This window comes from Pteropus medius, unplaced genomic scaffold (assembly GCF_902729225.1).
Source record: "Pteropus medius unplaced genomic scaffold, Ma_sr-lr_union100, whole genome shotgun sequence".
NCBI classification, from domain to species: Eukaryota; Metazoa; Chordata; class Mammalia; order Chiroptera; family Pteropodidae; genus Pteropus; species Pteropus medius.
The window spans coordinates 2,390,563-2,513,023 of NW_024341894.1; the positions used below are offsets into that span (position 1 = coordinate 2,390,563).

The 122,461-nt window shown below is 40.6% G+C and overlaps 3 protein-coding genes and 1 pseudogene across 7 annotated transcripts in view; 1 reads left to right on the plus strand and 3 right to left on the minus strand.

The window, feature by feature from the left end:
• The window catches only part of SEC61B (SEC61 translocon subunit beta), an 8,258-nt gene extending 1,374 nt beyond the window's left edge, over positions 1-6,884 (minus strand). The window contains exons 1-3 of the mRNA XM_039855995.1: positions 6,638-6,884; positions 6,341-6,438; positions 2,250-2,351 (exon numbers count right to left, since the gene is read on the minus strand). Coding sequence (XP_039711929.1) covers positions 2,250-2,351; positions 6,341-6,438; positions 6,638-6,640 — 203 coding nt within the window. The 5' untranslated portion in view covers positions 6,641-6,884. The remainder of the gene's footprint in view (positions 1-2,249; positions 2,352-6,340; positions 6,439-6,637) is intronic.
• A 124-nt stretch (positions 6,885-7,008) lies between these two features.
• Positions 7,009-12,224, plus strand: ALG2 (ALG2 alpha-1,3/1,6-mannosyltransferase). The gene is made up of 2 exons (XM_039855981.1): positions 7,009-7,451; positions 9,849-12,224. Exons 1-2 carry the CDS (start codon positions 7,104-7,106, stop codon positions 10,749-10,751), a joined length of 1,251 nt encoding a protein of 416 aa, XP_039711915.1. The 5' UTR covers positions 7,009-7,103; the 3' UTR covers positions 10,752-12,224.
• Positions 12,225-56,411: 44,187 nt separating this feature from the next.
• TGFBR1 (transforming growth factor beta receptor 1) lies at positions 56,412-103,454 on the minus strand. 5 transcript variants are annotated; one of them, XM_039856027.1, is made up of 10 exons: positions 103,303-103,434; positions 90,239-90,543; positions 79,242-79,487; positions 76,264-76,506; positions 71,517-71,747; positions 67,437-67,604; positions 66,613-66,769; positions 64,910-65,034; positions 63,736-63,866; positions 56,412-60,861 (listed from the first exon to the last, which is right to left on the minus strand). In XM_039856027.1, exons 3-10 carry the CDS (start codon positions 79,375-79,377, stop codon positions 60,736-60,738), a joined length of 1,317 nt encoding a protein of 438 aa, XP_039711961.1. In that variant the 5' UTR covers positions 79,378-79,487; positions 90,239-90,543; positions 103,303-103,434; the 3' UTR covers positions 56,412-60,735. The 5 variants fall into 5 exon arrangements, with proteins under 5 accessions (XP_039711961.1, XP_039711943.1, XP_039711970.1 ...); XM_039856009.1 differs by lacking the exon at positions 90,239-90,543 and having other exon boundaries at positions 103,303-103,454; XM_039856036.1 differs by lacking the exon at positions 103,303-103,434 and having other exon boundaries at positions 90,239-90,551.
• Positions 103,455-105,480: 2,026 nt separating this feature from the next.
• Positions 105,481-105,599, minus strand: LOC120598405 (uncharacterized; annotated as a pseudogene).
• Between the last annotated feature and the right edge of the window lie 16,862 nt (positions 105,600-122,461).

A 122,461-nucleotide genomic window follows, 5' to 3' on the forward strand; every position in this document is an offset into this window, starting at 1 on the left:
GATTCCACACATATTGCTCATTTCACTGCTTTAAGATTTCCATCTTCAAGGCTGGGACATTCTGGGCAACATGTGTTCAGTTTGATTTATGAGTTTACTGTAGGAAGGAAATAGACTTTACTCATCATCCCTTACCTAAATCAAATGCTTTTCAAGTTGAGAATTGGTACATAAGTTTCTTACAGGGAGAACGCCTTAAGTTTACACCACCTGTAAATGCTGACTTTAGTAAAATGTTACAGACCCCGCCTTTTTGACTCTTCCTGCAAACAATGGTTTTGAATTCAAGCTGTCACTTCACCTCTTGGATACAACTAGGGAGTGGAAGTAGAAAGACCCCAGAAATCTTAACAATTAAGGCAGTGGAGTAACCCAGTGGTGCAGCAGGTAACAGAATCCTCCAGTGAACAATAACAAAAGAGATCGAAGCCCTTACTATACTATTTTGTTCTTTAAAAACCTGCACAATTACGAGAGTAAACAAATTTTAAAATATATGGGAAGAGATCTTCATCATATTGCAACTGATCACACTCCCTACTTTAAAGCAACGTTAGGGTAACATCCACCACAGAGCATAAAGCTGAGAGTGCAGCTCTGAGTTCAAGTGCCAAAGTCCGAAAGCCAACTCCATCAATTATGAGCTACGACTGTAGCCCTCTTATTGAACCTTCTCCAAGCCCAGTTACCACATCTGTAAAGTAGTGATGATTGTAGTACCTCTCATAGGATCGCTGAGGTATTAAATAAATTAATACACACACAATGTGAGTGTATTAAAAATCAGATTATAATAAGCTCTCAGAAAACGCTATTATCATCAACCTGAAAAAAATTCTAAACTCTTACAAAGAGCCAACAAGCTGTAAGATGTTACTTGACTGTTCCAAGATGTGGATTTGTGGATACTAATTCTCAACTGTGTCCTCTCACCAAAAACATCTCTCTCTGGCATGATGAAACTGTGCTTAATGACACTTCAAGGACCAGCTTCTATCGATTCCTAGGAATACTCAAGCAGTAGCAATGGGCACGCTTGGCTGCAGGACAGTGAAAACCCAGAGCAAGCACAAGTGAGACTCACCCACAAGAGAGCAGCTTTACCGACTTCTTGTGAAGGGTTTAATTAGAGGCCCCTGGATACCCTAAAGAGCAAGGGCTTCAAAATGTCTCTCTGAAATACTCAGAAAACTTACCTCTACCAAAGACCAAAGGTTGTTTGAATGCCATCGATTCACATATCCCCAACTCCAACAACTATTTCCTAAAAACATGCTCATCTTACAAGTCTTCAAGAATTCTGGGTAAGTCTTCATAAACTAAATTTGTGATCTAAGCCAAGCTATTGGTCAAGTTAATTAAACTAATCCAAATAAATCTAATTTTGTCTCTTCTACCAGACAGGTGGTATGGGATTGAACAGTCAGAATATTTGGTTCCAGTTCTGGCTAGCTAGCTTATCTTTGACACATAACTTTGTCTCCCTAAGCCTGAGCTTCTGAACCTGCAGTTCTGTGCAAATAAGAGTTGTTGTCTTTATTCCAATTCCTCATCCACTGGGTTTAGTCAGGAAACAGCTGTACGCAGAGCTGTCCTGGAGCCGACTTGACCAGAAACCTGTGGGATCAGGTCGGCTATACAGTACCAGAAACTCCAGAAAGTGAGGTGAGGAAGGCATGGGGACAAGGATCCCCCAGATGCCCATTCCTGTCACCTAATGAGCATTCTGAGCCTTAAGAACTTGGAAAGTGAGATGTTCACCCTCCTGGGTTTCACGCCACCCATGAAAGGTAAGGAGGCCAAAGAACTTCCAGTAACGCAGCCTGATGCAGCAACTTCCATTAGGCTCTAATAATGTCAGCTTATGCCTCCAGGGGAGCTTTGAAAAATCACCCAACTCGTGTTCACATGTCACCCCTATTTCTCAGGGTGAGACAAGAACACCAAATGAAGAGCAATTTCATCTAGTTAAGCAGTTTTCCCTCCAGTTCTCTCTATTCTCATAATTTATTATGACATAGCTACATGAAGATTTTCCCTTGCTTTCACTCAATCCATGAAGAGATGTTATTCTAGGCACTAAACTAATTGGCTGATATACAGACAAACCAAACCCAGCCCACCTGGCACAATGAAGCTGTCTTATATTGTCAATTTCATCAAAGCAAGCACCCTTGGTGGTAGACAGAGTGCTGCCAAGCGGCTCTGGGATACTAGACAGAGACACAAGGTCTGCTTCCAAGACTTACACTTTGAGGCCAGGCGAATCTTCCGTGTAGAATCGCCACATCCCCCCAGTGCCGGCTGAGGTTGTGCGGCCTGCGCTCCTTGTTCCGCAGCTGGCATTTTTCCTGTAAGAGGAAAAAGTGCTACAAACAGCCTTTTCTTGGGAACCCTTATAATGACAATATTACATATGCTACCATTACACTGTTAAAGAACCGGAAAAAAGAAAATGCTTTTCATTAGTACATCCCATATTCTTGTTTTTACTCCACTGGTCATGATAACCACTATGAACTGAGTACCTGCCATATGGTAATGCATACGATAACCCTGGAGAGTAGTTACCATTTCTGTTTGAAACATGAGGAAATGAGGCTCAGAAAAGATTATGCAAAGTGCCTAAGACCATAGAGCCAGCAGGTGGCCGAGCTGGGCTGTAGACCCAGTTTTGACTCCACAGCCCATCCACTTGCCCACACATACAGGCAGCTAATTTAGACGATGTATTTCAACTTCTGTTCACATGTATCTTTGTGAAGTCAAGTAATAAACACCTACTCTAAAATGCCCTGAATCTATATACAGTTGACCCTTAACAACATGGATTTGAACTATGTGGCTCTACTGATATGCAGTTTTCAATAAACACCATAAATGTATTTTCTCTTCTTTATGATTTAATGTTTTTCTCTAGCACGCTTTATTGTTAAGAATATAGTATATAATACATATATATGTGTTAATCAACTGTTTATATTATTGGCAAGGCTTCCTGTCAACAGTAGGCTATTAGTAGTTAACTTTTTGGAGAGTCAAAAGTTATATGTGAATTTTCGACTGTGGGGCAGTAGGTGGGTGGGTGGTGTGGCACCCTTGTTGTTCAAGGGTCAACTATAATCTGATTTTTAAATGACTACTTTAAAATGTTTTTAAATTACTATATTTGCTACGAGAGACAAAAACATTAAGCTTTAATTGTACCAAGTTCCAAAATGGAGCATATATTTTACAAAAAAAAATTTTGTAATCATTTCACTATTTTGATATACTGACCATAGATTGTGGACAGTAAGACAGGATGTGAAAAAGTACAGAAAACACCCAACCAGAACTTGTTCCTCACAAGGGGATCAAAGCCCGTGACATGAGCTGTGTGAGGCAGGCAGTCCTCGCATACGGACAGACAGAGCCTAACAGCACTTAGGCCATGGACCAGAACAGGCCCAGGAACCTTTCCCTCTCTTCCTCAGTCACTGGGGAAGCCACTCAGCAACTATTCTCCCACAAGGCACTACTCCCATCCACTTCTCATCTCGCCTCAGGGCTAGAGTGCTACAGCATGAGAGTAAGTACTAAAGGTGAGAGAAGTCAGAAGAAGTCTTCTGCAGTCCATTTATCACCCACTCGGAAATTCTAGGTAAGGGTAAAGGAAGAGAGAGGGTAAGCTCTGTCCCATCACTGCCCCTCACCATTAACCAAAACCCAGTATACCCGCCCTTAAAATCCCATTCCAGTTATCTGTGGGCTACTGATTCTGAATTTTTTTAAAAAAGAAGAGCACAGAGGAAGAAACCAGAAGTGAAAACCCGATCTTCACCAGCTCTTCTCACTGTCCTCCCAGTTCTGGTCCTAATCCCCACCTCACCTCACCCTGGCACGGACTTTACCCCACACTTTAATGGAAAAAGCACTGGTTAGAGATCAGGGAGCTTGCCCTGCTGCCTGAAATAGAAGAGTGGAGTTCTGGCTCCAGTTTGGGTTCCAGCAAAAGTGCTGTGTTCATGCTAGAACTGAGAGAGCAATCAGCGTCAAACAATAGTTTGGATCTACTGTACTACAAAGATTATATTTCAGATACATTAATTATTGGTTACATGGTGGCATGGGAACTTATAACTCCATTTGTTTGACTGTTTCTATGGGAAAACTGATTGTAAACAGCAAACATACTGTATAGGGGTTTACAAAGTAATCCATACTCTTAGAAGAACTTTCACACCCCGAGATACACATCATTAATGTGTGGGGCAGGTACCTAAAATTTTCTTCCTTGTTTATTAAAGGGAACTTGAGCTAGACAGTAAACCCCGTGTGGACATAATAAGTGACAGGCTGAGCGAGGACAAGGACCCATGTGCTTTTCACTATTCCCATAACCTTCAAACTCCAGATCCTGTCTTTAAAATCTCCTGGAATTACAGGAGCTCCAAAGGAATCAGTCTGGACTCTTTTAAGATTTCTTACATCTGCTGACACATGGAATGTGTCCTTCTATAAGACGATTTGAAAGTCAGGGTCCCTAATTCCACCACTCTATAGCCCCCACCCAGGCTTACTTTTCTTCATAGCCCTTCTTGCCTAAAATCACTTTATTTATTCATTTGACTTGCTGACAGTCGTCTCCCACACTGGAATATTAAGGTTCATGAGACCACACCCTGCCTATCTTGTTCACAGATACATCCTCAGAGCTGAAACAGTGCCTGGCATGTTCCTTCAATAACTATTGATGACTATCTTACCATCCCTGGCTGTTCCATCATCTTAATATCTCTGATTCCCATTAGGCCTGCTTGAATACTGTGGAGCACTTTACACTTTATAGTGCATTATTGTTCCTTTCCATCCTCATAGCACTTTCCTTTTATACTATATTAGAAAAGAGCAAGGACTTCAACCCCAATCTGACCTTAAATCTCATAACGTTTCTTCTCCAAGGTTAATACTATCTCTATCACCTCACTGAGCATGGAGAGAGAATGCAAATCTGTTCAGAATTGCTTTTCACAGTTCTATCAAAATTGCTTTCCTCTGAGCTGAAATCTGCCTCAGTAAAGTTCAAATTATCAGTTTTAGATTTATCTACTGTAGCCGACAAAGTTTCATCATTCTTCACATCCTTACAAAGAGGTTTCACGTATCTCCTTTCAAGGTCCTACCCTCTCTAGATAAAACCCCAGTAGTTCCTCCAAAAGTCCAAAACAAAAGGGTTGCTTGATTCCTTCATTCATTTATCATTTATTGTGTCGGGCCTCACAGTAAAATAGAGATGACTTGGACAGTTTCTGTCTAAGTCTAATGAAAGAGATAAACACAGAAACAAATGATACCATGATATGAATGAAGTGCTTTGAGAATAAAAGGGAAAACTAGTAGCTACTGCTGCTTTCAGAGTCAGGAAAGGCCTCAAGTGGAAATAACTCTGAGCTTAATCTTGGGAGAATAAATAGAAATTTGTGTGAGTGTTGGGGGTGGGGTCTAGTGAGTTCAGAAAAGAGTAATAAGCTCCCTGTTGCTGGATCACAGGGAAGTGGGAGAAGAGAGGCTGTTGAAAAAATAACCAAGAACCTCTGTCTCCCCCTCGCCCCTTTTTAAGTTCAGCAAAAAAAAAAAAAAAAAAGAAAAGAAAAAAAAAAAAACAGAGAAACTAAGTAGAAGAGGGACAGAATCAGAGCACAGGATTGATTGGAGTGGAAATGACCTGGAAAGTAGAAGAGTTAGGCAGAAAATGCAAACGTCTACATGAAGAGGAGCTGACTGCTAAATTGGGGCAACAGAAATGGAGACAAAAAGAAATGAGGCTTTTCATGTGTGATTTAAAGTCTGACAAATGACTGGACAGAGACAGAGCATAAGAAAAATCCAAGATGACACTTAAGTTCTGGCTTTGGGTGAACGAGTGTACGGCAGTGCCATATGGAATTAAGGAAATATAACTAGGGGTAGGCTAGGGCTGAAATGATCCGAGACTGAGTTTTGTGTCCGACAAGTCATGTTAAATTAAGTGTGTATGAGACTTCCAGGTAGAAATGTGAGTGCAAAGCTCAGAGCCAAAGACACCAGTTCAACGACATCAGTTTTGTCAAAGTTGTGTCTGACTCTATTTCAATGTAACTTTCCTTTAGTGGTAGCAGAAACTGTGCAATGCGAAGAAAATGTTACTTCCTTCTCCAGACACAAAAGACCAGAAGCCCATTACTCCTACTACCACGTCACCTGAGGCTCATTTTGCCCTTGTGAATCTTAAAATCCCAAAGTCTCCTTCTCAAGACCAGCGAATTCTTGGGCCGCATCTGTCCGAGCCCACAGCCAAGAGGGTCGCAGGGATCCTTACCTCTGCCGGACGGTGGAACCCGCCGCCCGGGCGGCCACTGCTTTACTGGGAGAGCGTCCTGAGGAGCCCACGTTAGTGCCACTGGGGGTCGGACCAGGCTGTAAAGGGAGACAAGGTGACAGTCAGGTGAGCGCTGCCCGCCAGCCCCCAGCACCGCGGCCCTGACAGCCGAGACCTGCACCTGAACAGGATGGAGGGAATAGCCAGGAAACCACGGAAGGAGGGCAAAGCGTAAGGTAGAAGTAAAGGAGCCAGGGAGAAGCAGGGTCTAAGGAGGGACAGATAGAGGCACCATACCATGCTGGAAACTGGAGGATGGCAAGAGGCTGAAGCAAAGCACGGGAAAGCGATGGAGATCTCAAAGGACCGGCGGCTGGAGAAACTGGGTCAGGCCCCGCCCCGAAACCTGCTGGCAGGGTCCTCGCTGACTCCAAGGACGCCTGGGTTGTCCCACCACATGCCTGTAGAAATTTTGCTACAGGCGACTTGGTCAGCTGCTGTGTGAAAAGTACAGACACTTCGTCTCCTTTCTTTGGATTACAGAGTCCTTCATAGAGTCCAGTCCCTACTAAAGGGAAGATATAGCCATGGTCAGACGAGAAAGTTTTTCTACGGCAGCTACTAGACGCCCACAGATTTGCGCTGATGTGGCCGAGGCGACGCACGCGCTGCGGGGCGTGGTCAGCTCCGCAGTGGCCAGCTGGGAGCCGGGGGAAGGAGCAGGCGCTCCAGTCCCCAAGGGCGCCGGCGCAAGTTCCGGGCTATGGTGGAGAAGCAGGCTCAGGACAAGGAGATGGGCCCCAACCCGTCGGTGTTGTTTCTGCACCCTGACCTGGGTGTGGGTGGCGCCGAGCGGCTGGTCCTGGACGCGGCGCTGGCATTGCAGGCGCGAGGGTGTAGCGTGAAGATCTGGACGGCACACTACGACCCGAGCCACTGCTTCGCGGAAAGCCGCGACCTACTGGTCCGCTGCGCTGGGGACTGGCTGCCGCGCAGCCTGGGCTGGGGCGGCCGTGGCGCCGCTGTCTGTGCCTACGTGCGCATGATCTTCCTGGCGCTCTACGTGCTCTTCCTCGGCGATGAGGAGTTCGACGTGGTTGTGTGCGACCAGGTGAGGCCTCCACGCCGGGCCCTCGCCGCGTCTCCTTTTCTCACTGTACAGGGCACGCTGCATGACCTCTGACGACCTCTCCCAGTCTGTGGTTCGGAAAGATTGGAACTGATCTGGAGAGATGAGAGCTGGGAGTGACTATAGTTCTTGTACTTCAGTGTGAACGCTTTAATGTTGCACGCTGTAGGGTCCCACCCTCAGAAGTTTCATCCAGGAGCCCTGAGGTGGGGCCCCGAAATCTTCGTTTTTAAACTGGCTCGTCGGATGATTCTGAAGCAGCTAGGACTTGGGGCTCTTTCTGAGAAACAAATGCATTAGAAATCAGCCTTCGGTCACCTTTTATTTCTGTAACTCGTTTGTCGTTTGTTTTCCTTCTGCGTTACTCCTGTTGATGCTACTTCTAGGCCAGAACATCCCACTGTTTGTAGCCTTTGGAGCCAGGCCATCCTGTTTCTCAGCAGTGTCATGTGTTAAAAACACCAAGCTAAACATGTCATGTTTCTATTAAAACTTTAACGTGGCTCCCATTAGTTTTTGTAGGAAAGTCCAAATTCTTTCCTTTGGTGAAGACTGCTAGCCTGGATCTGGGCTCTAGCTATTCTAGATTCTTTATGTTTCCAACCACCACCCCCTCCCCCTTAAAACATTTTGTTTTAAAAAGTAACATTTACTGGGAATAAAAAATCAAATAATATAAAAAGGTATAATGTAAAAGTCCCATGCCACTTCCACTCCCTAAAGTAGCCACTGTTAACAGTTTATCCTGTAGCCTTACAAAAATTGTCTGTGGCTACACCAGCATATGTGTGTCTGCTGATGAATAAAGCTTCCTACTTGTCATTTAGGATTATGACACACCTACTATTGGACAACTTGCTTTTTTTCCACCCAGAATTTCTATTTGGGGCATCCTTATATATCAGGATTAGAGATTGACTTCTTTCCTTGTGGTAGCTGAAATCTGCTTTTTTGTGTGTGTGTAGCATAATTTATGCATTCTTCTGTTAAAAGACACTAGCAATGTGACCATTTCTTTGTGAACAGAAGGAATGTCCTTGTACCTTTTACCTGTACTTACGCAAACTTGTCCTTTGAATAAATTCCTAGAAATAAAATTAGGTCGAAGAGTTGTTCATTTTAAATGTCAGTAGCTGTTGCCAAATTTGCCTTCCAAAGAAGTTGTGTCACTTCACTCTCCCTCATGTATGATAGAGCCTGTTGCTCCTTGCTCTTGTGCACATTGGTTGTTATCAACCATTTTAATCTTTACCAAACTGATAGGAGGAAACGGTATCACATTATTACTCCTGAGCTACTTTTGATCATCCTTGCTCGTGTGAAAGCTATTTTTAAGAAATGTGGACATTTGCCAAACACCCTGCATGTCTTAACTAGTCAGTAAGTGTGAGGCAGCTGAAACCGCGCAGGTAGAGAAAAAAACTGACCTTGGAAGTAGGAGACCTGGATTCAAGTTACATTTATCTACCACTTCCTAACTAAGCTTTGGATAAATCCCTCAATATCTCTAAAGCTTACCTGCCTCAGGTGTTTAGTGAGCTGGAGGTTAAGTGATTTGTAAAGACTACCGAAAGGAAAATCTAGTAATGCCAGCATGTAGTTCATGTTCAGTAATGATTATGGTTAACATTTATTGAGCATAGACTATGTACTAAATTCTTAACTGTTTACATATCCCATTGCATTTAATAATCGTAAAAACCATATGAGTTTTTTGGTACTATAATTATCACCATGTTACAGAAGAGGAAACAGGCCCAGAGAGAGGTGGATTACTTGGTCATAGTCACACAGCTAGCTAGTAGAGCTGAGATTCAAACCCTGCAATCTTGATTCCAGAGCCTGCACTCCAAACGACTGTAGTTCATTCATTCAGTTCCTTAGGAGGAAGAAGATCCTAGAGCAATTTTATCTAGTATGGTAGCCACTAGCCACATGTGGCAATAGACACTTGAAATGTGACTGGTCTGAACAGAGAAGTGTAAAATACGCACCTGATTTTAAAGATTTAACATGGAAAAACAATAAAATATGTCATTAACTTTTTAAGTATTGGTTATATTTTGAAACGGTAATATTTTAGATAAATGAAATATTTTAAAATTATTTTAACCCTTATGACATTTTTAATGTGGTTACTAGATTTTTATTTCTTGCACAGTGCTCTTCTAGAAGAAACTACTGGACTATTTAGCACATATCCAGCCTTCAACAAACCAAGCATTGTACTGGGTGAGAGTCTGTGAGGACACAAAGCAGAATCTGACATTGGCCATGAGGAGCCTACAGACTAGCAGGCAGGGTGGGGTGTCTGTACTTTCGATTTAATTGAAGTTAGTTGACCGGTCACTATTTGTTGTTGATTTTTGCTTTGACTAGGTGTCTGCCTGTATCCCAGTGTTCAAGCTGGCCAGACGGCCTAAGAAGATCCTGTTTTATTGTCACTTCCCAGATCTGCTGCTCACCAGGAGAGATTCTTTTCTTAAACGTCTGTACAGGGCCCCAATCGACTGGGTGGAGGAACACACCACAGGCATGGCAGACTGCATCTTGGTCAACAGCCAGTTCACAGCTGCCATTTTTAAGAAAACGTTCAGGTCCCTGTCTCACATAAACCCTGATGTCCTTTACCCATCTCTGAATGTCACCAGCTTTGACTCAGCTGTCCCTGAAAAGCTCGATGACCTGGTCCCCAAGGGAAAAAAATTCCTGTTCCTCTCCATCAACAGATATGAAAGGAAGAAAAATCTGACTTTGGCACTGGAAGCCCTAGTAAAGCTGCGTGGAAGATTGACAGCCCAAGACTGGGACAAAGTTCATCTGATCATAGCAGGCGGTTATGATGAGAGAGTCCTGGAGAACGTGGAACACTATCAAGAATTGAAGAAAATGGTCCAGCAGTCTGACCTTGACCAGTCTGTGACCTTCTTGCGGTCTTTTTCAGACAAACAGAAAATCTCACTCCTCCATGGCTGCACATGTGTGATTTACACACCAAGCAATGAGCACTTCGGCATCGTTCCTCTGGAGGCCATGTACATGCAGTGCCCAGTCATCGCTGTTAATTCAGGCGGGCCCTTAGAGTCCATTGTCCACAGCGTCACAGGGTTCCTTTGTGAGCCTGACCCAGTGCACTTCTCCGAAGCAATCGAAAAGTTCATCCATGAACCTTCCTTAAAAGCCTCAATGGGACTGGCTGGCAGAGCCAGGGTGAAGGAAAAGTTTTCCTCTGAAGCATTTAAAGAACAGCTTTACCAATATGTCACAAAACTGCTGGTATAATTAGATTTTTTAAAGGTATTTAAAGATATTTCATTAATATCCTATTTATGGATTGTAGACCCAGTTTTGAAACCATAAACCTAGAATCTAGTGGAGAAGAGTTTTAAAAAAAATACACTTGAACCTTGACTCTAAGCTACCTTCCTGTACACCATACCTTCCTATCTACTTTTTCAGAAAAATGCTTTTATTTTGTAATAATTCTTAGTCTTATCAGTGTTCAGATTTAAATGTGGCATAATTCCATGTTCAGCAGAATATTTTAATTATATTTTCTCTAGATTATTGCTCCTCTGCTTATAAATTTTTAGTCATACTTGGTGTTGATAGTTTAAGCGTATCATCATCAAAGTTGATTATTTTGGCTTCACCACATAATGAGAACAGGGTCACTTTAGTTCCCAGAGTTAGACCACCTAAGTGCTCACTGCCCTCTATTGGGAGATTTTTATTTGCCATACCTTTGCCTGGATCCATAGCAAGAATGCACTGTGCTTTTTTACAAAGATGATTTATTGTATTTTTGCACACTGAGACATGACAATAAAAGATGTTTATCATAGGAAGAGACAATAAAATACTAGTTTTGGGCTTCCGTTACCTATATGTATATATGACAGCCAAACCTGAAGTCAGAAACTAAAGTAAACTGGATATTGAAATGAAGAGAGAATATTGTGCATGAGCTGTGCCTCTTGTTTAGGGTTTAGTTCTTAATACCATCTGATTCATCAGCCTTGTTAATATTTGTGTTGTATTTAGTAAGCTCCTTCTAAGTATGACACACAGATGCTCTTTACCCTTCAAGGCTTGGCTCATGCCACTGTGTGGAGCTTTTCTTGACCCTCCACCCACCTCCCAAAGTGGAAGTAATCTGCCCTTTCTCGTAGTCTACCCCTTTCGTGGCACTGACCGGTCTTACAGTTCATTGTTTACATGTTGGTAAAATAAACACAAAGCACTTCTCAACACACCTTTAAAGCTAAATTCATTTTTAAAGCAAAGATCATTAGCCAAGGGCTCCACATTAATCCACTCTAAGAGCACCGACCTGAGAGCCTAACAGCCTTTGTAACCTTGGGCAGGATACTTAACCTCTGCCTCAGCTGCTTCATCTGTAAGGTGGGATAACTTTGTACTATTCTACTTTCCTCATAGGATGGTTATGACAGTAAAATATTATATGTAAAGTATTTAAAACAGTGGCACATAGTATAGGCTACATAAACGTTAAGCTATTTTATAATTTGGGGGTATCGAAAATTACTGTAGAAGTTCCATGAGTCCATGCTGTACTACTATATTGTTCTTTGGGGATTCTTAAGAGGATGACATTTCAGGCTGCAATTTATCACATAAGTCTGTATCACAGGAGTATTTTAATGAAATGACCTTACCAAAAAAAGGAGTTCTTTAAAATGACTGTCAAATATATTGAGTCTTTTGTAGAATAAAAAGTTCTGTTGAGTTGTCTTCTCTGGTATCGTGATAGCTTACTGTCCCGTAAAGTAGGTGATCCCCACTCTGTGGCTTGGTGCATATGTTTCTCAGGGAACTACAACCTCTGAGAAAGGCTCTGGCCACTGGGTTTAAGACTGACAGACTCAGTTCTGATCCATAACTGATCATGCTCTGGTGCTTACCCATTATATATATAGGTCCTATAACTTGCCTGTTTGACCATTTTATGCAGATCCTTCCAAAATGAGCTACGTGGGTTCATGGGCCTTAAGCTTTACTTCCCTTCGTTGTCTTAAGCCCCAGCGGGTGATAGTAAGACCACAGATCTGGGAGGGATGGCCCTGCCTGCCACGAGCTTCTAGCCTCTAATGCATTGACCCCTAGCTCCTGGACCTAGGATGGAACTTTGCCCATAGGAGGTATTCACAGCTTCTAAAACTAAGCTGACATCAGGGAACATAGAAGCATAGAACGTTGAAGTGAATTGTCTGGGGCTTTATCAATAGTAATTCTTAAAGCATTTACTGTATGCTGGGTGTGATGAGATGCATAGCAGTCAAGTCACTGAGTCCAAATAGTTTCATGAGAATAGGTGGACTTCCTTTATAGGTGAGTGTGGTTAAGCAACTTGCTTCGGTCACACAGCCTTGAGGAGTGGTCAGAGTCTCAAGGGTCCAATTCCAGCCATTTTACCTTTTTTAGTCTAACTTTGCCCTCACCAAACTCCTGTGTGGTGTTTCTTCAGTGAAATTCCCTCTAAGTGTTACCATTCAGGTCCTCGGGTTTAGAAAGGCCTTACTATTCATTTTCCCTTTTCATTTTCAGAGCAACATTGTGAGGTATGATTACCCATTTAATACACAAAGAAAGAAGCTCAGAGACGAGATACTTACGCAAGTATCAACTGAAAAGTGATCAAGCCAGGATTCAACCCACAGTTACCTGATCTATCCAGGACTGTATATAACAGGATTCCTCAGCCTGCACCCCTTTGATAAGCATAAATATTACATGTCTTTCAATACTTTATGAAATAAATACAGCATTCTGAGTCATATCAAAGTGAGGAGACAAGCTGCTCTTCTGTCTTCAAGTTAGTCCTCTGACTAATTACCCATTACCCTAGGCCATCCCCTGTGAGAATCACTGCACTGAGGCCATGCTGCCTGCCCTCCCTGTAGCAGGCACTGGGTCATTCAAAGACCTAGTGGAGTTATCAGGGTCATTTACTTGCTCAAAACAGAAAATTTGAGCTAGCTTAACTCAAAAAAGGTTATTAGCTGGGTGTTTAAAAGAATTCAAGTCACAAAAGACAGTCACACTCCACCAGGGAAAAGTGAACTGAGATAAAATCTTCCCTCATGTGGTCTCTCAAGGAGGTAGCTGTTTTCCTGCATCTGCTTGCTCAGCTGTGCACATGGTTGCAAACCCCTGACTGCTTATTGCCTTCCATGGATGGAGAGATCTCTCACCCCGGTTGGCTGCAATTCACACACACACACACACACACACACACACACACACACACACACACACACACACACGATGGGAAGGGGTGGAGTCATGTACCTGGAAAAGAGATCCACTCACTCAGTAGAGGAGGAGTGGCATTGTTCTTTCTGTTTGAAAGTGATCCAGTGACTAAGGACTTGACAGCCTTTAGAGTTTGTGAAGCTCTTCCCGGGTTGTCTCATTTGCTCTTCATAGCATCCTTCAAGGTAATTATTGTAGTCCTTTTTACAGTAGAAAAGCTGAGACTTACAGCTAGGAGGCAATGGAACAGCAATCAAACCCAGGTCTGACTCCAAGTTGACAGTACTATAGATGCCTCTTGAGTAAATGCCTCATCATCTTCTAACCTGTCCAATATGCCACTTTCACTTCCACCATCTTGTTCCGCCTCTTCTCCTTCCACAAGGAAAATGAGGTATCTGAACACTTCACTACACTGCCCTCAGCTTGCCCCCTGCCCCGGTTCATGACAATCAGCCCTTCTCTGTCCACCTCTGCCAGTATCACTAACTGTCGTGTGACCTCCTTTCTTTACCTTTTTAACTTCCAAAATCAAACCACTCGAAGCTGAGTAGGACCCCAGAGGTAACCTAAATGTATTACACTTACACAGATGGGAAAACTGAGTCCCAGAAAGAGAAAGGGACCTGCCTGAGGTCATACAGAGGGACAGTTGCAGCCCTCCTCTAGCTTCTTTCCGAACCCCCTCACACCACCTCCATGTATCAAAAACCCTTGATCTCCTACCACTTTCTTTGAACTCCTTACCCCTTCATTTCTAACTTCAGCTCCCTGCAGTTCTGTCCCCAACAGCCTGTGAGGGTACTACCATCCAGATGTCTCATGCCTGCTGCCTGAGGAGGGTAGAGAGCTTTCCCAATGACAGACCCAATTTCCAACCTGCCCTCCTTGATTAAACAGCATCCCTTGGGAGGGACAAAAGGGAGAAGAGGTTACGGTGCTGACTCCTGAGGCAAGGGGCTGCTGGAGCCAGCACTCTGTCCTTGTCAAGAGGACTAGAGATTTGGCGGGTCTCACAATAAGGGTGACCTGGCCTTGTAGCCCAGAAATATGACCACAAGTAGATGCTGAAATATCTTGCAGGCAGCGCTATCACTAGGCCAGCCACTGATGTCATTTGAGACAAATATAGTCTAGAAGTCTCTCAGTGTGTGGGGGGCGGGGGGAGGAGGGGTTATAGGGGCACAAAATAGCACAGGCGTGACTTACCTTTGTGACCTGACACACTCACAAGAAGTTGCTAGGCAGAATTAGAACAGTCTGCTAAAATGATGAACTCAGATTGCCCTTTGCTTTTTTGTGTTACTTAACCTAGAATTCCAAATACTGAAAAGGTATCCTGATGGTGATGATTCTAAAAGTCTGGGTTTCCTTATCTGTTAAATGAATACAATCAGATTTAAGTAGCCCACTCCACAGGGTGTTTGTAAAGAATGGACAAATAAGAGAGTGCATAAAAGATACTTAATCGGCATATGAATAAGACAAAGGATGTGAAGCTGATTGGGTAGGGATGAAGGTAGCCTTTCACAAGCCTATATGAATTGCCCTAGTCTGTCGCCACCTCAATAAGGGTAGCATTGGAAGTCTGCCTACCCCAGGGAAAGTCACCTCATGGGGAAATAGATAGATGGTGTAAACAACCGCCAACAAGGGGTATTTCCCTCTCACTTTGTGCATTGCTTAACTCAGGAGGTTTCCAACTGTCGAGACAGGTGGTACTAAAATAAGGACAGACAAATAGATCAATCTAACAGAATAGAGTTCTAAAATAGATCTGCACATATGTGGTCGACTGATTATTGCCAAAACTACTAAGGTAATTCAATGAGGAAAGATAGCCTTTTCAAGAAATGGTGCTGGAACAACTGGATATCTGTATTGATAATAATGAACATCACCTTTATCTCACACAATACACAAAAATGAATGTGAGGTAGACCATAGACCTAAACATGAAAGATAGACTAACAACTTGAAGAAGAAAATCTCCACAACCTTGGAGTAGGCAAAGATTTCTTAGAAAAGATACAAAAAGCACAAAGCATAAGGAGAAAAAAATGGTAAGTTGAATTTCACAAAAACTAAAAACTTCTCAAAGGACACTTTTTTTTTTTTAAAGAAAGACGAGCCACAGACAAGGAGAAAATATTCATAATTAGTATATGTAATAATGATCTGCATCTAGCATAGGTAAAGAACTCTTACAACTCAATAGTAAGAGGACAAACAATCCAAATTTTCTAATGGGCTAAGGATTTGAATGGCTACTTCACAGAAGATATCTGAATGGCCAGTAAGCACATGATAAGATGCTCAACATCATTGGTCATCAAGAAAATGGAAATTAAACTCACAATGAGACACCAGTACACACACCCATAAAATTCAAGACTCTGAGTAAAAACGTTGATGAGAATGTGGAGCAACTGGAATCCTCTCACATTCCAAAATGGTACAGCATCTTTGGAACACAGTTTAATAGTTTCTCATAAAGTTAAACATGACATCTACCATACAACCCGGCAATTCCACTTCAAGGTATTTTGCTTAAAATAAGTGAAAACATATATCTAAACAAAGACTTTTACTCAAATATTCAATGTGCATTAAATTTTTCCTCTGTTTGCTTGTGGGGGTTTTTTTGTTTGTTTTTTTTGTTTTGTTTTGTTTTGTTTTGTTTTGTTTTTTACCTCCCAGCAACTGGTTTTCTCATAGGAAAAAAAGGTTGAACATAAAAGTATAAAATGATCCTATTGGTCACCTATGTTTTAACAACATAGTTTTAGACATCTGTGTTTCCAACTATTGCCTTATTTGGAATGTATAATTTATTCTAATTAATCCCTTATTATATATTTAGATTGCTCCAACCTTTTGCTACTAAAGCAGCCTGCAGGAAAAATAATTGACTTTAAATTCTAAAAGCAAATAGTCAAAAAAATTTAAAAAGCAAATTTAAAAAGCAAGAACAAAAAAAAAAAATCAGAAAAAGGTAGACTTGAAAATGTTGCAAAACTGCCTAGCAGTACGTCAAAAAAAATAGCAATTTAAAAAGGTCACTAACTGATGATATTTATTTTCAAACTAAATTACTAGTTTTCTCTCAGCCAAATTGTACGTTCCCTTTGTATTGTGGAGCTTGGAAATTTAACACTTCAACAGAGTAAATACAGAATCACATGCCAGGACATATATACCACCATTTAAAATCTTAACAAGGTAACTGTGTAAGAACTCTCTTGGTTGCAAGCTGGACTTGGGCGTCTAACCAATACAGAACTGTTCAACAGAAAGTAGAAATTTTTAGGAAGCCGCAGGGATAGAGCGTCATTCAAGGAAAAGTTGTATAACTGACCCAGGAAAAGTGCAGGAATGTAGCTAGGCTTGCAGTTCAAACAGAACCAGGAATTCAAAACCCACCAGAACAGCGTTTGCTTATATAAGATTCACTGTCACTCTTTGTAAATCAGTTCCTTCCTTGTGCCAGGAAACATGACGGACAATTGCAGCTGAGACTGCCATTGTACCATCTGCATCACCAACGAGGAATCGGCCCTCTTTTTCAGAGTTTGAAAAGACAGCAGTGAAGATTCAGATGCCTTCCCTTAAATTAATAAAGCAAGCCAAGGGGCAAGGTACTCTGGTTTCCCAGGCTGAGGACGGCTCCCATCAACTGTGACCAGGATTCAGGGTCACAGGGCATCAGGAATCATTAGCTGAGAGAAAAGAGCCTCGGATGCAGAGAGGAAGGAAGAGGAAGCAGTTCCTGGAAAAAGGTGTGTTGGGCAGATAAAGTAGGTGTCTTCTCCGGGGTTCAAAGTGGAGATCTTCCAAAAACTTACATCCTAGCAAACAAGCCATCATTTCCAACATACCTCTTGCTCATTGCTTCGACTTCCATAGTAAATCTTGCTAGTATCTATTTAGGACCTACCTTGTGCACGGGACTGGGGAAAAAGAAGTGAAATTGTGAAGTTTAATACTATTTTTTTTTTAATGCCTACAGCACCTGGTCTCCCTAGGTGGTCTCCCATCCTAATACTAAACAGGCCGGACCCTGCTTAGCTTTCAAGATCAGACAGGATCAGCCTTGTTCAGGGTGGCATGGCAGTAGACCATGGACTATAGCTCCACTAGGGAACAAACCCAGGACCTTCTGCGTGTAAAGCAGACATGCTAACTGCTACACTATGGAACCACATCCAAGTTTAATAGTCTTTGACTTGTATCTTTCTGCATTGCTTGATATTAATATTCCAAGACCTGACTTTCTGTTCACATTTGAATAACCACATTTTACCCAGGTTTTAGTTTTGAATATCTCTTTTTGGGAGAGAAGGGGATTGTCTAATAAGCAGAGAAATCTTGGATTTAGGGGGGCTTTTTTCCTCGTATCTATGAGTATTGGTGCTTAATTTTTTATTCAACTTTAATAAAGTCTTTATTAAAGACTACTAGGGTTTCTCTTATTATACCTTTGTATATATAGATATATATTCTTTCTACTTTCCTTTTTTTCCTAAGAAAATAAAAAACATTTTCTCTTCCCTCTGCATTCTTTTGATCTACACTGATGTATGCTGTTATCCCAATGTTTCAATATAAATAATTTCTTTCAAATATTTTAATCTTTTGATGTCAGTTTAGACAAGATATTTGCTGCAATTGTTTAGACTTATACAATCAACTGGTCTCACTTCTTCCAACAAGTTCTTATCTGCCTGCCATTCGAGAGTTCCTACTTTAAGTCATTGTTCCCTTCAGGTGGAACATACCTTTGAGTAACACAGTAACATTTTTTGCATAGAGAACATATTCATTTGCATAATTAATCCCCACTGCCTTTACATACAAATAGCTTGATTGTATATAAAATTCTTGAATCCCATGTTTTTCTTTCAAAGCTTTGCAAATGTTGTGTTATCACCTTCTAGGACAGCTTTTCCTATAATATGTTCTGGGGAAAATAAACTGTAAAAGATGCTTCAGGAAAAAAAAGACTTTTATGGTATTTATTCTTTGTATATCAACTCATTGGATCCTCACAGCGCCTGACTACAGTTGATAGAATTTTTTCAACCCATTTTAACAGATGAGAAAACTGAGGCACAAAGAGCTTAAGAAAATATCTAGTAAATGGCAAATTCCAAGTTGTCAGCTCCACGTGACTCACAGCCTACGAGCTGGCAGGTAAGGGAACAACAAAGACAATTTCTATACCTTTCCCAAATCTGAAAAACATAACAAGAAATCTCATGCACTGAAAAGAAAAAGGTACTTTCTACCCAACCGGCTCTGTAACAGAAATGCCACTGAATTGCAGCAAAGGCACTTTAAGGGGTAATCTGATTGTTGTCAGTGCAAGTGTTCAAACTCTGCTGTTGGCCAACGTCCAGGACTCATCACTGAATACTCATCACCTCATCAATGCAGCCTCCTGGACTGACGGGCAAAACAACATCCAAACATTCATTGCACATCTGTGCCCGGCAGATTACACATTAGCAATTCAAATCTGGCCAGTGTACCGGCCGTTCCCGCAAATGCGTCTGTTTGGGTGAGATGCCTTGTTGTCTGGGACGGATAATAACGCAACTCGGTGCAATCTTGAAGAACAATCAACCCATCTTGCGAAGGTGACTGGCTGTGTGTGTTCTTGCCCTGGTAGCGTTGGAACAATAGCCTCATAATGCACTCGACTCAGCTGGCAATGAAGTCCTGTCCTGATTAGTAGCAGTGGCTGGTGTCAATCACCACGGGATGCACCATTGTCCTCTGGTCCCCAACACAGTTTATTTACAGGAAAACAAAGGCTTTGGGGGCTATGGCTGCTTTCCAGAGATTGCAAAATAGATTGAGCTGTCAAGGACACAAAGTAGATGAAGATTAATGAGTTGTGCGGACAATAAATATGAAGCGATGACCATGAATATGCTAATGGGCATTATCCATATACGCCATAATTGCTACCAAAATTAAAAGGTGGCATGAAGGAGATGGGTCACAAGGTGACAGGGAGATAATCTTGGACGCTTGAGACGCTCACCCCAGATAAGACCCTCTACAGGTCTCCTTTCGCAATTAAATCACCCCAAAGCTTCATTGTTTGCAAGCTGTCTGAATAGTCAGTCTCCTTTTAAACAGGGATGTAAGGGGTGAGATGAGGCGGGAGTGCTGGAAAAGTTACTTTAGGGAAAGGTGTAATTAGAATAAGAAAGGTGCTTATCAAAGGCAAGAAGTGATCAGCTGTCAGGCTCTCCCTTCCTCCCCAGGGACAGAACTGTCACTTCAAACTTTAGACCCCCCACCCCACCCCAGAACCACAGGGATTATTATAACTATAAGAATGTTATTTAGATCTTTTTGGGGAGGAATAGCTGATTTTTCAAATTATTCCAATACTCTGATGATTATTTTTAAATAAACGTAATAGAGACTTTTGAAGAACATAATTTTTAAAGGAAAATAAAATTTTGTTTCCATGAATGATTGGATTTTTGGAAAATCTATGTCCTGTAGAACCATGACATGGTTGTGGCATGACTGAGTCTCATCCAGCCTTGCGGACTGTCTTCACAGTCATCCATCCACCAGTGGGTGCTCTCTGACCCCATCACCCCCTTTCTTCCTTTCCATCCCCCTGGTGGATGGCAGTTATGTTAGCATAATAACATACTGAATAATGCTATGAGAAGCCAAGAGCACTAGAAAGAGAAAAGTTTTCTTGTTTCACAGTTTCTCTCCTCTAGAGAAACGGGGACCCCAGATCTCATCCAGCACAATTCTGTGAAGCAACACCCCCTCATTGTAAGAAATCATCTTTGCTCCTTCAGGATAGAGACTGAACGTGTATTCTTGGCCAAACCAGGTGAAGGGGAGAAGATGAAATCAGGGTTTCGAGAAGAAGGAAGAAGGATAGGAAAAAGGAAGGAAGGTCAAGAGAAAAAAGAGACTGATCGAGGCTGACTCTATATGGGCTGAAACCTGCCTAATAGGAAAAAAGGAACTTTGCACACAGGTATGGAACAAACTCACTGAAAGGGGTGGTGGGAGAAAAAGGTGCTGCCCTAAATAATTTTGGAAATTAGTCGTGTCTGTAAAACTAAAGGCAAAAGGAATGGCACATAAGCACTTTAGTTGACAAGTTCTTGCCCCTGGGGGTGAGGGTTAACAATTCTGAAACCACTATACATGTACACTGGGACTGAACAATTACAGATGGTGGGAGTCAGGTTTCTCATTGTTGGAGTGGGAGTTTACGGGTGCACAAGAGAATAAGGCTTAGAATGATCAACATGGTAATGGATTAAGTTGGAGATAGCAGTACTAATTCATGGTTAACTTAACATAGACACGCATGGTTACATGTAGAAATATTTATAGATATGTGTATATATACAAGTTAGTGTACACACATATATTTTCTTGCCTTTCCAGCTTAGAGGACCTAGAAAATGGCAACAACACTTCATTAGCAATAAACATACTCAGCACCCAAATCTTGGTTTCTGGTGCTATTCTCCAATAAAAGGAACCAAGGCCCTTTAGAGAAATGACTGATCCTAGGATGGTGCAGAAAATATACAAGATGAGCCTAGAGCATCTTATAAAGCCCAAAAGTAAGACGCTGCTGAGAAAAAGAAAATTAAAAACCCACGTAGGCGGGGTATGTCAATTGGACACGGGTGCAACAAAATAAAGTAGTACTCATTTGTAACCCAAAATATAAAATAAATATCCATAATCCATACTGATGAATAAAATATTAAATAAATAAATGAGGGAGAATAGAATAGACACAGTAAAAGAAAAACTCAAAGAGTCAAAAGTTGATTGAAAGGAAATCAAGAACAGTACTATTTCTTGTATACCTGGATTTCTGGACTGAGACACATAGCTGCTCTGCAGAATTTCTATAAACATTCAACAATCTAACACGTGGGAAAGGATCCACTGCATGGGGGATGCTTAGTAAATGTTTGCTGAATCGAAGGATATGAGTTTGAAATTGTCAACTGCGGAAGGGGCCAAAGAACCTAATTGTCTGCAGGCCATTTCATGCTACCTGAGTGGATATTAGATGGCCCATGAGATGAGAGCCTAAGGTTTTCTTGGGTACATTTGGAAAGAGGAGTCAAAAAGGCCAGCTTTCCTGACAAGATGCAGTACATGTTGTCACCCTGCAGAGGCTGGTGACTTTCTTCCAAACAGGACTCTGCAACACAAGCAAATACAGAGCCATGAACAGAAATGCCATCGGCCACGCTGATCAGAGGTCAGTCCTACTTCAGGTAATTAAAAACAACAGCAACAACAAAATCAGAGCAGGTTAAAACAAAGCAGCTTGAAAAAATCCATTTTAGAGACCTTTGAACACAGATTTAATATTCGGTATTACAGAATTTTCAGTAATTTTCTTAGTAATAATAGTATATGGTGATGTAGGAGTATACTCTTATTCCTCGGAGATCGATGCTGAAGTATACAAGGATAGAGAATCATAATGTCTGGAAATTACTTTCCAATGGTTTTGCAAAATAATTTTAAAAGAAATGGAAAGGGAGATAAAGCAAATATGGGGAAATGCTAAAGTAGATAATAAGCTTTTTGAAATGGGTGACCTCGATTTATTCAATTTTGTGTTTCTCTTCATTCACTCACCACTCCCACCCAAATCCATTCTCCACTCTGCCTGGCACGTGGTGGACACTCAATATGTTTAGTGAATTAGTATTAAAAATAAAATTCTCTTTACTCATTAACATTTGCATAACTAAGTAAAGATGTGGTTTCAAGCCATCTGCAAAGAAATACCCACAACTAATTGCTTCCTTAAGTAAACATAATCTGCTTAAAATCACAATCGAACATTGATTTTTCTTCCAAGTCTCGTATCAAGCAAGAGCCTACCTGCCCTCTGTCCCAAGATGCTCCAGCCTAACTCTCCACACTCAGAAGGCCCGGCTTCCTGCACCCAACACAACTTTTCCCAGGGCTGTGTTCCTGCTGCCCCCACTCAGAGTCCCTTCCACGTCAAGACCTCGGGAGCAAACCACTTGGGCAAAGGCAATTTGATGGAAAACGGTACTTATATTGTACATTTACAAAAAATTATTTAAAAGAACTGACTGACAATGGAAAACATTTATTTGCAACTACCTTGTAAAAATTTAAGTAACAAAAACATTACCCAAGAAGCAATGCACTCTAGTTCACTTATGAATGAATTAGACATTTTTAAAATACTAAACAGTTTCAGATTTTTTAATTGTTTAAATTCCTCTTTTATCTCTTTTTTCTTATTCCAAAGGAAATTTTCTCTATTATAGAAAAATCAGAAAATGAGGATCAGAAAAATAAAGTCATTCTCACGCTGAGATAACTGTCACATTGTTGTAGATCCTTTTGTATTATAAATAATAATAATAATTTAAAAGTAATATCTATACCAGTTAGTAGGTGCTTACTATGTACCAGGCACATTTTAGTCCTCACAAGAATATGAGATTTTCGGATGAAGAAACTGAGGCTTAGAGAAGGCACAACACTTGCCCAGGATCACACAGCTAGCAAATACAGAACCAGACTCAGACCCGCAGATCTGTTTACCTCCAAAGCCTGAACTTATAACCATGGCTCTATACTCTCTCCCATAAATCTCTATCTTGTTTTCACAAAAACAAGAGTCTATCACATAATCCCCTATTGTTGTATCATTATATTGCTTCCAGGTCGTGTTTGTGAACCAATTACCAAAAAAATTGGTGGCTTAAAACCACATATGTTTGTTCTCCAGTGCCCTGTCCTCATGCTGTAGGGCATTCTGTACTGGGGTCTTCCTGGAGGTGGCTAATCCTGTCTGGTCTGGGAGTATCAGGCTGATCACTGAAGACCTTCCATAGCCTGAGATCCCAAGGGCCTGTACTTTATAGCTTCCTCTGCTAATCTTTAATCTATATAAACCAAATAGTTATCTCAGAGCTTCCTCATCCCCCACCAGGCATGTGAGAAGTCCTGGATCTCTGCCCAAGAATCAAATATGCAACCAGGAGCACTTTCTCTGCCTGTTTCTCTGGACCTCTCACTTGCCTAGTGCTGCCTCACCACTTCCATGCCATACTAGACATGGCACCACACCAAAGGTAGACTTCTCTGAGAAGCTAAGAGCACCAGCCCTGATTTTTTTAATTCCTCCAAACTTAGCAAGTAAGTAGTTTCCTCTCCACGCACTTCCTCTGTGAGGTTTAACCCCAAAGTGAAATGGTGTATTTGTCAGCTCTTGCCACACTAATGCTGCATAACAAATCCCTTCAAAATTCAATGGCTTCCAACAAGAAGCATCTATGTTTTTCACTGACAGGTCTGTGCTCTGGCTGAGGCAGCTCTGCTTCTGGCTGCAGAGCAGCTGGGGTGGGCTCCAGGTTTGGGTTGGGTTCAGATTCGTTCCACATGACTCCATATTCTCGTTGGAACAGCAGCTGCCAGAGACACGTTCTTCTCTGAAAAATCGAAGAAGCACTAGAGAACATAAAAAACACATTGCTTCTTGAGGCCTTGGCTTTTCCAGTCACATTCCACTGATCTAAACAAGCCCCTTGGCCAAGTCCAACACCAGTGAAGCAGGAAATATGCTCTATCATTCTGTATTCTGTGAGGTGACAAGACAGAGGGAGAGAATGGTGTTCAGGGCGTGCGAGGAGGGAGAGGGAGAAACCACCTCTTCTCAGGAGCCCGGAGAGGGCCTCGGAGACAAGATGATCTGTGTCGCTGTTTATTTACCAAATGGCTCCGGGAGGAGGGGCATTCCAGGCAGAAGTCGCAGATTTAAGGGACTGAGAAGAGAGAGCATGTGTCAAGTCACAAGTCTGGCGTAATGGGAAATAAGCCTGGAGAGAGGGGCAGAGTCAAATCACAGAGGATTTCATAAGCCTGAATAAGGATTCCGAGGGTTGCTGGATTTTGTTCTAGAAGGAATGGGGAGTCTGTGATGGGTTTTAAACAAGGAAGAAGCCTGACCACTTTCGCAGAGGGTTAACAAGCGGGAGGCAAACATGGGTCTTTTCACCCCTAAAGCAGTGCTCTTCCTGTGAGGACTCCCCATCCACCCAACTTCCAGTTACACAAGGCTCCAAACACCAACATGTCTTCCTCTGTCCTCCCCCATGTCAAAGGTCACCATTAGCTCCTCATCTTCATGGCGAAAGAAGAAGGGTGAGGGAGCCTCTGTCCTAGTGAAAAGAACTGCTTCATTTCACCTGACTTACAAAACTTGCATGGCTGTAGACCATCGGTATAAATTCTGAGTCTCCATCATATTTATTTTAGTTGGTGACTAGGAATGTTTGAACAGCATACAAATTTATGGTCAGAAAATATTAGCTCCTAAACACTGAAACCCTACCCCAAAATCACCTCTTTAAATTCAGATTGTTTTCCCATTTCATCATTTGCAATCAGAGTTTTCATCGTGGACAGATTTTTACAGGTCAGCCCTAGACCAGAGATTTATTTGTGCTCATAAACAAAACCCTGATATTAATCGCAAACTATTTCTGATTCTCAGTTAACGTTCTTAAACATCCTGTGTCCCAAGGGACTCTTTTCCCTGTCACATGAAGATGATATTTCAAGATTTATATTTCCCCAAAGAAGCTAGTAGATCATAAAACCTAATGTATTCCGTGGTTTGGAATGATAATTTTGCAAAGAGGTGAGGGAATATTTCACTGTGGATCATTATAACATCCATGTAAGTTGTTAATATACTACTTACTACTTCTATTTAAATATTCATATAGCTCCCATTTATGGGATGATTCCCAGGCCCCAGTGTGAGCTATGGGTGGCACATGTATTGGGAGGGGGGCAAGTGAGGACAAAGCTGTGGACAGCTCCCTGACTTGCAGTAGCAGGATTGTGGATGGATATAGAAGGGAAGAAGCCATCAGAGGCAAAATGACCAGTCGTGATCAGTGTGTTGGAGACTAAGAGGAGAGAGTTGTGGCAAGGAGAAAGGGAACAGTGGGGTCCAGGGCTGACATTGGATGTTTATCCCTGGAGACTTGGCTAGGATGGGCAGAGGTGTGTGTAGAGCCCACACATGGAGAGACTGAGAAAGGGAATAGCAAAAAGAGGTGTGTGATGCAGAGAAGCTATCAGAATGCAGGAGGAGTCAATTTAACTAACGTTTTGAGTAGCTTCGCCTTGGTCCTGTGCTTGAGTTGCTCCCAATCTAGTCGAAGGGCAGAGAGGCACATGTCAAAGTATCTTTCAAGAAGGACCTTAGTAAGGAAGTCTGGGAGCAAAGATGAAGGAAATTTGAATTCTGTCCCTTGGGAGTAATCTCAGAAAGCGCCTCAATATCATAAACTGGGATTATACTGTCATCAGCGGCAGTCTTCAAAAAAAGGCGTTCAAATCTCAGCACCTCTCTTTCTAACTAGGTGGCCTTGAGCCTGTGCCTTTTCTCAGTGCCTTGATTCTCCCATCAGCAAAATGCAGATAATAATATGACTCACCCCTTAAGATGGTTATGAGGATGAAATAGAATATATGCACAGCTCTTAGCGACAAGCCTGGCCCACAGTAAAATCTCAATAAATGTTAGGCTTTACTATTATCCTAAGTGGTAATCGCCCAAGGACACGGAGGCCAGGTTTATCCAAAAGCAAAGAGGAGTCACCCCATATCTTTAGGCAAGAGAGTGCTGGGACCCAGTCTTCATTTTAGAAAGGAGCCTGAAGGCGGGCAGTGCTGAGTGATAGGTAGGGGATAGGAAAGCCTGATGCAAGCACAGCAGCAAAGGAAGGCTTATTTGAAACTAGGAGGCGCTGAACCTGTATGAAGCAAGGAGGAGGGAGGCGGAAATGGAGATCTTGGGAGGAAAAAGGGGGATAATCTCAGTTCCAGGTGGGGAGTTTTCAGATGGATTCTCCTTTCCTACACTCCATAAACTTCAGTTTGCTTTAAATGGGCACCGAAATTTAAAAATCAATGGAAGCAACGGTAGATAAAACTGAAGACATATGGGCCACACGATGTATCAATGTTCCATTGGCCACACAGGAGCTGCGAAAGGACCATGTGCCAAAATGGAGCTGCCACAGCCCCAGTCTGCTGGAGATTAAGACATCAGAGACTGGATAAGGAGCAGCTACTGCAGCAACCTGAAGGTGGAGCTTAGCATTCAGGCCCCAGAAAGAGTCGGCATCAGAAAGGCAACCAGATCCCCCTGATCCTCACTGCTAGTCTGTGTTAGCCCATTATCAAGTCGAATTAAGCATTCTGTCATTCTCCCCCTGAGGCATGGTGGGGAGAAGGGCCACGTATGCATTCATGGTAATGTCCTCCAAGCACGGCTCGGCTGGGACACTTTCGGGGAAGCTTAGAGGTCAGGAACAGTCAAAGGACTAAATGTTTGCTTGTTTGATGGAATCAGAACCAGGAAATTTTAATACTAATATGTGTGAATTCATAGGAACGAGTGGGGAGAAGACAATGGTTAGAGATCATTTGGTCCAACCTGCCCATTCCACAGATGAGAAAATCAAGACCCAGAGAAAGAATATCTCTCAGGCTCCCGGTACATCAGGGGCTACTCTTCACCTGCTTCCCTCAACCCCCCATATCAGTGATCTTTCTCTGCCACCACCTCCCATGTCAAAACAGCTCGGAGGATTACTGGCTCGGAGATGCTGGAAGAGCGGTTCTGGGCGACACAGAGACCCCACTTCCCGCCCACTGTACTGATGGCAAGACACTCCTTAGGTCACACAGTGAGGCGAAGTGGGAACCAGGAACAGAGCTCTCAGCCTGTTGACTGTGACCAGCTCTCTCCCAGCCTCCATGCCTCCCTCTGGCCATTGAGGTCTTAGATGTAGGGACACCGCTCTATGCCTGTGACCACAGAGTGGTCACCTTCCATGACAAGGGCACTGTGGGCTCCTTTGTCCCCCCCTCCCTCTCCATGACAGGAAGGAAGCTTTAAACAAACACCAGTAGAAATGGCTTTGATCAGAATCTCTTGTCCTCATTCAAAACAGCTCGGAGGATTACAGTTTAATTTTTAAAAAATCTCGTCTTCATACACAGTGTCCTTTAGAACTCCTTCACTTCCTTTGTCTCATTTAAACCTCATGATCACCCAGTGGGATTGGAGCAACAAGCGATATTAACCCATTTTACAGGTGAGGCAACTACAGCTAGAGGCGAACAGCCTCTGAGCATCAGAGCTGAAGGCTAAACCCACTTCTCCTGACTTCTCAGGTGAAGTGTCCTTATACCGAAGGAGCCATCTTTAAACTAGACTGCTCCCTAGGATCGAGATATGCCCCTCTTTAGGCTTTAAAAGCTCTGGTGAGGGAGGGGCGAAAGCCTCATTATCTTCCCTTAACAAAGTCATCTTCCATTCCTTCCCAGATCTCCCAGGCTAACGCCTCAGAGTCTCTATAGGAACAGCCGATGTGTGGGCGACCATCGTCCTCTGGTGGCCAATAGGCAAAGTACTTTATAATCTTAATTCCGAGAACAAAGACCTGACAGTCCTCTGCCTCCTCTCTCTGGACAAGTGAAAAGTGGCAGTGACAGTTTTTTATTCTGGGGTCCCTGCCGTGGCTCGACTAATTAGATGTACATCAACTCGCTAAAGAGCTGTTGAGGGCCTGACTGTGGGGCCAAGTTTGAGAGACTGAGGTGAAAATTTGACTTTTTCAATCTGAGAGCTGCTCCAGTGCTCAGGAGGGTGACAGCGTGAGTGTTGGTTTCCCCTCAGAACCTACCCAGGCCCACCCCGCAGCTTTCACTGAAACCCAACCTCAAGGCCCAATTCTTCCCCACTCCTGCAGGAAACTTTGCCTGCTCCCTCTGGCTCTCGTAAAGCAGATGACAGCTGTATGCCCCCACCTGTGGCCACCACCTCTGGCTCTGCCTCTGCCATGTGTCAAAAAGAATGGGGACTGGGATGATACCCGTTCGACTTCTAAGTTTCCGAAGGCAGGGGCTGGTCTTCTTCAGCTTCTAGAATAAGGCCAGGCCCAACGTGGAGCCTGGGAGGGAGGGAGGGAGGGAGTGAGTTTGTTATATCAGAGAAGACTACGGCCTAGCCATTATCTTGCAGGCCCGCACTGAGCCAAACAGAACGAGGTACTCTGGAGAAAGGTGGGCTTTGTAGGCGTCATACCTGTCAGTGTGTTGCTATGGGTTCGAAGATGAGACCGCGGAAGGAATTTCAAGATAGAGTGAGATGAAAAGCACATCCGACCTGCAGTGCTTTTTTCTTCACCTACTTTTTGCAGCCTACATTTCTCCAAGGCGTCCTCAGGGCGTGCCTGTTTGTCATGTGTCCTCAGGGCCTGCCTGGGGAGGAGGGAGTCAGCTGGACCTAGAAATGATTCTGGGGAGTTATCACAGCCCCTCTACTTTCTCGTTTATACAATGGAAGCAAATAATATTGATTGAGAGTTTTCGAACGTTAAATGAGACAACTGATGAAAACCCATTTGTACCATGGTCAGTCTTTCCGGTAGTTTCTGGGTTCTGAGCCCTGGGTAGGCCTTTCCTACTGAATCATTCATTCAGTCACTGCTGCAATAATTCAGGGTAGTGGTCCCGAGTCTGAGCGCCGGAGTCAAACTGCCTGCGTTTGAGTTCTTGCTCTAACACTTACCAGCTCTGGCACCTTATGCATATAATCTAATCTCTCTGTGACCCGGACAGCTCATGTAGAAAAGGGAGCAATGACGGCACTCACATCATTGGACTTCTGTGAGCACTGAATGAGTGAACACACACAAAAAAGACATGAGATTGGCGACTGGCACTTAGGAGATGCTCAGAAATGTGAGCTCTTACCGCTTTATGATGTAGAAGCTGCTCGTCATGAGGTTGGCTCAGCCTGAAATGGTGGATCTCAGAGATGGAGCCGAGCTGCCATTTACATAAAAATGGCTCTTTCTAATACACACACTTGCTGTGAGAGTCTTCACCCTGTGGTCGACAGGCCGTCGGGTGTGAGAGGGAAAGCTGAGTATGCCTTAAAGACATTTGCTGCTCTAATGCCTATTGAATTAATGAATTAATAGTTTCTATATTTTTCTACATAGATTTGCACTGCATGCAGGAAGCAATAACAACTGAAATGCTGGGTGTGATGTCCAACCTATGACGGCACCAAGCAGAGGCCAGTGGCAGATATGGGAGCCATACATCTACTGAGAGCCCCGAAGACCTTCATGCCAACCCAGGACCATTTAATATTTTCATTAATGACTTGAAGGATGGAATTGAGACCCAGCTAATCAGATCTCTGCATGATACAAAGCTGGAAGGGATCTTAGCTACTTTGGAGGACAAGATTAAAATGCAATCCAAGCTTGACGAATTGCAGAGACAGACCTAAATCAATAAAGGGAGCGGCAATAAAGACAAATGCAAGCTGCTCTGAACAGAGCTGAGCAAATTATCCAGGTACCAAATGGTGATGAGAGGAATGAGTTTTGAGGGGGCCGGGTGGAGCTACCTGGATGTAAATTCATCAAGTCACAGTATTTGTAAAGTGGAGGCTCAGCTCTGTCACCTGGTAAATCTCAAACTTCAGTGAGTGTAGAAATAACACAGAGAACTTGGCAAAATGCAGATTTCCAGACCAGGGCCCAAGATCGTGATCCCGTTCATCTAGAACAGTGCTTGGATGATTCTGATGCAGGTGGTCCATGACCTGTACTTTGAGAAAGCTAGGACCCTAGCAGGTAAGGGGGTGGCCTCTGACCATACCTCTATTTCCCAAATGTTTACTCTGGAACACTCATTCATGGGATGCTTTGCAAAAAGTGATTTCTATGGTCACATAAGTTTGGGAATGCTCCCTCTTAGAAAGAAAAACAACAAAAAAGTCACAAGGTAAGTGAACATATTCATGACTCCAACATTTTCTGCAACGAAATAAACATCTTAACTAGGTTTAATCCAGAGTTGCCCACATTTTTTGACCAGGAAGCAAGCCAGTGCTTCGTGTAACATCCAGCAACATCTTGTGAAACACACTTCAGAAACTGTGATTCCCTTCCCAGCCCCCCCACCACCATCACTCAGCGAATTCTCCAGGATTTCTCAGTCTTTTCACTGCCCCGTGTTGACACTTATCCAGGGGGCTGGAGCTCGAGATCATCTTAAACGCTGTTCTGTCTCCCCGACTTCCCTGGGTCTGAACATCCCTCTAACATTTAAAAAGAAAACGAAAGCAGATCAGCTAGAGCTTCCAGTCTTAGGTGTTCTCTGGCTTGGTAGCAGTGCGCCCTGTGCCCCAGGTCGAGAAGGGGAGGGGGAGTGCTCTTCCTTCTTTATTCATTGTCTTTCTTGAGCTTATGTCAACAACTGCTGCGTGCCCCACCCCCATCATTTAGTGTCTCTTCTCCCTTAGTATTGTTGAATGTGGCCTTGCTACAAAACCACATTTGCAGATGAGGTGGTCAGTCAGAAGTATGTGGAAGTCACTGGAGGGATTTCTGGGGGATTACCTGAAAGGGGGCTGGCACATTTGAAAGGCATCCTTTTCGATCTTCCCCACTTCCTCCTCCTTCTTTCTAGGAGGCATGCTGGCAGCCATCTTAGGCCATTAAGTGAACTTGAGGATGGAGGCCATTCACTGAGGATGGCAGAGCACAAAGAAGATTTTGGCATTGTAAAGCCACCAGAGCAACCCGGCACTGCCTAAGAGAAAAAGGTGCACCCTATTTTGTTTAAGCCACTGTTTTTCAAGTCTCTGTTATCAGTCGCTAAATGCAATTTTGAACTCATACATTGTAGAACTAGCAAAGCCTTTTTGTCATTTTCCACAAATCTCAGCCAAGCTGGGCTACTATCCTGTGAACCTACATGTCCTTGCAGTACCTCGTGTGTGTGTGTGTGTGTGTGTGTGTGTGTGTTCTTATTCCCTCTTTGGCATAAGGCATTTATGCTACTTGAGCCAAAACAGTTCCTGCATAGCCATGCTTGTGTTTGTATGTCTGGCTGCCTCTCTCTATTCAGTTTTATTGGAACTACAGAATAGAATTAACTCTGAATGACATTCTTGAGGGCCTTTGATCCCTCTAGAATGAACTTTCCTTTTGGAATCTTTGTCTTTAGAACATTTTTTCCTAAAGTTCTATAACCTACATTCCTGTCTGAAACCAGTGAGTCACTGCTGAGAAGTGGGTTGAATGGAAACTCCATCTCAAGACATCCCTTTATATCACCAGTGAGACTTTCTGGGGAGGGGAAGAAAAATCATGCAATTGCAATGAAAAGCAAGAAATGAGCATAATCAAGAGTCAGATGGATCTATATGATTTGCTCCAGTGATGAATCGGGGGCGGGGGGGCAGAAGGGGCCTCTCTGCAGCCTTTGTCCTTCCCCCTACTTGGCTGCCTACCAGCTCCAGGAGCCCTTGGAGATCCTGGTCTGGGATGCCTCCCTATGTTGGAGGTCCTGCCTGGCCTGGAGCAGCCCTGCACTTTGCCATTGAGGCGCCTGCCAAAGGAGAGAAGGAGATCCACTTGAGTTCCTTTCTGCTTCTGACCTTGTGACATGTAAAGCAACACAAGGGGCTTTGAACTTTTTCTCTCCTGCTCTTTAACTGGGAAGTCCATCTGCAAGGAAGTTTTTTTCCAAGTTCAGACCTAGTGAGGCCATTGCATTTTCTGAGAGATTCAAATGGGAGACTCTCCTGGGAGAAGGAATTAGCATTCACTGAATGCCTAGCTGCTGACCAGTGCATACTCATCACCATTATCTTCAGTTTAGCCTGTTCTTATCATCTTTCTGATCCCTGAACCAGCCTCGCTACCTTTGCCACAAGGCCTCTGTAGGTTTTCACACTGTGACCCTGATGTGCATAACAACCCCCCCGCCCAAAGCATCTATTTTCTCCCAATAACACAGGTGCCATATATGTGCCTTGAGGAAGGCAGCAGCCACGTGTCATGCATGCACTTTCCATCCTCAGTGCCTCCTGGTGATTGACTGCATGGACAAACAAATGAATGGATACTGAATAAATACTGAACAAATTAAATATTTATAAACATGTACAAACTGTGCTACTCCCATAGGGAAGAAGTTTAAGGTGAAATTCACAAAGTTTCACTCAAGGATAATTACACTCTTACTCCTTGATACTCCAAACAAAAACTACCGTCCTTCCCTGAATAGCTCACAGATGATATCCTCGATCTGTAAAGAAAACTGTTCCCCTAAAAACTTTCTGAAATAGAAGAAGTGGGTGTCTGTAAAATGTCAAGTCATTTTTTCATATACTCACTGGGTTGCTGACCAAATGCCTTGTGCTTCATCTTCTGCATCCTTTGGCCAAATAAACCAGTCAGTGCTCAATTCTCCAATTGACTGGATGGCTCAGGGAACAAACCCTCAAATCTGATTACAGGAAAATTCATTACTTGAAGTCCTCCCTCAGGGTTCAGAGCTCATAAAAGAAACCTCCAGAGGCCCCTGCTTAGGGAAAGAGAGGCCCCTGTGTTGCAAATCTACAGATGGGCAATAATTAACCTGAACTAATTATGCCCAAGCCCCAGGTCAGTCTTCCCAGATCAAGGCTGCCTCCTGACAAGCAGGTTTTCAGAGCGAGAACTCTGCACTCAAACCCTAGAGGAACATTCAGCAGATTTTAATACAAAAGAGCTCGACCCAAATAGCATCCTCTACCAGGCAAAGATGGAGCCGGCTGGAGATTCACTGTTGGGGACATAGCTAGAGCCCCAATAAAGTGACAGTGCAAGAATGCTTTCCCTAGAAACAACTTATGAGATTCTGAAGGATTTTTAAACCAGTACCACCACAGACATCAACACATAAAGACAAACAGCAAGCGAGGAAAGCTATGTTTTTATTTAATATTTGAAAAGGTGACATAGAAAAATCAGGAAAAAAATGAATACTCCAAAAGAAGAAATAGGAAAAATAGTTTGCTACAGAAATAACAGTCAAAATGATTTGTTAAATGTTCAACCTCATTCTAGTAATAAAACAACAAAATCGAACTATGAGAAAACTTTTTGTCTTATGAGATTGGTAGTTTCTTTTCTTAATGCTAATGCTCATATTCATAATCACACACTTTCATACACTGTTGGTAAGTGTAAATCGCGCAACTTTTGGAAGGCACTTGGCAAAAGATAGCAAAAGTCTTACAATATGTATATCCTTGGCCCTTTTGACTTAAGAACTTTATCCTTAGGGCAGTGCTTCTCAAGCAGAGGCAATTTGGCCACCCAGGGGACATTTGGCAATTTGGAGATATTGATTGTCAGGATATTGGGGGAGGGGGAGAGTATGCTATTGACATCTAGTGAATAGAGGCCAGGGATGCTGCTAAACATCCTACAGTGCACTGGACAGCCCTCCAGAATAAGAATTCTTGGTCCAAAACATCAATAGTGTTGAGAAACCCTGCCTTAGGGGAGAAAGTCAGGTAAGTATACAGGGATATATATGCAGGGATACGCAATACAGCATTTTGTAAAAGATTAAAAAATTAAAACCAGTACATATCAATAGGGGAGTAGTTATATAAATCATATTCCATTCATACACTAGAATACCGTCGAGCCACTAAAAATTACATAAATCTGTGTTTCTTGACATGGAAGTACATTCTTCATGTAGTGCTATGTGAGAGTATCTGGTTTCAGAATCATATGCCTAGTATGATAAGACTTTTTGTGTGCATATATGTATAGAAGAAAGTCTGAATGCTTTTAACCACCCTACCGCATATTTGACACTGATTTCTCTTTAGGCGGAAACATGATGAATGATTTTAATTATTTATTTTAGCTTAGCAATGTTTTCTATTTTTCTTCCAACCACACAGCTAACGGAGACCTTATCAGATTAGAGTCAGACACCGAATATTCTGGTTCGGTCCTTTTCCAGCAACGTGAAAAATGAAAAGCGAGCCTGTATTGCCATATGCCACCAAGCAGCTGGGGCTGCCCCCTTAGACAGGTTAACCTCAAACCCCATAAAGTCACCTCATGGCATGGTGTCCATATTTCCCTTTTCTCCTTTCACCCCGAAGCACATTTTTATTGAACCTGAGGACTTTTAAAACTCCAGAACCAACATGATTTGGAAGGGCTGCCCAAAGCAATGGAAATAAAGCAGGAGCTTGAACAGGAGAAACGTAAGAGGAAGCGGAAAGGCTGCATGCCGACCTTTGAGAAAGTCCGCAAACATAATTCTGAAAATGAGGGCCATTCCCTGATGTGCATAGCTGGAGCAGCCTGTGTATAGCAGTGGGAAAGGAGGGATTATTAGCTAGCAGGAGGAAATTTTCTGGGCATGGTTTGGTTTTAAGAAGCAGGAGAGGCGGGGCTCAATGGGAGATCACCCAAACTAGCCGTATTTGCAGGAAGCAGTCTTCCTCTGGAGCAACTGAGAGAAGAATTAATTTGCATGGCAAAAACAAACACCACTCCCTGTCCCAAAAAAGAAAAAAATAAAAACAGGCTTCCTACCTCTGTTGTCTTGTGAATGACAAAGGCTAAAGAAACTCATGTATAATACCTTGTATCATTTTTGAAAAAAATCATTGTGCTGGGGACAGAGCGGTGGAGCAATCAGACACACTTCCTGCCTTTGCAGAGCATCTTTAGCAAACCCCACAGCAAATCACTTAGCATGGCATCCAGCACAGAGTAGGTGCTTACTAGGTGTTCGCTATTGTTGTTATTAATACAACTGACATTATCAGCAGTAGCAGTAGAAGCAGCAGCAGCAGTAGTAGTAATATGATGAAGGAAAAACAAAAGCTGTTGTAAGAACTTACAGTGGGGTGAGGGGAGTCTCATTGAGGGTGGATCATGAAAGCGTCTCTGGGGAAGAGCTAGAGGAAAGAAAAAGAACATAAGTCTCCAGGAATTTACAAAAATCTTGGGGACGACTTGGATTCTGCTAGTGCATGGCACTGGTATTATAGCTGGGCTTAGCTGGATCTAGGGGCCAGAGGTACCCCTGCTGACACCTGAGCCTATTATAACTCAGAGGGCTCCCTCCTCCACCCCATTCCACCTCTCCTGTCAGCAGGTGGGAGCAGCCTGGCAGGGACTAATGAAATGTTTACTGAAAAGATTAGCTTGTCAGTGGAGCCAGGACAGATGGCTATTGATCCTCTGCTGTCTGTCATCCCTACTCCATCTGAGACTATGTGTGGAAGCAGGTTCCCTCTGACCCAGAACTCAGGATGGGGGCTCAGGCCTTAGGCACGGAGAAGGTCTCTTAGATCTGTGGAGTGCTCCTTGAGGCCCTAGAAGCCCCCACCTCTGCTTTCTTGGATTGTTCAGCTGTAGAATCGTGAAAAGAACAAAAAGACTTAATTATTTTGTGACCTCAGACTCTGAGAGACTGAACTATTCTCATCTGTAAAATGAGGACAATACTACCTACCTCACAGAAGTGTTTCAAGACTTAAATCAGGAAATGGATATCAAAGTTCAAAGAACCAACGTATTTGGAGGGATGTTTGTTTGATCTTTAAAAATGAGAAAATTGAAGCTGAGATGAGAACTCTTGTCCCAGTCTGTGAATTTTTCCAAGGTGACATGCCAGTTGGGGGTCTTGGCTTGTAGGATGTCTTAAAGAGCCTGATCTTCAACATGTGGACAATGCTGAGCCACTGAAGGGTGTGACTTGATAAAATATGAGTTTAGGAAGATCACTCTGGCTATAGGGAATAAGACCGCAATTTGTCACAGCTAAAGTAATGGCAATGGGAAAGACAGAAACTCCTTAGAGATTGAATGTATAGGGCTGGATGTTTAATTGAGTGATTGATTGGACATGAGAGAAGGAGGGAAGGATGACTCTTATATGCACGGCAACACTTTCAATGCAAAGCCCTAGGGGAGAAGCAGACAAGGGGAGGGTAATGAGTTCATTTTGAACGTGGCAAGTGTGAGATGCCTATAAGACTCCCAAGTGGGGAGGGGGCTGGATATGATCCTGATGCTCAAGAGTCAGATCTAGACTCAATATAGAGATTTGGGACCTTCTTCTTCTTCTTCTTCTTCTTCTTTCTTCTTCTCTTCCTTCTTCTTCTTCTTCTTCTTCTTCTTCTTCTTTCTTCTTCTTTCTTCTTCTTCTTCTTCTTCTTCTTCTTCTTCTTCTTCTTCTTCTCTCTCTCTCTCTCTTCCTTCTCCTCCTCCTCCTTCTTCCTTCATACATTATCACCACCACCACCATCATCATCATCACCATCACCATCACCACCATCACTATCATCACATCACCATCACCACCACCACCACCATCATCATCATCATCATCACCACCACCACCATCATCATCGTCATCACCATCACTACCACCATCATCTAGTTGGTAATGGAAGCCACCAGGGTGGACAGGGCTGCCCATGGAGAATGTGTGAGGACAAGAGGAGGGGACTAAGGGAGAGGCAGAAAGAGATGCCTGTAAAAGGAAGAGTGTGGTTTCACGGAAGCCAGGGGAGAGTGAGTTTCAGGAAGGAGCGAGGGAGTGATCCACAATAGAAAGTTCTACGGAAAGTTCATATTTAAAATACCCAAAGATCTAAAATAGAATTCCTGGACTTAGCAACAAAGAGGTTATTTTGAACTTAGGAAAGACTGTTTCTGCTGAGTAGTCGAGAGTGGGTGGGAGGTGGAAATATGCGATGAGTATAGATGGCCATTTGGAGAAACTGGACACCAAAGGGGAGGAGAGGGGGCGGGCTGCAGCAGGATTCGGGCAGGGGTAGGGAGAGGACAGGGAAGGCAAGGCTAATTTAGGATGGGAGCCGCTTGAGAGTATGCCAACGAATAAGAAGAATCCAGAGAGCGAGAGGGGCGAGTCAGAGAGGAGAGAGGAGCAAGTCCCTGAGGAGGCACAGACTCAGACAGAGCCCAGGTGGGCAGCCCAATGGACAGGGAGGCTGAGCTCCAGCAGGGAGAAGGAAAGCTAATTAGGCCACCTGATGGTCTCTATTTTCTTGGGGAGGGAAGTGAGGTTGTCTGATCAGGACATGGAGGGGCCAGTTAGAGCAAGTCAGGAAGCTGTGAAACAGCCGCAGTGGGGAATGGAAGAGAGAACTGACCCGGGACACACGAAACGACTGACAGGCCAGATGGAGGCCCAGCCAGGATGAAGACCAGGAAAGTGAGCAGGGAAAGAAGAGCTGGGTCTGAGTGACACCAAGGATTCAAGTGGGCAGGACCCGGAAACTGATGGCAGGTGGGGGTGAAGAAGTGGGCAGCAGGCCCCTCCGATTGCTGGGCTGGGGGATTCTGTGCCATTCAACCCAACTGCACACATGCGGAGAGGCGATGGGAGCAAATTGAGGGGCACTTTAAGACGGGCCACCTGGAGACAGCTGCTCTGCCCCTGAGCAGGTACCCACAACTCCTCATTCCCTCTTAGAAGCCTGTCGCTTGTCACCCTCCAGGGGCATGAAAGTTAATAAAACTGATTGTCCGCCATCTGAAGCAGAGAGAATGCTGCCTCCTCATTGCAAACTACCCCGAATGCACATGGCAGAGTGGAGAAAGGACCAGGCCAGGAAGGTAGCCAGGTGACCCTGTGACCTTGGGCATTTCTCTCCCTTTTCCTCTGCCTTAGTTTCCTCACACGGGCAATAAGATTATTTCCAGGAATCTCTAAGGACGTCAGCCAGTGCAGACATTCCTTAAAGCGCAGCGTTACTTATAAGCATGTTTTTTTATAACCTGAAGTGCTGCTGAGAGGGGTGGATGCAGAGCGGTGCTCAGAAACACAAACACGCAGTTAACAGAGAATATCTCGGAAAGATCTATCTGAATGTACAACACTTCCTGTTAATTAAGGGCTTCTTTTGAGGTTATTAAGTTAGACTGGGTAGGTGTGTGGCCTTTCTTTCTACTGCCCTTCCAATTAACAGGCACTTTGCTTGGTAAATGTTAATTTAGAGTAATTGGGCGTGCAGAAGAGGGAAGTGCAGGCAGGGGGAAGCAATGCTCCTTCTACTGTAGGTTAATTGCTAGTAAGTGTTGTTCCTGCTGCCCTGGTCCTGGATGATTAATGGCCTCGGAGTCCAGGCTGAAACCCCTGAGAGTTGGCAGAGGCTGTGGCAGTCTTAACCCCTCAGTGACTGAGATGAAGGCAGAAAAAAATCCCAGTAGGTCTTCCTGGGCTTATGATCGAGCTCCTCACCTGTGAAACAGGCAGCCAGATGTTAAGAGAGTCAGGTACCCTTCAAGATTATGTTGCAAACATACTTCCTTCCACTGATCCGAAGAATAGCTAATGGGGCCAGTTGGTACCCTGAGTTCTTATCATCTGGGGAAATCAAATTGATTTAAAAAAACTCTAGCACCCTTAAGTACCCGTTCTCTGTCAACCACTTTCAGCTGAGTCAACCCAATATAATCAGTTAGATGTGTCCACTTGGCTAGGATAAAATCCCCAGTTATTCAAAAAAAAAAATGCTAATCTAAGTATTACTGCACAGGTATTTTGTAGATGTGATTAGCTTTTAATCAGTTAATTTTGATTAAGGGAGATTATCCTAGATAATCTGGGTGGTCCGGATTCAAATCAGTTGAAAGGTTTTAAGAGCTGAGTTGAGGTTTCCCTGAAGAAATTCCACAGTAAGGAGAACTGGGAAGACACAAATTTGACAATACTATAGTGGCCAAGGCTACACAGGAAGCTGCCCCTGCAGCCCCCTATGGATTGTCTTGCTCTGAGACTGATCCCACCCATACACTCCCCGTCCCCCACATAAACCTTTTTCCTCCCCTCTCCCCAACTTAGATGGAGTCCTAACTTCTCCCTTCTTTTTAGGAAGGGCAAATAGTTCAGAGGAAATATTGTCCAAGCTCCAATTCAGGGCACTGAAACCCAGCATAGAGACATGACCGTGGGGGAGGGGAAGACGGGCAGAGAGAAGAGAGACCATTGAAGAAGGCCTTCAACAATCAGCTTCATTCTTCAGTTGAGACATCTATGTCGAGGGCTTCCATAGTAAGCACAAGGCTGGGAGAATGGGTGAGACCACTGGGCATCCACCTGAAGCACCAACTCCTGTCATGCAAAGACCTCAGCAAGAAACAAGAGGGAGAAAGAACGGATTTACTGGAACCTCTCACGGGATGATTATGCTTGTAGTGGCGCGATCAATTCTAAGACCCACGGAGCCAATTGAGATGAATTATGAGCCTTTATTAGCCGGCCGGCGACTGACTCTCTACCACGCAGGGTTAGAGGAGATCAGCCCCGAGCTTCCAGAGGAGGCAGCTTATAAAGCCTCCTACTACATCCTTGAATAAGCAGATTACAAGAAGCAGAAGTTAGCCATTAACAGTTTGTACAAAGATAAATGTATCAGGGGGACTCTCAGATCAAACAGGGCCTAGTAGACAGTTTTATCATCTGCACCTTGGAATGTTGTGCTTCTCCTTGGGCTGGCACCTGGAGATATCACCTCCCTGTAACTAAGTTACTGCTCTCCCTGGGGGCTGGCGCCCGGAGATACTACCTCCCTGAAACTAGAGAATTTCCACTTTTACATTCCCCACTGGTTTTCGAAGGGAAATCAAATCATTGATTCTCCAACTTGGAGTGGTTGGTGGTTTGTTCTGAGGACCATGAGTTTTACTGCCTGGACCTGCTTTCTGACATAGGTAGTTATCCAATTAATTACACAGGGGCCAAATAGCAATCCCAGAAATACCAGCATTAGGGGTCCTATAATGGAGGTAAGCAGTGTAGTTAACCAAGGAGATCCGTTGAACAGATTCTCATACCAAGACCCTGTCCGCTGACATCGTTCTTCTCTGTCACGGAGTCTCTGTCTGACCAGAGCTAAACTATCTCTAGTAATACCTGAATGATTAGCACAGAAACAGCAGGTTTCACCCAGAGCCATGCAGAGACCTCCCTGCAGTCCACGCCTGTGCATTCCATTGTTTTACAGTGAGGGTTACAGGGTTACAGCTTCCTAGGTTAGTACATACAGACTGAATAGGGTGGCTGAGAGATACGTAATGATCTCTCTCACCCAGTTCTCTCTCCCATGGTGCGATTGTTTCGTAGCCCCAAGAGGCACGATAATATTCATTTGGCTTAGCACATGTGGGGCTTTCGTAGCCCCAAGAGGTACGATAATATTCATTTGGCTTAGCACATATAAAGCTGTGTTCCTTGAAGGCCTTTTTCCATAGCGAGGTTTCCACACCCATATGGGGATGACCAGTGTCGGCTCCTTGCCTTATAGGGAGCTTTGCCAGGCTGCCCAAGGATGGCACATAGATCTATATTAAAAACACGTTGGCTAGAGGTATTCACTATGGAAATAGGAACACCTGTCTCGGTTCTAGTTAACTCCCATCTATACACTTGGGGCCGGTGAGGATTGCAGGAATTACAGTGAGTGACATGTAGGAAGATAGAGACAATCAAGATGGTCCAGTCTGAACCCTTGAAAGTCTTATCTTTAGTGGGTCCTCTGACTGACGCAGGGTCCGTTGTTCCGATGTCTGTGGTGGATGCGCAGCCTTGATCCTAGTATGGTGAATCCAATGACGGTGCCCAGCTACCTTGACCGTGGTGGGTCTTATGAGGATGACAGGGAAAGGTCCGTCCCAGCGGGGCTCAAGAAAAGCAGGCTGTATCTTTTTCACCCAGATCCAATCTCCTGGAGCATGGCTGGACTGGATGCTGAACGGTTGTTCTGGTGGAGGAGATCAGTTGGTGGGTCTCCTGCCATGCGAGATAGAGGGCCTACAAGGACTTAAGCAGTGAAAAATTATGAACTTCTGTTAGTTTTTCTTCCCCTAACTTGGGGAGAAGAGGTGGGAGTCTTCCAAACATTATTTCATAAGGTGTGATGCCCTTACAACAGGGTGTGCACTGTGCCCTTAACAGGGCAAAGGGGAGGAGACTCAACCAGTTTTCGCCAGTTTCCAGCTTGAACTTAGTTAGGGTTTCTTTCAAGGTTCTATTCATTCTTTCTACTTGCCCTGAACTCTGAGGCCTATAAATGCAATGCAATTTCCAATTGATCCCTAACACCTTTGCTGGAGATTGGCTGGTCTGGGCAATGAACACCGGGCCGTTGTCAGACCCCAGCGTTATGGGCAGGCCAAATCGAGGCACTATTTCTGAGACTAATTTCTTTGCTACTACCTGAGCGGTCTCCTGCGTAGTGGGGAGGGCTTCAGTCCATCCTGAGAAAGTGTCAATGAACACAAGCAAGTACTTGAATCCGAAGGTTCCCGGGCTGACCTCAGTAAAATCCAACTCCCAATGTTCCCCCGGTGCCTGACCATGAAGCCTCGTCCCTTGTATTTCCTTGGAGGGCCCTGGATTCACTTGTGCGCAGATGTGGCACCGGGCTGATACCTGCTTGGCCATTTGTTGCAGCCCCAGGATGTAATAGTCTCTTTTCATCAGTTCAATTAACTTGGTCCCTCCCAGGTGAGTGCTCTGGTGAACCTGGGTTATGAGGTTTCGGCCCAAGGCCTCAGGTACTACAATGCGGCCGTCCGGGATCCTAACCCACCCAGTAGATTGCTCTTTTCCTCCCAGCTTGTTACATAGTTCAACTTTCCCTGGAGTGTAGGTAGAGGTGTCTGTTAGCAATTAGCACTCTGGGCGGTGAGGCCGGCAGAATGTCAATTGGCCCCACTGGTTTTCAGGCAGCCTCCTTTGCTGTCTGATCAGTGAAGGAGTTGCCTTGTGCTACCTCAGAGCCTGAGTTCTGGTGCCCTGGGCAGTAGATGATTGCCACTTTCTTTGGCAGCCAAATTGCCTCAAGCAGGGCTAGTATTTCTTCCTTATTCTCGATTTCTTTTCCTCCCGAGGTCAGTAGCCCCTTTCCTTATATAACGCCCATGTACATGTGCTGTGGCCAAGGCATACCGGCTGTCCGTATAAATATTAACAGTTTTGTTTTTACTCCACCGCAGAGTTTGAGTCACTGCTACTAGTTCAGCCCGCTGAGCTGAAGTTCCATGGCTTAGGGCTTGTGCCCAGATGACAGTCTCGGTGGTAACCACTGCAGCCCCAGCATACCTGACTCCTTCTGAGACGAAGCTACTCCCATCCGTAAAAAGAGTAGCATCCGGGTTCGGCCAAGGGCTGTCTGTCAGGTCCGGTCTGGTGCAGGTGACGGTCTCTAGGACCTCAAGACAGTCATGTAGGGGTTGGCGAGGGTCATCGTCAGGCAGTAGGGAGGCTGGGTTGAGTGCGGCAGTTTTCACGAACTGTATGTGGAGTGGGTTGAGAAGCAGGACCTGATACTGGGTGATTCGAGCATTGGAAATCCACTGGTCTGGTGGACTGCGAAGCACTGACTCAACTGCATGTGGGGCGATGATCTGGAAGGTCTGCCCTAGTGTCAATTTTAGGGCTTCCTTAGTGAGGATTACAGTGGCAGCGATCGCCCTCAAACAGTTGGGCCATCCTGCTGCCACGTAGTCCAATCTTTTGGAGAGGTACGCAACTGGTCACTTTCAGGGTCCTAGGGTCTGTGTCAGGACCGCTTTCGTGATTCTCCGCACCTCGGTAACAAAGAGCTGGAATGGCTTTTCCAGGTTGGGCAGGGCTAATGCAGGGGCGGTGGTTAGGGCTGCCTTCAGGGCTTCGAATGCCTTCCTTTCTTCCTTTCCCCAGGCTAGGTCCTCTCCTTTCCCTCCGGTACTGGTGTACAGGGGCTTAGCTATTTCTGCGAACCCCGGAATCCAAAGCCTGCAGTAACCTACTGCTCCCAGGAACTCTCGAACCTGTTGCTTGGTGCACGGCTGGGGTATCCTCAGAATAGCCTCGATCCAACTAGAGGACGGGGTCCCTTTACCCTTCTGTAGATTGTACCCTAGGTATGTCGCTTGGGGAGTGCAAAGTTGAGCCTTCTTAGCAGACACCCGATACCCATTCTTGTTTAACTCCTGGAGTAGGTCCTCAGTAGCCTGTTTACACTCTAATTCTGTTTCAGTCTCTGGGTTGAGTGTTTCAGCAAAAGATCATCAACATCTTGTAGAAGTACTACCTCTGGGTGCCTCTGGCAGAATTCGACTAAGTCCTGACTTAGGGCTTCATCGAACAGGGTTGGGGAATTCTTGAAGCCCTGAGGCAGTCGAGTCCAAGTCAGCTGTCCTGAGTAAAGTCTGTCTGGGTCTTCCCATTCAAAAGCAAAGATGGGCTGGCTAGCCTTGGCCAGCAGCAGAGTAAAGGCATCCTTCAGATCTAGGACAGCATATACTTGATGACTCGGGGGTAGCTGGCTGAGAAGAGTGTAAGGATTAGGGACCGTTGGGTGGATGGTCTCAACTCACTTACTGACCTTCCTGAGATCCTGGACAGGTCGGTAGTCATTGGTGCGGGGCTTCTGCACTGGGAGCAAGGGAGTGTTCCAGGGGGAGTGGCAGGGAACTAAGACTCCTGCCTCCCTCAACCTTCGAATATGGACAGCAATACCCGCTCGGGCCTTCTGACTGACAGGGTATTGACGTACCCAGGCTGAAGCAGCTGAGCTGGACAGAGTCACTATAATAGGAGGATGATGTGCTGCCAAACCGGGGGGATTTGTTTCTGCCCAGACACCAGCAATCTCTTGTTGGAATTCAGTGAATAGGGGGGTTTGTAGGTAAGGCTCCCAGTGAGTTTTTTAGGGGCTCCTCTAGCAAAAGGTATTCCTCAGACAATGGGCAGGTGAGTAGAATGGTCGGTGGGCCTGACCCGACAGTCAATTCAGGATGCCCTTCCTTGAAGGAAATTGTGGCCTGTAACTTCTGTAGCAAGTCTCTACCCAGCAGCGGGTCCGGGCATTCTGGCATAACTAGAAATGAATGAGTAATCGTTCCTTTTCCCAGATCTGTTATCCTGGCTTGGGTCTAAGGGTAAGATTTCCCTTGTCCAGTGGCCCCTCGTATAAGTGTCTTTTCCTTTGAGAGTGGGCCCTGGGCACTCTGTAGGACAGAGTTGGTAGCTCCTGTGTCTACCAAGAAGTTCACAGGCTTGCCCCCGACTTGTAAAGTTACCCTGGGCTCCCGGGGGCTTATAATGTAAGAGCCCCGACCTCCTCATTCTGCGTCCTCAAACAGGACAAGGGGTGCCTTCTTCTCAGGGGCTCGTCCTTTTTCAGGGCACTCATTCTTCCAATGTCCCTTTTTCTTGCAGTATGTGCATCGGTCCTTCTCTAGCCTGACTCTCCTAGGTCCATCGTTCGCTCTGGGAGCCTGTCCCTGGCCTCTGCCTTTTCCTGTCGGTCCCTTTGGATTGGCTCCTTGCATGGTTGCAAGCAGGACCTTGGTCGTCTTCTTGGTCTGTGCTATATCTACCTCATCTCTATTGTTGAATACTCGTTGGGCTATCTTGACCAGTTCAGACAAGTTCTTTCCTTCAAACCTTTCCATCCTCTGCAGTTTCTTTCTAATATCTGGGGCCGACTGACTGACAAAGGCTAAATTCACGGCCCTCCTATTATTAGGGTCCTCTGGGTCAATAGGGGTATATAACCGGTACAACTCTAAAAGTCGTTCCAGGAACGCTGCCGGTGATTCATCCTTAGCTTGGATGACTTCGCTTACCTTAAATAAGTTAATGGGTTGTCAGGCGGCAGACCGGAGGCCCTGGAGCAGAAGCTGGCAATACCGTTGGAGAGCCTCCTTACCTTGGTCGGTGTTGGGGTCCCCAGGCGGAAGGTTGTTCGGGAAAACATGCTGGACGCGGGCCGGATCGGTGGAAGGCTACCTCTTGGGCTCTAATACCATCCTTGCAGCCTCCCTCAGGATTCGTTCCTGCTCCTCTGAGGTAAACAGGACCTGGAGAAGTTGCTGACAATCGTCTCAATTTGGCTGGTGGGTAAAGAAAATGGTCTCTAGGAGAGAGATTAATCCCTGGGGTTTCTCTGAGAATGAGGGGTTCTGGTGTTTCCAATTGTATAAATCGCTGGTGGAGAAAGGGACATAGACCGTGAATGGCCTCTGGGTTTCTTCCCCAACCGGGGGAGCCAATTGCCGGAGTGGGGCCAGGACTGCTGCCTGGTTCGACGAGTTAGGGACAGGATCAGGGTCTTGTGGGGGCCGGTACACAACCCCAGTGCGGGTGTGGGGAGGACTCTGGAGGAGTTCTGCCTCCCTGTTAGATGGAGACAGGAACGGGTCATGGGGAGTAAGGAGGAGGATTAGTGACCTCGGGGTCCTCAGGGGGTACCTGTAAGACAGGGTAAAGAGAGGTAGGTGTCTGTCTGGACGGTTTCTCTTTTGGCCCCTTTGGTGTGGAGAGAAAGACAGACTTGGGAGTCGCCTTTGACTCTTGGCCGCAGCGGCAGTCCTTCAAGTACTTGGGGGCATCGGAAACAATATCAATCCACACATCGATACATGGAGCCTGATCAGGGTGGCCAGGATTTCCGTAGATAATACCCCGCACCTGAAAGGCTGTTTGCAGGTCGAGTGACCCCTCTGATGGCCACCCTGTTCCACATGTGGGCCAATCTAACTGGCAGAACCTCTGAAGGTCAAAGGGAGTGACACTAGCTTCGTAAGCTTGGGTTCGTCTCCTGAAATCCTTAAAATGGTTAAGGAGGCACTGAAGGGGAGTAGGATGATTCAAGGAAGAAGCCTGAGCCATGTTAGTAAAAACAGGCAAGAAAAGAGAAAATCCCCACAAAAGCCAAATAAGCCAGGGCTAGGATCAGCCTCTGACCTAACGTCCAGTCGGGCCGGGCCACAGGGGCCAGACCTAAGGAAAGAATCAAACTAAGTAAACTTATGAAGGCTAAAGCAATAGGAAGGTAACAATACATTCCGCCGATCTGGACAGACAGACACTATACAAAGAGACAAGACAAACTACAGTAACACAAAACGCTAGCGCACCAGAAAACTGAATACCTGGAGTCAAGTTTGATGTCTCAGACCTTGACCGGACTAGGGAAGTATTGCTGCATCCAGCCTTCCACTAGTTCTCTTTAGGGCCCACCGACAGACAGATCCAAGCGCAGTCTTACCCACCCGTGAAGCTGCTCCAGATGGCTTGTGCCCAATTGTTACAGAATTAAACCTTTTTGTTCACCTGCCCTCCTGGGCGAGTCTGCTTGGCATCCAGGGCTAAGGAATGTCTCTCAGCGGCCGTTCCCCTGGATGGGCAGGCAGGTCCTTGCCCAAGGCAGCCGGATTCACGGGTCTTAGGAGATCTCCCCCGCTGGAGAGATCTCGCTGGGGCCTCCAAATGTTGTGGCGTGATCAATTCTAAGACCCACGGAGCCAATTGAGATGAATTATGAGCCTTTATCAGCTGGCCGGCGACTGACTCTCTACCACGCAGGGTTAGAAGAGATCAGCCCCGAGCTTCCAGAGGAGGCAGCTTATAAAGCCTCCAACTACATCCTTGAATAAGCAGATTACAAGAAGCAGAAGTTAGCCATTAACGTTTTGTACAAAGATAAATGTATCCGGGGGACTCTCAGATCAAACAGGGCCTAGTAGACAGTTTTATCCTCTGCACCTTGGAATGTTGTGCTTCTCCTGGGACTGGTACCTGGAGATATCACCTCCCTGTAACTGAGTTACTGCTCTCCCTGGAGGCTGGCGCCTGGAGTTACCACCTCCCTGAAACTGGAGAATTTCCACTTTTACAATGCTGTGTGACTGTAACATTTCAGTACATCTCTTTGTAGGGAGGGAGGAAGGAGGAATGAGTCCTCTGAGGGGCTTGCTTGAGTAGGAAGCCATCTCAGAGTGGAGTGGGTTGAGTTTTGTTTTCATTAGGAGGCAGTGTGCACATTTGGAGGCAGAGCTGTTTGTCAACACAAAAGAGGAGAAGCTGAGCTGAGGGCTATCACTAGCGATCCTCCTCTTCAAACACAGCCTGGCTTCTTCTGTAAAGAAGAGCTGTTTGGTACAGCACCATTTATGTAAAAATGGAGAGGGGATTATATATATGTATATACATGTGTGACGTGTGTGTGTGTGTGTATGTGTGTGTGTGTGTGTGCATTCATGCATGTATGTATGTGTTTGTTTATGCATGAAATATCTCTGGATGGATCCAGTAATATGTTCCCAGGGAGGAGAACTGCATAGCCCAGAGATCTCATTTGGCAGATAGGACAGGCTGCTGTACAAAGTGACCCCAGAACACAAGACTTAAACAAGGGAGCATTTCATTTCTCTCTCACATACCAGGGCAGGTATAACGGCAATGAAGTGTCAGGGCTCCCGGCTCCTTCTGTTTTGTCGTTCAGCTGTCTCTACAGTGTTGCCCTCCTCAGCACAGACAAGTATGGCTTCCCACTGCATCTGCATTCCAGCCAATAGAAAAGGGAAAATCAAGGAAGCAGCGGAAAGCAATCCTTGCCCTTACGGGGCCACACTTAGGAAAGGTCCTCCTTAGCTGAGCCCAGTTAAAATTTAGAGTTTTATCTTTAAAAGAAAAAGGGGAAAATAGATATAAGGGGACAACTAGTAGTCTTTGTGTGGAATAGGATAAAAGAGATATTTTCGCTTTATGTATCTGTCTTATACCTTTTGAACCACATGGATTAAGAAAAAATTAAGTTTAAACAATATACTGTATTGGAAGTCACAAATTGGCATATACAGCCACCTCTCCACTATACCATGGACCTATTTGAATAAAAGATAAGGTATTTTTTAAAGAAGTAAATCATATCAGTGCTAGAAGAGAGGGTTCCAGCAGGTCGGAAAGTCTGAGAAAATACAGGAAGCTAGAAAGTAGATGGGATCAGACTGAGGAAGACCAGAGGTAAACCACAGCCCCAAACGCCAGGACCGAGAACTTCCCTTCTCAAAGTAACTCCAGAAAAACTCCCAATTCAGAGCCAAGAAACAGCCAGCGTAGGTCACAGGGCAATCATCAGAATAACTGAGGAAAGAACTGCATTCACAGTGGGGCCCCCGCCTTTCTTCCTACTCCTTCTCTCTAACATACCCTCAACCCACAAGGAGCATCTTTCCCTAAGACTTAAATATTATTCTCCAAAATATATGGGCAATCCATCCAGGAAGGGATCCAAATACAGGTGTTGAAACTCAAGAGAGTAGAATAGAGCTTAAAATTGCTCTAGGTATCCACAGCAGACTCTATCTGGCAAGAGGAGAGGGGTATTGCCCTGCCCAAGAGGGAAACATAGTAAAATGCTCTAGTCTTGTTATTCAAGCACCTCGTTACAGTGGCAAGTGTGGCCATCCCCAGGCTGCAATCTAGAGGTAAGCCTGCTGACAGCCTGCTGACGGCATGGCCCGGCTGCCTACGGAGGCCTCCTGAGGAAGCAGGACTTAACAACTATTTAGACAGATTAATCTAGAATTTCATTTATGAACGTGGAGGAACAGCCCTAGGTCACCAAACATTTGAGAAAAACCAGTGGCATGAAAGAGCTAAATAAAGATGAATAAACAAAAGGAGCTATCCTGGAAAAAATAAGCTATAGTAGAGAATGTTCAAGAAGAAGACTCTAAATATCTCTGGAGAGATTTGAGAGAATGTTAAGCCTCTGAAACAAGAGCTAGCTGCCATTAAAAAAGGAGCTAGCAGAGAATAAGAAATCATTTCTGGAAATTTAAAATGATTGTCAAAACCAAACAAAATAAAACAAACAAACAAACAAACAAAAACAGCAAACAGAAGGAATAATAGAATAATCAAGATCGAAAACCAGACCAGTTATATGGAAGTCAATGAAATCTCCTAAAACACAGGAAAAACATAAAGCAGCAAAAAGAAAGTCTAGGGAGAGAGGAAAGATCCAGGAGGTCAACATCCATTCATTCAACAGGAGTTTGAGAAAAAAAGAAGAACAAAAAATAAAGAGAGAGGAAATTAGAGACATAATAGAAAAATTTTCTGAGCTAAGGGAAAACACAAATCTTCAGATTGAAAGAGCCTACCAGTACCAAGCAGGATAAATGAAACAAGATCCAGATCTAAACAGAACCCCAGGAACAATGAGAAAGTCTTTAAAAGCTTCCAGAAGGAAAAAATAGGTCAGTTACAAAGAAATGGAAATCTGACATGACTTCCCAGAAGAAATACTTTGAAACCATGCCTTTAAAATTCCAATGGTATAGGAATTTGAGCCTAAATTAAACTTTAGGCCAAACCAGCAATCACTGGGGAGAAGGTATTTTCAGCTATGCAGAGAAAACTTATGACGGATGCATTCGAATTTACAAGTTATTCAAGGAGGCTCTTGAGCAAAGCAAAAGGAATAAAGGATGAGATTTTAAGAAACATGAGATTAAAAGACACTAATAAAAAACGGTAATAGTTGAGTAAAAGTGAGGAAAACAAAAATAAAATTAGAAGACAGCTTTGAACCTTGACAATTGTGTGTAGGAGTTAAGCACATGGGATTATCTTTCATTCCTCTATAGATTCGATCATATTTTGTTCTGCAGTGAATAGTATTCACATAACCACAATATGGTAAATGCAATTATTGTTGGGTTTAAGTTTTCAGAAGTTCATCTAGAAGACTTGACTATAGTTCTGGGACAGAACGTAAGTGTTATAGATCGTGAAAGTGGGAAGAATGTAGATCATATATGTTGACGTGGAGGAATGCACCCGATGAAAAGAAGCAAAGGCAAGTTGCAGAATAATATGAATAGTATGAACCCGTTAATATATATATGTTATATGTGTATTTTATATGCATAGTAAAACACTTGGAAAACTTTCATTCACTTTTACTTTCTATACTTCTGTATATTTTGGATTTTTACAAGCATGAAAACTTTTGTAATTGCAAAAATTTTTAATAGAATACTGGTTTGAAGATTTACTTATTAGCCTGCCTAGAGGACTTTCAGTTTTTGGTAAGGCCCTGAACAACAAAGAGTGAGTAAAAAGAACTTCATTCAGTGAAAACCATAATCTAAAGCTAGACAGAAACCTTGGCTGCTCTAAATCGGATAAAAACAAAACAAAAGAAAAAACAATCCTCTACCCTACCCAGACCAAAAATCAATGAAAGATCAACACTGCCATCTACTGAGGATTTCTTGGAGAACAGCCTGAGTTGAGAAGGCTTTTCGTTTTTATAAATAACATTCCCTTCTGAGACCTGCACAGATCTGAAATCTGGTTTATCTTCTACCGGGAGCATGGTCTCCAAGAGACATGGTCTTACATTTCTCACACAGGTGTAATGGGGCAAAGGCTTGGTGTGCGGGACCAATGAAAAGGAGCAATAGTGTACCAGAAAGAAACTTTTAATAAGTATTACTTTCCAAAAATACATAGTCTTGTGAAATAGTGAATGCACCCCCGGTCTCTGAAAATGGGTAAAGAAAGAGGCAATGTAACCCTCTATCCTAGAAGTTACAGAAAGGATGTCTGCACTTCTGAGAAGTTTGATTACAATGGCCATGGCATGCAGGCATTCAATCGATATTTTGGAATGACTCAAATATAGCCTAGGCCCCAGAGTCTAAGAGAAATCGAGCTATATCTGGTGAGCCATGCTGCCAACCCCAACGTGTTTTTGGCAAGCACTGGATTTTCACATCACACTTATCCACGCTTAGGCCACATTCCTTAAAAAACCAGGCCCTGAAATCTAATAAACCACACTCTTTTTTTTAAAGTAAAGGTTGAAGAAAACAACATCCCAATAAGATCGAAGGAGACTTCATTCACTTATTGGTTTAAAGAAGAAACACAATTAATGGTTACCGGAGGAAGGGGGAATGGGGGAGGGAGGAGATAAATAGGGGGAAGGGGGAGGGGTAGTAATTTAAATCATTTCTTCAATTTAAAAAATAAAATTTAAAAAAATTAAGATAAAAATAAAAAGTATGAAATACTAAATATAAATAAACAAACAAATAAATAAACAAAGGAACACAAAGGGAAACAAAACTATATTAAAATCACAAAATATGAGAACTGGAAAGACGTCCAAAAATCTGGTTTGCTAAGCTCACAAGCTGGGCTGAGGTCTGGAACACTGTAAATAAGAAATTTTTTTTTTTTTTAATTTGGAAGGATAGTACAAGAAATAGGACGAGGTGAATAATATGTACAGGATCCGTTATATAGTCAACGCTCAATAAATATTTATTGAGAATGTAAAAATATTCTTTCACATGACATTTCAATCCAAAAGTCTCAAACTTCCATCTTACAAAAAGGTGCTGGGTTCTAAGGAGAGCCTATTGTTAAAAAAAAAAAAAAATCAAGTATGATAAAAATACAAACTAATAAAAGGACAAAGAAGTAGTTGATGGAATAGGGAAAAAGAACATCAAGAAGGCAGCCAGAGATTGGTGGGACAGTAAGAAAAAAATCTCCACGAAGGTCCTGCAGGGAAGCTGGGGGCTGCAAAGGCTTTTTCTAAAAAGCTTGCAGGCAGGCCCTCAATTTGGGGAGCCCCAGGGTGAAAGATTTTGCTTCTCTAAAGTAAATATCCTGTCCCACAGTTGCATTTTGTCCCACAGTTCATAATCATTTAGGATTCCTTTAACTGGATAGATGATCATTCAACAAACTCTTCTTGGAGGCTGCTCTGAGCCAAACCCTGGGCTAGGCAAGAGGTTCACAGAAATGAATGACATATGGTCCCTATTCTCGGGGTATTCATTTCCAGCTACAGAAGCAGGCCTCAAAACCATTCGAGGACACAAAATTTATATAAGGTCTTAGAGATATGCCGTGGCTTCACAGAGCTACACAGAGAGCAGTCCCCTAAGAAGTGGTATGATACTGTGCTTCTGACAGGGCACCCCAGACAAGCCACATTCCCTGACAAGCCGAAAGTCCAGCAGGGTCAGCAAACAGATAATCACAGAACCTATTTTGTTAGTTCTTACATTAGGTGCTTGGAAAGGACAAGGTATGAAACCATCTGCTTCCTTCAAGGTGAAGAGAGAGAGTCCTAAAACCCCCCAAGGCAGTTAAAATGGAAATGAACTGCAATTAGAGGCTGTGCCAATTGGTTTGTAAATACTGCAGCAGATCAGTGACCTACCATCAGGCAGAATGAGTGAATAGTGGAGGAAATGACATTTGAGAGGATCTTTGGGGATGATTCACATAGCAAGGCAGAGGAGGGGCAAAGGGCAGGCACTGCCTAGCCTGAGCAGAGGCAAGAGGCGTATTGGGAAACGTGAGGGTGATTCAATATGACTGGCACATAAAGTGTGATGTGGGAGAGTGGCAGTTCTTTTCTTTAACAAATGTATTGAGGTATAATTTATACACTATGTAATTCACCTATTGAAGTGTACAATTGATTTTTAGTAAATTCGTAGAGTTATACGCTCACTAGAATCGTTTGAGAACATTCCCAGCATCCCAAAAAGTTCCCTTGTGTCTGTTTGTGGTCTTTTTGTCATGCTTATTTCACTTAGCATGATGGTTTTGAGGCTCATCCATGCTGCAACACATATCTGTAAGTCCATCCCTTTTTATTACTGCATAGTAAAGCATTCAATAAACATATTATTTTTTAAAAAATCAATTCACCAGCTGGTGGACATTTCGATTAGGGTTGCCAGATTTAGCAAGTTAAAATATAGGATGCCTAGTTAAATTTGAATTTCAGGTAAAATTTTTTGAGTACGTCTCATGCAATATTTGAGACATACTTAATTAAACAATACCTGAAATCCAAATTTAACTGAGTACACTGTATTTTACCTGACAACCCTATTGTGCATGGATGCCTAGAAATGGAATTGCAGGGTCCTATTGGCATAGAAGAATCTGCTACAGTTGTACCTATGGTATATTGACATTTAACTTTTTAAGAACTGCCCATCTGTTTTCCAAAGGACTGTACCACTTTACATCCCGGCAACGTACGGAGATTCTAGTTTTTTCTCATCCTCGCCAATACTTGGGATTCTATTTTTTGATTACAGTCATTCTACTGGATGTGATTTCTCATTGTGGTTTTAATTTCCTCGTCTTTAAGAAACTGTTTATTAGCCATTCATGTCCCCTTGAGAAAATGTCTATCAAATCTTTTGACCATTTTTAATTGGATCAATTATCTCATTGTGTTCTTTATGTATTCTGAATACATCTTTTATCAGATATATGATTTATAAATTCTGTGTTTGGCTCATCTTTTCATTCTCTTAACAAGGATTTTTAAAGCCCCAAAGATTTTAATTTCAATGAAGTTCAATTTATCAATTTTTTTAATGGATTTTGCTTTGGTGTCACGTTGAAATCTTTGCCTAACCCAAGGTCATGAAGATTTTTTATTTTGCCATATTCTTATTTTTTGCCTTCATTTCTGAAATCTAGTTGTGTTTAAATCTTGTACTGCTCCCAACCCAGGCCCTGGAGCTGCCTGAAGGTGTAGAAACAGCCCTTGAGCACCCAGCCTCTTTGTTGGTCACGAGTCAGAGGTCCCACCACAAGCTTTAAGATTAGATGTAGGAATGTCGGACACTCTGAGGCCCACTGGGGAGTGAAAACTTACTCCAGAATTTGCAGGCCCTAAACCTGAGTCACAACTCCAGGTTGTCCAGCCTGAGATTGCTAGATGAGCTTCACGAAAAAGCAGAAGTCACCTTTCCTACACTTTTGTGAGAGAAACAGAAGATAGGCGGTTGGCATAGAAGAATCTGCTACAGTTGTACCCAGGTGCTCTCCCTGTGCCTCCCTACTTCCGGAACCAGAAAGAAGTGTCCCTGTAGGTCACCCAGTATATTCCACCTGTACTGCTTATAATTGCTCTAGCAGGTTTCAGAACTATTGAGAACACCTAGAGTGTTCAGCTTTCTAGGCTTTTCTGTTTTTTTCTTGCCATGAGAAGACACAGATGCTAGAAAGGCCTCACTATTCTCAAAACTGAGGTGAACACTAAGGCTGCAGCTGGAGCTTGGCCAACTACCACTGGCCTCCCAAGCTATACAGTCTCTGAAATGAGAACTCCCAGAGGGCACACTGAGCTCCACCTTCTGGGTGAAAGAAGCTCACCAGGTAGAATGGGAAGAGGGAGAGGCTACTCCTGAGCCTCTCATGCAATACCTGTCCCCTCTGACCTCACCCCTCTATCAAATCCATGCCCAGTTCATCTTCAGTGATTCCCTGAAGGAAGGATTACCAGGCTCCTCTCAGTCCTGTGTACCCTCCTTAGGAGACCTTCAATTGGTCGCCATCCGTCCTAGTTGCAAAAATCAGGCGAGATATGCAAATAAAAACACTTAGAAAAAACTCAAATGCTAGGTAATAAACACAATCATTTCTTACATCTGGAACTAAGTCTCAAAAATGCATTTAATCCATCACTCACTGAGTGCCCACATCTATTCCAGCTTGAAGTCCAGTGATCACCTGATACCTCTTGAGGGTATCAGGAGTACAAAGCAGCAGTTCTCATTTTTTGTGTTGATGTCCATAATCTTTCCCATATAGTTTTCTCTTTTAAAATGTCTAACATTACCAGTCTATCAACCCACACCTCCCTTTAAACGTAGAACTGCACCTCCCTGCACACCATTTATTAAAATATTAAGATCCTCGGTGTCTTAGAGCTGCCTGCCACAACACATGCACATTTTATTACCGATTCACATCAATACTTCTTTTTATCTCCTAATTTTACCTTCCCTCAATTGTTTTCCCTTCTTTGAAATATTTAAGCTACTAATCCCCACTTTTTTTAATTCTATCTTCATGATAGGAAAGAAGAGTTACCACCATCCCTTTTCCATTTCTCTATAGCTAAGACAAAAAAACTCCTTTATTTCCACAATGATTATTATTTAATATTATTTAATTCTATCTTTCCTAATCCTTAAAAATCATGCATGACTGAGGCCTAGATTTTGTACCATCGAATTTTCCTACTCAGTTCTCAGAATAGCCTGTTTTGTAAATCCTCAATTATGAAATCGAAAAAGTACACTGTTCGAGATATGTCTAGTAGGTCACATATGTAAAAACCTTTTCCAAATTAGGAAACACCAAAGGCAGGAGAGGTCTGTACAAAGCTAGTCCTGCTGTTTCTCTGAAATCTATGATTTTAAAACAATTTCACTTTTTTCCAAATTTCAACAAAAGTTCTACATCCTGGTGCTATGTCTCCTTTATTGTGAAGGAAAAAAAAAAAAAACTTTTAATCTAGTCTTTGAGTTGAAGTAACTAGTCTTTGATGTGAGAGCAATCCAATCTGCAAAACCTCGCCCAGAGTCAGTCAAGGGTTTGGGACCCACATCTTTTTAAGCAATATTTCCTCAGTTCTCTTACCAGCCAAAATCTCATGCCTAGGATATTGATACTTAAAAAAAAAAAAAAAAAAAAAAAAGCCAATTTCTACAAAGAAGCCTATTCTCACAAATTCTTAAATTGGCAAAGAAGATGAAAATACTTTAAATTTCCTCTGAAAATCATTGAAAAATTTTAAGAAGCATAATAATAACACTGCTTTAGTACAAACTTAGTAAATTTGCTGAACCAGAAGCAAAGCAGTTCACAGGAACCTTGTCCACTGACAGATCGATAACCCCCAACCGTGTGACAGGAAAGCTGCCACGATGTACAACGTACGCAGATGCAGGCATGTGTTTTAATATTGTAACTTGTCTTGGGTAGTAATCCAAAGATTCTAGTCTCTGTCTACAGCAACTACATTTCATAACAGCGTGGCTCACTCCAATGTACACACTTTATTTTAAATTATGCCACTAGCAGTTGGGGAAAAAAGTAATTTATTTGCATTGTTTCCATTTTTCTACTGTAGTGTTAGGACTTGACATAAGTATCACTCTTCTACTTCCTATTTACAGTTCATTCAGAATATTACTACAAATACAATATACAGTTTTTAAAAACATGGGGAACTGCAGTTTTGTTTTCCTCTCCTCTTTACAGGTTTCTCAGAATCATTCAACTTAAACAAAAATTTATATGGACATTTTCTGTACACATCTGAAAGGGCAGAGATTACACTGATAAAGCCAAAAGAATTCTGCACAAATACAATAAAATACAGAAAACAGAAAGTATAGGTGATGTTATTTGGGGTACAAATATAAACAATACAGTACCATTTGAGTAATTTAGCAACATAATACTCATACTTTATAGAAATAAAACTGCAAACCTGGAGAATGCTCTGACAAATATTAAACATATATATACAATGAGGTAAATGTACCTTGGTCTCTTGAGAGGTAATTTAAGTTTAAAGCAATTGACATTTTGAAGCATCTCCTTGACATTTAAAGAAATATCAAACACCCCATTCCATTGGCACGATGTGAAAAAGGGATATCAAAACATGGTTCATGATATTCAATTCACAAATCTTGTTAAAAAAATAAAAACAAGTTCACTGAAGTTCTTCCTAAGCTTTAAGAAACAGGTTGAATGTTATTAACCACATTTTTTAAAGTTTACAATTACAATAGGATTGCATAATGGGATTGAAAAGTGTAAATGTACTGACAATCCTCAAAATGTCCTAGAAGTCCAGCATTCCTAGACAGAGGGCCCACGTGTGTTCCGGCACCCCAAAACAGACACCAGAACTACAGTACAGGTTCCAGAATGTTCTTTAGGGTCTCAACAATATCTGAATCGGCACTTTCTGCCAAGCTGTAACAGAACCGCTATTTAGAATCCCCTCTTCTGGAGCCAGAACACCGCCACGGTCAAGGAACAAAAGAAAATAGCTGATCTACAATCACTCTTTTAGTGCAAGGATAAAAATAAACTCCTGATATGACATGTCTAATGGGATACTGATTTTCCTATGCATATTAATTATCACTTTGCCACGTTTTACAAAATATTCTATGTGACAGTTCTCAGATGTAAAGGAAAAAAAAATAGTAACTCAGGCACAAGCTCCAAAATGGCCAAGTAACCACTTAAATCTCGTAATTAGTACTGAAATTTGAAAATCTTGATGGCCATGGCACTGTACACCGACTCAAGGCACTTCTTGAGCACTATCATTACAGCAGAATTACAGGCTTAGCTCTTTGGGCCTTACCCTGTCCTATAGGGAACATAATGGCTATGCTGCTTTTGGCACGACTCCCATTGCCATAGCTGCCACTCCTTGGTCAAGGCTGAAGTCAAAGTAGGGCAGCCAGCAGGGCCATCATCTACCCAATCTCCAAACTTGGAGAACCCTCTCAGCGATATCTAATGACTCAAGGAAAGGAGAGTATGTACCAAAGCTTCCATCAACCATTTTGCTCTAGATATCAAAAGCAGCTATTCAGTCAAAAGGCTGCTGGGGGAGGGGAAAGGAGAAGGGAGGTGGTAAGGCCATGGTATCTGAGTCAGGGACCAGCAGGAAGGCAGGCTGGGAGAAACAGAGCTGAAGTTATTAAAGGAAGGACCAGGGATGTCTGCGCCCCACTAGGTCATACCTCCCCGTCCCCGTATCTCCTGGGTATTGACAAAATAGATGTGGACAGGTAATTTGCTTGAAGATATATTTTAGCCAAGTTGAATCTTAGGTGAGCATGTGAAGACAGGCAGTATAAACAGAGGCTTGTGTTTCTATTGACAAAATTACTACTCTAGTCGAATTTAGCTGCACTTGGTCTATTTCATCCTTTAAATTACTTTCATGTTTAATATTAGCCAGTTGGGGTTTATCAAACTGCTGTTAGCCTAAAAAGGAATTAGCTGCAGTAATATGCAAATTCAATTTGAACTAAATTCCAACTTTTAAAAAATTCCCTGATTCATCAAAAGTACACTTTTAACTACTTAGGCAAGAACAGGTATAACGTAACTCAATCTTTGATTTAATAAAGAGTATCTTCAGCAAAAGTTGATTACCTTATATGAAAGTGAGAAATCATATATCACAACTCTAAATCAGACAAGAACTTTTGGTATGTCCTTAAAATTACATAAAGATAGTTTTAGTGATAAAATGCATTGGTCCCTGGATTTCATAAAGCAGATCTAGTAGGCTTAGAAATGGAAAAAAAAAAAAAAAGTACCTGATCACAGAGCTTTATTAAACAGGAAATCCAATTATAAAAACAGACCTCTCAAACTCATTCATTTGCTTTGATAAAATCATGGTAACTACAGAAAAAACTCAAATTTGGAATCAAAATATTAACCTCTAAGCACATTTTCCCCATGATGTTTTTAAGCACATGAAATTGACACTAAATTCTTATGTAATATGTCATTCATTCTAAAATTACTTTGGCTTTAAGATCAAATAGTCTTTCAAATTTACTCTATGTATATAAGACATATCAGAATGCAGCTCTGTGTAAATGGCCACAATTTCTTATTGACCAAAATACTATAGAGGTTATTCTGACATTTTCATTGGGAAATCGATAGCACTATAAAGTCAGTGTCTTGCCTCACAGCTAGGATAGTATCCCCACCTCTCAGAATCAGATCACAGTGATAAAGAGAACTTGAAAATTGTAAAAGCCCTACAAAGACTTTTAGCACTAGAAGTAAATCTAGTTGTTATAAGCCAGTTTCAACTTAATATGAGAAGACTATGACAAGCTTACTTAAAACATTTGACCAAAAACATTTGTAAATAGAGAACCTATATTCAGAATATGCTTTAGCTACCACTCTCCCAAACTCAACAATACAGTGAATTCATTACATAACCATGTAAATTAAGCAGTTAAAATATCTGTACACAGAAGGAAAGACTGAGTTAAAAGCTGCCTTCCTCAAAGTGTAGTGAGACTTCAAAACCACACTAACTCTAACTTTAGTTACAAAGACAGAAAACCCATCGAACAATGACTCCTAACGTAACGAATTTGACTCTTGTATACCTGTTATCCACTCAAATGAACTACCCTTACTTTCCTAGAAAAAGGCCTATTATTTAACATTAACCATAATTCTAACTTTAAATGTAATTCATTTCTTAAAAAAATAACACTGTCTTTGATCAGATAAAGAACAAAATAGCTTACAGAATGCCACACAAATTTCACAAGTAGCTAGACAAATTTTCCCTTTTAGAAAAATTAGTCTGTATGCTACAAATTTTAAATTATTAAAGTACTATAAGCATCTAGAGCGCTACTTGATGTTTTTTAAAGTATCTTCAGACAACACAACTAAAATGTAAAAACTTGATGTGAGACTATTCAAACATGACCATGATAACAATTGACCAATTAATGCCACTTCAATTCGTTAGTGGTTTAAGCACATTCTGGTAGGAGAAAGGTATTTTCAAAATGGAATACCAAATGACATAGCACAAAAACTCTTCCAAAAAATGAAACTGAAAAAGTCTGGGTTACCCAGATAAACTTTTTGAATTAAAACACTCTTAAGTTTTAACGTACACAGACTTTAAGCAATTCTACTAATTTCCATTAGAAAGACACAGAAGTGGCACTTACTGGTATAGTACAATCCCATTTTGAAGGCATGTAATGTTCTGAATATGTGAAAGAACAATAATAGTATACAAAATACGATTGCATAAATTATGTTCCTCACTACCATATGAGGTCATTTTTAGACTCAAGAGTTTTATAAGTGTTAGTTTTAAGATCCTGAAAATTATAGAACAGTACATTCAAAGTCTGAATCAAGGAAACTCTTTAGTGGTTCAGAATCCTCTGAGAATGTACTAACCAGGAATAAATCACTTTCTTTAAAAATAAGAAATGTTTATATAACTCAGCAATCCAGCTCCTTTACCCTTAATGATGATCTTCAACACAGCAGAGTTACCTAAAGTTAAGACCAGCAATCATCAAAAAAAAAAAAAGCACATTTTGTATTAATAAAAAATAAAGGTAGACTACACAACATTTTGTAACTGTCCTGGGAAAGAAGAGTTCATAGTGCACAGAAAGGACCCACATGGCTGTTTCCTGGGTCCAAAAAAATCCTGGGAAGGTTTTAATTGACCTTATTATACTGTTGCAAAAGGAAGCAATATCCTTCTGTTCCCTCTCAGTGAGGTAGAACAATTGACCTCCCAAATTAAAACCCAGGAGCGGAGCTGAAGAAAAAGTGGAGTTCAGGCAAAGCTGCAGAATTACATTTTGATGCCTTCCTGTTGACTGAGTTGTGACAATGTTTTCTTAATCCGCAAAGCTGTAAGCCTAGCTGCTCCATTGGCATACCAACATTCTCTCATAATTTTAGCCATTACTCTCAAGGCCTACAAGAAAATACAAGAAAAATAATTAATGCATGCATCGTTTCCCGTTGATCTAGATAAGAATCTTTACCTGTAAGTTTTCTTTCTAAATGATGTATGCACAAGTTTTTTGGTTTGAGCATTATTTCTAACAGCAGTTGAACAGAAATGACCTAAATTCCCATCAATGGGGTCCTGGTGCTGGCAGCTGGAAAGCAGACAGACACAGGGTAGCTCACTCGGCTGACCTGAAAAAGCAGAATCCTAAACCAGAGCTGTGCAAGGCATAGGAGGAACTCGACTCACAGTGAAACAGCCCCTTAAACTGAGGAATTAACTGTATCAAGTACCTCTGGAATGAAGTTCAGGCCAAAAATAGAAGGATCAGCCAAAAGAGCTAAAACCCCAGATACCTGCCCCTCCTCCACCCTAGGAGAAGACTAGAGGTTTGTATCTGAGAAAGTAAAACAAATTTCTGACTTGGGGAACATCAGAACAAAGCTCTATACTGACAACACGCTAAATGCTGACTGTAGGCCTTCTCTCCAAAACACAAGCGACAACTGTACATACTCCTCCAGGCACGAGAGGAGGAGTCTTCTTTAGGGTGAATGTGAGCAGCCCAAGAGGACAGACCTGAAGGGACTGACATCAGTGGTTCCCCAAGGAAGCAACCCAGTTAGATCACCCTCAATATCACAGTCAAAAAGCTCCATTCATGTGCACAAAGCTTCCTATAAGCTTTTAGTGCCCTGTTTTTAAACATGTAGATAGAATAAGTTTGATCAGAGATTTGGGGAAAGTAATATGAAGTGCAGAAGCTGACATAAACATAGAAAAGCAACTTGGAGAAATCAGAAGCTGTACAGAGAGAAAAAAATATCAATAATCTATCATTAATATACTCAGATCAAGAAAATACTGATATTGAATTTATCATTGATAACTTTTTTCTTGTTTGACTTTAGAAAAACTTTACAGAACCAGAATACAAACCTGATTAAAAAAAAAGTAAGAGCTGATAAACCCACCAGAAATTAGAGAAAAAAGATAAAGAGATAGAGAACGGGAAAGAGAAATTAAAAAATTAGAAGGAGGTCTAACATTCATCATCAGAGTTAAAAGAGAAAAAAGAAATCAAAGAAATACTTCAGGATCATTTTCTAGAAGTAAACATTTGTTTCCAGATGAAAAGGACCAAGTGCCCAGCACATATATATATTCGTTTGACAAATATTTTATCAAGTGCCTACCATCTACCAGATATCATCCTAAGTGTTAGGGATATAGTAGTGATCAGACAAAATTCCTGTCCATATAAAGCTTACATTCTAGAGGGCTAAAGCATGTAATTAATAAATAAGTAAAATATGCGGACTGTCAGTGCCAAGTGCTAAAGAGAAATATCATTTAGGGAAGGAGATAAAATATACTAGAGAAGGAGGATGCTATTTTAAATAGATGGAGGGGTAACAGCTCATGGACAAGGTAATATCTGAGCTGAGACCTGAAAAAGGGGAGAAATGAGCAAAAGAAGAAACAGGCAGACAGGAAATGCAGGAAGGAAGATTCACCACAAAAGCAGCAAAGGGAATCCCAGGATGAAAGGTGAGGGATATCCCAAGATAAAAGCTGTATGGCTGGCCTGGAGAGTAACCAGTCCAGACTGGAAAAGGTCAGAAATGATGGAAGACAATTCTATCAGTTTTACAGAAACTTGATGTGTTTCAACTACTGAGAGGAGAGTTTTAAAACCCTAGAAAAATAAAAAATTGAATTAGTGATAAGTATATAGAAAACTAAATGGAAAAAAATGACAGTGATGGCATTAATTTAGCATGATGTGATAGTAACTGCAACTTGCATGTGTGCTCTTAATGTTAATTGCTAACTTTTCTTCATGCTTAAAAAGCCATCTGTTCAAGAATAATCTGCTATAATTATCAAATGAGTACATGAATACTTCAAGTCTGTACTTTGCAGTATCAAGATCTAATTTTTAAAAGACAAATCTGGCCCAATTTCATTATTAAACATGTGAATTCCTTGAGCACTTGTGATGTATTTTATCTGGGCCTGGGTACGTGAGTTTCTTAGAAGTAGCTAAGGAGCTCTCTTGATGTCAAAAGTTCTACTGAGTCCTCTGTTATTTTATGATGTAAAATAACTACTTAAGTGACCAGTTTTTTATTCCTCCTATAGTACAAAACTCCAAATCTGGAGGGAAATGCTCTGCCTCACCAATATTATAATTAGTAACAGCTAGCAATTAAAGATAGAGTAAATAAAACTTGTCTTACGAATTCCTTAAATTTACAACTAAAAAAATATTTCTAAAACTTCCTGTAAGCATTAGGGCTGAGAAACTCAGGCACTGCGGGAAAACATTTTGCCCAAATTCCTGGTGAGCAGTCATACAGGCAATCAGATGAGTGAAATATAAAATCACCTGAACCGTCTTCATAATCATCTTACCCAAGTTCCTAATTTTACAAAAAAGGCATGTTAAGGTCTAGAGAACTGAAGTGATTTGCCTGTTGTCACTCTGAAATGGCAGCCAGCTGGTCTGGAACACAGGTCTCCTAATGCCCATCAGAATCCTGGACTGCCCTGATTGAAGTGAAACATTCATTTAAAATGCAGGCACTCTAGGTACTGACAGATCTAAACACTGTTCCAATACCTCGACGGCCACTGCATATGCTCCATGGCCCTTTAAATGTGCTTAAAAATGAACATGAAAACCAAATTATTCTGTATTTACTCACTGCTTTAACTGCCATGAAAAAGAAAAAGAGTTCTTGTGTCTGTTTTCCTTAAAGAAATGTAGCAAATTTCTACCTACGAGGCAGAAGCAGTTTAGAAAATTGCGTAGTATCCAAACGAAATACTCACTTCACAGCTCTGCCATCTGTTTGGAATATTTGGCCGTAACTTCTGTTCACAAACAACTTTTCTCATTTCTTCAACTGATGGATCAGAAGGTACAAGATCATAATAAGGCAGCTGGTAATCTTCATGAATTCCTATATTGATTAAAAAAAAAGAAAATCTATTTTAAAGAATTTACTCAGATGCCAGCCCACTCTTGACTAAACAGAAAAGGAACGCCTAAGCGTCCTATTATAGTGTTCCATTACTAAATCAGGTAAGTGGAACAGGACTCACAGCTGGCTCTATTTCATCCACCTCCCTGAGTTTCTATTGATCCTACACCTTGAAACTAAGTATCACCATGGGATCAGGAAAGGCTATTTTAATGATGGTGAACTATGAGCTGTGATGACCAGACTGACATTTTCCCCTAGAATCCTAATGTGCAAGAAATGAGTTTTTATTCTGAGTACAACGCCTCTCACGTGATGTGGGGATATATATACCCTCTATCACTGAGATGCAAATCCTACAAGACAAGCCTGAGGTGCAAGTCCCTCCTCCTACCTGTATCTGTCAATAATCTGTCCTCTTTGCTATAACGCAGACATACTCTGCTCCTCACTGCCTGAAGAACCTGAGGCCCTAGTCTTAGCCAAGCGTGGGCCCCTAAGGGTAAAAGACTTTCTCAAATAAACATCAAAAGTGCTCAATCTAAAACTAAATTTAAAAGTTAAAACAAATTTACTTTAAAAAGTAATGTAATGGCAGTGTAACTGTACTGTACCCTTTTTCCCTAATTTCTAGTTATCAGGTTGGTAAAAATAACCACAATCTCGGGGCGTGGTGGAGGGATCAGTCTGACCCAGGAACATGCTAGAAACAGCTTCCCAGGTGGCTTCTGAAGCAGTTGTCCATTCTAAATAACTATATTCCAAAATAAGGGGCTGGTTTTTGATGCTTCCTAAGATTCAAGTGGAAACAGAAAAAGACTACACGAGGATAAAGCATGTAATGTCATTTCTCCCGCACTACAGGTTTTATTTCCTTTATTTTCTTTGGCATTCTTAGTGATCACCTGGTGAACATAAGTTCAGACTGCTGATGTGTATAATTTCCTTCAATAAAAAAGAAGGCAATTCTTAAACAACTCCTGTTCGTGACACACTAGTGAGTGGGAGGGGGAGCAATTTACCACCAATGGAACATCGTCGAGCTATTTCCCAGAATACTAAGCCCATTGCATAGATGTCAGCACGTTTGAAGGATTCGAAGTGTTTCATATTTATGGAATCATCTAGAACTTCAGGGGCCATGTACCTAAAAAAGAAGTCAGCATTTTATTTTATGGAATGGTGGCCATATTACTTTTGAACTGGTTCGTAAATTTTCTTTTACTATTGAGATTTTTTTTAAAAAAATCAATAAACTGTAAGACTTTCCCCCCTTTCAGCATGGTTCTGCTGTTTTTAAAAATGACTCATATTTCTTAGATAAATTTTCCCAAAGTTCATAAAGTACAAGGCAAAAAATCATTCCACTGCTTCCAAAGTGCTAAATATTTTGATGAACATATCCTTTTGGACTTCTCTAGTCATAAACATAAAATATTACATAACTGAGGTCATATTAGACTCAAGAAAAATTTTTTATATATATTTAACATATTATACATACATATCCTAACTTTTACTACCTCCAACTCTGTCATGTACTTTGCAGGGACCGTATATTTTAATCTAGAAGTTTTCTCACTAAAATAGGATGAAAAGAAGGACAGGGACATATTCTAGAGAAGAAAATAATAGATTAAAAAAGAATGCCAGTCCTCCTATTGATGCTGCATTGTAGGGTTCTGAAGTTCCAAAAACCACACTAAGGTTATAGAACAGGATCCCCAAAGTCCTGCAGTAACCCCTGTCCTGGAACCTAGAGTTGAGCGTTCTGAGCGTCCTTGCTGAATCCAGAAATCATGAAGACAGCTTAGACAGAATAAAGCTGGGCTCTATCCAAGGCCAAGATGGTAGTTTGAAGATATGTTGTGGCAACATGCTGTTATACACAAAGCAATGCCTGTGTTCACAGGTTCAAGTCTCAGCTCTTCAGCTTATATGAGGTTGGCCACATTACTTAACCTTTGTGAGGTGGTTCCTCATCTGTGAATTGAGGGTTATGACATCTATCTAGTTAGATTCTTTTGAAGGCTTGTGGATTCAACAAATATTTACTGAGGATCTACTATGTATTAGGTGCTATGATGATGCTGAGAAAACAGGCTGCTTTTAAGCAGCCTGCAATCCAATAGAATATCTACACAAATAATGGACAGTTGCAACATAATGTAGGTAAGTGCCTCAATGGTCCAGGTTCACTGTGCTATGAGAGCTCTTGGCAAGAACACCTAATAGTCCACAAGAGGCTTCCTATGAGAAAGAAAGGGTGAATACAAGTTAAGAGAAAACAAGAGGAGAAAGTACGCTCTAGGATATAGCACATGTAAAAGTTCTAAGGAGAAGAGAAAGGAGGCATGTTTTCAGGAATGGAAAACATGAAAATAGTGGGCTAGCTACGGTATTTGAGGAGGGCATTAACCTATATAAAAACCCATTAAAATGACTGGCACATAGTAGGTACCCTATAAACATTAGCTACTATTGCTATTATAATTAATGCAACTAATGCTAATATTTTCTGGAAATCCAAGCCACCTTTCATCAGCAGGTATCTTTTTAAGTCAGGTAACCTTGGCTTCAGAGCAGGCACGATCATGAGATCTTCTACCTGTGGGCAATCTAATAAAGTACAAGTCTGAGTTTCAGAAAAGATATGTATATACAAATGAGAAGGAAAAGATATTGCTTTTGGAACGTATTAAATATTATTTATTTATAAAGGTACCTTTTTGTTCCCACTCTGTGATTTGGAGCAATATCAATTGTATCTGTGGCTGAATCATGTCTTACTGCCAGTCCCAAGTCTGCAATACAGCAAGTTCCATTCTTCTTTACCAAGATATTCTTTGATTTCAAATCTCTATGAGCAATGGCTGGTTTTCCTAAGGAAAAAAAATTTAAACTTGATTGCTTAAACAATAATATCAATCATAATTCTTAACTTCAGATTCAAGTTTCTTCTCTTATCCCAGTATCAAAGCATTTAGCCGACATCACCCGTAATACCTGAGCCATCACTTAACAACCTCAAGTGAATCAGGTAGCAAGTGAATAACAATCGCTAAAGCACAGAGATGTATTGGCATCTGATATCCCATACAGCATAAAAACGACAGCATAAAAATTTTACAACTAAAACTTAGTGTTTCATTTTTCAACTGTAAAAAATTTCATACACTCTCCTTATCTCAAAGTCAAATATAATTTTGTTAGATGGCCAGATAGCATTTACAGAGCATGATGTTTACAAAGCATTTTCATATTTTATTTGATACTACATGTAAAAGTACATCCTCTTAGAATTAAATTATAAAACCGAGATCCTCAAAAATCACAAGACTGAATGCTACTTTTAAAAACTCACAAAAATATCAGTGTTGATACAATGACTAGAGACTCTCTAAACAAATTCCCAGATTCCTAACTTCATATGAGATTTTTCAACAGAAAAGATAACTCCAACCAGGCTGACCTCTTGAAAAAATTTTCTAAACACACATTAGACTCATGGGAATTTAAAGCTTAAATAACTGGATTCCTTCAAGTTACCTTGGGTACCAACAATCTCCATGTGAAGATGAGCAAGTCCACTTGCTGTGGACAGAGCGAGTTTTATCATTCCTTCCACAGTGACTGTGTATCTATTCAAATAATCAAAAAGGGATCCATGCTCATGATAATCTGACACCAACCAGAGCTGAGTCCACGTACCATTGTCTGCAAAGTACAAAAGCAATGTTTCAGATGGGCTGTAAAATGTTTATAATTTGTTCAAAAGTTTCAGTCTACTCTCAATCCTGAATTCCACAACTATAATATGATGGTACCTTAAGTTTGTACATATTTTCTTCATATTTTCTTGTATTTTCAGTTTGTCTTATACTTTTAAATTCATGTCCTTTAGATCTTCAGATAAGGGTAAGATAACTACTCCCATTTAAGAGATAAGGAATCAGAGTTCAAAGATGGTAATCTTGAGACTACACAGATAGCAGCAGAGCTGGGGACTCTAATGCCTAGAAAAAATGCTAAGTTAGGTGCTCAATGGTTGTTTCTGGAAGGAAGGAGGCAGGAAGATGAGAAGTATCTGGAGCCTAGTGTGGCCACAATGGGCATGGAGTAGTATGGGACAAAACTCAAAGTGAGCTTAAATTAAAAAAAAAAAACAAACTTTAAAAACAGACTCTGTATATAGTTCACAAAGAAGCCAGACAAGATGATTATGATTCCAAGGTTTTCAGCTTAGAAAAACAAAAATAGTCATAGCACTGACACATGGGGAAGCTGAGACAGGAACTGAAATGTCACCAGGAGAAAAAGTTAGGACTGAACCCAGTTTTACACAAGGTAATTTTGAACATCGACAACTAGGAATGTGTGTTCCACAAGTTCATTTGTAAGCTGATACATGAATTTGAAATGTGTTTTCCCATGGGAATCAAGGTAAATGTTCTGGCTAAGCTGGTCCACAAAAGCCTATTTAACCTAGAAGTAGATGGAAATATATTAAAAACTCGCATATTTCACTCAATCATGGGGGGAAAAAAGCATTACAGTAATATGAGGAGGCAGCATAATTCAGTAAGATACACACCTTGAGTCATTCTGAGTAGGCTGGAATCCAGGGCGTGGCTATTGACTACGTGACCTCAGACAAATTTTTAACGAATGAGCCTCTATTCTTTCTTTTATACAAGAAAATCTACTTTGCAAGACCATTAAGAAGATTTGAAACAGAGAACAGTTTTAAAGAATTTAGTACAATGCATGGCACATTAGAACTTAAAATGTGCTGTTTCCTTCCGTTTTGGTTATAAAAGGAAAAATCCAACTGACATAAAACAAATTCTATTATTTGAAGCAAAGCCAACTCTGATTAGAAGAGATTAAGAAGATGTTTTCAGAAGATTCTGGAGGGGATTTCTGGGTACTTTTGAAAGGATTTAGAGATTCATGACACTAGTTCTTTACAAACCTGTTCTTCATAAACTTTATAAACTGCTTCTGTTTAAATTTGCACTTTCTTTTTCTTGATACAGATGCATTGCTAGCTTTATCTGCATTTTTATTAGCCATGACTGAATTCTGAAAGGCTCACAAATACGAGAAATAAATAGGAACACAGGAAGATAGAAGAAAGGAAGATTTTTTTTGAGGTAACTAATGAAGGCAGAAGAAGGATATATAAGAGGTTGTGCACATATAAAGGGCTGCCTGGGTATAATTAACTCAAGAGGATGAAGATAAAAGAAAAGGGAATTGGGGTGGAGGGGCTAGTTCTGGGCAAAGTCCATTAATCCGACAGAGAAGAAAGGAGGGGGTCGGAGAGAGCCAGCAAGGTCAGCTAGTTCCCATGGTGACCACCAGATGACAGCACCAGCTTAAGCAAATGTGAGGAGAAAGCTCAGGGCACAGCAGCAGGAGCATTTTATACCAGTGTGTTTGCGAGTTGGAACATGCCTAAAACATGCTGGGCCTGAGTGAGGTTTGGGCCTCGAAATGTAGATTTGAAAGTCACCACCACAGTGGAGTTTGAAGACACAAATGTGGGTAAGTTCTTTAAGGGAGTATTTACCATTTGTAGAATTAGACCCTTCACAGACATCAGTAAGAAGAGTTTCAGAAAACAAAGACAACTATTAAAAAATAAATAAAGTCTATTGTCACAGAACATAATAAAATTTTAAGAATTGGGGAAGAATTTAGATGGTGTCAAAGACAGAAGAAAATGAAAACCAAAGACTTTGTCTGACTATGATCACTGCTTTTATTTGTTTTGTTTTAAATTAAGTGATATTTAATTGGTAGTAGCCATTTATAATCGCTGCCTACAACAATCACATCCATCGCTGCCCCTAAGTCACAAAAGAGATAGATAATCAAACATTATATGTGCCTCCTGATATATGGAAAAGATACAATATATAAGAAGTATACAATATTTTCAGAAAACCAATAAAACTTAATCAGATTCAATCTCAAATTCTGACTACCAGTTTTCAAATTAATACAAAGAGCAAGTCCAGAGACACTATGGGAATTCAGTTAGCAAAATACAGAATGTGATAAGCCCTATAGGACAAAACAATCCAGTTTCTTCAACACATAAACTGCAAGAAGACAAAAAAAATAAAAAAGAGCTTAGAGATTTTAAGGGACTTAAGATAAATATTAAGATAAATATCAACCAAATGCAAGCTGTGGACTTTGGGTCATAAAGTGAACAAATAATTGTTAAAAAAAAAAACAAAAAAACAGGAGACAACTACAGAAATCTGAAAGCAACTAGATATTTTATGAAATTTTAAAAAAGTACAAAGATAGTGTGGTTATGTTTCATAAGAAAGATTCTTAATAATCTAAAGATACAAACTGAAAAGGTATTGATGAAAAGATATGTTATCTGGGATTGACTTCCAATAATTTAGTTAGGGACAGTATAGGTGAAATCAGAGATCTAATATGACTGGCCGTGAGCTAATAATTACTGAAGGTAGGTGATACAGGTTCACCATACTATTCTGTACTTTCCTATATACTGGAAATTTTCTCTAAATAAATGTTAGAAAAAAAATGATAAATGCTTGTTGTAAATAAATATGAAAATAGAGAAGCAAAAAGAAAAATCATAAAATCACCCATAATCACCAATGAGATTAAACACTGTTAACATTTTGAAGCAATAAACAGGAAGGAAGAAAGGGAAAAGATGAGACTATGGTTCTAGACGATCCAAAAAGATATAATGAGAGTATTTTTTTAAAAATAGGAAAGCAGGAAAATACATTTGATTCACGGTTGGGATGATGAGAGTTGAGATGTAACACAACTCTCTGACAGAAGCTATAAAAGCAGGAAGTGTGGGCACAAAGGTAGTAACTGAAGCCGAGAAAGTAGATGAAGTACAGTCTGAAGTCAACTGCTTGCAGTCGCCACTCACTGGGACTCTGCTGACACGGCTTCCTTGCTTTCTCTGCATCTGCTCTTACCCCAGGCCTTAAGTACCTGCTGGGCCTTAAGCAAAAAAGTACCCATGAAGTTACCAATGGCAAGGTGGTTTCGGAGAAACCATGTCTTTATTAAATTGAGTTTACTTACAAGATTAATCTACTTATCCTTAGGCAATTTAAAACATAAATTACACTAAGTTATTTTCATTCTCCCTATAAATAAGGCCATTTTTATCAGAATATATACATCAGAATGCCCTAATGGTCAGGAAGAGATTAAAAGGAAACAGATACCTGGGCCCTATCCTACCTCAAAATTTTAAGCAGAGTTCACAATTTTTTCTGTATTATGACTGTACTCAATAACAAACCGCCCAGAAGCAAAATAACAAAGCACATGGCTTTTTTTTTTTTATATAGTTCTTAACATTTTGTAAAACAATAAGAGATTTAGGAACAAGCTGTTCCTAAAAATCTTTTAAGTTCTCAGTTCTAAATCTTAAAATCTTTTAAGTTCCCAGTTCTAAAGCTCTAACATATTCTATTTGACCTAATAGATCTAATTGGCATGACAAACATTTGTTTTTCTCATCAAATTTCACAATGTTTAGTAGCCATAACTGTAAAAAGGCTTAAATAGATTTTGTTATACTCAAAAGGAGAAGCAAACATTACTGACCTTTATTGTCTGCTGCTATAAATCCCAAGATGTTTTCATGACGTAACATTACAGTTTGATAAATCTCTGCCTCACGGAACCATGAGCGTTCTTCTCTAGAGGAGAATATTTTAACAGCAACTTCTTCTCCTCTCCACTTTCCTCGCCAAACTTCTCCAAATCGACCTTTGCCAATACTTTCTTGTAACACAATAGTTCTAGCAATTGTCCTCTGAACAAGCAATGGTAAACCTAAAGATAAAAAATAATAGTATTCAGTACAATCAACAATAGTATGGGTTTCTAACATCACCATAGGTGCCTTAAAGAGTGACCCAGAAAGGGGTCACTATTAAGGAACTTAGCAATCTCAGTGAGGAGATAAAGACCACATTTGTAAAAACATTAATCCATGATAAAAAGAAAACTGTAAATACAATTAAAGAATGCAGAAACTCTTGTCTGAAAGTTCAAAGTAATCTTTGTAACGTAAGTTGAATTTAGACTGTCCTTTACAGAAGGGTAAAACTAAAAGAGGAGAGAAGGAGCTGAGGTGTTCAGGCAGGAGAAATATGGAAGCAAAGGTAGAAGGAAATGAGTGATACGTGTTTAGGGAACCAGCTTACATACACAGAAAGGAGATGTACATGGTAAAGCAGCGGAAGAGAAGGTGAGCTGTCACCAGAGCATGAAGAGTACTAAATGCCAGGCTCAACACAACCAATGAGAGCTGGGGGTAAAAGAGGAACTATTAAAGATTTCTGAAAAGGAGCCATGAAATGGGGAGAAATAATTCAAAAATCTTATTTTAAAAAGATGAATATGGTAACGGTTTTACTGGTAGGAGGAGAAAAGTATGTGAACACAAGACACACAAAAGTAAATTCTGGTCTAATTTTTAATAAATCAGTAAAAGTGATCACAGAAACCATTTCAAGGTAGGCAATTTATTTGCTAGGAACTGGCTGCCTAGGTAACACTAGTATCTTTAAAAGTGTCAAGTAACTTACCTTGGTAATGAGACACTGGCATTTTTTCACCAATTAAACTTGCCTTACCCTAAAATATGTATTTTTAAATATTGGTCATACATTTTATTTACAGGAAACAATTTACTAACTACCTACAAAATTTAGGTGACACTATATTTAAGTGACACTATATTTGGGACAATTCCAATTCACTTAAAACCATGCCCCGCCTCCTCCAAGGACCAAAGAACTGTCATTCTAAATTAATACTGACACTGACAATTAAAATACCAATGTATATCATGTTCTACACTAGTATTTTATTTATACCATCTATTACACATAAATTTGTGTCATTTATAATTTATGTTGAGAGTTACCTGCTAGATTAATTTAACCCAATGATAGTAAATGAAATCGTCTGCTCGCTTTGGTTCCCTGGCAAATGCTCATATATCTAAAGTGATTAGAAGTTTTTTTCTTTTCATCTTTAAGTTTCTCAAATGGTTCCTTTCCTCCCCTTGCTCTATCTATCCTCCCCACCTCCTGAAAAAGTTAGCAGTCTAATTATAAATAATTTTTTTTGTTTATAAGGATGCTGTTAAACAGATCTGTGAAAAATCCTTATTTAAATCAAGGAGTTCTTTTGTATCATAAAAAAACCAACTGCTGATTATGTTGTTTAATGTAAATACTAATTTACTAAATTTTCTTAAAGCCTTTGAATGGGGCCACACCAGGCACTTAAAGATTTAAAGTATACTTAAGAGTTAATTTCAGGAGGCTATTCTGGAAGTTAGAAAGGCAAGGAATAAAGAAGGGGAATGGCAAATGGAAAGTCTGAAAATGCCCGACATATTCGGGACTCACGTAAATGGTATGGTCAAGAAAGGCTAATGGGACAAGGAAGGTTTTTGTCTTCCCCATCACCACTGGATTCTAGATGCAAACCTAAAATTAAAAACCAAATCTAAATTCATCATATTATCTATATTTGGTTACTATAACCTACATGAATACCTAAGCATTAAAAAAAAAAAAAGTAATAATATTCTTCTAAAGACAAAAACAGGCCTAATTTAGATCTCCATAAACTGTTTTATTCTTTTTTACCTTTAGAACTGCTTGTGAGAAACTTCAATAGAGAAACAGCTTCAAATCAGGAAATAGAAATAAGACCTAAATAGCATGCATATATTACAAGAGATCATAAGCCTGAATAAGACATTAAGGAACACTGGCCTAAGAGACTCACTCTCTTTCAATATCTGACACACACGTGCATGCTCACACACACTTTACGATCTAATGACAGCTTAAATATGGGACTATGCACAACCTGTGATTCAAGTTAATGCAACAGATATTAGGTTAGCTTTAAGGTTAGAGCTGCCAGAACTCAGCTCTCCAATGTCTTCCCCACAGTTCCCAAGTTAAAAGCACAGTCTTTAAGAGATAGTGTTAGGGCCTTCCCTCAACTATGGTCATAATACTGAGTAATAAGCATGTGAATTCATAATATGAAATGTTTAGTTTTATCTTTTCCTCAATGAGTGAAAGAACTCAAAAGGAAATTATGTATAGACATTTTACTTACAGACATGAGTCCTGTTATTATTCAATAGAAGATAGCTTCTGTCTGGATAAATCTGGAGGCCATTCAGCACACAATGACCATAACAGGGAAATGAGGCCTTAAACTAAGCTTTTCTGTACAATGTAGCAAACTGATACTGTATGTCAGATTTTTCTTCCAAATATCTTTTCAATATGAGGAACACCTGTCATTTTGAAATACCTTTACAATTTACCACGTGCTTTCACACAAACATCTTGTCTCATTTGAACCTCACAATAATCCAATGATGTGCACAGGGAGAGGGTTCATTACTTCTATTTTAAAGATGAAATAAGTCGGGCATGAGACATCAGCTAACTGGTCAAAACCATAGCTAGCAAACAATATGGATGACTTTTTGCAGGGTAAGGCATAAAAGGAGGAAGAGGAGCTTTCAGACAATAGAGCCGTAATCCCTCATGGATCTAGAAATAAGATAAAATGGAAAAAATAATAATTCCACTATTTACTTTGTCTATATCTTAAAAAGTAAATAAATGTATTCTTATTTGGTAATCAACTGCCATCCAGACAGCAATTTCTTTTGATGCGTTATGTAGACTTGCTCCCACTGAGTCCTGATACATATCACTGTGCCAAGTGGTATGAGCTGCTCTGATTTTCCTAGGTGTAAGTTTGGCGATCAGAGAACACATCCAAGGGATTAATTCCAAATGATATGTAGCCATTTTAATTTTCTGTGACTCTCTGGTCCTTGCTTATCATAATTTTTTGGTCCAGGATAATTTCTAGAATGAGGCAGACCTTCTTCAGGAAATCTTTGGACTAACTCAGAACCAATGGGAAATCCCAGGGAAGACCTTAAACAATCTCTCTCCACTCCTCCTGCCTCAAGACTGTCACATCTTCAGTACTAAGGCTGCTCCATCTCAATCCAATCTCATTTCCTCCCTCCTCACAATTACCTCAGGGTTCTGTAAAGACCGCCTACATGTGTCCTAGCAGTCACAGACAGAACTCACTTACTGAATTTATTTGACCAAATTCCACAGAAGACTTCAGGTCATGAAATCAATTTTTTCATACTTAAATCAATGAACAGATATGCATATACATCAATATATATTCATTTCCTTAAAATAAACAGTCACTGGTCATTATGTAAACTTTCTGTATTATCACATGTGACTTTGTGTTTAAGAGTCATATTCTTCCCCCTGGTGATAATTTCTGCTTTAATGTTCCTTTAGTTACTGGATTATAAAATTGGCAAAATTTTCATTACATATATTTTCAAATCTTTATTTTAGTAGCCCTTATTTGAACTTAATTTATATTTTACAAAGGCTAGAGAGATAATCTCATTTAAAAGTCCTAACAAACCACTTTAAGCTTGCAATGGAATCAAACCTCTTGATTCCTAGCTGAGTGTGAAATTATAATATTGTAGAGGACAGGGGTCTCTTCCTCTTGTAGTATCCTTCTAAAGCAAAAAGAAGTAAAAAAATAAACGCCGTTCGGTTTAAACATAAAGCATTGCTATGCCAAAATCTACTTTAGGGGATAATTCTGGCAATTAGCTGCCTATTTCTGATCTCTCAAAAATCAGCAAACAGACCTAAGAAAAGCAAATATCACAGGGCTCATGGATCCTAAAGCTATATTAAATAACAAGGTGGTTAGATGTTTTTCTAAAGTGAAAAAAATGAAAAAAATTTCATTATTTTAATAAAAAAACCAGGTCTGGGCAAAAGACAACAATTTCCTATGTTAAAAAAGCAAATAACATACACAATTCCAAACACATTTTCTGTCGTGAATGTTTTCAAATATAAAAATAAAGCTGTTAATCCTGAATAGAATGGGTAGCTACAGATCATTTAAACCTCTTTGAACTTCATCCTCACCTATATAAGAATAATTATCCTTAATCTTACTATCTCACAGAGTCATGAGGTGAGAATGCTTTGAAATTTATACCACCCTGAAGCTGACGTACTGACTTATTTCAACAGTAAAAGTTCTTTCTAATCTGTCTATACTAAACTAGCCACAGTCAGATACAGACCAAACTTAAGGACCTTTATTAGGCTCAAAGCTGGAACAGCATTCACACTATCCCAAGTTTTAACAAACTAAGTCATGTAGCTCAGCCAACTAATAAAATAACAGTTAATTAAAAAGATTTTTTAAGAAAAAGGAAAAACAATTACATTACCTGATCCAGAACCTGATGTTGTCATATCATAAATTAAATCTTTTAATGTAGTACCCTCTGAAATAAAAGGGCGATCTAATGAAGGATCTTCTTCATTTGGCACACGATGGTGAATGACAGTACGGTTATGGCAGATATACACCATCAACATGAGTGAGATGCAGACAAAGCAGACTGGTCCAGCAATGACAGCTGCCAGTTCAACAGGACCAAGGCCAGGTGATGGCTTTCCTGAAAAAGGGCCTCAAGTGAAATAAACATCAACAACAGAAACACTGCAGGTGGCATCCACAATTTCCTAATCCTCTACATTTCCTGCAGTAGGCCACTACCACTATTAGTCATAGAGCCTCATTACAGCAGCTCATAGGGTTCAAACTCAGAACAAGTGAATCATTCAGACTTTTCCCATTGGCCCTCCTTTTATGATCACCAGCTGCGTCAACATCCACTTTTTCTTCCTGTATTCTTCAGTCATCGTCTAAATAACAAGGCCAGCTACCACCAACATTCTAGAACTTCCCCATTTATCACTCTCAAGTCACTAATAAAAGAATCAATAATCTGGAACAATTCCCAGTAACATCTTAAGTCTTCTTCCCTTTTTTTTTTTCCAAGTAGTTTTTGCTTGTGCTCTTATTCCAAGGCCAGTATATGGTCAGAGCAGGGGGGAGGGGGGAGAAAAAAAAACCTATAAATGCAGATGAGCAAAAGTAAAAAAAAAAAAATCTATACAGCCTCATTATCCCAAAACAGCTCACATTTCAGTGTATGTGTGTGTATATATCTCTCCACCAATTTTGCTCAGGCAAAATATATCCTTTGTTTTTTTTAATAGAGTTTGCATATGTATACTTTCTAGTTTATTTTAACCACCCTGACTTTTAATTCAAGATCGTTTATTTTCTTATAATCTCTTTTAATAATTAACATTTTTCATTGTTTCAGAAATACACTAATTACAATTATTTTGGCATTCATCCTGAGCCTTGCTAGTTCACTGCTCATCACCACTTATTTCTTTCAAATCATATCTTCCCCATTATTGAGATCTGAAAAATCTTGGCTTAAAAGAATTTTGGATGTTCCTTTGCTTTTCTGGTATTTAAAAAAGCAGAAAGTCTGAACTTTTTTCCCCTTTTATAAAGGTGAATCAGTGTTCACTTGTGCTGAATACATATACAATTGTTTTTTTCCTATATTCTTGAAAGTGATATCTTTTTCATTATATGTTTTGGGTATTTTTTTCATTAATTTTGCATAGTATTCTTCCCTCTTTTGTCTGCTCTTCATGTCTTTTTCTGGAATTTTTATACTAAGCATATTGGATCACCTAGATCTGTCCTCTATATAGCTTAATTTGCTCACCAACTGTCTTTTTCTCTGAATTGTAACAATTTCTCAAGCTTATCTTGCCTTAAGCTTGTCTCACACTTGACTATAAAATTACAGTATCCAGTCTGCTGTTCACTTTCAATACTGCATTTTAAAAAATAATTCATCAATGGAGCTTTTTATCTGAAAGCAATCTTTACCAACTGTGAAATGTTCTCATTTTCATAGTGAACAACTGAAAATAGACCTTGGACTGTCTGAAAGTCCTTCATATGGTAAGTTTATTTCAAAAGATGACATCTACTCTGATTTATCCAGTTCCATTTACTTCTTTTGAACCACTAAATCTTTTCATTTGGTCATTTTTTTAAAAAAAAATGTTTATGTATCAAGGACCTGGGAATAAGAGATTTATGTATGTTTAGCATTAAAAATGAAGTGAGTCCTTCAAAGCTTTTGTGAGTTTCCATTCAGATATTTCAAGCCCAAACAATGGAAATGGGGAATTCTAGAATTATCATATTGTCTTATTAAAATTGCAAATGCCTACATAAAAGTCAGGAAAATTAACAGTGACAGAGTCTGATCCCAGGGAGCTGCCTTGTCATACTGCAGACTCAGTTTTACTTTGCTGTTATCACCTGCACTAGGTGGACGCCTGCCTGTAACTGGTAGGACTGGCCCTTTTCCTCTAAGCTACAACACTGCTTCCTACATAATTAGCATGCCTGGACCAACTCTGAGTGGAAAGTGAGCACTGTGGTCTGCCCCTCTGAGTACTGAAACCAGGTGCTTCCTAAAGGAGAACTGAGAGTTTGCCCCTGTGGCCTTGCCCCAGCTCCTCAGCTAAGGGATTGGTGGGATTTGTAAGAGGTCCTTTCACTTACTTCTTTTCATATGGTTAATCAACTCTTCAGTAGTCTGAGGCCATCTGCACTATAAATTGCAGAAGTTCCTCACAACAGTAGGCATGGGGACAGTACTCTTCCATTAATTCTGCAAGTGTTAACACAGATTCCCCCATTTTTGTTTCCTTTGATTATTACAGCAGGAATTTGGAATTTGAGGAAAGTGACAGAAGAGTTAGGTACATATGCTCGGACTGACATCTCAAACTAGAACCTTAAAATTATTCTAATCTTAAGATTATCCTTGAAATTCCTGGCTCTGCCATGTAAAATATGATACAAGATCAAAAATCTAGAAATCATATAATAATTCAAACGTAAAGATTATAAGGCATGGCAAAATTACAAAATGAAGGCTTTGGGACTGTTTAGTGCTACTCTCAATTCCCACCCATTACTGATTGCTTTAAAAGACTGCAGTATTATACAAGGAAGAAGAAATTCACTCCGAGGACAACATAGTAACACTCTGAGGACATACTGCTGCAGTGGGCTTTGTCAGAATTCACTTTTAAGAAGCTACCCTTTCAGGCATAATAGACCTCAGCTATCATGCAATCATCTTCTCAAACAACAAAACACCCAGGAGTCTTATCTACAACTATGGACAAGTTCTTTCTTGCCTCTAAACTGTACAAGCTGGGGTAGACGATTTCTAAGATCTCTTCAAGTTCTAAAATCATAGTCTAAGAGCTTTTCTTGTAGTATCAAAAAGAAAATTACATAACAACTTACCGCCAGTTGGGAGTTTTATTTTATTGCAGTGGTCCTGACTGCAGCAGTATGTTGTCGTAACAGACCCCATTTTTGAAGACGGTGCACATACAAATGGCCTATCTCGAGGAATTAGGTCAATTTCAGCTATACACATGCTATTGTGTATAATTTTATCTGTGGTCTCTGTGACAGAGACAAAGCAGAGCCCATCTGTGACACAAGTAAAATTATCTTTTGTGCAAAGTTGGCAGAAACACTGTAATGCTGGAAAAAGAGAACAAGATTTTATTAGAAAAAGTTCTCAGGGTTAATAATTAGAAATTATCTCATATTCACCATAATACATTCTTGAATCTATTATAATTTTTTACACTGTAACCAACAAAACTTTTTGTTACTCTGCGAAGTTCCAAATCCTGTTGAGAAGCACACATATATGTAGAAGGCAATATAAAATTTAGACTTTTTTAAAATTCAGGTTTTTTACTAAAACTTTTTTGCTTTCAAGTAAGTAAAGTTATGTCCAATTTCATCTAGGTAAGGCAAGCGTTTGTCCTCCCATTTGAAACAAAGTACATTTAAATTTTTAATGGTTATATTTATTAGCTCAGAACTACGCATTTACATACTCCCCCATTAGGGAACAATGTGTGAAAATACTACTACTTCCGCTGTAGGTTAGAAATGTCATTTGGATGTATTTATGGTAATAAAGTAACAGAAATAGATTTGTATTGAGCCACTCTTTTCTCTTGTACAAACCCTGAGAAAGACATGTATCTAGTTAGGATTAGGCTACCTTCTCAGTAAGCCAAGGAGACTGCATCAGCAACAATATATATACGCTCCAACCACACAGGCAAGCTGGCTGCAGAAATGACTGGAGAAACATCACCTCCATGCCCACTTGTATCTATTTGATTTTTATGGCTCAACTCACGGAATGACCTCTTTAGGGAAGTCTTACTCTAATTATCACCAACACCTTTCTATACACACAACAAACATGCCTCCTCCATGCTCTCCAAGAAGGTAACTGCTCCCAAAGTACACACTGTTTGCCAAAATTGTTATTTTTGTTTTTCTCTCCCCTATGAAACTCTAAGCTTCATAGTAATCATTTTTGTAAATCCACATTTAGCACTAAGTCTGGTTATACAGCAGCATTCAAAAAATACTCATTGAATGAATGACAAAATAGGCACTTGCATTTCATTATGATCTCATGAAACTGCAAGGCACATTTATTTAAGTCCAGGCAAACTTTCCAATTACTGGTTGACCAAAAAAAAAAAAAAAAAAAAAAGTCTAGGTATGTGGAAAGGCCACTTATGATTAGACTAAAGAAATTATGTATCTAGAAAAAAAGCAGACAAGCAGGCCAGTAGAAAGCTAAGTCACTGAACAGCCAAACTGCTGTACAAGAAAGGGTTAACTCAGCAGGCCTGAGTTGCTGAAATCCTACACATTTCCAAGAACAGCTTGTCTTCAGGACTGACCCTTGGCCAGTTCCTAGGGGATGAGCTCTGAGCCCTTGGAATATTCTCAGATAAGAATGCTGCAAGTCTATGTGACTGAGCCCTAATAAAAACCTGGTCATCAAGACTTCATTCAGTGAGCTTCTAGTCGGTATCACTTAGCAAGTGCTGTCACATCACTGCTGAGCTATGGCGTGCACCTATGCTACTACAGAGAGAGGACACCTGGAAGCTAGCACCTGGTTTCTCCTGCACTTTCCCCATGTGCCTTTTTCTTTTGATGATTTTATATGTATCCTTCCACTGTAATAAACCATAACCTATGAGTATAGCAGCTTTTCTGAGTTCTACAAGTCCTGCTAGCAAATCGCAGCCTGAAATTGAGTGGTCTTGGGGACCCCAACTCACTTGCTAAACCCAAACCCAGGAATGTCAGTATCTCCTCAAGCAGCTGCTTCTTAGCACACTTGTCTACTTATCTTCATAGACCAGAAAAGTTTTACCTTAATCATTATAAAAACATTTATTCTTTCTTCATGGTTGTTTGAATGAATGCCTCCCAATCACAAAGAAAACTCAAGAAAAGTATAAGAAAGAGACACAATCATAATCTAACATATTTAAGACAGTTAAGAGACAACAATTGTTTGTGGTGAGGTTTGCTGGTGATTAATAGTTCCCTGGGTATAATTTCCTAAGGAGGGATTCTGAACCAGGAACCCATGAACTGACTTCAGAGGGACATCAATCCCATAAAACTGTAGGCCAAATGTTGTGTGTATCTGCATTTTCAAGGTTCATAGCTTTCAAGAGAACCACAAAGGGGACTGTCACCCACAAAAGATTAAAACCACTACAATAAGAGAATGTCATCATTCCCTCCCGGATCCTCTTTACTCATTCAATTAAGGTTTTCTAAGCATTAGCTTTATCAGTTACTCTCTCAAAAGCTTAGTATACAAAGATTAATAACTCATGGCCCTTGGAGCACTCCAAAGACTAGTGAAGGAGAACAGTACAATATGATGTGGTAATTGCTATATATAAAAAAAAAATACTGCCATGACTGCTTTCCCAGTTCCAAGATTTTCACGGCTTCCTTAGAGTATATAAAGTAATAGTTAAACACCTGATCTAACGAAACTTTTACTTTTGGGTTCCAATTTACCACTTAGATTACAAATGCCATGTAGGGCCACACACATCTCACCATTATGATAATCATGTCTTTTATTACCTTGTTTAACTGCTCCCAGCCCCATCCTTTGGAGCTCTATTCAAATAATATCTTTTCCATGACGTGCTCTAAACATCACCTCTACTCTTAAGATAACTGGTCAGCTCCTTTCAATATGTTCCCACAGCCTCTTAGCATACCTTTAGGATAGCACGAATCAATCTATAGTTTGCTATTAAAGTCTCTCATTACATTAAGAAGGGACAAGGTTTTTGGTTTTCTTCCCCCTATCTTTGAATCCTAGCCTCTGAGGTAGTGATCAGAAAAAATGTTTGCTAAAGCAGGAGGTCACAAATATGTCAGGAGAAGGAGGGTAGTCTAAGAATTGTGTAGAAATTTTAAAAAATATTTTCATTTAAAAGATAATCTAAAATGAATAATAAACATTTTAGATCATGTGCAACCACCGCCTAAGCAAGTACTGTAAGTAGGGTTTCACTGCTGCTGCTTTAGCAGTGTTAGGATCCCCTCAGGCCAAATATCCTCATAGCATACTGTATGAGCAAAGGTTTCAAAGTAATTATAACTGGAAGAATGAAAAAATATAGGAAACTGGAATCATCAGAGCCTATGGCAATACAGGCATGATATATTCAAAAGCCAACAGCTAACAGCCAATACCATATATATATATACTACAAATATTACATGGGTCCTATCTTTGTAGTATAATTTGCAAAAGTTCATTAGCAGCAAATGTGGATGTAAGTATGCAATGACATTTTCCCATTCCCACTCCAGCATTAATTGGTTTAGAGAACCATTTAATAAAGATTTCAGTAATGTCATAATGTTAACCTTATCTCAAGTGAACACGACAGTAGACATCTCATTAAATTGGTATTTGAGGAATGCTTGCTGGCAAGTGTTTTGCTTAGGTATGAGGTCTGATTATCCTAAACTTACAAAGCCTTGAAGTCATTGATACCACCTTACACAACATAAGAGAATGGGCACTTGCAGCTTCTAGTATCACTGAAGTTAAAATACAAAAACAGATGTAAAACGAAATCAGACCTAAGGCTATTTTTTCCTAAACATCATCTGTCCGAATGAATAACTGTATTAATCTGAATTCTGTTGGTTTTGTAGTTGTCTTTGTAGTTAATCTGCTGACTTGGTTTAGTTATAAATGAGCCAAAACCACAAAGGTTCTAGTTTCATGCCTCTAGAATTGAAGTAATATTTTGATAAATACATCCCTTCAAAGGGTCATTATAATATGGCATGTTTCAGAAAGTCAGTTCTAAAGGGCTTCTCTTAACAAGTGTTTCAATAAGAACAGATCTCTAGACAAATACAAATGCCATATAATGCAAAGCTTAACCAAATAAGGATTTGAAGGAATTTTAAAATTCTATATCAGCATTCTAAAAGAGCACCTTGACTGAATGCAAGATTGCTGTTAAATGTATATGGTATAGAAATATAGTGTAGGGAAAAAAATAAAACAGGAATTTAAAAATTCTCAATGAATTCATGAGCTTTACTTCTCATTTAAAAAATCATTTATTTTATTAATAATAATTAATAATAGATCAGACTACTAGCTATCTCTTATTAAACTAGAGTTGTTGTTGTTTTAATGCATGTACAGGGCAAAATTTCTATCTAAAAAGGTATACAATGATGTCTTCTTCCCACCCCAGAGTCTGTGTATCTTTCCCTACTCTGCAGCACTTTAATGCACACCCATTAATCTGACACTTTAATTTAATTCTGCAATTTGTCATCAAGCATCTTTATATGCTATCTTTATATGCTATCAGGACTATGGGGTGTAGGATTGCATAAGACAAGGTATCTGGACTTAAGCAGTTCACTAGAATGGAAGAGTAAGGCACTAAACAGATCATTAAGATCGAGTCCTGAGGAAACTGATCAAAGCACTTCACCTCTACTGAGGTAGAAGAGATAGCAAGAAAAGCTTCACAGTCCATTCGAGTCAGAATACGTAAATCTGCTAGATAGATGAAGACGAGAAAGCTAACCTGACAGGAGTTTTTTGCTCATTAGCAGGATTTCATCCTTGGCGGCTAACATCTTAAGTGTTAATAAGACCATCAGATTTAAATAAACACAAATAAAATCTATGTGGCTCTTCTCTGGACTGGTATCCATATGTTAACTAACTGGAGCCTTTCAAGACTCCCAGGTGGTTCAACAGTATAGGTTTAGATCCCTAGACTTTTCTGCTTAATAGCAAAGGTAAGAATCAAACTCTGTTTAGTACTATCTTTCTCCTACCTTGGCCACCTTTTGCTTCTGTTGCCCCCATCTCTATCATTAGCCACGGCTTTCTCACTTCTGAGATGCACATTTCCCCACACTTTAACACCTGAAATCTGCATATTACTTCACAATCAAGGTTAAGAGAAAACTCCAGCTTCAGGACAGAAAAGTTAAGACATGACATTGTTGTTGAAACCTATGCACATGCAAACTTGGCTATGCAAGGAAGGTATTATTCATTTCATCATCACTTTAATTATTTGCATTGGTACCTCTCCTGCAACTAAAATTTAACTTACTCTTGATCTCTATTAAAATGTCTTCACAAAGATTTCATTATGATTCAGCATTGCAATGAAAAGCTACTGTGTTCACAGAAAACTGTCAGTCTCATGCTAGGAAATACAATTACTAGTAGAAATTCCCAAAGATTGTGAAATAAATCACAAAATTTTTGAAGTATGCAGATGTTGGTGTGATATGAAGGACTGTCAGAAACCAAACTAGCTGTCAAAGAAGTGACAATAATAAAGAGAGACAGCAAGACCTTTGGGGTTACCGTCTTCACTGTATTATAGTATTAGAGTGAAAAGTCTCAAGTTGAGATTCTGGCTCTTGGTCCCAACTATAAAGGAAATTTCTATCATTGCCTCATTCCAGTGTGTCTGGAGGTCACAAATCAAAACACTATTACTTCTACCTAATGCCAGGGTTATGAAGGGTTGAGTCACAAGCCTATATACCTACCTGGCTAGAGAAATGGAAAGGTAGACAGCCTGTGAACAGTATATGGAACAGACATTTCTACAAGCTTTGTTGATTAAATAAAAATTAGTACCAGAAACCTCGTCTTCCCAGGCCTAGAGTGACAATGTTTATACAACTTGTCCCTCTTTTTACGCATACACTTTAGTACTTTTTCAACTCTGTTAGTTGGTCTTCTGTCACCCATCTTCCCCCCATCAAGAACTTGACTGAAACATCTGACTGAAATTCTGTTGAATTCAGTGTTCTTTTCTAAAAATTTTTAGAGTATGAGACACAGCTTTCCTTATTAGTTTACATGACACTATACTTCCTTAACTTACTTGCACCATTCAGTTCCTTTGCTACATCTCAGATCTACATCTCAACTTCTTGGCCTTGCACTTGTGCTACAAACTCGTATTTTAATTGCCTTTCAGGAAACATTCTGCTTGGCTTGCCTTCTAGTGCAAAGTCAACATTTTCAAAACCAATACAGCATTATTCTTTTACTGATGATATCTGTCATTAAAAAAAAAAAAAAAAAAAAAAAAAAAAAAAAAAAAAAAAAAAAAGTCCCTGAAAGAAGTCCTTCTTAATGAGACAGCTCGGCACTTTAAAAGGAAGAGAATGAAGATTTCTCTTACCAGAGATGAAATTCCAATCTTTTCACCACTCTGACTTTGCTGGTGATGACCCTTATCTTTACCTTGCCTATAGCACAATTATACTTTATTACACAGTGAGAGTAATTCTAAATATTACAAATATGCACCATCAGGCAGGTTTTGAGCCTAATATGCATAATGCCCTTTATTCAGTCTGCTTAGTCATAGTTAAAGACAGATCACATCACTGTTGACAAAGGTGAAGGCAAAAGTTAGAAGTTATAACAAATCCTTTCATGTACTAATGTCAACCCTTATTACCAGATATCTAGTCTATTCCTTCACTCCAGTTCTTCTGAGAAATCTGCCTTCCTCTCTTCTCTCCACTCCCAATGCTATGCCCCATCTCAAGGAGGCCTGTCCTCTCTTTCATATTTTTTCTACCTCTGGGAAAAGAAGGTTCTCTTCTTCTTTTTTAAAAAACATGCTGCATACCTTTGAACAAGGCTAACATCCTGACCACCAACTCCCTCCAGCCCTGGTTTTGTTCCTCCGAGGACTCACTGGTTCTTAATTCCGCCTCCTTGGGTTATCACCCTGAAGCAACAATGTCAAAGGGAGCTTATCAAAATACCATGATTTATCTAGACATTTCTCCAGATAAATTTCACTTACTTCTGCTACCTTTAAAGTATTTTAAAAAGCATCATTTATAATTTAACATATACCTCCATCTTTGGAGAATGGAGGCATCTCTAAGTTCTCATTCACTTGTTTTTCTACAATATCTCCATTTTCTAGTTTCTTCAGCTTCATTGAATTAGCTGATATAATGTTAACTGCTATCAGAGCAAAGCACACTAAGAATAGGCCATTTAAATGGCAAGATGAGATTCAATAGGGCAATTAATACACAGACCTTCATTTAGGTTCAAAATCAAATAAACCACACAAGCCTAGGATAAAGATTTGCTTAGCAGATTTGGGGAATCTGTTTGACAACAGATTTAAAAAGAGTCAACAGCATTTACTGTTAATTGTAGCCATGGTGATGGGAGAAAGAGAGGGAGAATTGGGCACAAAATCCCACAAATGTCCAATATAATAAGTAATCAGTAAGTGTTACTTGAATATCAATCTGCTATGTAAATATGAGTCAGAGATTCAAAGAACTAAATCGATAAAGTTTGATCTGAAAGGTACCTTAGCTGTGGAGACAATCACCTCATTTTTATAGATGCTGCAACTGAGTCAACTTATCTTACTCCTATACTAAATCAAATCATAAGGTCAGGATGTTTTAATTTTGTTTCATAAGAAATCATTTCCTAACTACAGACCTTCCCCACAATGGAACTGGCTGTCTTAGAAGGTTATGACTTTGTCATTACAGATATTTAAGCAGAAGCTTAATGACAAAGTCAGAGTTCATAAAGTAGGGATCTCTTGCACTAAATAAAAGATTGGTCTAAAACCCTACACTCCTAAAACAAACGATCCAATAAAAAAAATGGGCAGAGGATCTCAACAGACACTTCTCCCTAGAGGATATACAAATGGTCAACAAACATATGAAAAGATGTTCAACGTCACTAGCTATTAGAGAAATGCAAATCAAAACCACAATGAGATACCATCTCATACCTGTTAGAATGACTAGAATCAACCGGACAAGTAATAAATGCTGGAGAGGATGCAGAGAAAAAGGAACCCTCATACACTGTTGGTGGGACTGCAAATTGGTACAGCCACTAAGGAAAATAGTATGGAGCTTCCTCAAAAAACTAAGAATTGATCTACCATATGATCCAGCAATCCCTTTACCGGGTATTTACTCCAAAGACTTAAAAATCATATCCATAAAGATATCTGCACACCGATGTTCATAGCAGCATTATTCACAGCAGCCGGGACATGGAAGCAACCAAAGTGCCCTACGATAGATGACTGGCTAAAGAAGCTGTGGTACATACATACAATGGAATATTACTCAGCCATAAGAAGAGATGAAATTTAGCCATTTGTGACAACATGGATGGAACTCGAGATACTCATGCTAAGCGAAATAAGCCAGACTGAAAAAGTTGAAAATCACATGATATCACTTATATGTGGGATATAAACCTAAAAGCAACAAAGGAACAGGACAAACAGAGATTCATGGACATGGACTATAGACTAGTGGTTACCAGAGGGTAGGGGGTTAGGGAGGAGGCAGATGGTAGATGGGGTAAAGAGGATCAAATATAGGGGGTTAGGGGGAGGGTGAAGTGGGTAAAGGGGATCAAATATATGGTAGCTGAAGGAAACTGGGCTTTGGGTAGTAAACACACAATAGAATATACAGATGTTAAATTATAATGTACACCTGAAAATTATATAATTGTATTAACCAATGTTACCCTAATAAACTTAATTAAAAAAAGATTGGGAAGGAAAGATAAAAAGAAAATTAAGCATGACATAATTTCAAGCCTTATTTTGTCTTCAAAACATGAATTTTCTTCAAAATATAATCTGAGTACATTTTAGGAAAATTTTCAATAAATAGAAAAGAACTGAAATTTGGAAAACAAAACCCTACACTCCTTTAAATAGTAATATTGTTATTTTATAAGTTACAACAAACACTAAACATCACGTTTTCATTTTTTGTCAAATTCAACTTAAATTAACATCTTAAAAGTACAAACAATTACAGCACAGCACCTCGTTTTCTAATTATTTATCTATTTTCTTCATTAAGCTGTGAACTTCCTCAGCTCAGGAACTGGGTTAGTGCTTTATGCATTTCTGCATCTCTAGGTCCTGGCACACAGGAGATCCAGTTTGTGTTTCTCGACTACAGGTCCAAGAAATAGCTCTTTAGCATATGAGTGGTTGCTACCACCAGGTCCTCAATAAAATAACCAAGCAAACACAGTTTCTTTTACCCTTTATTATTTTCATTTTTAAAGTTCTTTTCCTGTCTCCCAGTGCTCTCCTTTCAACTTTCCAAAATTCCCACTTAGGTACCTCCCTCAAGCCTATCTGATGTAAAATATCCCATTGTTTAGAATCCCGTCTCTCCGGATAAATGGAGGGGCAGCCCTACACTTTCAAAATTACAAATGAACATTAATTACCCTCTGCCCCAGAAGGAATGGAATGTAGCCTATACTTGTATATCTATAAAGTGGCTTACATACATGGCTATTAATTTCCTAATAGTTTACATAAGATTGTTTCTAATTTTTCCTATGCATCTAATTAATAAAACTGATATAATAACATGATATTATAAAAGGGAAGACCATATAGCTACCAAAAACCATGATGATATTTTCTATGTACAAATGTAGACTAACCCTCCTGAGATGTATTAAGTCAAAATCTACATAGTGCAGAACGTGTATGAAAGAATATACCTTTAAGAGGACAGAGATAATTAGTACCAGATTCCTAGTCTCAAGAAATTCACGACGTAATGCAGAAAACAAACATGCCACTGATAAAGGGTAATGTATACAAAGTGCAGAGAGAGCACAGAAAAGGGAGATTTCTCTCAAAAATTAACAAGAAACTAAGGTTTAAGGAAGGTCATTCCAGGGAGATGACATACAAAGATACTATACATAGAGTCAGGAATAAGAAAGGTAGTTTAGGAAAATGCTAATAAATCATATAATCATCTTGATGTAAACAAAATATTTGATAAAATTAAACACCTACTCATAAAACAAAAAAGTCACTATACAAAAAAGTCATCAGCTTTTCTTAAACCAACAATAAACAGAAAACAACAATTTAAAAGTACATCATTTATAGAAGCATAAAAAAAATCAAAGACCTAGGAATAAATTCAACAAAGGCAGGTAAGACCTCCACAGAGAAAATGTCAAAGCTTTACTTATTTGATAGACATTTTAAAGGATATAAAATAAAATTTACTTATTTATAAATAGAGGAACATGTCAGCCTCCACACTAGAAGATTCAATACTGTAAAGATGTCAAAATTCTGCAGTTATCTGTAGTTTCAACAAAATCAAATAAAAAATCCTACTATTTATGTGTGTGTGTGTGTGTGTGTGTGTGTGTGTAAATTAAGAAGCAGATAAAAACGTCCTAAGAACAGCCAAAGCAATCTTGGGAGACAATGCTTTTGGGAGACCGATGCTACTAGATAGTAAGACACACCATAAAATAGTAATAATTAAAGACAGTGTAGTATTGGCAAACAGACCAACAGAACAGAGACCCTCATATGTACCTCTACTTATGATAAAGGTGACACTGTAGGGCACTGGGATAAGGAAGGTATTACCAACAAATAGTGCTGGATCAACTGGGCAAACATACTATTTAAAAACGGAAAAAAAAAAAACCCATTTCATACCATAATCAAAAATCAACTCCAGATTGACTATACATTTCAATGGAAAGGTAAAAGAAGGCTTTTAGATGAAAACAGAGAAAAACATTTCAAACATTAATCAAATGGGATTCGAAAAGCACTAACCTTAAAAAAAAAAACTGAAGTTGGACTACATTAAAATATCTTAAAATTAATAAAAAAGACACCATTCTCCTCTGCCATTTTTCCACTGATGTCTTTTCCTTTTTAGATTTACCAAATATTTGTCTGCTTTAATAATGTGTTTACATATAACCAATTTGGGGTTTTATGGATCAAAAAAATTTTTCCTAAATCCTTATTTTCTTTGTGTTTACTTACTTATTCTTCCTCTAGCTTGATTTGCAATCTTCCTGCTTTCAAATTTTCCTTTGGGTACTGCTTTAGCAAAACTCCACTAGTTTTTGATATGTAGGACACTTGTTCATTTCTAAATGATGTGTAATTATAATTGTAACTTCTTCAACCCAGGAATTATTTAGAAAAATATTATTTCCAAGTAGATATAGTATTTTGGCAGCTGCTGCTTCTTTCTCCTCTTCTTCTTCCTCCTCCTCTTCTTCTTCTTCTTTAGTCGTTAATTTTTAATTTGGATGTTCTTTCTAGATCTCCATATTATCAATTTCCTAGAAAACTCCAGAAGTAATTTTTAAAAAATAGTGTTCATGATTGCAAAACTGAAATACATCAAATCTTTGTTATTCAAATATTGCTTTCTTAATCTATAAACAGTGAATTTATCCATTTCTTTTTGTATTTTTAACAATTTGGCTTTATATATTTTGACACTATTTTATTATTAGTTGCATAAAAATTCATGGCATGTCTTGAGAAATGGTACCTCTTTTATCAATATAAAATACACCTCTTCCCTTCCATGCTTTTGTAGCTTGAATTTTATTTTGTCAGGTATTAATCTTATCACAGCTATCTTTTTGTTTTTGTCAGATCTGCCTTTTTCTATTCCACTATTTTCAACTTTTTGATGTTAATTTAAGTGTCTCTTAAAAAAAAACAGCTAGATTTGTAGGCCTGTGTGTATTAACTCAATGTAAGAATCTGTCAAAAGGGAATTTAACCTTTCACATTTACCAAGCATTCATGAACTTACAACTGCCATATATTTACAATTTTTTAACTTAGATTTTATTTTTAAACAAAGTTATGTATGAACAGAGTTTAAGGTGTCAAATAGATCTACAAGACTGTTACACTTACACACATATGCACACAGACACACAGAGGTAGCAGCTCCCCGACACTCAACACCTCCTATTTCCTGCTCTACAGAAGCAGTCACACTTTCTACTCTTGGCTGAGTCACCTGGTATTTAGCTTTATGCACTCTCACCCCTTTGCAGAACGAAGTAAAAATGACTACATTTAGCCATAAGATGGATGATAGATACTGTTAGAAATCTCAGAGACCTGATGAAATACAAATATTGTTATACAAGCTTTAATTTTCTTGCCTCCCCTAGTCTGAAATGTTCATTTTCCTTGTCAAACAAAACGTCAAAACAAGCAGTTCGATTCTAGTTGCAGCCATCTAGAAGAACATAGCTGAATTAAACCAAGCAAGGGCAGAAAAGCCCAGCCAAACTAGAGGGGCTTTTATAATATTTTATAATATATTTTCATAGTATTCTTAAAATATTTTACAAAATTTCTAACCATTGAATCCATGGCCTCCCTTGAGAGCAGGAGAAATCAAGCATCTAGCGTTGTCTCAACTCCTTTCAAGAACACTTACCCTTTAAGACTAAACTATATATATAAAAACTGGGGATTGGGATGCATTGTAAAGAACTTAATAAAATTTTCAGACCTCAAAATATAGATATCTAGAGATTTAACATTAGGAATATAGGTTTCGAATTGCTGGTAGCATTGATCCTGGCATTATGTTACTGAAGAAAGCCTCTAGTAAGGGGTTGGTTATTAAAAGATAAGGGTCTGCCAAGGCTTGATATTACTTATGTTTCAAAGAACTGAAGGTACAGCACAGAATTATTCCATATAGAATTATGTAGCATAAGTATATTCAGCATGGAATTATGACATCTGTACACAAGTCAATAACTACTAGGCCCTAGCTATGGTTTAGAATAGTTCATAAGTGATTATACTCATTTGCTCCATGAGACTTTTTTCCCAGTCCCAGGATCTCTAAGCTAAATTAGATACAAGCACCCAATCGCTCAGGGCAACTATTTCCTTAGGGCACACCATCTGTTTGCAATGCACAGCTAATTCTGAGTCTGGTGGACCTTAAAGAGTATCCCCTGAGGTTTCTGCCTGGCTCCTAAAACTCAATTTATCTCCTTCTCCCATCACAAGGCAAGGGGAGGCTGGATCTGACGAAACTTAAAGGATAGATGAGAAAGAGTGGAAAGGCCCTAGCTAAAAGAATATGTGGCTTTTTTTCTTTAAGGGTAAGGTGAAAAAAACAAAGTGTGATCTTGGAGAGAAAGACTATGTGAGAACAGAAAGACTCAAGCTTATTAAATAGATTAAGTATAAGGAGAGAACAAAAGTAAAATTTACCATGGGAAAATAAAAAGCAAAACAATGGAAAGAAAAAAAAAATAGAGCACTGGCTCACAGGAAAGTGATCTACAGTGCTAATTGTGCTAATTGGCTTGTTTGCTGGTGGGTTAGGGAATTTCAAATCTGCAATGCACAACTATCATTTGTAATTTAAGAAGATAAAAGGAGAGAGAAAAGAAAGAAAAAGAAAAGTCAAGACAACCCTGTGGTTCTCAATCCCTGGTAAATGTCAGGAAAGGGCCTAGAATGTGCATTTCCAAGGGTTCTGGACCTTCGGTGGTTTTATTTCCTTTGGCTATACCAAGTACTGCTGGTTTGTCTGTGTTTAGAGATCAGTAACAGAAACACATCTGGGGTGAGAAGATATTATAGTTTTTTTTTCAATTTCCTCCTCCAACATTTTATTATGAACATTTCAAGCATTCGGAAAAACTGATAGAACTGTGAATACCTATACGCCCATCACCTAAATTCTATAATTGTTACTATTTTGCTATATTGACTTTATCATTATTTACCTATCTATGTGTCTATCTGTTAGGGGTCTGATTTGAGATCTTTCAAAAATTTAGGCAATTAAAAAGAAAATCATTCTCCCTAAAAAAGGCTTGAATCAGAAAAGGGATACTAAACGAAGTTCTAAGTGAGGAGGAAGCCAGATTCCTGTTCAGTCATTAGCTGAAGGATCCTGAAAATATGCCTACTATCCTGAAATGTCATGTAACTTCTGAGCCCGTTTCCTCATTTTTATATAAAGCCAGACAAAATGATATTCATGTCCCCCTTAGTTACGGCCCTTTCTAGCCTAACAATTCGATGATGCTATGAAAAACAATTTTCTTAATAACAATTATCATTTACTTCATGTTTTCTATATGCCGGGAAGCTTGCCACAAGTGTTATGTGCACAAGCTCATTTAATCTTTATAGGTCCCTTAAAATTTTTGAGATACCTCATTTTATGAAAACTATCAACTGATTTTAGTAGCATGCAGCCCCTCTCCAGTTGCACCTCGCTTCTACATCTTCAGTACTCTTCACTAGCACCAATTTCACACTGCTTTGGTGGAACTAGATGGAACTAGCAATCAGAAATTATCTTTCCTCATTGAGAAACATGAGCAAACTCTGGCCCCTGGATTGTAATTTTTTTTCGAAATGTGGAATGAGATAAAATAGCTAAAACTACTTCAACTTGTTTATTTTGGTAAAATAATTACATATAATTATTGTTGAAAGAAATCTACAATACACAATCTTGGTGTTTTTATTTAAATCTGTTGCACACTGAATAACAAAATTATAATGTCAGTTTTTCAACTGCAGAAAGTACTCAAATCAACAGCCATGTGCTAAACAAAGAGACTCAATTAGAGTACATTATGGTTCCATTTGGAAATGAATACATCAAGGAAAAAAGAGCTCCATACATATATTGTGTTGGTATAAATGAAAAACTACAGTTACTGCTTTTCTATCTTTATATTCCTCTTTAGGTTTAACTATCTCCTCCATGTTCAGTGCTTCCAAGTATGTGTATTAGTCCTCATTTCCAGTAGGAAAAGCCATTTGTTTTCGCTTTCATCTGTGAGAACTATTTGTATTTCAATGTATATTTAAAGATCTTATATTGTAGAAATGTAACAGGATGCTTGCACAAGGTGTCCTAGAACTATAAATACACACTATTATGTAATCAGTGAGGTTCACACCTAGAAAATCTAGATGGAACGGTTACTCTGAAGCGAGTGAACAAAAATAAAGAGGGTCAGCCCTGTTGGTTAGACTAGGAAACACCGGAATAGGCCTAAAGTAGCTCAGTAACTACAGAATAAGAAAGTGAATCCACTCAAGTCATGGAGAATAAAACCAAATTCTTCACTTTATTTCCCAGTGGTCCTTATACGAAGAATTCTATAATAGATTCTGCTCAAGAGCAGGGAGAAACTTGTTTTTCCCAGTTGAATCAGCATATCTCTAACCAAAGAATGTCCTTTATGGTAACATATGTCGATATATTTTATATAAATATTGGGGTTACCATGCAATCCACTTATGTAGGGCCACGCTCTCTAAGTAAGTGTGGTCTCTCCTAAAGGAGGTCATTTCTAACATCCCTCACCCACAAAGGAGGCAGTTTTTCAAACAAGAAACCCAAGCAAAGACCCTCTAGACCCTGCTGTCTTGGGCTTGTTTGAAGAAAGGTAAATGTCTGGCTCTGTTCACCTTTGGTTGCAGTACCCAGATGATGTCTGATAAATGGAGACAGGCCAAAAGATATGGACATGAAGAAACGTCTTTGTAAAGCCAGGTTGAATAGTTTCATGTTGCTCTCTACTCATTATCCTCTAGCTTTAAGCAAAGCTTGATTTAAACGTTCCAGCCTTCCATCAGCTGTTCTGTTGGCAGTAGGGTAAGACTAGTGTGTTCCTACTTGGATCAGAGCCTTTAATGGAGAAGAAATATGGTAGCGGCAGTACTAAACCAAACCCTCAAAACACGTTAAAGATTCCAGGGTGAGAAAACAAGAATCAGGCCTGCCAGGTCCAGGAACCTCTTACCACTTGGAGAGTCTCCTCTCATTGCAATCTTCATGTCTGGGGCTCCACATTATTAAGGATGATGGCAGTGTCCTCATGAATTCTCAATAACTGGCAATGAGATCTATGCAAACTCTCAGGTGCCCTTATTGCCTTCACTGCTAGAAAACTCAGAGGTAAGTATCATGCACAAATACTAAAGCTTTCCTCAAAGTTATAGATAACTGTTCTCTTTCTTTTCCTCTTTCACTTATTGGTTCTTATGTTTCTGATCATTAGTTTTGGTCTTACTGCTTGTTTTTATTTCAAGTGTCCTAAATTCTTTTCCAAAAAATGGCCAGAGTACACAAGCCAATCAATGAATAAATTTTTCCTATACAATACGAAAGCTACAAAATAGTGCTCTTCTCAAAGCCGTAAATGTTAGATAAGTATAAAGCCTGTGTGCTAGCTAAAAGCAGTGAACAAAGAAGCTTGGATTACACCTAAAAGTACAGAATTCGAGAGTAGACAGAACTTGGAGTTAATCAATTCCAACCTCCCACCTAACACAAGAATTTCCTTCTCCCACTTCTCAGACAGAAGGTTATCCAGCCTCTGCCTGAATACTTCCAGTGACAAGGAACATAAGACCTTATAATGCTCCATTTTATGTTTCCATTGATAGAAAATCCTCACACGGAGTGAAATCTGCCTCTCAGTCTACCAATTCATTGCAGTTCTTCATTACAGATATGTATTTCCTCTTCCAAAAGACATTCTTTAGCTTAAATATATAATACTTCTCGTTTACTGACCATCTATTGATATCAGGCTATGTGTGTGCTGGGTACTTTATAGACACTATGATACACTATCTTCATAACTATCATTTAAGTTAGATGTTATTCTCCTTTGAAAAGTGAATCCCAGAGAGATATACTGATTAGAATCTAATTCCAGGCAAATATGTGGGGGTTCTTATATCTACTCGCATAAACAAAGATGTTATTAAATTTCTGGCAACCAAGTCACATGATTTGAATGCCTTCAAAACAGAAAGGAAACAAACAAGTTAGGTCAATCCAAAGAGAAAAATAAAGATGGTCTTGAGATATGACTGCACCAGTGTTTGGTTTGTGGAGAAAATAACATGAAAAGCATTTAATGTGACAGCCATCAGGGAGCTCCAAGAGACAGTAAAGGTGACACCTATAAAATCACAACCATGACCTGAAGCCAGTGGTGTAAATGCAGGCCCCAAACAGGAAACTTCCCCTCTTCTACCTCAGCCAGAAACCAGAGCAGATTCCCAAGAGGCCAATCATATAACTGCAAAGAAAGCAGCACAGCCTGAAGGCTAATTTCAGTACAACCAGAAAAGCACAAATAATTCATATATACTTCTATGGTGTTGGGGGGGGGGGTAGAGGCATGGGCACAAACAAAACATGGACTTGCAACCCAGGAGGGAAGAATATCACAGTGAACTGAGCAAGGTTCCAAATCTAAGTTAGGAGTTCAGAGTCAAAATAACTACTACTCCACTTACAGTGGCAGGGCACTGGACTCCAAAGGAGAGAATGAGGTGGAAGGCAAATGGTGATAATCGTTTATTTGCCTAAAGTTCTCTCTCATTTCCAAATAGGTTTCAGTCTTATATCTTGGCTGCTTACTGAATAATTTCACTTGGCTATCCCATCACCTTAAACTCAAAATGCTCAAACTAGACTTCATCTCCCCTCAACCTTTCTCTTGCAAAATTCCTTACTAGTTAAGGCATTATCCAGGGGTAAAAACCCTGGAGTCACATACATACATACATTACATATATATTTTATTTCATGGAGTCCTTCTTAATTTTTGTACTCCATCCACTTTTTACAGCTGAGAACTACTGCCATTCAACAAATATGTACTGAGTGCCTGTGATACACCAGGAACTTTCTATGCACTTGAGATACACTGGTGAACAAAATCAAAAATATCCATTTTCAAGAAGCTTAGATTCTAGTAGGAAAGAGGCAATAAACATGGTAAATACATAATTTCAGAAGACATTGTTACAAAAAAGAAAAAGGAGAGTAAGATCATGGCAATTTTTAAGAGTGGGGCCAGGGTAAACCTCACTGAGAAAAAGGTAACATTTGCGCAAAGACATGGAAGAAGTAAGGGAGGAGACCATGCAGATATGCGGGAGAAGAGCACTCAGGCAAGAAAGTGGCCATGCAAAGGTCTTAATACCAGCTACTCTGATTTCTGAAATGTCATGAAGCCATCCTTCCACTCCATTCCCAATGCCATCATACCAACTCTGAAATCTCCTAGGCAGCCACCCTGCTCTATTTCTTCTGTGGTATAGTTAACATTCTTTTTTCCACATTAAAACCATCCCCCTAATTTTCAAAGCCCATAATTCTCTAAACCCACCCTTTACATTCTGAATTTCCATTCTTCCCCCTGAATCGTTGAAATTTAGCATGCTCCTTTTTCATATACCCTCCCCTGACTAGGAGTGCTTTCCCTCCACCTCTTATCTATGCTTAACACTATCCATCCTGCAAGGCACACAGAGATCAAGTCCCACCATCTCTATAAAGTAGTCTCTGTGCTTGCTATTATTGAATCTATAGTCATTATATTTCCCCAGCATCATATTTCTTGAAAGCAAGTCTCCCTCTTTTTCTATACTTCCTATGTGTTGATCACTATTAAATATTTGCTAAGGTTAAATGAACTATTTCTTCCCAAAGCTAAAACTCTTTACCAACTTCAAAACATTTTTCTTAGCTTTGATAAACTACTGAGACAGAATGATTAAAGAATGATTTTATTAAAACTAATAAAAAAAATGCATTGGGGGACATAGTTCCATAGTGTAGCATTAGCACATCTGCTTTACACGCAGAAGGTCCTGGGTTCGTGCCCCAGTGGAGCCACGGTCCATGGTCTATAGCCATGCCACCCTGAACAAACCCCATGTCTGATTTTGGACGCTAAGCAGGGTCAGGCCTGGTTAGTACTTGGATGGGAGAACACCTAAAAAGACAAGGTGCTATAGACATAAATAACAATTAAAAAAAAAAAATCCATGGGGGATGATAAAGCCAAAATGTTAATGATGGATAGTGACAGCTTTTTTCTTTTTTCTAATTCAAATTTTCAGTTATTTTCAAGTCTGTGTTTATGTCACTTTGAAAAGCAAGGAGACTGGTATGAATCTATATAAATCAATACAAATAGTGAGTAATTAACTATTATTAGACTCACTGGATTCAAATTACCTAAAAATATAATGTCAAAGAAAAATTGCAAGCATCTGAGTAACTTGCAGTTGCAAAGAGGCAAACTGTAATTAAGACAAGCTGAAGCAAATTCTCATGGTTTAAAAAGAAAAAGAAAAAAAAAACCTTTCTGATGAAGTAACCATAACAAGATATTTACTGTATATGAAAACAGCATGTTGTGCTGTAAAGAGTATACACTCTGGAATGCAGTTTTACAAAATGCCAGAGCTCATCTATAAAACCGGACCCATAAAACCAGACTAACTCCATCAATGTTTGAGAAAGTATTCATCTAAAGCAAAGAACACCTACAAATCAACTAATCATAAGTTCATACCTAAGACTGTGGTAACCATAAGAAACCTACCTGCATTATCTGAGCCAAAACTGTACTGGATTTAATTCAGAGTAGCAGCAAATCTTAAATGTTTATGAAGACTGCTGGATTTGATATTGAGAAAATTCAGTAAAGAAAGGCATTAAATATTATCTTAAGTATTGGAGTTAGGCTGGGTCAAGATAGACCACAAATTTTCAGAAGATTCCAAAACTTTTCTAGAGCCAGCACTGTGGGTCAAAGCATAAAAATCCCTGAGAAACACACCAGCATCTGCCCTCAATTCCAGAAGCAGGAAGCAAAGATGTGACCCAATCACATGATATCAAACCACAGTCCATCTGTTCTGAGAACTTGCATTACGTAAGTCACGGGTAAGAAAGAACAGCAAAAAGTATGCGGTTTGTCAGATGTGCAGGGGGTTCTGCAGTTTGAAAAGTCATGTTCTCTCTCACATCAAAAAGGCCATCCATAGAACAATGGCATTTACAAACCCCACTTCACTAGACACGAATGTATCTGATGCAACACAACAGTTCGACAAGAATGATATGGAGCTCGGATAACTGTTTCAACTAGGCCTAGAAGGACCTTTCAAAAAGAGGCCCTCCCCACATGAACAAGATTTATCTCCCTCTTGATTATTTAGAGCATGTCAGTTCCCGATTTAATTTCACTAATAAAGTCGATCATCTAAAATTCTAAACCTAACCAAGTACTGCAGAGCCTTTCAATTACACTTCTTTTCAATTAAACCCCAAATTGTTAGCCATCTTCCAAACTATGTTCAGTCTAGTTTTTTTAATCAATAAGCACTATACCAGGTCCTTTTAACAGCAACATAAAAAAGATACTGACATTCTCTAGAGGACTTTATAACCTTCATTCTCACTCCCTCCCACCTACAGAAGTCACTTTTTATAAGTCCCGTAAAATTCAAGATAACTTCACTTAGGTAAGTCAATCCATTAACCCTGTCCTCCCCCATTCCAAGTCCTTCACATTTTAAAGAGCCATGTAGGGCACCAGATTTGGAATCAGAAAATCAAAGTTCCTGTCTCAGTTCTGCCAGACTCTGAAAAATTCACATCTTTTAGTCGTGCTTTTCCATCTGTAAACTAAAGAGACTTACGACTTTCACCATTAAAATGTCTAGTCTTGGTGGGCACCCCATAATATTCTCCCTCACTTATCCCACTTAGATTACCTTTCTGATTTGTTTCTGGTCACACATTATGGAACTTTCAGAATTGTGGAAAAAAAATAATAGTAGTCAATACATCCAAACCACAGTATATATAAGGAACTTAATTCTAAAGAGTAACTTATCAGCCAGTCAATAAAAGCTTTGATTTCTGCCCTGTTTTAGGCCCCGGGACAGGTACGGACACAGCTCACAAAGAGAGAGCTTAATATTCATAAAATCACCCTCTCTGCACAGTTGAATCCTAGCCACCCTTCAAAGTCAGTTTAAGTCCTAAAGTGTGCAAGAAGCCTCTCCCAATCATTTCAGCCTACATTAATTATTTCCCTCTTTGAATACTGATGCTTCTCTACAGGGGTGATATTAAGAATATTTAACAACTTGCACCATAATGGTACCAACCATCAGAAAGGATGTCTGATCAATCAAAACACACATGGCCCAGTGGGAATTGCTGGTTGAACATCAGCTCTACCTATTACTACTAATATCAAGCAGCAACCTCAAACTTCGATACAACTTTCTTATTTAATCTTCATGATCTCATGAATTAGGAAAAGTAGGTATCATCCCCATTTTCTGCATAACTAGAGGTGAAGTTGGGACCAATAACCAAATCTAATAACCAACTGCTTCTTTCACATCACATGGTTTGTCCTGAATATATATACAGAATTATCAATTAATATTGCATAAACTGTACTTACATGCAACAGTATAAATTCTACATAAATGTTCGGTCAAATGGAATTCATTTAATCAACAAGCATTTACGTGGAACTGAATATAAAACACAGTGCTAGATTCTGTGTAAAAGAAACAAAAAGCCATGATCCTGGCCCTCTGGGTACCTATAACATGTTCGAGAATATAGTTAAACAGTGCAGAAGACAGCAGAAACAGACAGCACAAACTGGCAGTGTTATACAGTTCAGGGAAATAAAGACTTCAAGAACTAAACCAGTACAGGAAGTCAGGACTGAGAACTTCTCTCCTCACACTCCCAAAAGGGGCAAAATTGAGTATGTAGTGAAACTGCTGAAAAGTCAAGAGTCAGTGGGAAATCAGAAATCGTTTGAATTGAGGTTTGCAATAGTGAGAAGTGTTGGATACTCAGAGATGGCCTTAATCATAAGCCTAAGTGCTGAATACAAATGGAAAATCTTATAAACCCTTTGTAGGGATGGATGAGAAAGATTAGCTTGGCAGTAGCCTATAGAAAAGCCAAAAAGAGAAAAACACTGGAAAGCAACTATATTTGAAGGATAACACAGGCAGGACTAAATGAATGGATGCATACAAAGAAAGGAAGAGACATTCAAGAGGCACTAATACAGAGCTGGGTTTCAAGCATGTTTTCAAAGAAAAAAGTTATGAAATGGCAGAAAGGAAGCAAACAGCATTCTCACATAGGATATGGAGGCAAATACAGAGGTACTAAACTGTGTACTAGGGCCCAGGAATCAATTTCCCTAGAGAAATCTATGTTGGAGAGAGAAGCTGAGCAGAGAAATCCCAAACTGATACCCAGACAATAAGGAACTGCAAGTTCTTAAAAAGGAAGCCAAATTATAAATTTTAAAAAGCACTGAGCTTCTCCAGTATGTCTGAAAGGATGGAGTGAACCATCGACATAACCAACAAGGGCAGGCAGACCAGTTGAGGTAGTCTAGACTTAAGAGTGTTAGCACCTGAATCAGCTTTGTATTGTGTGCATGCCAGTGCAGTCTGTAAGCTCCTCCACGGCACTGACTGAGCAATGTTCTGTACATCAATTACTCCAATACTGTTCTTAAATCCAGGAAAACTCTGTCTGTTAGGCTAGGTGGAAAAGAATTAATTGTTATTCAAGTTAATAGTGGTGTGGAAATGTAACTTATGTTTGAAGCATAATAATCTTGATTCTCCTACCTGTCCACACATTTATCTTGCCCCTATTCTTAGACTAATGTCAAAAATCCATTGTTTCTCCTCATGTAGGCCTAGAGTGAGGGGACTCCAGGAATGTACTAGGAGCCAGAAAGCCAACTGGATTTTCGAATTGTGAGAGCAAAATCTAGAAGTGAATACTAAAAATCAATTGCTCATTAGAGAACTGAGAAAGAAAAATAGGCTATGCCAAACAGATATATATATTAAGGTGTATAGGTTTTGGAAACACTAAGCCCTGGTTGCAAATCCTAACTCCAGCTCTTAGTAATTGAGTACGAAACCTCTCTGCACCTCAGTTTCCTCATCAATAAAACGGGGCAAATGTCACTAGCCCTAAGGGTTCGGTTGTGAAGATTGGATAATGTACTTTTGTGTACTTTATGAATCTACATCATAGTAAGCTCTTAGTAGACAGTAGTTATTAGTAATAATTGGCACCCTCAGTCTAGCTTTTGTTTTTGAAAACGACTGGTGTTTTTCATAAAGATAAATTTTCTTTCACTGTATTTAAGTTGCTAACTCTAAGGCTCTACGGTTTAGTTTCTGGTGTTTTATTTAGTTTGGATGCTAACAAATTTTTTTACTCCTCCTTCCACGGGGGTAGGTGATGACCACGTACTCCATCCTGATTTAATATTCTGGAAAACGGAGCAAACATTCTCCCTTGAAAACCGGCTACAGAGACAACTGATTCAAACTACTGTTACTCAAGAAAAGGAACATCACTAGCGATGTTCCTTCGAGGAAATAAAAGCGTTTGATCAATTTACAGAGCTATTCCCATTCGAACATTCCAAATCCCGCAGAGTGAGCAAAAGTTCAAGTTTTTACTACAAAAACAATCTGTAGCCTTCTGGATACTGGATTCATTTCAACTCTTCCCAGACGCACGAAAGAAACATTCCGCTCATCTTCGTACCTCCTGCTTCTCACACAAAGCTTCGCAGCTCCTCTTCCAAAGCCACTGCCGTCTAGAAAAGCAGCCCTTCTCCGCGGGGTCGACCCTGCTGACCCCGGGGTCTTAACCACACTTCTCCTCCTCCCGTCACTCGGAGAAGCCCTGGCGGCTCAGAGCTCACACCCGGTGCGGGAAGCTTCCTCTGACCTCAACCCCGCCCGGGGCCCGGAGAGCCTCGCGCACCAACCCGCTTGGGGTGGGGTGCCGGAGACAACGCCACTTACAGCCCCAGCGCGGGGCGAGGCGGCCAGCGCCAGCCACTCTCACACCCCGCGGCCCGCGCCCACTGGCTCCCCGGGGGCAGCCCCCGACCTCGGACGGCTCTACCCGACGCCACCGCCCCCGGGGAGCCGAAGCTCGGGATGGCCACCCGCTACCCCGCACGTCCAGCCACGCTCGGACACACGCCCCTGCCCCGCCTCTCCTCCCCGCCCGCGGCTCGCGTGGCGGCGGCCAGGCCAGGAAAGCCCGGCCCGGGCGCCGCCACCTGCGCCCCCGGCCCCGCGCCATGTTTGAGAAAGAGAAGGAGTGAGCCAGCGGCCGGGCTCGGCCCGCGCGCATCGCAGCCGCCCGCCAGCCCCGCCGCGCCCCCGCTCACCCGTCGCCCCCGGGACCAGCGTCGCCGCCGCTAGCACGAGGAGGAAGAGCCGGGGGCGCGAAGCAGCGGCCGCCGCCTCCATGGTCCCGCCGCCCCCGCCTGTGGCCCGGCCCGGCCCGGCCGCCGCCTCGCCTCTGCAAGCCTCGCCTCGCCCCACCTCCGCCGCCGCGGCGGCGGCCTCGCTCCGGCCCTTTGTAACTGCTCGGGGCCGCGCGCCCATTGGCTGCCGGGCTCCCGCCGGCCCCGCCTCCCGGCCGTCTGCGAGCGGCTGAGCGGGGCCCAGCCCGGAGCCCCGCCCGCGGGCCCGCTGGGCAGCCAATCCGGAGCCGCGGGCACCCAGCCTCTGGCCCCGCCTTCAGACGCCCCGGGGGCGGTGCCGCCAGCCCCCTGCCCCAGCCAGAGTCGCGCCGCGCTCGCTGGAGACGCGGTAGGGGCAGGATCCAAACTAAACCCGGCCCTGCCGAGCCTCCAGAACCGGAGGGCCAAGGCTGAACGAGGGGTGTGTCTGGGTGTGAGTTGCATTCGGAAAAGGCTCTGGGCACTCGACGCTCTTTTCTTCCAGCCTCCTCTTGGCACCTAAGATCTGATGCTGACCTCAACCCCACCCCGACCCTCAGTCACAGCTCTGCACCACCAATCCCCAACCAATTCACCCACATCCGCAGTATTGTCAGGCTTCAACTTCTCCCAGATCCGCTTCAACTTTCGCTGATTCCCCGCCTCGGCCACTCCCAGATCTTTCGGTGCTCTTTATACACGAGTCTTCTGTTTCCTCCCACTGTCAGCATCTATCTCCAACCTAGGCATCCCCCCTCTCCGCCCCAAATTCCAGACCTGGAAAGTCTCCAAATCCTGGCCTCAGATCCCAGCCTCAGACTTCATATCCTGAGCTCAGACGCATCCCTGAATAGCCTCCCGCCTCCCTCCAGAACTCAGAGCAGATCCAGAACGGGACTCCAAACCACACTCCTTCTCTCTCACCTCTTCCTGTCCGGATCCAGGTGGGAAAGGGAAGGCCTCCACCTCTACCCCCTAAATAGGAAGATTCTCTTAGCATGCTGCACTCCCTGGGCGGAGGGAGAGCAATCATTACTTTGAGTAATGACTCTGAACAATAATTCTGAGGTGTCACTAGAAACCCAAATAAACTCGGTTACGTTTTCATTCTGAATTTCTAATTTACCGAGATGTGCCACCCACCTTCTCTCTGGGACGCCAAAATGAGCTCCAGATTTGTAATTCTTCCTGTCAGACTAGCCCTCTCTTCAGACACAAACACATCCTCCGAGACTGTTACATAGAACAGAGAATATTTTTCCACAAATCCTTTTAAGGAGAAAATTTCATTTTCTATGCGATTCTAACTTGAAGTTAAACCTTGGTAGGAAGAATCAGAACCAGCATCTTGTTTCGGTTTGTAAATTACTTTTACCTGCCTGTAAAGACTTGCCTCCTGAGCTATAGAGGGGGGCAGGGTGGGGTGTTGGAGCTGGGAACTGAGACCTGTCCTATTCCCCTACTGGCTAGGACACTTACTTGAGCAAGTCAGTTAACCTTTCTGAGCCTCCATTTCTTTCTTCGTCTTTAAAATAGAAATAATATCTAGGTGAGAGAATATAAGATTTGGGAATTCTCCCCTTTTAAGTTCCACTTCTAAACCCTCCCTCCAGACCTCTGACCTACTCCTCTCCTTTAGACAGGTAAGGGCCGGGTGTACACTGAACCACCTAACCAGGGATGCATCTATTGCTAAAACCAAGGACTGCCTGCTCTCTGGAGCTTATGGAGACCACCAGCAGCAAGTTCTCCTCTTGTTTCCTGTAGCAGATAGACCAAGCCTGTAGCAACTGCTCTGGCAGGCTCCAGTCCCAATCTGCTCTTATTTCCAGTTTCTTCAATGGAGACTTGATGGGTATGTCAGCATCTGTGACACCTGAAGTCTCTAGAATGTGTTTTTGCTGCTCTATTCTCAGTGTTTTACATAAGAGATTTTCTGTATGAATGAATTTATGAATGAATGACTAAGTGATTTACCTCAGACAAACAACCGTTCTTCTCTCATCATTAGGTTCTTCATCTTTTTTTTTTTTTTTTTTAGGCGAGGCAACCCTTGGTTGAGCTCACAGATTGCAGGGACCTTGTCAGCTTACAATCCCTTTATTTTTTTTAATTTTTTTATGACTACAGCACCTGATCATCCTAGGTGGTCTCCCATCCAAGTACTAACCAGGCCTGACCCTACTTAGCTTCCAAGATCAGACAGAATCGGGCTTGTTCAGAGTGGCATGGCTGTAGACGGTTCTTCATCTCTTAAATGGAAATTATAATAGTACCTAACCCATTTATAAATAAAAGGGATCGAATCACATGTCTTGGGCCACTTAAACGCCATAACGTGCATAATGTGTCTGGAACAGTATCTGGAACATAGTAAATATTTATTTAGTGTATTTTCCTTTGCTCATTCTCTTCCAGTTCTGTATAATTCCAATCAACATTCGTGTTCATAATAATCTGTACCTTTGCCTTACAGAGCCTTAATTAATCAGTATTAGAATACCTTCCACTTCCAGTTTCTTAAAATTTTCCATGGAATTGAGTATGTTCATTAAGAAACTGAAGTACAAAAAGGAGAAACACACTATTTCTAAACTTTATTTTCCTAATATTAGAAGGAAATTTCCATAAGCCACAATCTATAAATAAGCTGCATTACAATGGAACAATAAATTATCAGCTTAAAATAATGGTTTTTAAACTTTGAAATGTCTTCGAATTATCTGAAGAGCTTTCAAAAATGCAGATTCCTGAGTCTCAGCCCTAGAGAATCTGCTTCAGTCCACCTGAGGAAGTTCAGGGGTCTGCATGTGTAATAAACACCGCTAGTGATTCTGCTGCAGGCGTTACCAGGCCACACTTTGATAGGCATGGTTTAGAAAGTGTGACCTTAAAATTCAATAAGTAAAAATACATATACTAATTTCACCTTTTGAGAAAGTGTGGTCAATGGAAAGAAGCTTCTGGCTTTGGAGGCCTGCACACCAGAGTCGGAATTCTGGCTCTGCCATTTACTAGATCTAGGATCTGTGCACTCTACTTGATCTCTCTGACATTTCACATACCAGGATGTGAAGTGAGGTAATGACATTGACTCAAATATTTGTTGTAAGGTCCAAATAAGCTATTGCACATGGAGAATCATAAATGTCAATTCCTTTCACAGTCTCTACAGGCTCTCAAACAGGCTTACAGGTGTTGACTCCAAACGTCTTGATTTAAAGGGAAAAAACAGGATCAGTCCCCAGTCTGTCAGCTGCAGAGCCAGGACTAGAAAACTCTCACTCCGGATCCTTGCTTTCCATACAATGTTACCTCTCAATCTTTATGCCAAGTACATTATTTCCTTTTCCTTTGGATTATTCTCTTAACTACAATGTTTCCCCCAAACAGAGAGCAGAGGCTGCTTGTTGCCTAACCTACATAAATTCCTACATTCACTTTATAACAGAATTCTCATTTCCTTAGGGAAAGCAGTTCACCTGGCTAAAAATCTCAATTTCATAGGCTCTTTGCACCTAGATATGGCCACAGAGTTCTAGCTAGTGAAATATCAGTGGAAATCAATGAAGTAGAGCTTGTGGGAAAGATACTGTTTTCCCCAAAAAGAAGAGATGGACTCATCACCTTCCCTTCTTGCTGTCTGGAACACAATTGTAGTACTTGGAGATGCAACAGCCATCTTGTGAACGTAGGATGATAGCCATAAGTAGAATAGAGAGAAAAATGGAGGGAATCTGGATCCTTGATAAATTCCTTGAGCAACTGTAGCAGCTCTAAAATGCTTACCCCTAGAGTTCTTACATGAGAAAAAGAAAAAAAAAATTTAACTTTAGAAAATTAAGTTCTAGTCATATGCTATCTATATTGTTTTATATTTTATTTCTATCTTATTTTTTAACCCACAAGATATTATCGATTTATATCATTATTATCTATTGCTAGCTCTTGGTGCTCCTAACTGAATCATAAATCACCTGAAACCTTAGTGGCTTAGAATAATAACCATGTATTATTTCTCATGAGACTGTGGGTAGACTGGGCAGTTTTTCTAGTCTAAGGAAATTTAAGCTGAGCTCACATATGAGTCTGCAGTCAGGTGGTAGGTCAACTGGGAGCTGAACATATCTATAATGGTCCAGAGAAGCTACTCTCTGTAGTTGTTCATCCTCCAGGAGGCTAGCCTGGGCTTGTTAACATGACAGTTTAGGGGGCCAAGATAATAAATGGAAGTTTACAAAGGACACAACATCATTTCTGCCACATCCTATTGGTTTGGGCATAAATTGGGCCAAGGCCAAATTCAAAGGGTATGGAAACAGACTGCATCTCTTGACAAAATCACATCGCAAAGAGGCATGGAGACCAAGAGAGTTAGTAAGTGTGGCCATTTTTGCAAACAATTTTTACCATTTCTTCTAATTTTCACTTCTTTTTACCTCTAGACTTTCTATCTCAAATGAATTTCATTCTGCCTGAAAAGTATATACCCTTTCAAATCCCTTTAATGAGAGTTAACTAGTGGAAAACAATCTGAGTTTTTATGTTTAATCCTTATTTTGGGACAGCATTTTCACTGGATTTAGAATTCTGGATTGATAATTGATTTCTCTCAAATATTGAAGATTTCATTCCACTGTCTCTAGCTTCCATTGTTGTGTATGTGAAATCAGATATTAGTCTGTTTTTCCCTTGTAGGTAATCTGTCTTTTCTCTCTACTTTTTTAATAGACTTTATTTTTTTAGAAATAAAATATGTATATATAAATAAAAATTATATATAATAATTTAAAATTATAAAAAATAAATACAAGTCTTTACTTTTTAGGTTCACGGCAAAATTGAGCAGAAAGTACAGAGATTTCCTGCATGCTTCCTGCCCCCACTCACACACAGCTTCTCTTATATCAATACCTCTCACCAGAATAATACATTTGTTACAATTGGTGAACCTATATTGACACATCATTATCATCCGAAGTCCATAGATTACATTAGAATTCACTCTTGGTGTTGTACGTTCTATGACGTTTGACAAATATATAATTACATATATCTACCACTATAGTATTGTACAGAGTAGTTCCACTGCCCTAAAAATTTCTGTGCTTAGCCTACTCATCCCTCCCACTCCCTAATCCTTGACAACCACTGGTTTTTTACTGTCTCCATAGTTTTGCCTTTGCCAGATGTGATATAGTCAGAATCATACTGTAAGACTGGCTTCTTTCACTTAGTAATATGTATTTAAGTTTCCTCTATGTCTTTTTATTACTTGATAGTTTGCTTCTTTTTAGCATTGAGTAATATTCCATTGTATAGATTTACTACGGTTTATCTGTCCATTCACTGACTAAAAGACATCTTGGTTTCTTTCAAGTTTTGGCAATTATGAATAAAACTGCTATAAATATTCATGTGCAGGTTTTTGTATGGACATAAGTTTTCAACTTATTTGGGTAAGTACCAAAGAGCATGTTTGCTGGATCATCTGATAAGAGTATGTTTAGTTTTGTAAAAAGCTACCACACTATCTTCCAAAGTCGTTGCATCATTTGCATTCTCACCAGAAGTGAATGAGGGTACCTGTTGCTCCATATCTGGCCGCTTTTATTTATTTATTTATCTATTTATCTATCTATCTATCTATTTATTTATTTATTTATTTATTTATTTATTTATTTATTTATTTATTTTTAATCTCTGGAAGTTACATTTGGGTCTTTAAGACTTTTTCTATCTCTGCTCTCATTATGTCCACATTTTTCTTTACATCCCTAAGTACACGAAGTATATTTATAATAGCCATTTTAATGTACTTGTCAGATAATTTCATCATCTTTGTCATTTCTGGGTCTGTTTCCATTTACTGATATTTTGGACTCACATTTTCCTGCTTCGTCTTATGCCTAGTACTTTTTTTTTTTTATTGGATTCTAGACATTGTAAATTTTAGACTATGGAATGCTTAATTTGTTGTATTCTTTTAAAGAGTCTTAAACTTTTTTCTGGCAGTGAATTACATATTTCAGATTAGTTTGATCCTTTTGAGTCTTATTTTTAAACTCCTTTAGGACAAGTCCAAAGTAGCCATTATTCTAAGACTAATTTTGCCTCACTCATAAGGTGCGACTTTTCTGGCATCTCTGTTAAATGCTGTATGCATTCATCAAGTTCTCTCTACTTTGGCTGGAGAGAACTCAAAAGATTCCTGGCCTATTCAGAGCTCCGAGTATTATTTATTTGATAGCTTCTCAGTAATTTTTCTTTCCTCCAAAGACTATGTCAGTCTTGTGAGATTTCACTCTACATGTACATAGATTTGTATTCTATGGGACCCCTATGCAGATTTCCAAAACTCTGCATAGCTCCTTCCTCTCCAGAACTCTGCCTTGCATATTCTAGCAGCTGCAGGTCCCCTGAACACTGATCTCTATCTCCTCAACTCAGAAGAAATGATGAGCATCTGTGTTTGTCACTCACTTCCACATCATCTTTTGGGAGTGTCCACGTCTTTTGTTCTTGTCTTTTATTAATTATTTATAGGAGTTATCTGTATAATCTGGATATGAGTCCTTCCCAGATGTGTATATGGTAAATATTTTTGTTCCAACTGTTGTTTTAGTGATGTTATTTTTAAAGAGCAGTAGCTTTAATTTTTTATTTAACAGTTTGTTCTCTTTTGTGTTCTGTCTAGAAAATATTTGCCTACCCTCAATCACAAAGATATTATTCTACATGTTCTTCTAATTGCTCTATAGTTTTAACTTTTACATTTAAGTCTTAAAGCTATCTTGAATTAACTGTTGTATAAGATGTGAGATAAGAATCAAGTTTTGATTTTTTTCATACTGACATTAAGTCTATCCAGCATGATGTGTTGAACCTTACTTTCTTCATTGGTACCTTTGTCAAAAATTATTGGTACCTTTGTCAAAAATTATTGACTGTATATTTGTAAGTTATTTTTAGTATTTCTATATATTCATTAGTTTATTTCTAACTTTGTTCTTTAATATTGTTTTGCCTATTCTAAAACCTTTGCAGTTCCACGCAAATTTTACTAATAGTTTGTCATTGTCTACAAGAATGTCTGCTAGAATTTTTATTGGAATTGCATTGACTTTATAAGTTAATTTTGGGAAAAACTTTATAATATTGATTATTCTAATCCTTGAACATGCTACATTTCTTCATCTATTCAGGTCTTTAATTTCTCTCAACAATGCTTTGTAGTTTTCATTGGTAGAAGTCTTTCATAACATTCGTTAAATTTATTCTGGGCAAATTTTTATGTTATTGTAAATGGAATTGATTTTTAAATTTCATTTTCTAATCATTTGTTGTTTCCACTATGTTTTAATTTTAATTATTTTATTTTTCATTTGTAGAAGTTCTATTTGGACTTTTTCTACACCTGCTTAGTTTTCCTTTATGTTTTCTTGTTTCCAACATGTATTTATTAATTTTTTTTAATAAATGAGATAACAATCATAGTTATTTCATAGTCATGTTTGTACAGAAAAATTCCAGCATTTGAATTCCTATGGCTCCATTCCTGCTGTCTGTTGTTTCTCATGCACAGTGCTTCTGTGTAAGTATAGTTACTTTATATTGGAAGCCATGAAATTTCCTTGATATTTTATTTGTGGAAATTCTTTAAGGTCTGAGATAAAGGTAGGATTCTCTACTGAGCATTTGCAATTGTTCTTGCAACCTGTACCACAACCAGTCTCAGATTACTCTAACTTAGATTATTGGCTTGAGTTTTTTCTTTTTCTTTTTAATTTTTTTATTGTTTAGAACACACAGGTAACATGAATTTGGGCTTCAAACTTCTCTTACTTTTTTGCCAGTTTATAAATGCATTTAGGAAGATATATTTCACCAGGATTTTTAGACTTTTTTTTTTCCCCCGTGGGAGGATTAATCCAACAATTATCAGGGATGAAAGTCATACTACCTAACCTCCTCTATTACAAAGACATTTTAAAAATCACTATCAAATTATCTGTTACAGTATAATATAATCATAACTGTTATAGGTATCAAAAGGGATTCAAACAAAAGCTATTTTGCCAATAGAGTACAAAAGAAATTCAACTTCTGGCATTGTCTCTTCTGCTTCTCAAACATTAAAAATATGCTCACAGTCTGTCTATCCCCACTTGCCTCTGTCAAGCTGGTTTCCCCAAATGCTCGGGTTGCTTTAAGAAAATGTTTTGTTTTGTGTTTTGTATTGTTTTGTTTTTGCTTAGACTTTTTTTTTTTTTATGAACGTCTAATTTGAAACACACTATGGATAAAGAATTTATCCTGTGGGTAAATACTTTCTCTGCTTGGGGGACTTCATTTATTAATTTTTTATTAATTTTATATATGTCCCACAGCTACTGGAAAACAGAAGCGTGTGCAAATTTATGTGTGTCTGTGTGTGTGTATGTAATCCTGGTAGTTATCTTTGCTTAATTTTGACTACTTGATTGCAAAGACAGATAGAAATGCATTAAGCTCTCCCCTCTCCTTTCCCTGTTTCCCAACGAGACACATTCTGTGGCCTTTACCACCTTCCTCACATCCAGAACTAAAAGGTAATGCTGACTTCCTGGCCCCTGTGAGTTAGGGCTCAGGACTAGCAAACTTGAGCCAGCTACTCTCTCACCCTGAGTAGTTCCACAGCTACAGACTGTGGCTCTGTTTGTGCCAGTCCTGCCCTCAGACAGTTGACTTGAAGCCTTCCCAGCCTTGATCTCTAGGACTCACCCTCCAGTGGGTTGACAACTAGGTTTCTGCTTTGTTCCCATATCTAGGCTGTGGCACTGGTCCCTGTATTGACAACAATTCCTTTATCTGGCCCAGCACCCTTTTTATTATTCTCCCTTCCAAGCCTGGAATCTCTGTCCCAAAACTGAGCCCAGGGAATAAGTGTTTGATCCGTGCAGACCAATTTCCTAACGTGGCTGTCTCTGCTTTTGAAGTACCCTTTGCTGCCTTCCTTTTGTTGAAACATCTTGTTCCTCGTTAGAATCTCCGGAGCTGACTGCCTGCATGTCATCGTCTGTCACTCTTTCTTCGGTTGTGGCCTAACCAGTCAGTCTCATTGCCTCATTATGGTCCTATATCCTTCCTCCCTGTTGGTCTGCCCTATCAAGTGTGTCTCGGGGAGTGTGTAGCTTTTTGAAACATTGGTCATCCAGAAGGAGTCTCTTGTGGTCAAGACAAATTCAAGGTTTTCAATAGGTTGCCACTACCCCCATCCCCTTGGCTCAAATTTCCCTTTAATCGCACATTCTGGAAAAGTACAAAGGAAGAAAAAGGCCAAAAGACACAGAATGCATGCCCATGTGGCCTCTTTGTAGGAGACCTGCACAAGTTTAATTTTGCGTGCATGCACACATCACACACACACACACACACACAAATTCACATGCACATTTAGAACTGTACATCCAAAACGAAGGCATATACATTTGATGAGAGAATTCAACAGAAATGCAGCAGCGGCATTGGGGAGAGCATAATACAACTCTATTGGGCAGATCAAGCAGTCAAAAAACAAGCAAGAATAACTACCAAGATTAAGCATGCACACACTTTTCTGTCTCTCTCTCTCTCACTCTCTCAAGTTCACATGCACAAACAGCAGATCCCACTTCTGTTGTCCAGTATCCATGGGACGTTTATAATATTGATCGCAAATTAAGAAACCTCAAGAAATTCCTCTAAAGCAGAAACAGGATAAATCTTGTGTCCCTAGTATGTTGAAAGTTGGACATTCATAACAAAAGTTCAAGTAAAAACAAAACAAAACAAAACAAAATATTCAAAAACACTTTAAAATTTTTCCTAAAGCAAACCAAGCATTTGGAAAAATCAGCTTGAAAGAGAGAGGAGAGACAGCCTGTGAGCATATTCTCACAGTTGGAGAAGAGGAGATAACACCAGAAGCTGAATTTCTCTCCTACTGCATTGCCAAAAGCTTTTGTTTGAGTTCCCTTTGATACCCATAACAATTAAGACTGTATTCTACTGCGAGAAAAAAACGGACGGTGACTTTTGTCTGTGTAATAGGCATGGAGGTGGAGAATGGGAAGGTGTGGGGATTTGGGGATAGTGGCCACTCCAGAGGACCAGGCCTCCCAATAGCTCAGAATCAAGGATAGCACTTAAAGCAAGCAGCCCCCACCCCAGCCCCAGTACAGCCTCTGCTCACCTATGTCTGGCAAGCACCAGCCTTGCATAAATCCTTTCTACCTATAGGGAAAGACAAAGGATTCCCATTTTCATCTAATTATAATGTCCTGGATACAAGGAGTCTTTAAAAACCCTCTGGGTCAAAGAGAGATGCTGACTGTCTCCTGATGGTCTTTTGTAGAAGAAATGGCAGATCCTAGAGAGCCATTACTTTAGCTAAACGGGAAAAAATAAGAGGAAGAAGGAAGAGCCTGCCAAGGCTTGAAGTTATCTGCCCTTTAGCTTGGGTGTCTGTGTCCCCAGTTTCATCTGAATATTCTACTTTTTAAGCCAAACCGACAGGATCTAAGCAGCCATGGTGGGCCCAACCAGCTTGAAATTTCCCAGAGGACCTGAACTTCCTCTTAGTGTATCTCAACATTCCCCTAAATGCCAAAAATCATATTAAGGACATAATTGCACCTCCCACCCCAGTATTTACATTTGATGTTACTAAATGAGAATAGGCTGTTCTTTCTGAGCTCCAAGAAAGGAGACCTGACTTCTGGTCTGGTCTCTGTCACTGATTTGCTCTGTGGCCCTTCTTTGGACCTGTTTCCTGATTTGTAGCAAATATGGAAGGATGTTTGGAAAGCTAAGAGAGAGAGTAAAATCTACTTTCTAAAATAATCCCCTATGTCAGTGGCTAGGGAGGAGAGGCATTGCCTCCTGAAGCCTCAGGGTGATTGGGATTCTTTGGGTTACGAGAGAAAGGAATCCAACTCAAAAGAGCTTAAGCAAAAAAAATAAATAAATAAGATTGGCTGTCATAAGAGAAAAGGTCAAGGGTAAGCTCTCTTATGTGTCTCTACTTCCCTCATTGCTCAGGCTTTGCTCTGTGTAGTCCTAGTTTTCTCCTTCAGACATCTTCTTGCATGTATTAGGGAATAGCAGGGATGGCCAAGGCCTTCTCCTGTCAGACATTCTTCAACAAAATCCCAGGGTTAGCCTCTGATTGGCCCAGCTGGGGTCCGGTGCCCATCCTTTTGGTCAGGGTTTCTCAACAGAGAAGCTACTGGCCTTTTGAGTAGGACAATTCTCTGTTATGGGGCATTGTCTAGAGCATTGCTGAATGTTTGGGACCCAGGCCACTAAATGCCAGAAGTGTTTCCCAATCATTGTGACAATAACAATGAAACTGCACCCCAGTTTCCAACGCAGGGAGTGTGCAGTACCGCCTTATGTGGAGAACCACTGCCTTATATCAATCACAGAAGCCAGGGGCCGGGGTTGAGGGGCACTGTGATTGGCTAAACCTTGATCACCTGCCCTCTCCTGTGGTAGAGATCAGGATGCATAAAGTGCTGTGTTTGGCAACTCCCCTCCCCCTAGACCCATATGGCACCAACGGTTGAGTCATTTCCTAGAGGAACCATCACCAGGTTTCTATGACCAGAAGGGATGCTGTGCAGACCAAAGATCACCAGCTATTGACTGCAGGAGTCTGCCCTTGTCCCCGATGGGAACAGTGAGTGCTCCCACGGGGAAAGAGTTCCACCCTCCTCCCACCAGCTGGCCTCCAGGCCTCAGCCACTCAGCATCCTAAATCTCAGAACTCCAGCTCAAAACCAACCTTCTTCACCTAGCATCAAGGCCCTCCTGATCCCTGGGTTTTTGACCATTCCATATGCTTCCTGAACTTTGACCACCAAGAGGGTCAAGTCTCCCTGTGTCCTCAGTCAGTACCAATGGTCAACTGGACCAAACTTACTGGACTGAACATGAGCCAGAGGGAGGTTCTCTGAACGAATAATACTCGGGGCAAGTGCTGTTTCCCACACATGAGCCCATCAGAACTGGGCCACGTGGTGTTTCCAGGAAAGAGCAGAGAGGCTCAGAGTCCCAGTCCTCTTTGGAGTTCTGAGAAAAAGAGAAGGCAGGACTGTTTCTGGAAGAACTGTGGTGCCTTCATGGCTCCATTGCTGAGCTGAACAGGCACAAGATCACAGGACCAGGTTCTGGGGAGTACCTCATGTGACTCAAAATCAAAGCCCATGACACGTTTTTACGAGAGATTTCAGAGAGCCTGAGCCTTGGATGAGCACTGCTCAGGGAGGGACAGACCATGCCGGCATCTGCAACCCTGCCCTCTGAGTCAACATACACAGCCCCCCCCAGGGGACCATTCAAGACTCCTTTTTTAGGCCCCAGAATGTAACCCAAATTCATTTTTTCATATTCAGTAAGATAGTTGAGATAATTAGGTACTTTCCAAAAGAATGTAACTCTGAAGCTAAGGGGAATTAAAGAAGAAAATACCAAAAGTTCACCAAGCTTATAGAATCTGTGTGTCTTGGCTTCTGGAAGGTTTTGCTCCACGCTGCATTTGAGAGTTCCATTTATGTATAACTCCATATTATTTCCGAGGTGGGTTCTTTCCTCTCAGTTCCAAAGAAAAGCCGGTGTACAGTCAGGGTTCCTGGGTACACGGCTTTCTCTCTCCTTGCCCCCAGGGGCAGGGTCGAATGGGGAAGGGCAGGTGCCCTAGAAGGACAAGACTACAGCATGAGATCTTTTCACTAAACTGTTCTTTCTTCCTTCAAACATGGGTCACTGCCTCAGCCCTGCTCTTTTCCCTTCTAGGAGCTCACAGTTTAATGAGGACGCTGGCTCCATACAATGAATTACCTCTTGTAGTATCATAACCCCAATATAGCTGAACCCTCTCCTAGGTCCCTCATCATAATGTTTCATCAAAATGAACAATGGTCTGACTTCCCCGTCAAAACAAAACAGAACAAAACAAAACAAAACAAAACAAAAGTCATGTAAATTTTTATTAAAAAGGAAAATTTTAATGATGCCAGAAGGATTACATTTACAGCTCTCAAAAAGTGGGCTGTGCCGCCCATCCTCTTTTTTTCATCTGCGAGGCACCTTGTCCATTCTAAGGTACATCCAGCTAGCTTTCTCCCTCCACTGCTCTCACTACCCAGATCTCTATCCCAAAAGTCCTGGGAATCTGGTGGGCGAATGTGGACCAGGTCTTGGAAGGCCACCACAGGGGGCAGGAGGGCCAACCACTCCTGTTTGTATTCACAGCAACGTGACAGGACAAGTGCAGTGGTGGCTGTCTTCTCTCTTTCCACTCTTTCGCCTGTCCATCCCCGGGGCCTGTCCCCGATCATCTCACTTTGACTCAGTTCACACCTCTTCTGGACAACCTCAAACGCTCCCCTGGCTTCTCCTGCCATGGACATGCTGAGGACCCCCAAATCCCCCTTTTTCCCCGGGAGTTCAGCCTCCTAAGTGCCTAGGTTCTTCCAATATGTAAACTACTCCTTGGGAACCTAGAGTTTGAGAGGGACCTGTGGTCACCCACCAAGCTCTCTTTAGAGCAACAGAACCATGACTTTTATAAGTAGGTTATTGATGACGTAACTTGGAAATTATCCTGTTCCTTATTTGTTTGTTTTTTGGTCTTTCCTTCTCTTTTCCCAGCAAATTCTGGTCTAGAGTGGCAAGTGGGGTGGACAGTGAATAGCATTTTTGTTTTTCAGACCAGAGCAGGGCTCTCCAAAGCATCCATTTGTAAGGTTTCCAGACCCATCAGAGGATTTGGTTGTATTCTCTGAGACAGATTCCTGGATTAATTGGGTCATATGTCCCCCCAATATGGCCAAGGAGTGACATGTCCCAATTGGTCTAGGCCTAGGATTACTGTCCATTCTTGAACCATTCATAGGTTAAAATTATGATAATTGGTTTAGGTCAGTCATGGATAATCCTAGAGTCCACCCAAACCACAAATCTACCCCATTGTAGGGGACGGAGAGAATAGATTGTAGGTAAGTAAGCAACCAATGTCCTCTGCAAAGTTCTTCTTGAACAATGGCTTGCAAACATGGTCCATAATAGGAAATGCATTTTACATTGCAACCCAATACACGCATGCGTGCACACACACGCGTGCACACACACACACACACACACACACACAGGCAGCTGGAACAACACTTTCACGAAATAATGGTAATATTTTATTTACCCCTTGCTACTGGGAACACACTCTGATGTTTTGTAATCCTGGCTTCTTGACCTGAAATCCCGGTCTGAACACTCTAGATTGACTTTACAACTCATTAGTGGGTCATAGCCCAGAGTTTGAAAAAATGTCACTCATAAGGTTTGCAGAAACTACTGGCATTGTTTAAATGGTTGTTAAAATGCATCATAAATTCTCTAGAAATTTAAGAGGCAAGTGTGGAAGGAAGTGGAAATTGGGTTAATGGAGGGTACAGGGTCGTTAAGTATATAGGGGTGGTGCTTGCCACTTGTGACTCAGAAGGAAGGCCTTGAGAGAAAAGATTTTGAAGTCCAACGTGGGGGACTCTAGTTTCAAGTAGGAAGCAGTCCACTGGGACTTGCCCCCTGAATAGGTCGGATTTGTGGCTGCAAAGGACTTCCCTGGAGTAGCCGTATGGGCATGCGGTACACACTCCTGGGTGTCCTGAGATGTTTTGTGTGGTTTTGTTATCCAGACCGCAACTGCAGCCTCTGATCAGACTTCTTCAATCCCTTGCAGACTGTAGTGAGCAGACAGATGCTTTTTGGTCATGCTAGGGCCAGGCTAGCCCAAGCACCTACTGTGTGTAGGACAGTATCTATGTATGGGAAAGGTGTATATGTGTTGGGGGGAGTGAGGATAAATAGGCCATGTGACCATTTATAAAGTTAAATCATATGCGCAAATAAATAATGTATTTTTAAGGATATAGTCATGTGATAAAGACAAAATTCAGAGTAGCAGTTAGGAGATTGAGAGAAAGATACAGGGAAGAGTCACAGGAGGCTTAAACAGTTATGGTAACATTTTATTTCCTAAGTGGTGGATACATGGCTGTTTTATTATTCATTATACATTAAGGCTGCAGTGTATGCACACATATACACACATATTAGAATGTATGACAAAAATATAATAAGCCATGGACTCTATGCTTAATGAGCTCACAGACTCAAGTGGGAGACAGAAATAATCACAACTAATATACTGCACAATGAGATCATAATAAATATAAAGAAGAATTCATTCTGTCTAGTTATATGACCTTGGGCAAGTTGTTTTATTTCTTGAAGTCTGAAGCTCTCGGATACATTTTAGATGACAATGATAGATGATAGATAGGTAGATAGATAGATAGATAGATAGATAGATAGATAGATAAATGGAAGATGGAAGAAAGACAGACACACACACATATATAATAGGCTTATTGTGAGAATCAATTGATATGTAATGCGTGAGAAAATGTCTGACAAACTGTGAAACACTGTAAAAAATGTGAGATAATATTATCACTTTGGGTATCTTTGCAACTGTCTATTTCTTCTGTGAAACTGCTACCCCACACAGTTTTGTGCTCAAGTGGCAGTCTGAAGGAAGCAGGTTGTAAGTGACTGTAAATTATTCCCAGTCTAACATATTTTGTGTCTAGCACAAAGAGGGATAGAAATAAAGGCGACACTGGCTACTACTGAATAGCTTGTGATTGTCAGAACAGGGACTCGGAGCTTCAGAGGCCTGTGGGATGGCTAGACTATGGGACTAGGACTTCAAGCTAGTGGGATATTGTGGGGGGTGGGATGGTTAGTATTGAGAGGAGAGTAATATGCTTCATTTTCTCTAGTGGCTCTTTCAGCCTAATTAGCAGACTTCTGCTGCCATTGTCACACTGAGCCCTGGCAGGGGCTGCTCCTGCCTAGTGCCTTGGCCTAAGCATGGACACAAATCCCTTCCCCCAGCTCTCATCAGCCTGAGAAAGCACAGGAGCACTCTGGCTTCTGATGCTGCCAGAGTGGGCTCTCTTTCAGGGTTACCAGCCCATTCTTGCCCCTCTGCTATAAGAGATACCTGACTCCAGCCCAGATAGCCAGCCCAGCATTGCAGGCTCCTTGTTCAAGGTCGTGACTTCCAGCTCCTTGCCATCTCCATGTGAGGAGTTCCACCTTAAGGTATTGGAGATGTATTCTCAGAAATAAGGTGAAAATTTGCTATTAAGTCTTAGGAGCCCAGGCTCAAGGATCCTGACCTCTGAACTTAGGCTCTGAATATTGTCTCTCTTGGGATAGAATATGTCCTAAGGAGGAGGGGAGACCCCAGGTTGGAGTCAGGTGGTTCATCGGTCGGAATCCCAGCTGAAAAGTTGGCACACCCAACTGGGGTAATTTGAAGAGAGTTTAATAAAAGGATTATTTTTAAAGGGACGGCAGTGTATGGAGAAACCACGAGAGAATGCATAACCCCAAAGGGCTCATGCTGTTAGCAGCCCAGACATGAACAGGTGCAGGGAAAAGGAGCTACTAGTACCTGGAGAGAGAGTTCTAGGAAGGGAGCTGCTCTACAGGAGTAGAGCTTTTCGATGGAGGGATGCAGCCCGACCTTGGAGATCCCATAGACAGGGAACCTGGCCAATAAGTACCTCACCTTCATTCTCTTCGCACCCTCCCATCTCCAGCCAGGCAGTCTAAACTAATTGGGAGCCAAAGGGCAAGGGAACGGCTGCTGTATTCCAGATGGATCAGGTTGCAGGGCTTCGAGGCAGGAGTGTCTGGAGGGGCAATTGAGCCACACAGCCTCATGGTGAGAATGGGAAACAGGTTGATGGGGGCCAATGTTGAGCAGCACAGCCTAACAGTCAAATGCGGACACCCAGAGGTACCAGAGATGACAAAAACACAGTCAAGCAGTTGATTCAAGGCAACCTTCAGACCACAGGAATTCAGAGACAGAAAAGGTCATTGGGAGATGAGAGCATGTCCTTGATGGCCGAATTCAAGTAGCCCATGTTTAAAGCAGGACGAAGTCACATCTTTGCGGAGAGATTTTTGGCATGCAAGAACAGAATTCGTTTAGCAATTTCACTTGCAGCAGTAGGTTGAAATTTCCCATCATCTGCTTCCAAGGACATTCAGAAGAAAATTTGTAACAGACATTCCATTATTTACCTTATTAAGCATCCTCGAGTGATTTCATGGAAAGATCCTTGTGCAATGATTCAGAAGATCTCAGCGTTAGACTTCACTCTGCCTCTAACTCATTGGGTCTTTTGAATCACTCCCTTCCCCTTTCTGGGCCTTGATTTCCTTCTCTGTAGTATGAGAGGGTTGGCTGTGATCTCTAAGATCCCGTTTGATTCTGGCATGCTAAGATTTTAATAGAAACTATACGACCAGAACGAGTCTCGACACATTGGTCTTGGTAATGATTTTTTTAGATAGGAAACCAGAAGCTCAGGCAACAAGAGCAAAAATAAATAAGAGCGACAACATCAAACTAGAAAGCGTCTGCACAGCATAGGAAACAATCAACAAAATGAAAAGGCAACCTACAGAATAGGAAAAAATATTTGCAAATCACATATCTGTTAAGGGGTTAATATTCACAATATATAAGGAACTCAACTCAATACCAAAAATCACTCCCCCAAAACCGAAAAAACAAAACAAACAAAAAAACCCCAACTTTAAAAATGGATAAAAGATCTAAATAGATTTTTTTCCAATGAAGACATGCAAATGGCCAATAGGTACAAGAAAAGATGTTCCACATCACTAATCATCACGGAAATATAAATCAAAACAACAATGAGATATCACATACCTGTTATAATGGCTATTGTCAACAAGACAAAAGATAACTAGTATTGGAGAGAATGTAAAGAAAAGAAAACCCTTATACACTTGGTGGGAATGTAAATTGGTACAATCATTATGGAAAACAGTATAGAAGTTCCTAAAAAAAATTAAAAATAGAACTACCATATGATCCAGCAATCTCTCTTCTGGGTACATATCCAAAATAAATGAAATCAGTACCTTCAAGAAATAGCTGCACTCCCGTTTTTAGCAGCATTATTCACAATAGCCAAGACATGGAAACAACCTAAGTGTCTGTTGATGGACAAATGGATAAAAAAAAACAATATATATAAAATATATATAAATAAATAAATATATTTATTTATATATAAATAAATAAATATATATAAATATATATATATGGATAAAAAATATATCTATATAATGGAATATTATTCGGTCTTAAAAAAGAACGTGATCCTGCCATTTGCAATAACATGGACAAACATGAAGGACATTATGCTAAGTGAAAAAAGTCGAACATAGGAAAAAAAATGCTGCATGATGTCACTCATATTGGAAATCTAAAGAAGTTGAATTCATAAAGTCATAGAGTAGAATGATGGTTACCAGGGGCAGAGAGGTAGGGGAAATGGGGAGATGTTGGTTTAGAGCACAAAGTTGCAGTTATGTAGCATGAATAAGTTCCAGAGGCATAATGTACAGCACGGTGACTACAGTTAATAATACTGTATTGTATACTGGAAATTCGCTACAAGATAGAATTCAGGTGCTCTCACCATACACACACACACACACACACACATACAGATGATAACTATGGGGGGAAATGGATATGTTATTTGGCTTGACTGTAGTAATCATTTCACTATAAATATCAAAACAAATCGTACACCTTAAATATATACAACTTTTATGTTAAAAAAGAACCAGTCATGACATAATAGCACAGCCAATTCGGCAGTCACTAGGTGATTCCATTTTGTAAGATAAAACGTTGTTTCTTTGAAATCTCTCTTGAAAAGTGCTCCATTTCTCTGATGCAGCAAAGAGGCAAGAGCGCATAATTGTTTTCCAGTGGACTCATGCCCATGAAAACAAACCCAAGTGTACTGCTGCTAAAAAGAATCCAGTCTGCCACACTTCCTATTTATTTGGCTTTGGAAAACTGAACAGAGCAGAGCTGAGGGAGGCGTGATACACCGCACTGAGTCATCACCCGAAATGGCCTTCTTCTTCACGAACCCCCTGCAGGCTGGTGGCCTAT

Bases quoted from the DNA above. Each gene is read 5' to 3' on its own strand.
- ALG2 (XM_039855981.1), top strand. From the start codon at position 7,104: ATGGTGGAGAAGCAGGCTCAGGACAAGGAGATGGGCCCCAACCCGTCG. The intron at 7,452-9,848 runs GTGAGGCCTCCA...TGCTTTGACTAG, and splicing joins ACGTGGTTGTGTGCGACCAG to GTGTCTGCCTGTATCCCAGT.
- TGFBR1 (XM_039856009.1), bottom strand. From the start codon at position 103,384: ATGGAGGCGGCGGCCGCTGCTTCGCGCCCCCGGCTCTTCCTCCTCGTG. The intron at 71,748-76,263 runs GTAATGTAATTG...TTTTATCTTTAG, and splicing joins AACATCAGGTTCTGGATCAG to GTTTACCATTGCTTGTTCAG. The intron at 67,605-71,516 runs GTCAGTAATGTT...TGTACTTTGCAG, and splicing joins TATAGCAGCAGACAATAAAG to ACAATGGTACGTGGACTCAG.